The sequence below is a fragment of the Drosophila albomicans genome, chromosome 4 (genome assembly GCF_009650485.2).
Source record: "Drosophila albomicans strain 15112-1751.03 chromosome 4, ASM965048v2, whole genome shotgun sequence".
NCBI lineage: Eukaryota > Metazoa > Arthropoda > Insecta > Diptera > Drosophilidae > Drosophila > Drosophila albomicans.
The window spans coordinates 1,011,131-1,155,309 of NC_047630.2; the positions used below are offsets into that span (position 1 = coordinate 1,011,131).

Genomic DNA, 144,179 nt, shown 5'->3' on the forward strand with positions numbered 1-144,179 from the left:
CCGTCTGACCAACGAGGTGGAGAGTATGCGCTGTGTGCAGAACGCAGAGTTACAGCGGGAGAACGACGAGCAGCGCAGTCTGAGCAATCGTGTCACGCTGCTAGAGGCACAGAACGAAATGATGCGCACAGAGCTCGAAAGCAAAACAGAGAAGGAAAAAGATATTCAGCGCCAAATGGAGTAAATGCATAAGGCCTCCAATACGAGAGCATCAAGAGCACAAAGCACCATCTGTATCGCTCTGTTGGTCGCTCTATACTCAATTTCGATCAGCTTCGCATGCTGCTTTGCCAAAAGCGGCTATAATTAATAGGCGTCCATTGATATCAATTTCAGAGAATCCTGACGATTTGTTTACTGTTTGGTGGTCCTCCAACAGTGATTCTTGAGCCCAACCTAACTACGCTGGACTACAATCGGTTGGATGGTTGGCAGCGTGTCACTCAGCTGCAGCAGGTCTTCTGGACTAGATGGCGGGAGGAGTATCTGACTCTTCTCCAGTAAAGATGCAAGTGGCGCACTCCTGATCGTCGTCTCCAAGTCAACCATATCAATAAACTATATATTTGAATTCGCGTCTTTTATTTATAAACAATATTCTTGCGAATAAGAGCTACTACAAAAGCTTAATAGCTCAACAACTAGTTTTCGGAATACTGTGTGACGCTTCATCACCGTGCAATTGATGGGGTTTTGTTTTTCCGAGCTCAGAGTGTGAAAATAAACGTTCAATCCCTTTAAGCCTGTCTCAGCAATGATAAATTTATTTATGTACCGTTTTTTATTTAATAACAATGCACAATATATAATATATATTATAGTGTGAGTTTTACAGTTTGACAGTATGTTTAGCAGAATTATTAGAAACCGTTACTGAATTCACGAATAAATAAATAAATAAGAAACATTGGAGTCAAATAACTATTTAACTGGGGTTTGGTAACAAAAAACTTGTCATATACCAAGATGAAAATATTTGTGATATGATATCCATCCGAAAGTTCCGCTTTATTGTTTTCTTGTTTAAACCGTCTTCATCTCTAAAATAAAAAGAAGATAAAACTGAAGGGAGCCACATTTCAACAAATAGTGATTACAATACAAACCTTGTAGCTCGGATTTCGGTATGGTTCTACCTTCGTCATTGTCGTTATTGGATTCGATTAATGCTGCAATTAACATTTTAATTTTTTATGTTAATATCAGACATAAGAAATTGTATTTGAATGCAAAAGGAGGCATCTTATTCAATGTTGTATCTATTTCTTTTTTTGTATGTACGATCACTACATATTTAAAAAAACTAAAATTATGTATAAATAATTCTTAATGATGAAGCTATTATTATATTTTGGCTACGTGCAGTAACACTGAAAATTTAAAATATTTCTGAAAACTTGGTAAAACATAAAAAAAAACAAAGTTGACAAAGAACCATAGCTTGCAAATAACTGCCGAAAAAAGCATGCAGTCTCGTTCTCTCTCTGAGCAGCAGACTTTGCTTCTTTTTGTTTTGGTTTTCTGTTGGGCGCATTACGATGAGCTCATGATACAATTATACATGGTAGTCTCGTCAGCAAAAGCTGTCCCTCTATAATCATAACAATGAGTGCGAGTGAAAGGATCTCAGCGTAGTAGTGTGGGCGAGACGACAAGGAATTTTTTAAAAAGTAAATTGTTCATGAACATAACTTAACTAAATTCTTTACGTTCTAAGTCTATCCGTGTCTACGGCATACATTGGGTTATAAGGGTTAATTTAAGAAAAAATTCGTCCGCAAACAACCTCTTGCGTCGAAAAGCCAACACGCACTGACGAAAGCTTTTGCCGACGAGACTACCTTCTATAATTGTATCATGCGAGTGACGCTCTAGCAGAGACTTTTTAAAAGAACAATTGACTGAAAAAATCACCAGAAAAAAGTCTTTTCAATAATTTGTCTTCGTTTCGCTGTACAGTGGTACGTTATATACTGTTGTAACATTAAATTTTCACGAAAAAAATCTTCTTGAAATTTTAAGCATGAATTTTTCATAATTCAAACTTATATTTTGAATTGATGCACTTTTTATACCCGCTACCCATAGGGTAGAAGGGTATTATAACTTTGTGCCGGCAGGAAATGTATGTAACAGGTAGAACGAGGCATCTCCGACCCTATAAAGTATATATATTCTTGATCAGCGTCAACAGCCGAGACGATCTAGCCATGTCCGTCTGTCTGTCTGTCCGTCCGTCCGTATGAACACCTAGATCTCAGAGACTATAAGAGATAGAGCTATAATTTTTTTTTCCATTTCCATTTTTTTTCCACAGCATTTGTTATGTTTGCACGCAGATCAAGTTTATTTCAAATTTTTGCCACGCCCGCTTCCGCCCCCGCAAATCAAAAAAATTGAATAACAAGCGTAATTTTAAAGAATAAGCAGACCAAAAGTTAACAGGAAAAACTGTTTTTCGGTTGAGCGTGAGCAAAATTTGTATACGAGCAATTTAATCGTTTGCCGAAAAAATTCTAAAATACATATGGCTAGCTTAAAAATTACGCTTGGTATTCGATTTTTGTCGATTTAGGCGGCGGAAGTGGGCGGGGCTAAAACTTAAACCAAAACGTGCAAAAAAAACAAGACCTGACGAAAAAATAATATTTCTATCTCCGAGATCTTGGTGTTCATACGGGCAGACGAACATAACCATATGGTCTCGATGTTGACCTTGATTAAGAATATATAACCTAATGGGATTGAAGATGCCTCCTTCTGCATGTTACATACATTTTCTGCAGGCAAATTTATAATACCCTTCAAGTCTAGCTGGTATAAAACAATAGCTTTAATTTAAGAGACTATCGCAAATAGAGTTTCTCACCATTATTTGATTGATATTCCATTGAGTTGATTATTTTCCCGTTCAATAAATCACCAGCATCATCGTTAGAAAGTTCATGTTGAGGTGACTGCATTCTCATTGTAGCTAATCCCCGTTCCAATTGATCCGTGACTGGATGTAAGTTGAACATGCACTGCTCTACAATATCGTTTCGTCCCATTTGATCTAAAGCCTGCGACATTGAATTACCAGTAGCAGTCGAACTATTTTGTGACATCCAAAGTCTTAGCATCATTAAACATTGTTGTTCATCATCCTTATCAGCATACTCATCTCTAACCAGATCGATATCGGTTTGTGGAACACCCAAATGTTTAGCCAAATGAGGCCAATCATTGCCAATCAAATTAGATATATCAGACAATTTCATATCAGCACATTGTATTCTTTCAAGTGCATCAATAGAAATTGCTTTAGAACTGGCTTTTATTTCGGCATTTATCAGATCCTTATAGGTCAGACCTTGATCTATATTATATATATAATTACTTATAGTTTGACATTCGGGTTGGCGATCATTATTAAAAACATCGGGGCTGAGCGATATGTTTAGAGCACACATGGGCTCCAATGGCGGCTCACCAGGTCGCACTTTCGGTTCGCTCATGAAGCTGATGCGACTCAGGGATTGCTCTTGGTCTTTAATGCGAACTAAGAAGGATAAGCGATTTTCGCGAAAAGCTTGAAATTTTGTATTTAATTGTTCTCCCGATTTCAGCATGGGCACCAAATTGCCAGCAAACTCAAGATAAATATTTTGATCTTGCAGAACCTCAATGTCACGACTTCTGGCTACCTCTTTAAAGTACTCTTGTTGCTCGAGTGTCTTATCCTCTTTGTCGTCCGTCATACAAAAGACAGATAGCTTTGCTTCTGTGCTTGAAATTTTCTTGGCAAACACCACAAACTTGGCGACAAATGGTACTTGTGCCATGTATGCATAAAGCTCTGTTGCCATGCGTCCAGCATCGGAAACATTACGGCAATCCATTAACCAAAATCGCGCTGACACCGTAGTGGTGAAACTAACACTGCTTTTGACGAAAGCCAATGGCGTTGATCCTGTTACATCCTCCCAAACAGCACGATTCTGACCACCAGTTATGGAACACAGAAGCCGAAGTGTAGGTGCATTCATGGCTCCATAGGATGCATTTACCATGCCCTGATTGCAGGTTTGTGGTGCTGGAATGCTCAATGTGATTGCTTTGTGGAACTTCCGGCGACGTGGCTCAACAGTAACCACAGGCGAGACAGCTACGCTCTGTCCCAAAAGCTTCGAGCATCCAATTAAATCGACTGGTTGCGCTTGCAGTCCAACGCGTATTTTTTTGGTTAGTGCATGTGATGGAAATATAGCTTGGACTTCGGGAACAGATGTAGAACAAACAGTGCCGCCATCTGGTCCAATGACATGTACCTCTTGACGGATACGAGAGACCACGGCAAAGAAATGCGGTAAATTGTGAGTAACAATGCGAATGATGCGGTTGGTGTGTAAATCCTCTAAGGGATTCAATTCGGTATCTATGTTTTCATTCAATTGATGGTCCTCATTATCGTATAAGCAATGCTCGCGCCAACTTTCTCCGTTGTCCGATCGTAATATAATAATTTCCCGCTCCCTCTCACGCAATGACCCAAAATGCGGCACTTCCAAAATAATTGGGCTGAAATTATGAGCACAAGTTCAATATGTAGGTATATTTTTTTTAATATTATCATTATGATATGTTTAATAATCTTAATATTATTAATCTATATAAATGGTTTATCCGGACGAATGAATGATATCAAACTAAAGAAACATATTGACAATTTCTTTTATGGAGTCTGTCTATCGATGTATTTCTTACTAAATTTATTTATTTCTTCTTTTATGATTGGAATATTAAGATCTTTGTGAATATTAGCATTAGCATTATCAACCAGGACATTTTTAGTGTTTTAAGTCTGAGTTGCTGACATTTTGCTTTAATATGGTTTTTCCATGTTAATCTGCGGTCGAGATGCCAGCCCAGATACTTCACACAGGTGGAGTTATTCCAAAAATAGACAACAAATCATTCTGCTGCTACCGGATTACTAGTAATATTTGCCTTCTAGCTGACTTTCTTGTCATAGGCTATATATCATATAAGTATAACAATAGTGTCGCACGAATTTGAAATCAAATGTAAATCTCACATTCACATTGAATTATCCGTGTTGAAGTTCGAAAACTTTATGTTTAAGATAGAGCAGGCCAGATCAGCGCTATATTCAGATTACTATATTACTTTAATATTATATTATTATAATCTAATATTTATGCATTTTTGAAATATTCTGATACTGGGGAACTGAAGATGAAAGGGAGAATAAAAAAATTACCCACTATACATTCGTAAAATAAATAATAAATTTTTTAATGAAATTTAACTCTTTTCTTATTAAAGATTACCCGTTTGAAGGATGCATTGGAAACTAACCTTCCTGACCAGAAAACAGCTCCGACCTCAATTTTATCTAGAATGTCTCAGTTCTTATAAATGTAAAAATAAGAACGGCTGCGAGCTTCAAATTTCAGTGATTAGAGGTCGAGCATACTGCTCAATAGCTTTGCTAAGCAACAATAACATGGGGCAACTCAAGTGAAGGTGCTACCATTTCGGGTGTTCTTTGATTGGAAGTTCGGGATGAATAAAGTTATGTATTGAGTGTTGGAAAAAGTTTGTTTTGTTCACCCGGTAGATGACTATATAGTTACATAGTTGTTATTTCATTCGAAGAAAGGAAACTATGGAGCTAGGCCTTTAGCATACAATTGTTGAAACGATTTATACAATTATAGTTGAGAAAAAAAACATTATATGGTTTAAAATCTAGCATTTCTTTGAATTAAAATTGGATTTTTAAACGGTTTGAAAAGGCCATAGGCAGATTAAACCGGCTGCCCCTAGAAGGGGTGAATGATGGACCAATTGAGGTCCCTAATTAAAATAGGTTATTTAATTTATAAAATTTATACTTTATTTTGGATAAAATAAAAATCATGTTTTTCTTTTATTTTTCTTTTAAGCATAGAGTACTATTGCCTTACCTTAGAAATGTAGTCTCAGTTGGTGACATTTCTAATATGCGACTCACCAATGCCTCACCTTCCATCAAGGGAGGGGGATTAGCAACACGTTGTGGCTTGACGTAACGACAAGTGATTCGCATTGGTTCTGCGCAAGCTTTGGGTGGAACAATAATGCGAACACCACTGTGACGACAACCACGCATTGAGCCGCCTCGCGCGTCAACCAGAAATGAAACGAGAAATCTGCAATACAATTGTGTTTTATTGATCTGTAGGGCTCTTTAATTACTTCGATAGAGCTCACCCCAAATGAATAGGTCGGACGACATTTACATTATCCGACTTCTTTTCTGCACATGCATTCAAATTAAAATCATTTATTTTCGAATTTTCTGAAATAAAAATGGATCGTAATGAGAAATTAATTAACACATTTGATTTAATATATAGAAATATTTTTAATTTTATGGACTACTTACAATTTAAATTCCTTTTTATTCTTAAATAATAATGTTAAAAAAATGTATATGGGTAATTCTCTGGTAAATGTCGCGTGCGAACAGCTTTTCAGTGACAAAAAAAAACAAACTATAGTAAAACAATTTTAAAATTAAGTGAAGGTTTTTCTTAAAGCCTTGGATTAGCAATATTTTTAGAGCTAAGATTGATTTTAGTAACTTATTCTGTTTTACGATAAAATATATAAATTCGTTCATTTTTTGGTTTTGCGTATGAACTTGTTAATTTTTGCAATTATCAGAACAGAAAACAAAACAGAAAAAAAATTCCAAAACCATTCTTAGCTCTAATTAAAGTACTAATCTAGAGCTATAAAAATAACCTTTACTTATTTTTAAAATTGTTTCAGAATATGTTTTTTTTTTGGAACTGAAAAGCTGGTCGCACGCGACATCCCTTAGAGAATTACCCATATATATAGTAGCAAAATTAAATTAAATAAATTTGCGAAATTATGCTACAGTAATCATAAATAAGCTTGTGAACTCGTGATCGCAAATATGATTGCGCTTACACACAAAAAAAAAAGAAAATTTCCACTTAGAAAATTTAAGACGCTTAGAATTCGCCAGAGTCATAAATCCATAAAGGTTAATCAAAGCGAAATAGCTAAGTGTGCATCAAACAAAGAAAAATAAATAAAAAATAAATTCAGTGAACAAAATTAGAATTGGAAAATGATATTTCTGAGATACCAAAAAGGAGTACAAATTTAGCCTGAATACCCACACAATTACCATTATCCTTACTATCCTCAATCTGATCTTTGTCCTTACCAAATGCCTGAACAGAGTCTCAATGGCTCAATTCAAACCTATAACAGACAATACTAAAGACAACGAACCAAACGATACTGAACAAATTTTCGGCTAGAAGCCCCGAATCAAGAAAATATATAATAATTAAACACAACTATAATGACGTTAAATGCCTTTTTGATACTAGCTCCAGAGTAAACGTGCTTACCCGAAATAACACCCATTGAAGAAACCAATCACCTAATCCACACTAGTAACTATAGTATAAAAGTACCCCCAAACAACTATTTGCCCATTGCTTAAGAGTTTTTAATCCACCCTTTCTCAGACCAGTGCGACATACTAATCGGACCCAAATTTTGTCTCAAGCTAACGCATAAATAATTACCTACCATAAGGGGACCGTTCATTTATTCAATAAAGAACACAAAATCATAAATACAAACAGCACTATAAAACAGAACTATATTCAAATAGACCGCAAATAGTATACATGGAAGCATTCAAAAAATTAAAATTATTAATTTTCAAAGAACGAATATTAAATGAACCAAATCAAAGAAAATTCATATTAACCACTGACTCAAGCAATGTTGCTTTAGGAGGTGTTCTATCACAAGATGGACATTCCATTAGCTATATCAGTAGAACCTTAAACAAGCACGAAGCAAATTACAGTGATATAGAAAAAGAACTGTTAGCTATAGTTTGGGTAACTAAAACAACTTGTCGACATTATCTATTAGAGCGACATTTTGAAATTACTTCTGATCATCAAACGTTGTGGTGGTTACAAAAGCTAAAGGAACCCTATGCAAAATAAACAAGATGGAAAATTAAACTTTCAGAATAAGACTTCGACATAAGATATATTAAAGGAAAAGAAGGGAAGGGACGGGAAGGACCCGCTACCCATTTCAAATAAAAGCAAAATATCGCGGTATTATTTTCAAAATATACCGAAAATACTAAAAATACACCAGGTGGTATGTTTGGTATATCGATATAGTACCATATTCAAAATATATCATAGACGACCAGATTGTCGGCCAAAGCAACTAAAACCCCTAGTAAGTAGGCGTTTTTGTCCAAACAAAACAATTTCATTAATTATTTTTACAATTTTTATTTGATCGCATTTCAGGAATCATAAATACTATTGTTATAGTATACCCCAAAATTCGCATCTCTAGCTTTAAAATTACGCTTGTTTTTTCGATTTTTTTAATTTGCGGGGGCGGAAGTGGGCGTGGCAAAAATTTGAAACTATCTACGAGCAAACATATTAAATGCTGTAAAAAAAAATGATAGCTCTATCTCTTATAGTCTCTGAGATCCAGTGTTTCATACGGATAGACGGACAGATAGACAGATCCTCTCTCTGCCACAAACAACAACTAGAGATTGATGCGCGCGGGTGTCGTTGTGTTAACCGACTCGGACCAAGAGAGCGCTGCGTTAATCTATATGGTGGAGGAGGAACGTCGTCTTCTTCAGTTACCTCGGCCAGCAACAAAGTTGCGCACCGGGGCACGGGGGCCTGAAGGAGAAGGCCAAAATAAGGCGGCGACCCGCATTCACGCAAGGCTTAGTGGCGTGGCTAACTTGTCTGTCAAGGATAAGGAGAGGCTTGCCCCTCCCAAAAGACAATAAGGTGCAGACCGGTTAAACCGGCCCTGCCAACAAGAAAGTGGAGTCCATGGCAAGCAAGCGCCAACGGTCCGCTGAGAGTCCCAAGCAAGGGGCCCCAGTGAGCAAGAGGCTGCGGGCACCTGGCTCCACCCAAACGGACTCTAAGAGACAGAGAGCAACCTTCGAAGGCACTGGCTGGAAGAATGGTGTCAAGATCCTGACATGCAAGGACGACCCAACATTGTTGTGGCTGAAAGCGACCGTACCCATACTGGACGGACTATGGAAGGGGGCAAAGCTGGACGTGGTGGATAGAAATAATATTCCGTCCATGCCAAAGGTGAAGGTCCTGTTCTCCATAGCTGTGCAGGGTGAGCGGGCGCTTCAGCTGCTTAAAAATCAGAACCCGGCCATTCCGACGAGTGATTGGTCCGTCCTGAAGGTTGATGAACCTTTACCCAGTGGTGGGCAGCACGTGATCATTCAGATCAATAAGGAGGCCGAGGATCTGCTGTATAAGCGCAATGGGGGCTTAGGGAGCGAGTACCTTCGCCTCAAAAAACGTCATCCGAACGACAAAGACACCCACACGCTGAGGTCAGGGGAGGTAGAGGCAGATCTCGGGCTAGAGAGCATGACTGACGCCACCCTGCACCTCAACTTGACGGAGGAGGTGGGGGAGGAACCGTCCAAGCAGACGGGCCCCCCGCGAGTGTGCAAACCGTTAATGAGTGTGCTGCAGCTCAACCTCCACAAATCTAAAACGGCTTCGGCGGAGCTCCTCCTCGCACTAGAGGAAGGGTCCGCCTACGCGGCTTTGGCCCAGGAACCGTAGATAGCATCGGGCAACACGGTTGCAGGGCTGAAATCACCTAACTACAATTTATACGTCCCGACATTGGTAAGTAGATCGAGAACTGCCATCCTTGTAAGGAAGGGGTTCAAAGCTCATCTACTACCTAATTTTAGCAATGATGATCTGACCGTGGTGGTGCTGGAGAGCTGTGATGGATGTTTGCTGCTAGCATCCTGCTACATGGCCCATGACGAACCTGCTCCACCAGAAGAGCTGTGGAGATTGGTGGACATGGTCTGCTCCTCCAAAAAACAACTTATAATCGGCACGGACGCCAACGCCCACCGTAGCGTTTGGGGAACTCCCGACATCAATGAAAGGAGTGAGTCATTACTTGATTTTATCCTTAACAACAAGCTAATTCTAGCCAACAGTGGTGAGGAATCTACTTATATAGGTCCCACCTCCCGAAACGTGCTAGACCTAACCATCGCGATTGAATGCACCCATGTAGGAGAGTGGAGATTCCTGAACAGACCATCCTTCGCCGATCAGAAGTTCTACGGCTAAGCCGTTCAGAAACCCATGCAACACGAACTGGGTGAAATTCTCCAGTCTCGTTACCAAATCCCTAGGTTCACCGAGTACAATCAACTCGGTTTAGGATCTACAAACATCAATGTCCTCTCAGAAGGGCTACTATCTGCGTTCCGCCGATCCTGTAAGCTCTCCAGACCGACGAGACGATCGAAGCCACCTTAGTGGAACCCAGCTCTCTCATCGCTTCGTGGCGAGCTCACTAGTATGTTCCAACTTGCTAAGAAGGCGGACATCGTCTATGTCTGGAACGAGTACAAGTCTCTTCTGAAGTCATACAAGAAGATGATCCGCTCATCTAAAAGGTTCTCATGGAGAGCCTTCTGCTCAGACCTAGACAACATTAAAGACACCTCCGGACTGAGGAAGCTGCTGTCCAAGCAGGCTTCCAGACCCAGTATGCTCAAGTCGGGCGATGGAGTGTGGACGGAGAGCAGCGCTGAAACTCTTGAAGCTCTCAGCTCATTTCCCGGGATGTATTGGCACAGAGAACAATGACTCGCATGGTGTCATATCCCCACTTCTTGGAGGTCCTCTAAAGTTGTCTTCCTGCCTAAGGCTGGTAAATGCAGTCACGTGGTCTTAAATGACTTTCGACCAATCAGCCTAACCTCTTTTTTGCTTAAAACTCTAGAGAAGCTACTTGATATGCACATCACGAGCAATTCATTGCATCTGATGGCCCCAAACCAGCATGCCTAAACGAAGGGCAAGTCTATTGAAACGGCTTTCCATGCTCTTGTAGCCTCTATTGAAAAAGCAGATCACTTCAAAGAATATGCCCTGGGGGCTTTTCTTGACATTTCAGGCGCCTTCAATAATGTCACTACTGACGCTATTATGAAGGGCCTTACCTCCAGCGATCGACATATGGATCAATCGCCTTCTTAGCGATAGGCGGGTGGTCGCCACGTGGGGCGATTCAACCATTACAAAGGAAGTCTGAGGACGCACTCCCCAGCATTAAAGCATGGGCTGAAGCAGCCGGGCTCAGCATTAACGTGAACAAAGCGGACCTTATCCTCTTCACAAAGAGGTTTAAGGTATCTACGTGGTCCCCTCCCAAAATAGGCTGCACTATGCTAAAGCCGCGCCAAGCAGTAAAATCCCTAGGTGTGGTCCTGGATAGCAAACTGACATGGAAGCTCAACGTGCTAGAAAGGGTGAAGAAGGCCACCGGAGCCTTGTACATGGCGAATAAGATGCTTAGCTGCACCTAGGGCCATTCTCCTAATCTGATGCGGTGGATACACATCTCAGTTGTTTGCCCTATCCTCACCTATGGTAATCTAGTGTGGTGGCAGGCCACGGAAAAAAGGACGTACCTAACAATCATGGAAAGGAAACAGCGTCAAGCGCTACTGTATGTAACAGGCGCAATCAGGTCGACGCCAACTAAAGCCCTCTAGGTAATAGCTGGCGTCAAACCGCTGAACCTATACGCGCAATCCATAGCCGCAAAATCGGCCCTTAGGATTGCTGCTACAGGCAATCTGGGTCTACTAGGCTATAGTCACAGCGCCATTGGTAGGGAGACTCGTACAGACTTAAACTATACTATCCCCCTTACCAGTACTAACTCCCTGACCATTACAGCATCTTCCAGGCGGAAGTTTTTGCCACTGTCAACCCTGCAGAAGTGGCTCGAGACTTACATCACAACCACAATTCGATTAATATCTTTGTTGACAGCCAGGCTGCAATAAGATCAATGCACTCTGATGTGGTCAAGTCCAGAGTTGCCCTGGATAGCAGAAGAGCAATAGAGTCGCTGAACGTATCTGCGGTCGAGCGTATCTATTGGATCCCAAGCCACCAGGACATCGATGGCAACGAGATCGCAGACACACTCGCCAAGGAGGGGGTTGGGTTCGATGTCGGTAACATGTGCAATGTTCCGATATCCCTGCGATCTCTAGGCAGGGAAATTGAAATGCGCTCTAGACTTCAGTGGGACGCGAGCTGGCGCAATACCAACTCGTGCAAAACTACAAGGCTGATGTGTGCTTCAATAAACAACAACTTAACCAAATTCGTCATGCAGCTTTCAAGGAAAGACTGTAGGCTAATGCTAGGCATTTTAACTGGTCACTGTCTATCGGCTGTCCATCCTGTAAAGCTGGGTATCAGCAGGTCCGGAGTTAAGGAAACACTTGAGCATCTTCTTTGTAGATGCCCAGCGTTATCCCGACTCCGGCTGAAATACCTAAATTCGCCGTGCCACAACGATCTTCACGTTTCACGGCTACCACCTAGGATGCTGCTTGCTTTTGCCAAAAATGCATCCATGCAGTGCGCTTGTGTGTACTTCTGAGACGAGGATACGCTCTACCGGTGCAGCTACGGACCTCCAATGGACTATGCTTTGCCCCGAAGCAGCCGGTCCTACCTATAGTCGGTCAGACAGACAGACGGACATGTCTAGATTGTCTCAATCACAATCTAAGCATTATAATCTGTATTTGTTGCATAAATTGGAAAGTTAAAACAAAAGTAACCATAGAAATATAAAATACTAATCCAACTGCATTACCCAGACTTCAACTTCAACAGAATCCTAAGCTTCCCTTTTAATGGTAGGTAAGTAGCATATTGTGAAATTATGCTACAGTAATCGTAAACAAGCTTGCGCGTGCATGGAAACAAAGCAAACTTTCTGTCAGTTCTTGCGCATGCAGTAATACAAATGCTTGTTTACGATTAATATACATATATAATTTTAATATGATTTAAGAATTTAAGAAAAAAAAATTATGTAAATCGGAAAACTGGTTTAGGAATTATAGATAAATTTCTACCACTGAGATGATGAACCTATTCAGTTGAGCGGCAGTGTATGTATATACATATAAATATATGTAATTACATATTGGTTTCATTGGTTTTGTAGGCAGCGGGAGACATAGCTGTTAATGTTAATTTTAAGAATTTGGTTATCTGGAATTGGTAAGCAAAAACAATAACATTAGTTTATTTATATTCAAAATTTCCAGTAAAATAATATATTGAATATATATATATAAATTATTGTTATTGCTTTTTGCTTACCAATTCCACAGGATATGAATGTAACAGGCAGAAGGAGGCATCCCCAACCTATCTGTCCGTATGATTTCAGAGACTAATAAAATAAGTTTGGAACCGTTCATGGAGGATTTGGAGTGCAAACGCTCATAGTTACATGAATGGACCGACACACGACATTTTCAAGTCCAATTTTTTCAGGCTTCAGGTTTCAAGTCAGGTTTTTTTTTTCCAATTTTTAATATGAAAATGTATGAAGACTAAAAAGTACAAACCTGTTTCGCTTACAGGCGCAAAAGCCGATCCATCCAGCAAATCGTGCCCTGGATTAGTGGTATCAAAGTTATTATTATCATGATCATCAGTTGTGTTTCTCAACTCTTCAGTAGCCATATATTTGTATTGATTATGATCAAAAAGTTCGTCGCAACAACCTTCTTCCTCGGAATCAGATAGCAGTGCTTCATGCATAAATTCTGGAGCGACCACCTTGTATTTTTCCTCCAACACTCCGGTCGTTACATCAATTACTGATACTTCCGTTACGACCTTTAGAGTCTCCACAGCAGTTACGTAACCTAGATTATTAGCAATATCTAAAGCTGTCTGTCCATTCTAAAAATACAAAATCAAGATAAAAACAATTTATTTAATTTCAATATTGGTTCGAAAGAGTAACTGTAACCAGAAAGGCAAGTAAATGAAATAGTTTCACTTTCAAAGCTATCGTTTAAAATGATTTTTTATATGAAGCATTCTAAATATAGATTTAAAAAATAAAAGTAAAATGAACTATGGAGTCGTTTTCTTGAATGCATATTAAACAACTCAAGCATATTTCAAATTAGATATAAAATTATACTACTCTGTATACAACATTATAATTAAATATTTGAATTTTCTTCTTTATTCATAATGCTTTTGATGCAGATATTTATAGTTTTAATTTGTAGTCATGCCTTTGCGCAAGCAAAGCATAAAATGTTTTCACATACAGAGCCCTTGCAATGACTTAAATTTCTTCTCTCATCGATACTATAGTTGTTGAGAATTGCTCTTTGCTTTTGTTAATTTAGATGAATATCTAATCAAATATGCAAGTACCTCCATGTAAGGATCAACAAATATTTGCTTTGGCAATCGATAATCACGTATAATATTTGCATTTGCAAATGCAAATGTGCTTGTCTTTCAAATATCCATGTCATCAACGAAGTTAACGGGTAGCGTTTTCTTTATTCACACAATATTCAATATTCACACAATAATAAAAGCTAAACAAACTTAATAATAATTAAAAATTCTGATTATTTGTTTCATATTTAACTTAAATCTTTCCTCTTAAGAGGACAAAAATACTAAAGCGAAAAAATGTTCAATTAACTGTTAATTTTTATTTGGCTTCTTATCTATGCTCTAATCGTACGTTCTTGACCGAAAACATTTTATTGTAATTGCTTCGCATTAAGTGCAAGCAGGTGGATGAAACTTCATGTGTTAAGTTATTTTGGTATAAATATTAAAAATATAAACAAGTAAGAAAGGTACAGTCGAATGTACTCGACTGTGAGATTCCTGCTACCCATTTTTAATAAAAGAAATATATTTTGCGATATTTTTCTCAAAATATACCGAATATACTGCAAAAATACTAAAAATATACCAAATGGTATGTTTGGTATATCAATAAAGTACCATTCAAATACCATAGACTGCACAATATACCAGATTGTCAGCCAATAGGCGTTTTTGCCCATAGAAAAGTATTTCTTTAATAACATACCCGCTACCCATAGGGTAGGAAATGTATGTAACAGGTAGAAGGAGGCATCTCCGACCTTATTAAGTATATTCTCGGTCAGGATCAACAGCCGAGTCGATCTAGCCATGTCCGTCTGTCCGTATGAAACACTGGATCTCAGAGACTATAAGAGATGCAGCTATAATTTTTCTCGACACCATTTGTTATGTTTGCACGCAGATCAAGTTTGTTTCAAATTTTTGCCACACCCACTTCTTCCCCGCAAATCAAATCGAATAACAAGCGTAAATTTAAAGCTAGACCTGCGAATTGTGTATACAATAATAACAATAGTTTTTATGATTCCTGTAAATTTAGTTGCGATCAGATAAAAAAGGTGGAAGTTATTAAACTTACTTTTGTATGGGCAAAAACGCCTACTTAGTTGCTTTGGCCGACAATCTGGTACATTGTGCCGTCTATGGTATATTTTGAATGGTGTACTATATCGATATACCAAACATACCATTTGGTATATTTTTAGTATTTTTAGGTATATTTTGAAAATAATACCGCAATATTTTGCTTTTATTAAAAAAGGGGTATCTCACGTCGAGAACTTCTAACTTAAATTAATTTTTCCAATTTTAATTGAAGGAACAACAAGGGCGCGTGTTTGGGAATCAGAACATCTTTGGAGCAAAAACATTGTCCAAAACGTCATAAAGAACTATAAGTGGTAAAATTTGCAATTTTGCGGATCTTTGAAATTTAAAAACAAATCTCTCTTTTGTTTTGGTTACGCATTTACTATTCTTATTTTAAAAGTTGTTGATCAACATCGTGCTTCTAAATTTCAATGATCATAAAATTTATTTTTCTGAGATTTCAACAACATCTTTCAACATCTTTCATGCCTTATAACCGATTTACCAGAATATTTTGAGTCTATGAAAATAAAATGAATTTAGCTAATATAAATTCATTTATTTTTTCTATAGTGTGCACAACATAATTATCGATTTTGAATGTAAACATAATGAGAAAACAAATACGATCAGCTATCTGTTAAGGTATTGCCCTTAACTTGGAAGTAATTGTAGTTTTCATTAAAATTCATACTACACGATATACAAATCTCTAAATGAATGGGAAAACACGACCTCTAAATATCATTGAATAGTATATATTATATGTAGGAACTTACTTTTGTAACAGCATTAGGATTGGCCTTATGTCGAAGCAGCAGATTAATGACCAGGGTATGGCCTTGCTGGGCTGCTTGATGAAGTGGCGTGTAACCCACTGTAGTTGTCATCTCAATATTGGCATCATTTTCAAGTAATAATTTTATTTCATTGATTTGATTATTGTGGGCAGCAATATGAAGAGGTGTATATCCTGATTTAGTGCGCTCTGAAATATTAGCACCCGCATCAAGTAGAACTTGTGACACGGCAACATTGCCTTCCTGGGCAGCTAAATGTAAGGGTGTTAAACCATTTTTAGCAGCAATGTTGGCATTCGCCTTGTGCTCAAGCAGCAGCTGAGCTAAATTAACATGACCCTCCTGAGCAGCCAAGTGAAGAGGGGAAAAGCCCGATTTGCTTAGAGCATCAACTTGAGCACCGCGTTGTAGTAGCTGCTGTGAAATTTCCAAATTATTCTTCTTAGCCGAAATATGAAGAGCAGTGTGACCATTACGTGCGGCGATTTGCGTGGATGCGCCATGATGCAAAAGTAACAAAACTACGGGCTGATGGTCATAATGGACGGCCACATGTAAGGGAGTGACTTCATTCTTGCCCTGACAATCGATGGCACCGCCCTTTCGTAGTATGAGATCTGCCACTTTCGTTTTGCCATATTTACTAGCCAAATGCAGTGGAGTGAAGCTCTTCTTTGTGATTGCATCGAGCTGTGCCCCGTTTTCGATTAACAATTGACATACTTCCTCATGTCCTTCTTTTACTGCAATGTGCAAGGCTGTGTACATATCCTTCGTTTTGGCATTAACATCGGCACCATGCTGTATCATCAACATAATTATGTCAATATTACCAAGACGTGCAGCGACATGCAACGGAGTTTGCCCTTCACGAGCAATGGATTCTACCTTGGCTCCATTCCGCAATAATATTCGAATAATATCATTCTGTAAAAACAAATATGATTATTAATTAGCTTAGTACAAAATTATAGTATTATTAGTAAGCTTGGCGCTCGATTTTTTATATACATTTATGATTTTTTTTATAAGTATTTCTTCATACTGTCTCAGAAAATATATTTCCTTGTAAATTAATTTCCGAAAATAATGTTTAGCAGTCTTATTTAGATATAAATTTAATTAAATAATTAATATACCAAGATAATAATAATACATATGGATAAATCTCTGGAGGAAATGTCACATGCGTGACCATCTAAAGTGGAAAAATCCTGTATATTGTAAATTTTTTTTCAGTATAGATTAATTAGCTCTTGATTAGCACTTTAATTTAAGCCAAAAATAATTTTTTATTTCATTTTCTGTTTTAAGATAATTGCAAAATGAACGAATTTTTATATTTTATCGTAAAACGATCCTAAAATCATCAATCTAAGCTTTAAATATAATGCTAAACCAGAGCTAAAATAATAACATTTATTTATTTTTAAAATGTTTATTTTATTTTATTTTTTTTTTCAATGTAAATAGAGTCAGTCGCATGCGACTAATTTTGTCAGAAGATTACCCATATATACTTAGAGGGAAAAGATAAATTATGCTTTGGCATTCTGCTTTTATAAGCAACTTTATGATGGCATAAAAATATATTGTAACTTAACTAAAACGCATCGTGAATGACGATGCGTCGCAAGCTGTAAGACAAGCCAGCAAATAAAAGTACTGACCTGGTTTGCGCGTGCAGCCAAATGAAGTGGAGTCTCTCCGCGTACAGTTGGCATATCAGGACTTGCATCATGTTGCAGCAAGTATATAACAATATTCATGCATCCTACAAATTAATAAAAGTATTTTAGACATACGTGCGCATTTATATTGAAATTGCTTTTAAACGTCTCGACTGACTCTGTGGTTGCATTTATATCTATATCAAAAATTATCAAAATCACGAGGGACTACATTTATTTGCTGACAAAGCAAAAAAAAAGGGGTTCATTTGTGTTCTGCATTTTTAATTACTATCGCAAATATACTTTTTTACTTTATTGTATTATATTAAATGATTCGTTCTCCCGCGGGCTTAAATGAGTAAGCCGTTTTGTATTTACATGTATTAGGTATGAAAACAAGACGACATACTCTGTCTGACATGGATCTCAGCAATTAAGTAAAAATACTCTGCATCTGAGTGAGCCACCAGAAATCACTTCCACTCGAATTTCACATATCAATTTGGTATATTTTTTTACGATTACAACAGTTTTGCATTTATTTAAAATTTGTACCGAGTATTTCCCAGTCCAGCTTACTCGACTGAATTTTTTATTGGCTTTTTATACCCGCTACCCATAGGGTAGAAGGGTATTATAACTTTTTGGCGGCAGGAAAAGTATGTAACAGGTTGAAGGAGGCATCTCCGACCCCATCAAGTATATATATTCTTGATCAGCAACAACAGCCGAGACGATCTAGCCATGTCCGTCTGTCCGTCCGTATGAAACACTGGATCTCAGAGGCTATAAGAGATAGATCTATAATTTTCGACAGCATTTGTTATGTTTGCACGCAGATGAAGTTTGTTTCAAATTGTTGCCACGCCCACTTCCGCCCCCGAAAATCAAAAGAATCGAATAACAAGCGTAATTTTAAATCTAGAGCTGCGAATTTAGGTGTATAACATATGTTACAATAACAACCATAGTAATTCTGATTCCTGCAAATTTGGATGCAATCAGATAAAAATTGTGGAAGCTTTTAAAGAAAAGGCAAAAACCCTTGTTACTATGGGTCTTAGATGCTTCGGCTGACAATTTGGTAAATTGTGCCGTCTATCGTATATTTTGAATGTGCTATATCGATATACCAAATATACCATTTGGTATATTTTTAGAATTTTTTTTGTATGTTTGTATATTTTGAGAAAAATACATTTTGCTTTTATTCAAAATGGGTAGCGGGTATCTCACAGTCGAGCACACTTGACTGTAACTTTCTTACTTGTTTTTATATAATTGTGAAATATTTAGAACGGAGGCACAAATAATAAATTTTAAAAATGCAAGAATTCCTATTTAGATATTTTGAGACCGAGTATCCTTTTATTGAACACTCTTGATTAAAGCGTTGTTGTGATTTTTCTTAGTCTCGAAACTTCGCAATGCATTTAAAGTTTTTATGTGACGCTCATTACTACCACAATAAATATTTTTATTAATACTATTATCTTTCAATTTCTAAACTTACCCATAAAGCTTGCGACGTGCAATGGTGTCAGTCCAGATTCTGTGGTGGCTGAAATGCTAGCGCCGTGTTTCAATAACAATTCCACCACCTTAAGACGGTTTTTTTTGCAGGCAATATGCAAAGGTGTAAATCCGTTTAGAGCGCGGGAATTCGGATCAGCGCCATAGTCTAGCAATAACTTAGCCACGAGCACATGGCCACAATGGGCGGCGACATGAAGCGCTGTCAAATAGTCAATGGTGACTTCGTCAACGGGTGCCTTATGGTCGAGTAGAATTCGCGCCGCCTCGTCGTGTTCGCCCTGAGATGACATATGGAGTGCTGATAATCCGTTCTTTGTTTTAGACATAATCGGTGCATTCAGAGACAACAGCAGCTCTATAACATCAACATGACCAGAGCGCGCTGCGCAATGGAGCGGAGTAAGACCATCTCGGGTAGTACTATCAATTTGAGCTTGCCGAGCAAGTAGAAGACGACAAACTTCTGTCTTACCCCACTTGCAAGCGACGTGTAGTGGCGTAATGTTGTGTTTTGCAGTAAAATTTACGTTAGCACCGTGCTCGAGCAATAATTCAGCAAATTCGCGATTACCATAATGTGCTGCAATATGAAGAGGAGTAAAACCAGATTTGGATACAATATCAGCATTTGTATCTTGACGCAACAGCATAATGGCGGCATTAATATCATTCTTCTTGGCCGCAATATGAAGGGCTGGCAAACGCACCTTGCCGCGCACATCGCTCTCGAGAAGCACAGCTACAACCTTTTCATGCCCTTGCTGCATTGCAACGGCTAAAGGAGTAAAACCATCCTCAGTAGCCAGTGATGGGTTCGCACCTTTACTAAGCAGTAGACGACAACAGCCATCGTGATTCTCCTGCGCAGCCATATACAATGGAGTAAATCCATTCAGTGACTGCACATTCACATTGGCATTATAGAGTATAAGCTGTTTGATCACTTGCTGTTGGCCAGCCAACGATGCAATATGTAGTGCTGTGTTGCCTTTTTTTGTTGCACTGTTTACGTTGATGCCTCGTTTTAAGAGCTCATTGCAAATATCAACAAATCCATCCTTTGCTGCCAGATGTAAAGCGTTCAACCCGTTCTTTAATAAAAAAAGGTTAAATTAAAAATTATGACATAACGTCGCTCATTGTAAAATATTCCAAAATCTTAAGTGCTTTTTTACGATTCGCTATCGTTGATAACTCTATTGAACCACAGTTACCCATAGGTAACCAAGTTTGAAACTTTTATTTTTGTAGTGTAGTAGATTGTTTTTGGTTACATTTTATCATTGAGAAGATGAAGTATAGTGTTAGACCTAAACTCAATATATTTTCTATTAAACGAAAGGAACAAATATTTCACTATACCAAATGTTTTTTGTATATTGAAATATTAAGACATGTAAGATATAGTAAAACAAGTTAGAAAGCTACAGTCGAGTGTGCTCGAGTATGAGATACCCACCACCCACTTTGAATATAATCGCAATATTTTGCGGTATTATTCTCAAAATATACCAAAACAAGTAAGAAAGTTACAGCCGAGTGTGCTCGACTCTGAGATACCCGCTACCCATTTTGAATAAAAGCAAAATATTGCTGTATTTTTTCAAAATATACCTAAAATACTAAAATTATACCAAATATATTTTGTAAATCGATATAGTACCATATTCAAAATATACCATAGACGGCACAATGTACCAGATTGTCGGCCAAAGCAACTAAGACCCCTAGTAAGTAGGCGTTTTTGCCCATACAAAAGTATTTCTTTAAAAACTTCCACAATTTTTAACTGATCGCTACCAGAAATCATAAATACTATAGTTATTATTGTATACACCAAAATTCGCTTGGAATTCGATTTTTTCGATTTGCGGGGGCGGAAGTGGGTGTGGCAAAAATTTGAAACAAACTTGATCTGTGTGCAAACATAACAAATGCTGTCGAAAGTAATTATAGCTCTATCTCTATAGTCTCTGAGATCCAGTGTTTCATACGGACAGACGGACATGGCTAGATCGTCTCGGCTGTTGACGCTGATCAATAATATATATACTTTATTAGGTAGAAGATGCCTCCTTCTACCTGTTACATACATTTCCTGCCGGCACAAAATTATAATACCCTTCTACCCTATGAGTAGCGGGTATAAAAATGGATGGAGCAGTACGAAGCAGTTGCACCACGCATGACCAACCTTTGCAAAGGTTCAAAGCTTTGGAAGCGTGCTCAGGTCAGTTGAGGCGAGCAGATTGTTGGTGAGTGACACACTCTCCGTTCCGCCAATCGAAAAGCACTCAATGCTTTTCGCTCACCCACAATGCGCTCACGCATAAGCAAGCACTCAAGTTACACTGCTCTCTGCTTCTCTCTCTCCCATAACTCTCTACCGCAGAGCTGAGCTTTGCGAAGGGCTCGGCGCTAGAAATGGCAATGCACTACGACGCAACAGCGGCTACCTAACCTGACCTCGCAAAAACCTCAAAGTCTTCTCATTCGCGTTATTGCGTCTTAAATCTTAAATCAATCCTTAAAAAGGAATCCAATTAATTGGCGCACAACGCGTTCGTAAGACCCTCGAATCAACGTTGATATAATGAACATTCTACAAATGTTACTGATCTCTAATGGAAAAAGTTTTCGAATTAAAGTTTTTTTATATAATAATGTTCAACCTTTATATTAAAATATATTAAGCCGTACGTAGCTTGTAAGAAGGTAATCTTGCACCCCGATGAAAACAACGGCACTATCTTAATTTTAATGAAGACAATATTGTAGATGACTGCTGTAACAAAATTATGCCGATTGGAAGCTGCAGGACCCTTATAACAACATTTTGCAGAGAAGTGCCCTACACAACCTGCGCACAGCAACTCGTACCAGCCACCTTGAACCACTAACAATCATCGATGATGGCGTCATCATCCTCAATGACGAAACAACGATCAATGGACAAATGGTAACCAGAACGTTCCTCGTTACATTCGACGACGAGCTAAAGATAAATAATAATAATAATCACCCCCCCTGCATTAACGGTGATTAACCTTACGGGTCACCAAGAGATACTTGCAAAACATAAATATAGAGAACCTACGTTACATTGGCGAAATGGAAAAGGGACTGGAAACACGGCCTATAATATCTGGAGTGGCCACGATCGCATTCTTGGCCATCTGCTTTATTATTTGCAAGCTTTACCAGGGACGCCAGCGAGTCCAACGTCAGCATATCCTTCAAGTTATCATTGACAGTTTCAATAAGTCCGAGGATGTCCTTCATTTAAGTAAGGGAGGAGTTAACACGGTCTTCCACCAACAGGGAAGATATCAAGCTGATCATGCATAGCCGTCATGATAATAATGTAAAGCTAGCGACAACACCAAACAGCACAACCAACGAGCAATGCACTACGACGCAACAGCGGCTATCCAACAATATATACGGGCAGCCGGGTCAGCACTTTCAGGGCATAGGGCTAGATTTCGTTATAAGAATTTATGTACTTAGCAGTTACTTTTATTTCGGAAATAAATAGTTCCGGTCATGACATCGCGAAAGCCCCAAAGTCTCCTCATTCGCGTTATCGGTTCTTAAATCTTAAATCAATCCTCAAAAGGAATACAATTAATTTAAATAGAAATAAGTAAGAAAGTTACAATAGAGTATGCTCGACTGTGAGATACCCGCTACCCATTAAAATAAAAGCTAAATAATGCGGTATTATTTTCAAAATATACCGAAAATACTACAAAGATACTAAAAATATACCAAATTGTGTATTTGGTATATCGATATAGTGCCACATTCAAAAAATACCATAGACGGCACAATATACCAGATTGTCGGCCAAAGCAACTTAGACCCCTAGTAAGTAGGCGTTTTGGCCCATACAATAGTATTTCTTTTTATCTGGTCGCAACCAATCATAAATATGATACTATTTTTATTATTGTATACACCGCCGTGGCGGAAGTGGGAGTGACAAAAATTTTAAACAAACTTGATCTGAAATTTAAATTATAATTGTAATCTCTTATAGTCTCTGAGATCCAGTGTTTCATACGGACAGACAGACAGACGGACTAGGCTAGATCGTCTCGGCTATTGATGCTTATCAAGAATATATATTTCATATTTCCTGAATCGTATAAAATAATCCTTTTAACATTATATTTGAAGTATTTAAAAAAAACAACAAGAAGTAGCAAACTATAGTTAATAAATTAAACACAAAAAAAAACAAGTAAGAAAGCTACAGTCGAGTGTACTCGACTGCGAGATACCCGCTACCCATTTTGAATAAAAGCAATATATTTTGCGGTATTATTCTCAAAATATACCAAATATACTGCAAAAATACTAAAAAATATACCAAATAGTATATGTGGTATATCGATATAGTACCGCATTCAAAATATACCATAGACGGCATAATATACCAGATTGTCAGCCAAAGCAACTCAGACCCCTAGTAAGTAGGCGTTTTTGCCCATACAAAAGTATTTCTTTAATAACTTCGACAATTTCTATTTGATCGCAACCAAATTTTCAGGGATCATAACTACTATAGTTATTACTGTATATACCAAAATTCGTAACTCTAGCTTTAAAATTACGCTTGTTATTCGATTTTTTTGATTTGCGGGGGCGGAAGTGGGCGTGGCAAAAATTTGAAACAAACTTGATCTGCGTGCAAACATAACAAATGCTGTCGAAAAAAAATTATAGCTCTATCTCTTATAGCCTCTGAGATCTAGGTGTTCATACGGACAGGCGGACAGACGGACGGACGGACAGACGGACATGGCTATATCGTCTCGGCTGTTGACGCTGATCAAGAATATATATACTTTATAGGGTCGGAAATGCCTCCTTCTACCTGTTACATACATTTCCTGCCGGCACAAAGTTATAATACCCTTCTACCCTATGGGTAGCGGGTATAAACAGATCAGCATTTAGGAAAACCCAACCAGAGAAGTGGCGAGAATTCATAACTGTTTACGATGTAGCTGTCTTTATGGCGTGCGCGGTGCACGTTTTTATATACTTTCTTACATATTATTAATAGACTAATGAAGCTTACCGCATTACAGCTATTAATGTCCATGATTAGACCATCATTGATGAATTCAAGTACTTTTCCAATGTCACCACTACGAGCTGCTCGCAGAAATAAAATAGTTTCGTCGTTCTGAAAAATCACAGAATGAGTATTGCATGAACAAATTTTTATTCCAAACTATAGTTACGTGTCAATTGTCTTTATTTTGTAATATTGTACTATTTTTTTCATTCATAATTTTAATATATAAAAATATTTCTCCCGTTCGACATTCTCTGCGTACTCGCGGTCTAGAAATATAGTCGAAATTTCAAGCAAAAGTAGGCGTGAAAAACCGCGATTTTACAACTTATTAATTTCTATCGGCGACCGAAAACAATATATTACGATAATGAGGATTGAGGACACAATTGAATCAATACTTCTTGCGGCTGTAGAATACAATAGAACCATTCACTCTGTAACGAATAAACGACCCATTGACATAATTCACTCATCAACCATGGAGCTTAATGCAGAAATTAGAAATAAAGTCTCAAATGCACAGAACATACAACTACAAAGATTAAATAAAACAAGACAAGACAGAAATTTTCAAGTAGGGGACAAATTTTTCGTAAAATCAAATAGGAGGTTGGGAAACAAACATTCAAATTTGTACACTCAAGAAACCGTGGAAACAGAATTGAGGACCCCAGTCTTAATAAAAGGGTGGGTCCATAAGGACAATTTGAGGTAATTATAATACATTTTATTTTTTTTTTTATTCTTTTATTTTCTACACGCCAGGATTTGGACAATACTTCTTCCCGCCATATCAATAACAGCCAAAATCACCGATTACACGGCTTCAAATTACATACCAAGCTTAGACGGAGATGTGACCATTTGGAAAGACTTCCAATATCTAAAACACTTGACCAACTTAACCATGCACTCAGAAATAGTAAAGGACACAGAAGAAATGGAAAACCAATTCCCTCGGTCACATATGAGGCAGATATTAGACTCAGATTTAGGACACATTAGGACTCTCATAGACACGCTAGAAGCACCTATTAGGCACCGCATTAAAAATCGTAGCCGGTACTCCAGATTTCGATAACTTTGAGAAAATTAAATTCACGCAATAAGAACTCATAGAATCAAAAATAGGCAGACAAATATTAACACAAAGACCCAAGAACAATTGAATATCCTAACAAACACAGTAAACATTTTAATAAGAAACGCAAAAACAGAACAGATAAATACAGAAAATTTATATGAAAAATTGCTACCAAGCAATAGAATAATTATTTCTGAACATGAAGCTTTAATGTTGTCAGTTACACTTGCGAAAATTGGAATAATTAACCCCGCGATCTTAGATTCGAATTATTTACAAAATTGAATCAATGAACATTCTACAAATGTTACTATTGATGTAATGGAAGTTGCTCAAATTAAAGATTTATTAAATAATAATTTTTTACACTTTATACTAAAATATCCTCAATGACGGAACAGCCACGATCAATGGACAACTGGTAACCGGAACGTTCCTCGTTACATTCGACGACGAGGTAAAGATAAATAACACCATATACCACAACTTGAAGAGCTACGTAAAAAAATCACCAGCCCCCGCTGCATCAACGGTGCTCGACATTACGGGTCACCAAGAGGTTCTGAGCTTACTATACTTGCAAAAATTAAATATAGAGAACCTACGTTACATTGGCGAAATGGAAAAGAAACTGGAAACACAGCTTATAATATCTGGAGTGGCCACGATCGCATTCTTGGCCATCTGCTTTATTATTTACAAGCTTTATCAGGAACGCCAGCGAGTCCGACATCAGCATGACCTTCAAGTTATCGTTGACAATAACTCTCTGCTGCTATGCCTTTCGCATGAATCCTGTACTTCCCCGAATTTATTTTCAACATATACTTATGTAAGCAAAAAATTATAGTTTGCGCATCATTTGAAATTATTTGAAAAGTGCTGGACGTACCTCGCGTAAAGTGTTTATTGTATTGTGAGGCATATTTAATGAAAATTATTTACTTTTAAATTAATCATTAAAAGGTGAAGAATGTGATTGAAATTTGTTAATAAATGAATTCTTTAATCTAACATATGTTAAAGTTCAATCTAATTGAAAAACAGCTGACGAATTCTTAAGTTGCTTGTAGGTACCAAAGTATGAAATCAAAAGAGAAAGCTTATTAAATGATGATATTGAGAGGATTATCAACTTTGATTGGGATGTCTGCACTGACGAAGAAAGTGCTGATGAAATGGACGATATCTCTTTAATGCTGGAGAATAATTTAAAAAGTAAATTGGAAAGGGTGAAGCAATAGAATAGATATTGAAAATTTGATGGAAGAGAAATTATCCAAGAAACTAGTGTTGTGGCTAATAATTGCTTTGTCGATCCCAAGACATTTAAGTGGAGAACAAGGCCATTTGGGTTGCAAGACTGGAGATCAAATGAAAAGGTATATCGGAATTTTATTAATAAAAGTACAGCAATTGAAAATGGCAAAAAAGTTAATTTGAACTATAATAAGCTTGTTCACAATACGTCCTTTACTCGACATTCTCAAACAAAGTTTGGGTAAACTTTCATAAGGAAAACATCAAAGCGTTGATCATTGCGTACAAAAGTAATCAAATTTAAATTTTATTATTTTATTTTAATTTTAATTTTTTATCAGGCAAATCGTCTTATAAGCAATACAACCCATATAAGCCTCCCAAAAGTTTACGCGCGCTGAAACATGTGGATTAGATTATGACTTTACACTGTATGTTGGTCAAAGCACTTGCCCCGACTTTAGATTGAGAATATCAAAAGATCTTCCAAAGGCAAGCTGTATTTTGACAATTGGTTTACATCAGTTAGTCTCTTGGTTGCATTGAAGGAAAATGACATATTTTCAACCGAAACTATCCGCAAAAATCGCATAAGCAATTGCAAACTTCTTACAGATACAGAATTTAAAAAACGTGGAAGAGGACCGTTTGATACAAAATATATTATGCGTCAAATGGTTTGATAATAAGTCGGTTTAACTACTATTTTAGTGTAAAGACTATCAACCAGTTGGGATGAGCAAACGGTGGAGTTCCAAAGAAAAAGTTTACATTTATGTTGTAAGGCCAGCTATGTGAGGCTTTTATGATACTTAAAGTATACCACAATATTATACCACGAAAATAATTTAAAAAAATAAACTAAATGATATTTTATGTATATTTATACAGTACTACTTTCAAAATATATCATTGAGTGGAAAATATACCAGATATTATTGTATGTACCAAAATTCGATTTTTGTTGGTCGTGATAAAAATTTAAAATACACTTGATATGACAACAAGGGTTGAAGAAACAAAATTATATCTCTACTTCTTATAGTCTCTGAGCTCCAGGTGTTAATACAAATTGACAGACAGATAGACATGGCTATATCATCTGATCATGAATATATGTAGTTCATAGGGTCGGAGATGGCCCCTTCATACCTTACATACATTTCCTGCCGGCACAAAGTTATAATACTTTTCTACCCTATGGGTAGCGGGTTTAAAAATTTGTTTTACTATGGTAAGTCGGGAACTTTTCAATTGGCCTGTTATTACTATACAGTGTTTTACTTCTCGTGTTTCTCTAATTTTAGAATATATTTAGTGCGTTTGTTCGCTACTGAACAATGTGTACCAAAAACGTATTGAATCCGTTCAAAAAAATTATTTTTCTTTTGCTTTGCACGGTTTCGGCGAAATTATTAACTCGATTAAACTTTGTTTTTTTTTTTTTACATACCCGAGAAGGGCTTTCCAATAGGGCTCTGCGCATTTACTTGATGTCGTTTCGGCCACTTGAATGTGCATACTAATGCCCCGTTTCCACTGCACCAAAAAACTCGGTTCTTCTCGATTTTTTACCGTTCAGTTCGAATGTTAATTTCGCCCCATGTAAAAACCCATAAGAAAAAAAACTTGGTTGCTCTACGTTCGCGAGCCACGTCGTACGACAAAGCACTTTTTGGGTAATCACGCTATATTTTATCAATGTGAGCTCACGACTCAACAAACAGCTGACAATTAAGTGCGCCAAAGCATGAATATAGAAATAAAAATATTTATTTTGCTTTTTAGAGCAAATCTCCAGCAATCTGGTGGAGTAGCATTTGTAGTAGTTGTTTGAATTGCAGCAGGCAATAGCAATGGCTATATTAAATTAGATCTTCCTACATTTTGTCCAAATATTTGTTAAGTTATTGAAATTTAAAAAAGGTATCCATTTTACAAATACGCGTACAGTTTTTTAAATTGTTATTTGAGCAGCTGGCATTTCAGAGCGGCCATATTAAGAAAATTACCGTTGCCCATATTTTTTGGTTCGTGGCCAACACGGGACTTGGGACGAACGTAAAAGATCTGAGTGGCAGTGGAAACGCGGCATAAAGGGATCAAACAAAGAAAAAAAATATCGTTATCATTCAGAGAGCTTAGTTGAAAATCTTGAGAATTATTGCCTCGGCACCGTGGCATATAGAGATCTGAATATTTAACATAACAGAGAAGTAATACCCGAACACAAGAAAAAAAAATACTGTCAGCAGTCATAGCATCCTAACGTCAAACTAAAGTTAAAAAAATGTCATAATCTGTCGTCATTAAGATGATATTTCTAAGTTTTGATTTTTGACCTTTGTTGATGTCATATGATGACAAGTGTGATTGATAGCGTTAGTGACAAAGTTAGTATACTGTGCGCAGTCACACTGATCTAGTTTTTCCTCTCTTGTTGGTCACTTTTAGTGCCTTTCCTTCACTTCTTATGTTTTTCTATTCTCTGTGCGCACTACAAGTATATTTCAAACTGAAAAATAAAACGTGACTTTAAAAGTTCAATTTTCTACAACTAAAAAGTGTTTCTACTTATTTCGACGCCACCCCGACGAACATTGGAAATTCGAGCCGGAGTCCTCTTCACCACACGACCCAAGCAACAGCAATTGGCACCCAAGATAAGTAATACACTTTTTTCATACATGACGCGTTCGCGCCATTTTTTTCTTGTACCTTATATATGTACATATATGTGACACAGCATATAAGCGTTCCACCTGCAATTTTCGTCATCTTTTCTACTTTGTGTATATTTTGCACAGTATATATATATATATACTAGTCGACCCGGCAAACTTTGTTCCGCCCTTATGACAATAAATAAGCAGATTGTTTTTTTGTATTATTTCTCTTCACCTCTTCTCTTCACCTAAGTACCTTGTGATAGACGACATTTTTTGTTTTGTTATCAGGCGCAAAAACAAACAACGCAGATGGTCTTTTGAACCGAGAACAATGCACGTATAATTGACCATGGGAAAAACATGAATGTTTTAGATTTACACCACAAACATTTAAGGATTGGCCTTGTGATTTGTTGATGGTCATGGCAAATGCAAGTCGTATCGGTCGGTTGGGATTATCGGGATCCTCGGAATAAGAACTTCCTCACCTTTGAATTTTCCTATCATTATCGTAGCGTAAATTACATTGTTCATAAATTTTTTAACCACCAAACGTTGCACAGTTTTGGTTGGTTTATGTTTCGAAGCATTACTACGGAGCCAACCTTTAGGCGCAAATTGTTAATTTTTTTGAGGCCCAAGTCAGTCAGAAAGGCAAATCGTGTGACTTGTGCTCAAAAGAGAATCACTCTGTCCGGTTCTATCCGCGTTTCCTTCAAAGGTCGGTAAATGATCGGATGACCTACATTAAACAGAAGAGCCTGTGTTTAAATTGTTTTGCAAGAGGTCACCAACTCCGAGAGTGTATGAGTGCGCACAATTGCTTCACATGCAAGGGGCGGCACAACACTCTTCTTCATCGGGGCGATATGCCCATAATGGTGCCTTTTCATCGTCAATTTCAGCTACATTTCCTAACATACAGTCCACTCCGAAACAATCGGCAACCAACGTGCAGAATTATTTTGCCATTAACGTTCAGAATATCCTTCTCGGCACGGCGGTCATCAATGTATGCCATTTGGGTACTACACATACCGCGCGTGCACTAATCAATTCAGGGTCCGAAGCGACTTTCATTTCTGAGCGTTTATTCCAACGCACAAAGTCCAATTGGATCTCACATTGCAGATCCTCAAATGGCGATTTTTTCGACCCGTCGCCAAACTGATTCTACTCCCGATGGAGGACTGCAAAACTGACCCCTCTTCGTCGGAAGGACTGACGGACGAATAACCTACTATTTCGTTTCTCTATTCCTCGTCTTGTGCTGTCCTGTGCCATGTGTCATTGACAATGTAAAAGAGGCTACTATAATAATCAATGTTTTGTTTCATTCCATGTAGTATGCCATCACATGCAGCCGCCGACCAGAGCCGCCCCGCTGGCACCAACTCCTTCCGGTGTCGCGTGTGCCATGGGATCTACCCACTACGGAAGTGTCTGCGCTTTCTCAGGCTGACAGCTGCCTGGCCCACCAACATTTCGGGCAATCGTACCGCAGAGCGGGAAGCTGCAGGGTGTGTCAGAAGGACCACCACACGCTCCTGCACTTCAAAGAGGCATACAGAGCTCGCCCCAGCCGTCAGCGACGACGCAACGAACAACTCGATCCGGCTCAGTCTCCGACTCCAGCACGGCCCCGCTCCTGCTCGCCTTCCCACCATCGGCAGGCCTCACCTCTGGCCGAATGGGCGTTTCCAACTTCGCTCACATCCTTCCTACAGGATAAGGCTGTGAGCATTCTCCCGACGGCCAACATCCTGATCGACACCGGATGTAAAACATTCGAGATGCGAGCGCTGATCGACCCGTGAACTGCGACCAGCCGTATCAGCCCATCTTTGGCGACGGCTTATACGCTATCCGTCACCCGCGTTGGTACGGAGGGCGTGTGCACGGCGATCATCCGCTCGCGGTCATCCGACTTCCGACCTGTCAATGGCGAGGACTTGGAGCAGTTCCGCAGCATCACGTTTGCCGACGAACGCTGATTCCAGCCATCGATGGTGTTCCTGGTGCTCGGCACTGATGTGTATCCTCACATCATTCAACATGGCATCCTGCCGAGCACCAACGGTTTGCCAATGGCCCAGAACTCCACATTGGGTTGGATTCTGTCCAGTTCATGTGAAAAATAAATCCGTTTGCAACTCTTTGCAAGGGGAGGAGGATGTTGATGCCAGATGATGGCAGGTGTGAACACTCAAAACAGCTGATTTAGTTTTTCCTCTCATGTTGGTCACTTTAAGTGCTGACTAATTTTTGCGGAAGATGACCTAGGATTACGCCGCTGTTCTCGATCTGTCAGCCTTGGAGGCCTACCAGAACGTGGCTTTGACTGAACTGTGCAGGTTTCATTAAATTTTTTTTTGACTTTTTAAATCATTGAATGCGTTTCAAAAACAAGTTCGACAATTTCCCGCAGAGATTTCCCCTTACGACGCAGTTTGAAGATCAGTTCCCTCCCTCGGGAGCAATTTAGGATGATTAGATCGAAATACCACCAGAATTCACCGAATAATTGGTTTAATCAATGCCAAAAATTTTTTAGTAATGTTTTATCAATAAATGGCTTTTTTTAAACTAATTTGTACGCAGACTTTTTCTGGTCCAACAACTGGTGTACTTTTTGTTTTTTGATTTTAATTAAATAAGTTGCTGATAGAAATAAATGAAGACTGGTTATATTTTTTCATAATAGATATGTCGTTGATTTAAAAAAAATTAAGGCAATATCTTCAGTACAACTATTTTTATTTAACATCAAAATTGGGCGTTAAGTCTGTACGCAGACTTTTTCTAGTTAGTATACATACAGTATGTCAAGAAACTCTTTACACACTGAAAAATAAACATATTTTTTGACTTTGCATGCAAAAATAACGCTTTTGGTTATTATTTTTCAATATTTTTTTAATGCAGATCTATTATTTAGCAAATTTCAAATTAGTATGTACAAAAATAAAAACAATACAACGAAAGGGAAAATTTTAAATCAACATAATATGAGTTTACACATTTTTGACACTGTCAAGAAAGTGTTTACACACTTTAGTTTTCGATTCTGTTTTGTTCTATTTTTCGAAAAAACTGTACTTTATTGTTATCTATGCTTATGCACTATTCGCTATTTTTGCATTCCTTTTCATTCAATTGCGAAATTTTGTTACGCACTTGTCAAAAAGCTGATTTTTAAATTATTTAACATGACTGGAGCTAGATTGACTTATGAAGTTACCCAATTAACTTATTATAGTCACCAAAATGGAAAATCTGTAGCTTATCTAGTGGAGCTACTTGGGGTATCGCGAAAAATAATTTATAATGCTCCAAATCGAGCCGAAAATGAAGAAAAACAGGAAGCAAAGTGTGGAAATGGTCGAAAAATGGATATTGACGAGTGGGCAGACCGCCTTAAAATGGGCATGGTTCGTCAAAACCCCCAAATTTTGATCAGAACCCACACCAAGGAGTTGGAAGAAGGGTGTGACATGGTCAATTCACATGAAACCGTCCGGCAACTAATTCTGTGGAACAAATACTATTTTCTCAATTTTACTGTCAGAATGATGTTGCGCTGGTGTAAGGCTGTTAACGGCTTGTGCCATACTCTAGTTGGTCCATCATTGTAGTATAGCATTTTTTTTGGTTTGGACATAGAATACGACGTCATCCCAATAGTTGTCCGGCGTGATTCTCATGTTAAAAGCCAAAATTTAAGCGTTTTCAACATTTATTTTCGAAAGCAGCGGCCTCTTACGCGCAACCGTTTCAACGGTTGAAGAGTATTTGTTCCGCAGAATTAGTTGACGGACGATTTCATGTGAATTGACCATGTCACACCCTTCTTCCAACTCCTTGGCAAGGGATCTGATCAAAATTTGGGGGTTTTGACGAACCTTGCCCATTTTAAGGCGGTATGCTCGCTCGTCAATATCCATTTTTCGACCATTTCCACACTTTGCTTCCCGTTTTTCTTCATTTTCGGCTCGATTTGGAGCATTATAAATTATTTTTCACGATACCCCAAGTAGCTCCACTAGCTAAGCTACAGATTTTCCAATTTGGTGACTATAATAAGTCAATTGGGTAACTTCATAAGTCAATCTAGCTCCAGTCATGTTAAATAATTTAAAAATCAGCTTTTTGACAAGTGCGTAGCAAAATTTCGCAATTGAATGAACAGGAATGCAAAAATAGCGAATAGTGCAGAAGCATAAATAACAATAAAGTACACTTTTTTCGAAAAATAGGACAAAACAGAATCGAAAACTAAAGTGTGTAAACACTTTCTTGACAGTGTCAAAAATGTGTAAACTCATATTTTGTTGATTTAAAATGTTCCCTTTCGTTGTATTGTTTTTATTTTTGTACATACTAATTTGAAATTTGCTAAATAATAGATCTGCATTAAAAAAATATTGAAAAATAATAACTATAGTCGTTATTTTTGCATGCAAAGTAAAAAAATATGTGTTTTTTTCAGTGTGTAAAGAGTTTCTTGACATACTGTACATACATATGAAAGTGATCTCATATTTACCCTATGATCCCATCAATTTTGATAATACAATAAACTATTACACATAATAAAAATCTTATTTGTATTGCTATTTACCTGCTTTTGATGATGCTTTGCATTGCCATTTGGTTTCTCGACGCATCCATTATCCATAGATTCGCTATGTTTAATCAATTTGGTATTTCTCAAAGACTCTGTTTTCGCGTATCCCTGAACAGTTTTTTGTTGCTCCTCACCAAGTGTCATGGTTTTACAATTGTTTCCTGTAAATTATCAAACTCTCATTAACTCAATAGTTGTTCCCGCCTTATATGTATATGCATATATGTATATATAAAGCTACATGTACATGCTTATTCATATGTAAAATGTCCATAAGCACAAATGAATGTTGCTACACATAAACACATATGTACATACATACATATGTATGCCATGAAAGAATTTAATTTTTACACATGTATGCACGTCCATAAACAATGTTAACATTGAGTTAGTATGATTGTATGATATGCTTTGATGTTGCCAAACACAGAATACACATTAAAAAACATTTACATTCATCTAAATACATTTGTATTCTTCACAGCTATTCCTTTATGACGTCATTCCCCACCTACCTTACGAATTTATGCGTATAAGTGCAATTGTGAGGAACTTGTTCAATGGTGTGAATTAATTGTTCAACTGAACGAGTGTGTAAAGTCGACACTGTAGTCAATTATTATATTTACGTAAATGTAGAAACATATATTTAGCGTTAAATATCGATAAAAAAAAAAAAGATAAATCGGATGTTTTCGACTTCTTTCAGTAATTAACCCTATTTTCATTTTCTGTTTTTACCGGGCTTTCTCAATTTTCTTTTTCAATATATTTGAAATGTTTTATTTGGCTAATGTCAAATCTATAACAAAAACAACCGTCTTTTACACATTCGTGATCTGCGTAAAAATATCGGACGCATACATTAAAATATTGAATACTAATTTTCGATGTACGTCCAGATAGATCCACAACTTTAGCGTCCCATATCGATAAAAAATATCGGATAAAAAAACTTTTTAAATTAAAAAAGTTTAAATGCAAAACAATAGAAAACTAAATTATCTTTCTGTTAAAACATGTTCGTCAAATTGCATGCAGTATTTATGCACTAAAATCATGAATTGGGGTAGAAACATTTTTGCCAAAATCTCGGCTTTGACGAGTTGTCGGCCAAAACGGTTTTTGAGTTCATTTTGCAGATGCATCAAATAACTGGAACCAGCGTGGAACCAGTCAGGCCAGAGCCGACTCAAATCGGAAATTTTTAGTGTTAAATAACACCCTTTGAACTTTGGTGGGACTTTATATACTTGCAGAAAACAACTAAATGAAAAAACTATAACTATAATTTAATATTACAGTTTAAAAATATATTTAACTATATATTGATTTATTGTAATATATAAATATTCAAAAATTTTTATTCCTATTTAAATCGTAATTTTGCAGTTTACTTGACCACTGTTACGGGAAAACACTATGTTAACACTATCATTAAATTATTCTTCATATTTGCAGAACTTGTCAACTATGTATGTCGCGCTATTTTATTCTATTCGAACCAAATAGACAAATATTTTGCTTCATGTTTTATTCAAATTGTTAACGATCTATAATTGGTAATCGTTTTAAATAATTATTAATCTATATTAGAGCATAATTGAAGAGCTGCAACTCTTCTTCATTTACAATTCTTCTTCATTCATACATAATATGTATGTATTACACATATTAGTTTTGGAAATATTTGTCTATAATTGTAAAATAAATATATAAAATATTTATATATATATATATATATATACATATATAATGAATTCTCGTAATCCTCGTAAAAAATATATATGTATATATATATATATTTTACAGGATTACGAGGATTCATTATCCGAGTCTTCCACCGGACTTTCGCCGAAACGTTTTTTGGCGCGTGGCATGATGATTGAATTTCACAACCAGACAGACTCTACAACTCATGTCGATCCCTTTTCAATACCTTCTCACCCTCCAATACACACGCAAAGTGTGGTGAGTTATGACGAACACTATCTGTCTCACTCATGTCCACAGCCAAACTACGTTGACATAATTCTATCAATTCTGTCATATATCTCGCACGAAAGAATGGACAAACAGTATAGGTGGCAAACAGAGTTGCCACCTATACCCCTCAATGTTACTATGTTGTTTATTCCAGTGCCGGATAATCTCAGTGATTGCAGTCTCTTTGATGAGTGAGCACTCGGCTCCGCAGTCAAAGTAAAGTTGGAACGACTCACCAAACTGCAGCAACATTCCTAAGGGCTCAAGTACGGTGCATATGTTCACATCTTTGATGGTATTACTCTTGATCGGCGGACGCTCCTGACGATCCGGGCACACAGTAGATACATGTCCGGCTTTTCCACATTTATAACAGATCACGGATGATCGATCATTTGCTCCAATATATCCAGATTGTTGATTACGGGGCTGCTGACGCTGAGTTGTCTCTTTTTAAAGCGACATTCCGCCTTCTTGTGTCCGGGTTTGCTACAGTTATGACACGTGATGTGAGACATAGCCCCATCTTTCTATATGTCGTGAGAGCTTTCGCTTATCAGCCATTTTAATTAAATATTTACTTTCCTTCATTCTAAGTTTTTTAGTTTTAGGTCCAATGATGTCTACGTTTGTTAGTTGGTCGGGTGAAGAGTAAGAAAGTTGAAGCTGCTTCATGACGGAAACAGAGCATTGCTCCATTTTCCGGATAAAGCGGCCCAATGTTAACCCCTATTTATTGTTCGATTTAATAATTCTATGCTTAACTACTTTAAAAAACGACTCAATTGTCCCATTGCTTGGTCTTTTGCCAGATGAATCAATAAATATTCCAATAACATTAGTCCAGAAGGGAACATATACAATATACTTTTTTAAAATATTGTTGTTGTCGTTGTCAATCGAATAGGCGTAACCTAAGCAATTTCTAAAAAATGTTCTTAATTCAATGTTGTGCAAGCCAACTATCATCAATATTACGGCACATAATTTTGCAATAGTGACTTGTATTCAAAATTCAACACAAACATTAGGAAAAATTTAACTTCTATTATATACATAATTAAAACAAATTTCATTATTATTTACAATGTCAAGATATTAAACTCTTTTAAAATGGCCCCAATAATACCAAAACTAACATCAGTTATTAACTCGCACAAAAATCTTCCAATGTCATACGATGTATATATGATTTGAAAGTATTGCATGAGCTACGGGGAATACAATATGGAGCTTAGGGATATTAATGAATACAAAAATATTCTTCTCTTTACAAAGTGCAAAGGCTGCACTACATTTCCTGCGGCATCCATATGTAAAGTGCCTTGTTTTATATGGCTCAATAACATTAATATGTTCTTTGTCCCATAAAAAGACTTCAAGTTTGGTTGATAAGTACTGAATAAAATGAGAATGCCCTTTAGAAATTATACCGAAAGCATCGACAAAAGGATCCTTATTGAAATGAAATGTGCAGTTGTTTCCTGATATTAAATTTCTATAAAAAGGCAGTTTCTCATTTGTCATCTGGCCATTACCACCTAAAGCTCGAGTCATATTTAACTTGTTAATTTTTTTAACTCTATATTCAAACGCAGTTCAGTTTTTTATGGAGGCTCCATAAATCTGTTCCATAAATCTGTTCACAGCCCTGTACTGTGTTTGTTTTTTTAAATACCTAGTATGTGTTACTTTAAGACTACTTGTTAGTACTTTACCCACCCCATACGCTACAAAATGTAATTTATTAATTCTTAGCTTTTTAAAGTATAAAACACACGCATTATTATGAGAGCTGTAAGCTTCTCTAATCATGTGCTCTATACTTTTTGAAGCAGAGAACTTGTTAGTTAATAAAGAATATATATTTTGAAAATCAAAAACCTTAAATTCACAATGTCAGTAGAATATATACTTGTGGATAATTTTATATTTGAACTTAATTTATAGCCTCCCTATATATAAATTCAAATTAGCAGGCATGCTCCGGTTTTCACTTTTCGTTTTCGTTTTCGTTTTGGGACCAAAACCGAGATTTTCGTTTTTAGGTGCTCCGGTTTTCACACGTTTTTGGTCATCGTTTTGCTATCGGAACGTTTCATTTTTTACTGCTAAAACAGCTGACTTGTGTTTTGGTTAAAAGTAAACAATGCGAAAAAATGTCTTTTGTATGTCCAATTTCGTGCGTGGATTGAACTCACATAAGGATTTTTTTATCCTGCATATAAATAATTATGCTTCCCCTGAATGAAATATATTTGCCTTTTGTCTTTTTTGCAAAGATTTGATACTTTATTTAAAAAAATCAGTTGAACGGCAATCAGCTGTTTCCCACAAAAAATGGGGATGCCACCTTTTTAATGCATTTCATTCCGGTTATTCCAACAATTTTTTTATAAAATTTTAGCACATAACTACTTAAATTAAATTAATTAATTTTTAAAAAACATATTTTACCCAACTTCAACAAATTTATCGCATCCGTTTGATAATACAAGTATTTTTAACTTGCTTTTTCATTCTATTAACAGTATGGCAGCTTAGGCGATAACTCATGGTGTCGGACTTATCGGTCACTCACCAAAACGAAAATTGTTGTTGCGGACGGCAAAATTTGATATCCAAATTTGAGGTGGGGTCAGAATTTACTCGTTTTAAAAATAATTACAAGCCTAATTGATCTGCTGGCGGTCTTAAAAGAACGACAATAAACCAATGAGTCAACAACTTTTTTTCCTTTTGCAAATAAGATCCGATTTAATATAGAAAAAGGCATTTACTTTTCATTTCGGCAAGACAAATTTTTTCGTTTTGGAATTCGAAAAAATCTTGTGAAAGTGAAAACGGGAGCACCAATTTTGTCGTTTTCGTTTCAAAACGAAAACGAAAACCGAAAGTGAAAACCGGAGCATGCCTGTATGTTCATTTTTTTCCATTAACATAAATCAAAAAATTAAAAAGATAAAAAATAACTTTTTAATAGAAATTTTTAAATTTCAGCTATTTTTAAAAATAATCTAAATAAACTTGTGTCTTGTTTTCCCCATAAATTGTTTCTTAAGCATCTGGATACTGTGTAGTTGAATACGGGCACTCTTGACATATGTAAATGCTATCACTTAATTATTATAGCGTTTGTTTTTAACTGTGTAATTGATACTATTGGTCACAAGCGTTACGACACCGAAAAGCGAACTGCAAAACACCTACATTTATTTCATGGCAAATATGAAGTGCATAACACATCCGAGTTTTTTGGTACGATGGAAACGAGACATAATTATTATATCGAACAAGAACTATAGTGTGAACTGCCCTAAAAACCCGTACATGAGCAATCATCGCCGCTGGAATCATCGCAGAAGACATACATCTCTACTAAAAGTTGATTGTGAAAAAGCGTGTTGCACGTGTTGCGCGTGTGTTGTTTGCAAGACTGAAATAAGGAAATTTAGAGAATATGGGTTTCGGACGTCCTCAAGGAGGTGGCGGAAGAGGTATTTTTTGCTGTGGATGATATTGATTGACTACTTATAAATGTTTCAATCCCATCCAGGTTTTCGTGGCGGTGGATCCCGAGGAGGCGGAGGTGGATTTAATTCTCGAGGTGGATTCAAAAGAGGTGGACCACGTGGAGGTGGAGGTGGAGGCGGCGGACGTGGTGCCTTTGATCAAGGACCTCCCGAGCGCGTTATACCACTGGGCAATTTTAGTTATGTGTGTCAAAACGACTTAGTTTGCAAGGTGGAGATTGAAGACGTTCCATATTTTAATGCGCCCATATTTCTTGAAAACAAAGAACAGATTGGAAAAATTGATGAAATCTTTGGGACTGTTAGAGATTACTCTGTATCTATCAAACTGTCGGATAATGTATACGCAAACAGCTTCGCTCCAAGTCAAACTTTGTTTATTGACCCAGGAAAACTTTTGCCAATTGCAAGATTTCTACCAAAACCACCACAGCCCAAAGGAGCGAAGAAAAGAGCTGGTGGAAGTGGCGTAGGAGGTGGCTTTCGAGGTCGCGGAACTGGAATGGGTATGCTAATCGTGATTAAAAAGTTTAATGAACAAAATTGTAATATATTTATTTATTTATTTAAAGGTAACCGAGGAGGTGCTCGTGGCGGTGGTGGTGGATTTAGAGGTTCAAGTCGTGGTGGAAACGGTGGTGGATTCAGTAGGGGTCGCGGAGGTGGTGGAGGACGCGGAGGTGGGGGAGGACGCGGACGTTGGTAATTTTATACCTTATTTAAGTCTAAGAAAATAAAGATTAATTTTCATGAAATTGTAAATGTTTATTTCAATCTTTTTATATAATCGTTTTTTGTGCACTCATTTAAATTCGCCACTATTGGTGAAATTTATTTTATAATTTAAATATGAGAAATAATTTATAGGCCCTTTATTTTGGTAATATTTAAATTAGCGTTAAGTTTGTAATCAATATGGTTGGTAGCCATGACTATATTGTCAAGCGATGAGTTGAAATTTCCTTTGTCTTTGATAATTCCATCTGCACTTCTGCTGTGCATAGTGTTCTTAATACTATAATTTTTATTGTAGCCAAATAATCTCGTATACGCTCTTTCTGGCCAAGGTTTAATATCTTCCTGTCGATTCATCTCAGCCGGATGTAGCAATTGCTAGTGAAGATGATAAAAATGGGAAATACAAGTATAAAAGTCAAGCAAACAAAATAAATTTAAATATTTGCTGCATACTGTGAAACTAGTATCTCCCTCGGTGAAGTCAACACTATTCCGAATGATCTCCGAATGGGGGTGATAAAAGTACTGAGGATATTGGCTCTGGGTTTGTGAATATCTTTGTGTGTTGCCAACCACTTCGCCATTGTGATTGTGGTGTCCAATATTGTTGTTTGTGGGGCTAATGTAATTATGCGTTCCACTATCAAATATATCTTCAACAATATTCAATGTACTGAACTCGCTTGGATAGATGTAAAAAGTTGCAATTAATGTGACGTAAACTAACAAGTGAAAGAGTATACATGTCCAAATCAGATTGATCTGAAATTTAAATACAATTGTGTATATTCATAAGTATGCAGTTATTATATTTCAATAGAACTTTAAATATAAGAGCGTATTTCTGGGTTCGCCCGAAATTACATAAATTACCTTTTTCTTCCGATCATATATTGAAAAAGTGGTAAATGGAACTAATGATATTGTTAAAAATGCTCCGCAAGCGACACCAGCTAGCAAACCAGCGAAATTTAATTGATATGGCAGTGTGCCAATGCCGAATAGTACCGTACATAAAAGTATAAACTTTATCAATGCCACATACGGCTTGTGCAGATGCTTCCAGTGCATTAATATCAGTAGGGAAATCAGGGCTGAGACTACGCCGCAGAGTGAAGCAGATGGTCCCACCTGAAGATTAACAATAATAGATAAAACATACTTATATGTAGATATATGTCCATATATGTATATGTAATATTACGAGTCCAAAGTTATTTTTAAATTAAATAAATATCTTGAATATAAAATTTCTTTCAATTTGGGAAATTTAGAAAGATGTATTTCATACTTCATATTTGGACTGTTGAATGTTTGTTAATTTAATGAGAATTTTTGTTTAAAATGATTGTCATGTTATAGCTTCTATAAAATGAGCGGTCACGAACGAAATCGGTTATGATACTTACTTCAGGACGATGTGGAGCGAGCACTGCACTTGTGAGATTGCCCACTAACCCAGATGTTATGTATACGATAGCTGTTCGCATTGTTCCAATTAAACGCTCCAAATCGGCGAGAAACAAATGCTGGACTATCAGAGTAATTGCCAGATGCAGGATACCGGCATGCATGCATAGCGAAGTGAGTAGTCTATAAAACTGATCTGGAATTTCTACTGAGAAGAACGGAAACATGCCACAAACGTTGTTCAAGCAAGATATCTGCCGAGTACAAAAAATGGATACATTTATTGAATATATGTGTATTTAGGGATTCAAGGTATTTTTGATGTTTACTTGCGAGCAAAGTGATGCTTCTTCATGAAAGTAACCACTGACGAAATCACAATATTCTCGTGTCGTTATGCGACATTCCCCATAAAGACCAGTACAGCAGGGATGTCCAATTACTTCACAAACCATATGCTCGGCAGTATGATCTTTGTAGCGATAGCGTTGCGAAAATGAATTGGTTTTTCGGCATATAGGCCATTTGGTAATATCATCGGGCCACTCGTATGGTGCAATCGACGCAGGCGCGTCACAATATTTGGGATCTAAGCCGCACACTGATCCTGATATACGACCGCCAGGACCGGATTCGCCGGGTGACCATTTTTTCCAAGTCGATATGGATTTCTGTAAAAATGTGAATATTAGATTAGTTAAATTTTGTTCTAATTTCAAATTATTCTTATTTAGTTGTTTACATTGAACTACAGTTTTTGAGTGTCTACAGTTCAAGTTAAATAAATCAATTGTTTAAATAATGAATTATCTAAATTCATTTTGAGCACAATCAATTTTAAAATAAATCAATAAACAGAAAATTTGGCTTGTTTTGTTGTTATTAATAACTGGATTGCACAGCCACTTGATTGAGCATACTACTGTCAGCAAAAAGTAAGGTGAATTTGTTTGTAAAATGAAAAATCTTTATTTATTCTTCTAAATCAATATCATGCCCTTCAAAGTAATCCCCTCCCGATAAAATACACCTATGCACGCTTTTCTTCCTATCCTCGAAACATGCCAAATAGTACCTTTTCGGTATAGCCATCAGTGCTTTCTTCGATTTAGCTTTTATCTCCTCAATCGACTCGAAACGCGTTCCCCGAAGTGGTCTCGTGAGTTTTTGGAATAGCCAGAAGTCACACGGAGCCAAATCAGGCGAATATGGTGGTTGCGGAACGATATGCATAAAATTTTTGGCGAAATGGTCACGAAAAACGTGTACAGAAATTGGTCGTTTTTGGTACCAAACGAGATTTGATGTTTCGTAGGTCCAAATTCTCCTTCAAAATGGTTTTCACAGATCTTTCTGATATTCCGATCATATCAGTAAGGTCTCTAGCAGTCAACCTCCACTTCATTGACATGTTGTTCATCTGCTCGAAGTCATCAACACGTTCTCGACCCTCTTTGAAGTCTTTGTACCACTTATAAACATTTTTTTTGTGACATGGTAGAATCACCAAAGGTCTTCCGCAACATCCTCAACGTTTCCGCAGCCGAAATTTCATTCGGCAAACAAAATTTGATGGCACTTCTCATTCAGACATTGTAAAAAATCGAAAAATGCACTCTTGGTCGTTTGGAAAACACAAGCTTAAATATATGTATTTCTGGTAATGACATTCATATGAAATTTGGCCCAGATGTAATCAACAGTCCTGCCAACTCAAGAAAAAAAGAACTAGGCCGAATTGTTAGGCCCGCGAAGTTTAAATTGAAAATTCACCTTACTTTTTGCCCACAGTAGTATGTATGTATAAAGAAATCACTCGCAATGATATACATATGTGCAAAAGTGAATCAAAACATAAACTTGTTGAATTCGATGTGAATTTCGATGACACATCGAAATGAGTCTCAAATACATAACTTACTGCTGGATACAGGCCGCGTATGGAACAATCGGCCTGTGAGCTCTGAACGCATCCAGAATCATCGTTTCGTATGCAACACGCGGTTTCACGCTCCTGTCGCTTAGTTTTAGTAAGAACGTCCATGATTTTCATATCTCGGCGCATACAAGCTGCAAACTTTGCTCCCATATGAACCAAATCATTGCTGCGCGGACCTATCCAGAAATTGCGGGGTTCAACGTGTTGTACGGTTTGAAGACTTAGACTGGTCACTAAAACCTGGCCAGTCTTTTGTTCGGTTCCAAACCCAATCGGTGCAATGCCATAGCACACGATGGACAGGAATAGTACAACAATTTGAACAGTGTTAATCCAGTATGTAAAAAACGGTCGATGATCGGTGCGATCATCCAAATCATTGACAGAAAAATATTTAATTCGTCGCATTGGCGGACGCCGGGAATTTTCCAAAACACCATCCAGTAACTGTGCACTGATTCTAGTAGCCCGATTAGTCGACGGTGCAATAAAATTGGAGGCACGAATCGGATGTGGCTGATTCTGCACCGAGTTACTTATATTTATTTGATTCGTTTGAGTGATATGTGCATCATGGGACGAACCTATAAAATGCACATCATTATTGGCCGTATTTAGTGCAGAGGTTCGCCAACCATTGTGATGACGCTCAGTCATATAGACACCAACGCTAGCATCTATGCCTAATCCCAAAGGCACAGTTTTATTTGCTGTTTTCTTCCGATCCATATCTGCACCGATGGTTTCATCATTGTTAGTGTTCGCCACTAATGTTGCTTCACTTGGATTATCAAAGAATAACTCATCTTCAATGATTGTAGCTATCATACTGGTGCAATCATTCACATCAATATCCATTTGATGATGCCGTTCAGCTTGTTCACTATGATCTACATCTCGATCTGACCGACCATGCACGTGAATTGGGGCAAAACTACGTGACCATTGAGGTCGTTTATTACTACTTGTACAGCCCCTATTACTAATCTTGTTTGTTAGCCTAGTGTTAAAGATGTTGATAACATAACTAATGCCAGTTATTAACATATGCACAACCGTTGCCTTACGCTCGATATAGTCTGTAGCATCGTAATCGTGATTAGCATTTAATTTATCGTGCCAACGACAGGCACCATAAAGCGTAATATCGTTGTATTGAGCATCGCGAGCTGGCAAAATATCCGGTGGTTTGGCATAACCATCGGCAACATTGCGTTGATTGCCTCGACATCCCATTCCAGCAGTACCACTTGCATCACGATTATCATTTGAATTGGTTCCATTATACTCTAGCTCTTGGTTGGTCTTTAATAAACCAAAACGCCTTATTGCTAATCGTTGTTGCCGTCCGTACCAGAGCATGAAGTCGGCCGCTTCAGAACTGCTCTCTACGCCAAAAAAACGAGCGATTTCGCGTCGCATATAAATGCTAATACGTTTCTTGCAGGAATAATGATAGGTTTGTTGTTGCGATTGCTGCTGCTGTAATGAGGGCTGCTGTTGCTGTTGTGAAGGCTGCGCTAAAACTTGGAACTGTTGTTGTTGCTGATGTTGCATTTGATTTCGTGGCGAGCCTACAATGAGTTGGGATGGTGCCATTGTTGAAGACGCATACATTTGATGAGAGTGCGTTTGACGTTGCAATGTGGGTAACTTGTTCGTATTGTCAGCATGTTTTGTTTGCTGATTAGGAAAAGTGGCGTCGGTCATTTTCGTATTTGTCAACTCTTGTTCATGATGCTTAATTTTCGATAAATCATTGATAGGTGCCATTTTAATCGGGACAAGTGGCATGGCCACTGGAACTGGACTAATCGGCCCAGTAGTTTGCGTCGTTTGATGCACTCCTGTTGTTCGGCGAGCCGTATTACAGTGTAAACAGGTTGTGGTGTTATCCTGATTTTGACCTTGACTAATTGTTTGCTGTATAACGATGACAGAGTCGCCTTCATCTGACTTAGCACGCAGCTTGTTGCACGACGAAACGCTTTTTGTGGTAACCATTGGGGAACAGATGTTAGGTGGTGGTGTGGGTACTGGTGCTGTTGCTGTTGCTGTAATGGATACAGCAGATATGCCCGATGATGATGCTGGCGATGGTGATGGGCATGGGCAATTTGGGGAAGGTGATGACAGATTGCTATTATTAGTTCCATTGTATGTTTGCGCACTCTTCGAGTGCGCTATTGATTCCTCAATAGGATGGTGACAACACTTTGTGGCTCGATAATTATGAGGCAATGGCAATGGCATATTCAAATAATGCGTCGAGATTGGAAATGAAGTTGAAGTTCCTGCTGCTGACGATGACGACGCCACTGATGTCGATGACGATAAAGGCAAATCTGTATACAGCTCACTGGCCAAAGGAGGGGTTGGTACATAGCGCTTAACCGGAGTGTGCACCGTTGAGCCCAAATAACTGCTGTATGCTTCACTACATTGTACTTTCGCAGACGGCAGAAAATAACGAGTTTTAGATGGTGCTGGTGCTGTTGATGATTCCATTCTATTGGCCTTTGGATCTCGATAACGATCTAAGCGATATTTCGAGTTAGGTGACATAAGGCGCTGGTTCGATTGCTGCCCTTGATGTAGATTATATTTATTTTGTCTGTTATTATCGCCAATCGCTAATGCAAGAGTGCATGGTTGAGACTTGGCGTTGCCTGAATTACTATTGCATAGTGATGTTGAGTTTGACGATGGTAACGGATAGATATGACTGTGATGACCATGCTGATGATGAAACTGATTTAAATTCAGTTGTTGCATTTGCTGATTAGCTTTATTGCTCTGCGATTGAATCTGGGTATAGTTCGATGTCAGGCAATCACTACTTGGAGCTGGCGATGGTGGCGGTAGACAGCCCGCTATTAATGTATCACCAAACTTTTCGAAGGGCGGCGGTATAGTTAGTCTGGCTGTCTGTGGCAAAAATATATCATTGGGATGTGGACTGAAGCGTCCAGTTGATGGCAGCTTGGTGGTAGCTCCATCATTATCGTCAACTGCCGCTTGCGATTTGAGGGACAACTGCGTTTGATAATTCAGCTTCTTTCTTTGCCCCCCACTACTAGCAGTATTTAAACTAATCACATTGCCTTCATTGCTATTAAAACTTCTGCGTTGATTCCCGGCGAAACCATTTGATGATTCACTGTCAATGGAGTTCATTTAAAAAGCTGAGACGGTGGTCTTTTAATTTCTAATATTCATCTGAAATGCAAAACGTCACGTTTCATTAATGACTGCTTTTATAAACAAATGTAATGTTAATTTCAATATCGATGCAATAATAAGTTTTGTCAAAAAAGAATTCCATTTCTATTTTTTATAGATCGCAACCAAATTTTCAGGAATCATAACTACTATAGTAATTATTGTATATACTAAAATTCGCAACTCTAGCTTTAAAATTACGCTTGTTTAATTTGCGAGGGCGGAAGTGGGCGTGGCAAAAATTTGAAACAAACTTGATCTGCGTACAAACATAACAAATGCTGTCGAAACAAATGCTGTCATACGGACAGACACACAGACGGACATGGCTAGATCGTCTCGGCTGTTGACGCTGATCAAGAATATATATACTTTATAGGGTCGGAGATGCCTTCTACCCTATGGGTAGCGGGTATAAAAAACAAAATATCAATCGGGATTTGAGCTCGCGCACCACAATATGTTGGGCTTGCAAACTATCAGCAGCGCCAACGCAGTCCTTTCGCAGATGTCGTTTAACTGCAAAAAATCTAAGACCCGAGCAATTGTTGTTGCTTTTTTCTTCAAGACTTTCGTCGCGGCAAAACAAAATTGACGTGCGCTAGCTAATTGTTTGCGAGGCAACTGCACGTTGCAAAACTTCACTTGCATACACATACCATATTGGTATTACCAATATAGGCGAGCATGTATATACGTAGACGCATACATACATACGAAAGCACAGCGCACAGTGGGCGATTTGGTCCCGCTAGCGGCATTTAATTAAAAACTTCTAAACTAAAATAGATATCTTCAGTCGGTTTTTTTTCACTGATCAGAAAAAAATCATAGAATTTTTTAAGTTAAACAATTTTTTTTTTAATTTTTTTTTTAATTTAAAAAAAATTTTTGTTTTATTTTTATTTTATTTGAACTTCAATTAACATATTTCATATATAAACTTTATCTAAAAAATGATGGGATGATGGAAAAAAATGGGATGACTTCTGAGTGCAATACTAAAAAAAGATCCCTTTTTGGTACTAACACTGTGTCTAAAAAGTACCATAGTTTCAAGGCTAGCAGATAATAGCAGTTGATATTACACATTTTTGGACGCCACTGATTCACACTTTCGGCTAATAAAGGAGTTAGACTGGACTTAGTTGAACAAATTAAGTTCTACTCCACGAAAGACAGGTGTACGCTAATCCGGGCTAGTTGTTAATACACTGAATTACCACTACGTTTTATGAGCTACACATTTATAGACCGGTCACAAACATTGATTTTTTTGAAAATACATACCTTGAATATTATAAAAAACCAAACTTCTAACAAATTCACCAAAAATTATAAATTTCCGAGGAACTCAAATTCCATGCGCGCAAAGAGAAAAAATTGTGTAAAGCTCTTTGCGAAATCATATGGTGTGTTTGACCGATCACAGCTAATGATCAGCTGATCGTAGAGCTTTCAAAAAGCTTTTAAAAATCTAATCAAAGCATCTGCTATCGATATGTGAAAAAATATTAACGGATTTTTAAATTTGAAAATTTGAATTAAATGCCGCTAGCGGGACCAAATCGCCCACTGTGCAGCGCATCGAAATATGCTCATGCTCATCGTTCCGCATTCGATCTGTGACTGAACTGAGTGTGTGACGTACGTTTCCGTACGCCAAATCATCGGAATGAAATCGATTAAAAAGGTGGCATCCATTTTCTATGTGGGAAACAGCTGACTGTCGTTTCACTGTTTTTTTTTAAGTAAGTTGCAAATCATTATTTCCAAAAAAGACAAAAGGCAAATATATTTCTCTCAGGGGAAGCAAAAATCATCTATGCAGGGTAAAATTATCCTTATTCGAGTTCTATCCACTCAGGAAAGGCATTTTTCGCGTTGTTTACTTTTGACCAAAACACAAGTCAGCTGTTTCAGCAGTAAGAAGTGAAACGTTCTGATAGCAAAACGATGACCAAAAACTTGTGAAAACCGGAGCACCTAAAAACGGAAATCTCAATTTTGGTCCCAAAACGAAAACGAAAAGTGTATACCGGAGCATGTCTGACATTCTCTGCTAACGCCTAACATAGTTAAAGTCAATATTTTCCTCTTTTTTTTTGTAAAATTTGCTGTTAACTTATTCATATTAATTACAAGATTTAGCCACTTAAAAAGAGTTAATAAAAAAATCAACATTACCATTTGTCTCATTACTGAATTTAATGAAATCTAAAATGCTAAATTTGTATATCCGCTAACCGTAGGGTAGAAGGGTATTATAACTTTTTGCCTGCAGGAAATGTATGTAACAGGTAGAAGGAGGTACATATCTCCGACCCTATGAAGTATATATATTTTTGATCAGCGTCAACGGCCGAGACGATCTAGCCATGTCCGTATGAAACACTGGATCTCAAAGACTATAAGAGATATAGCTATAATTGATATAAATCGAATAACAAGCGTAATTTAAAAGCTAGAGTCGCGAATTTTCGTGTATCCATTAATAATTGAGTTTCCTGATTTGGTTGCGATCAGATAAAAATTGTCAAAGTTATTAAAGAAATAAATAACTTCTAGGGGTCTTAGTAGCTTTGGCTGGCAATCTGATATATTTCGCACTCTATAGTATATCTTGAATGTAGTACCATATCATTATACCAAATATACACTTTGGCATATCATTTTAGTATTTTTATGCTATATTGTTTTGGTACATTTTGAGAACATTACCGCAATATTTTGGTTTTATTCGAAATGAGTAGCGGGTATCTCACACGAGTACACTCGACTGTAGCTTTCTTACTTGTTTAAAGGAGGCATCTCTTGATCAGCGTCAACAACCGAGACGATATAGCCATGGCCGTCTGTTTATCTATCCGTCCGTATGAACACCTAGATCTCAAAGATGGTAAGGTCTCTGTATAGAAATATCCTTTTTTTCGACAGCCCACTTTTGCCCTCGCAAATCGACCAAAATCAAATAAGAAGCGTAGTTTTGAAGCTAGAGTTGCGAATTTGGGTACAGAAAATAATAACTATAGATTTTATGATTTGTGATCGACAGTGATCGGATAAAAATTATAAAAGTTGTGAAAGAATCGGCAAAAAATCAGATAATAATTGTAAGTTATTTAAGAACAACTTTTGTGTGGCCAAAAACGCTTACTGGAATCGGATATTAGTTTCTATGAATATAGTATATTTTATACTTTGTGGTTTATTTTAAATGCAGTATACCAAATATAGCATTTGTGTATTTTGGTATTTTGTGGTATATTTTCGGCATATTTGTAGAATATGGTTTTATTACAAATGGATAGCGGGTATCTCACAGTCGATCACACTAAGTTGAAGCTTTCTTCCTTGTTTTTGTTTTTTTAAGTGTATTTTAGTGGTTTAGTTATCTATCCAAAAAAGATAGCAGTGATTATAATTTTACCAACTATGATACAATTGTAGAAATCAGGCAGGACAAGAGAAGAAACGTTAGTGTGGAACCATTGCTCTATTTTCTTAGAGCACAAATATTGTGATTATGACCACTAAAATGCACTTCCAAGCTAAAAAAAAATATATAAAATATAAATATGTATGTTTACTACTGATTATTCGATGCGCATACAATTGACCTGTTTACGTATTTCTCAAAAATAAAATGATATGTTTTTATTGTCTCAGGTATGAGAAACCCTGATGTATCATTGTAAAATTGTAAATAAAGTTAATTTTTTATAGTTGTAGCGCACTTTAGTTTTACAAAAGTGGTTTTCGATTATTCGATGGAGTCAATGTAAATATGTACATACAGATGTACATATGTATGTAAATGAATTACATCCATTTGGCATTTTAATAGATTTTATAAACTCGAAAAGATTGTTCGATTTTTTTGTTGTTTGAGATTTCGTCGCACTAAGTCTTACGATTGTTATGGTACTCTTGCTAATTTGTTAATATACACACATGTTTGTTACTTTATGCTGAAATTATTTGTTTACTCATTCGAGTAACACAAGTATGTCACAATTTTCCAAACTATTTTAATTGTGCACATCTTTTTGAAGTTTGACTTAACGCCTGTAACTGACTAGTTATAAACAATTGTATGTATGTATACGAATGTGTGTGTACTTTTAATGGAGCCTTTGTAAATAAATTGTGAATATGTTTTTCTCTTTGCCTTATCGGATTTTTTAGAAATAAATACTAAACATTTTTTTGTAGTACCAGCACTAATATTAAACAGATACATTAAATTTATATTATTACCCGATTTAACTCAACTTTTAACTCGAGTGATTTAGTTTGCTTTTAGTGTTGGTGCAAATGAGATTTGCAGGAAAAATTCTCTACTACATATGTATATATGTATACGTGCAAGTGTAAAATGTACATTACCTTACATACATATAAGTACATATCTAACGCGCATGCTCACACTTGTGACGTCGTTCCAAGAAATTTAACCATAAAAGTAGTTATTCTTTTTAAAGAAAACATCAAAGGCTTAAGCAATGTTGGGAAAACACACATCATGAAGGCGACACACCACGAAGGAAATTTTCGTATAAATATACAATCCGGCTCAAAAAAAATATAATAAGTAAACAAAAAAGCTGCAGTCGAGTGTGCTCGACTGTGATATACCCGCTACTTATTTTGAATAAATCCAAAATATTCTCAAAATATGTCAAAATAATAGAACACAAAATTCTAAGAATATACCAAATGGTATTGTCGGGAGCAGCAGACAGCGAATGTTAATGCAATGCTGTGACGGCGACTGCTAGCAGCGCTGCTTCTGCCGGCAGCACTGCTTCTGCCGGCAGCACTGCTTCTGCCGGCAGCACTGCATGCTCTCTGACACTGTTCGCGATCGCTTGCATTTCGATCGGCTAATTGCTTACGCACTTGAATTGTTACTCGTCTAGAATCTTGGTGCAGAGTAAATATGTTATATCTCAATTGCAATAAATGTAAGTTTATGAGCTTCTGTAGGGGTTCTTCCCACGTAAATAACTATGTTTTGTATGATACTTCTTTAGAGCGAATTGAAGTTGTGAATGACTTGGAGGTTCTGCTTGATGCAAAGCAAAAATTTGATAAACATATTCTGTCTGCTGTAAATAGGGCCATGGGTGTTCTGGGATTTATAAAACACTGGTCGAAAGAGTTCAACGATCCCTTCATTACCAAAACTTTGTACGTCTCACTGGTTCGTCCTATCCTTGAGTACGGATCTCTTGTCTGGAATCCCCAATATAGGGTTTTATCAAGATAGGATTGAGTCGGTGCAGAAACAATTCTTGTTATTTGCTCTTCGTAGTTTAAATTGGAATCCTAATATTAGATAATTACCTTATCGCAGTAGACTTTTATTACTAAACCTTTCTTCTCTAATTAATAGGGAAATAGAATCTTTGGAGCTGTTAAGTCAAATTAGTTTTGCATTTCCGGTCAGGATCACTTGGAATTTTCTTCATCTTCTCATTTCACGTAGAACTACTAACTTTGCTTGCCATAATCCCTTCCGTAGTTTGCTCTAGTAAATCTATTCCTCTGCTTAAAACCTTATTATTAGCACATTTATCGAGTATTTTATTGTTATTTATCTTATACATATATCCTAACATATTTTTAATTTAATTTAATTAGCTGTCCAGCGTCTTTTAATATTTATTCGCGGTTTTCGATTATTGCATGCTGTTCACAAATTTATTTTGTTTTGTCCGCGCGTCAACAAACCAGTGCTTGGTATCGCTGGGCCACTTGTTGGTGCTGCCGTTAGTACGTCAACGTCCTGCGTTTGATTCATCTAAATTAGCAGTACGTTTAGAGCTATTGGAACGTGCTCAAACTTCATTTGACTTAGACTTAGAATGCGCTAGAGGAGATCCATTATAATGAAATCGGGAGTGAAACGCGAGAAAATTTCGATGAGCGTTTCCTTGCAGTGAAATCCCGTATTAGAGCCCATTTTGACAGTCGTGAGCATCAATTGATTCGGTCATCTACATTGCGGCGCGATGAGACCATAGATACTTCGTCACATGGCCTCGGGACTAGTGCTAATAGACGTCGTCTTCCCGAGCTCAAACTTCCTACGTTCGGTGGAGGTTACACGGAATACGCAAGTTTTTGGTCAATGTTCGAGTCTGTCATTGACAAGAATAATGACTTAATGACATTCATTGTTGCATTTCGAGACATCGCAACGAGCTTCGTCAGCTGACTCGTCTGCCGCTCTGTAGCCTCAAGCTTCTACCTATCTTGCTGCCCAATGTCTTCGGTACTGTTGTTGTTTTGCTCATGAGTCGTGCTGGGTCGTTCATTCCTTGTCGTGCTCTGCTTGATTCTGGTTCCCAAATTCATATGTGCATAGTCAGGCAACCACACGAGCTGGCCAGGCGAAACTCACCAGAACCCGTATTATGACTCTCAACACTTTCGCCACCGTCTCTGACAGACTAGTCCAGTTCAAGACTCGGACCAGAGTACCTGCAGCCGAGGATAACAACGTACATACTTGTGAAATCCGTCGGGATCGGTTGTAAGCTCTCTGGGACAATGTCGAGGCCGCTTATGCCACGTGCGCTGATGCACTGCATCGACTCGGCGACAATGAAGGTATAGAGGCCATGGAGGCTAAGTACGATCACTGTTATTCAGTGTACGAGCGATATCTCGCCCGTGTGAAGGGGCAAATTACCTAAGTATCCGGGTCAGTCAGGAGTGACGCATCCGGGCTTCCTATGTATTCCGGTAGCTGCCGGCTCCCTCCAGTTAACTTTGAAGTTTTCCATGGGGATTACTTGCATTGGCCAACTTTTGGTGATCTTTTCACTGCCATCTATGTCAACAATCCGAGGTTGAAACCTGTTGAAAAACTTTTCCACCTGAATTCCCCGACTGCAGATGAGGTCAACGAAATCATTGCCAAGATTTCGCTCACAAACGACGGTTTCGCGTCGGTTTGGAGTGCTCTCCGTGAGCGCTTTGAGAACAAACGCTTGCTTGACCGCTCTCGAGCACTCTGATATTTCCGTCTTCACTCTATTCGCAGATTCCCCCAAGGCAGGACTTGAGCACGTTCCTTAAAGAGAGTTATCGGTCACTCGAGGCTATTGAGGACGTGAAGCCGATTTCCAACTCGCAGAACTCAACTGCTGTACCATCTCGTCCACAGTTCCACAAAATTCAAAGCGAGTTACGTCTTTTGAGGCCCGGGTCACTCAGAATGGCAAATCGTGTGACTTGTGCTCAAAAGAGAATCACCCTATTTGGGTTTGTCAGCGATTTCTCCAAATGTCGGTCAACGATCGGATGACCTACATAAAACCTTTGCTTGAGCTGTTCCGCAAGAGGTCACCAACTCCGAGAGTGTACTAGTGCTCACCATTGCTTCACATGCAAGGAGCGGCACACGACTCTGCGTCTTTGGGGCGATAATACCCACAATTGTGCCTCTTCTTCATCCACTTCAGCGACACATTCCAATATACAGTCCACTCCGAGCCAATCGGCATCAAATGTGCAAAATTACCTTGCCATTAACGCTCAGAACATCCTTCTCGGCACGCCATTTATCAATGTATGCCATCGAGGTTCTTTATACACCGCACGTGCATTAATCGACTCGGGGTCCGAAGCGACTTTCATTTCTGAACGTTTACTCTATCGCATAAAGTTACTTTTCCAGTCCGTGCAGTCCCAAGTATCGGGGAATCACGCAATTGCATGTGTCGCATGGTTTCCTAAAGGATCTACTTCCGTCAGTCATCCTGAGCGGTTCCCGTCCAAACATTTGTGACTCACTCTTTGGACACCTTGGAAACCGGCCCCGCTTCCCAGAATGTGCTGACAACTGTCTCTGCGTTTTCGACGAGAGTCGCCATTCAAGCAGACGATCAATTCCTCTACAACGAGGGTCGGTTGTCCAGAATCGATTCTCTAAAGGAGCAGTACAATGCCGTTCTACAGGAGTACATGGACCTGGGTTACATGACAATTGTCTCACCGCAGGCGGTGGTCACGACTAATAATTTCTATCTGCCTCATCATGCCGTTCTTAAACCAGATGGCATTACAACGAAGGTGCGGGTCGTTTTCAATGCTTCCTATCCATCCTCAAATAACATAAGTCTGAATGATATCCATCATCCAGGGCCCATCCTCCAGTCGGATCTCACTTTGCAGATCCTCAAATGACGATATTTTTCGTATGCTTTTAATGCGGACATAACGAAAATGTCTGCCAGCAACTCGCTGAAGATATATGCTTGCAGTATCCTCTCGCAAGCCAAGTTATTTCCGGACGACGGACTGGTAAGGATAGATACTAAAAAACGGACCATTACGGAGTTTATGTTTGCACGCAGATCAAGTTTGTCTTAAAATTATACCACGCCCACTTCCGCCCCCGCAAATCAACAAAAATCGAATAACAAGTGTAATTTTAAAGCTAGCTAAATTTAGGTATATACAATAGCACCTATAGTAATTGTTATTCCTGAAGATTTGGTTGCGATCAGATAAAAATTGTGGTGCATTAAAGAAGTACTTTTGTATGGGCAGAGACGCCTACTTACTAGGGATGCTAGTTTCTTTGGCTGACAATCTGGTATATTGTGCCATCTATGGTATATTTCTAATGCGGTACTATATCGATATATCAAATATACAATTGGTATTTTTTATTTTTCTTACGTTTTTGGTATATTTTCAGAAAAATACCGCAATATTTTGCTTTTATTCGAAATGGATAGATGGTATCTCACAGTCGACCACACTCGACAGTAACTTTCTTACTTGTTTTCTGGTATTTTTGTGGTACATTATTTTGTTATATTTTGAGAATATTACCTCAATATATTAGTTTTATCTCACAGTCGAGCGCACTCGACAGTCGCTTTCGTACTTGTTAAGCTTCAAACAAACGTTTCCAAATAAATTAGTAATTTTGTTTTTACTTGCATATATTTATATTCAGAAAGTCTCTATATATACATTCGATTTTTCTTTAACTTAGAATGGGACAATTTACATAGACAAATAAATGAGTATTTATTTACGACCTTAATGTTGACAACTATGCCGAATTTTGTAAGTTTTCTTAAACAATAAATTAAAAACTAAACAAATTTGCAAAAAATTATTTTATGAAATATGCCTATAATCCTCTAAATCTTGGTAAATTGTGCAGTATTTAATGAACAAATTCAAATATTCATGAATTAAAAAGAAAAAATCTGAAACGATGAAATCTGAATGCATAGTTTAAAAATTTTAAATACAAAAAATGTATGAAACAAATTAATATTTTAAATAGTACTTAAGGTGTTAAGAAGCTGTAAGATTAAGAATCCTTAATATAATACATATCACATGTTCTAAAGTACTAAACCTATCATTGAGCCGATTAAAAGAATCAGCACAATAATTCACACAAAGAATGCATAATAATCTCAAGCTATGGAAATGTTTAATTATTTTTATCCTAATACTCTCTTTTTTGCGTATTGCAGAATTCTTAATCTAATACGGTATAATCCGCAATTCTATATATTAATTCATTAAATTACCGTACAATTATGAAAAGTAGAGAGATGGCACTCCATCTCTATTCTTAGAAATTGCACTTAATATTATAATATATTATATTACTATATATAGAATGCAAATTCAGCATAAATTTTAGCTATAAATAACTAATTTGCATTTACTTTTTAAATGTATGCTAAGTCTTAGAACTAAATATTAAATTGTAATATTTTCTGTCTACAATAAATTTAGTTTCCAATGTTTACCAGACTTTATAAATTATTATGTATTCTGTACAGTTCAGTCCAATAATGTATATCGATGCAGTGAAAAATCGCTTACTACAAAACAGACTTCAAAAATTTCTACATAAAGTTCTTAATGAGAACATCATGGGTTTTTTTTTTCAACTTAAGTCTATTACATAAAAATCATATTTTTAAATATTTCATAAAATTAATTATAATCAAAAAATTAATGCGAATGAAGTAATTTTCATAAAAAATTGAGACTTTTCGATCATTATTATTAATAATCATTAAATCGGCAAATAAGAAATTTATGTATAATTTTAGCACATTAATATATGTTTTAATAGTTTCTCGATGTACGTCGTCTTTATTAAATTTTATTCGTTGTTAAAAAAAATGAATGCATTGGAAACTAAAATGTCATGTTGAAATCGTCAACTTTACGTCTCAACTTTTCACAAAATGTGTATTATTTTATTTTTTTAAAGCTAGTGGTATTTGTAGTATATATATAGTATATATATAATCAGTTCAAATAAGTAAGTAAATGTGGTTATTCGTGGTGTATTGGAAATGTTTTGTAACATTGAAAATTACATTAAGAGATGTCAATTCTTGTCAGCAGTTTAATGTATCCTCTCCGTCAAGAGTGCACGCAACATTTTCAAGTTTACGCGCTAGATACATTTTTTTACAATTTGGGTCCGCATCCAGGGCATCCATAATCTAAAATGTAAATGTTAATCACAAAAAGGTGCATTCAACATTAAGGAATTTCCACTTACCTGTTCTCTATACTTGGTTATATAAATATACAATTCCTTCAAAGCAGAAATTGTATCAAATTCCTCATTTTGTTGTACAGACAATTGCTGCATGGCTGTGCTCATTTCCTGATCACTTATTTGGGGCAAACGCGCCACGTCTCGATAAAATTCTTTAACCATGACTCTATAGTTTGGAATATCCTGTAAACGATAAGCCCACAGTCGGAACATAAATATCATTTATATCAAACTTAAAAAGGCGTATCCTTTGTTTTAGTTGCTCATATCGACATGTACACATATATCCAAAAATTGTGATCTTAACACATTTATTGTACTCTTTACGTCTATCAGTGAAAGAGTCTAATGTTACTGTATACATTATAAATAAATAAATAATTTATATACATAATAGAACAGCAAACTTATATTCAAAAGCAGTAAAGCAAAACATATTAAAATATACCAAATCAAATTATGTATGTATATATAAATAAATATATAGAAAGCTACAGTCGAGTGTGCGATACCCGCTACCCATTTTAAATAAAATCAAAATCATACGTATTATTGTATGTACCAACATTCGAGACTTTAATATTTTGTACCAGTTTTAATTTGTATTCGAATTTTGAAATAAGCCAAGGAGGATCTGGTGTTCCAATCGCAATGATGTTGAACATGATATGTTTTGCTTCATTATATGGTTAGATCTGCTACATTGAAAATATATCCTATAATTCAACAGCCAAAAGTATAAAGACCTGACAGCTGTCGCAATGGGTGACAAAAATCTTAAAAAAGTGTTATTAAAATGAATTATATAAGATCTAGGTGTTTATATGGACAAACGGATACGGCTATATCGTCTCGGCTGTAGACACTTTATAGGATCGAAAACGAATCCTTCTGCCTGTTAAAACTATTTCCTGGCGGCATAAAGTTACAATACTTTTCTAAACTACGGGTATAAATATGGAATCGAGCACAAACCTTTGCAAAAAGAAGCTTGTTTGATGGTGAGTCCTTGCCTAATCGATGTTCAGTGGTAGAGCACGAGTCCATAAAAGTCTGCGCTATGACACTTAAGCAAGAATCCACAGAATATGTTTTGTTGACATCGAAAATGAAGTCCGGATTTTTGATAAAGTTTACCCAAAAACGCAAAGGCAAACTGTTAGATTTCCAAGCGTGCAGAATGTCTGAATCAGCAATTTCGTGACGTCGAGCGGCTTCATCAAGCAGATCAAATAACCATTTAACCGCCGGCGGCAACTCCTCATTTACAGTTAGGATAATGGTAAAGAAATCGTCGACGAATTTCTGAATTGTACCTTTTGTAGCGAGAAGACGAGTGAGATAGACTTCCGGAATTGTTTTGTTTGCCCGTTCGCTGCTGACATTTCCAATACAATGTGTTGCCGATTGGCCTGAAGATGTCAGAACACCAGATATGGAAGAATTTTTAATGTTCATGTAATGATCGGGAATCACCGGCTTAACCAAATGGTAGAGTCTCGGTTGTTGAAGTCCAGATTCAATATCATTGTTGATGATGATATGACTCTGTGAGTTATTGATGTAGTAAACTGTAAAGAGAGGGAAACATATATGTAAAGCATAAGAATTCTAATTCCTGTATTCAATCTGTTACCATTTGGACTGGTAATACATAATATATGATATATAATATATAATACATATATATTACACATATATATATTAATATAATATATATTAATTACTTGAACTATCAATGCACAACCCAAATGGTAACAGATTGAATACAGGAATTAGTTCCTGCTTGAGTCAAGGATAAAGAATTGAAAGATTAATATATTACTCACAATTGTGATAAGGCGCGATCTGTTGTTTCCCATACGACATAGTATAGTTATCATTTTGGCGAGCAATAAGTGACATCACAGCCGATTCCTTAACACCATAATGGTGGAGGGTATTTAAACGTTTCCATCCGGAAATTGTTTTTGTGGTAAGATCCTCATCCTGCAAAGTTAAATGGCCACCACGTCCATGACGCCATTCCAAGTCCACTTCGTGCACCGATGGACGCATCGAGAACGGTGTATTCTTGAAAATTGCATCCAGTATCTTCAGTTTAACCTGTGAGATAGTGTCCCAATCATTGACTCGACACTGCACCTTTTCATCCAAGTCATCTTGCAGAATGTGCAAAATAACCACAGAGTGTGCAACTTGTTCGTGCAGTAAACGGTCTTCAGAAAGCGAATAGCGAGCATCATGAGTTATAGCATCGACAAGGCCCTTTTCAACCTGATGTTTAATCGCCTTGAATAGCAAAAATAAACTGGCACCGGCATATTCCTTTAAGTAATCGTACATGCAGATTGCTAAATAATTTGTCAACATTTTCTCTACAACGCTTTCGGTACGACGTAACATTAAATGCGGATATTTACTGCCAAGCGATTTGTCAATGAGTCGCAATAATAAAGATTTTAATATTTCAGTGGCATACTCCATTTTATTCATTAGTACTATCATGAGCAATGAAGCTACATTAACACGATCCCGAATTGAGAACGAAGATCGTTGGGCCTCTAGCGTCTCTATAAACGTTAACAAAAAGTATTTATTACTGATTAGCTGTTCGAATTGCATCATAGCGGCATCATAATTGGAGCTTCGTATTTTTGGTGCATTCAGTATGGGATGGTCTGAGACACCGGGAAAGAAAACTTTCATAATATAATTGATATGATCAAGAGTGGGTATGCCACTGCTTTCTAGATCAGCCGTTAAATCAGTCATATCCGTTTGCAGTTCGGCAAATGCTTGTTTGCACTCGGAGCGAACGTTACTTTCGAGTGTGATCATCTGTATTTGAATTCGTTTGTACTCGCGCTCGGCTTGGGTGGATTTGCGACGAAATATAATTAGCACCACCACCAAGATGACAATTAACAATAATACTGCCAAAATTATTCCAATTATCAGATGTGGTATTGAATGCGTTTTATTTAAATCATACTTAAGAGATCCAATGACGAAGCGAAGATTGCGACCAACTTTTACAACCACTAACGGTAAATCATTTGGTTGATCTATACCATTCTCATCCGTTGCTGGTGGCTGACGCTCGGGTGGAATGCAGAGTAATTGAGTGAGTGCTAAGCTTGTAATATTACATTGTGCTGTACCAATGGTGACATTAACATCATACTCATCCGCTGCAATATTTAAAAGCTCTCCCTCAATCACAAGAGTATCGCCTTTATACAGTTTGATGCCATCATCATTGACAAATGGCAAATATTTCGGATCGTTCAGATATACAATAGTGCTCCGAATATCATGAAAATATTTATTCAAATCTCGCACCAGTTGCACATTATCCATGACAAAGCTCATTTGTAGATTCAATTGGGTTTCGTGCACTTTTACAAAGGCAGCCGACAAGTTTTCTAGGTTATCCAAGTGGTGATCGCCCACAAAGTATTTTTCATTATAATAGGAATTTCGTTTTTGCTTCGATCTAGTCAAATTGTATTGTGCTAAAACCGAATCCTTTTTTGACATCCCATTTTTAAGCAATTGAAATTGAAAATTTACTGGGGGCGATGGACACTCCATTTGATTGTTATTGATCACGGTGCAACTGGTTTTGTTAACGCGAACATTTTCATAAAATACTTCCAATTCTGGGTTCTGTATGGAGTCAAGGTGCATTCCATGCACAGTTAATATACGTCCACCACTGACAAAGCTGCGGAGCGGTTTAATTTGCATAATACGCGGATCCTGTGTGTAATTGAAAATAGAGCACGGCATCGAAGGCGCTTGCCAAAATTCTCCAAAATTATTTTGGGCAAGACTCACTAAATGTGGTTCACTTTGACAAGTAAATGTGCGATTCGCACCGTCGATAACCAGACGCAGTGAGCGGATAGGCTCAGGCTGGGTAGACGCCGATGTGGTGCAGGACAATCGAGAAGATGATGCTTGTGTCAAATTTATATGACACTCATATTCATCAAGAAATGCACGAATGTTGGAGCCAATGTTTAGATATTTTCCAAGTAATGACAATTGCGTGCCACCGGATTTTGGGCCCACCATTGGATATAACCCAGTCAATAGCACATCCTTGAAATGGTACTGCACACTGGATTCCGTATAGCCCGCTTCATTGGCCACTTTAATTGGCGCCGACATCTCACGTAAAGCGGCCCTTGTGCGGCATTCAATCCGCACCGATATTTGATAGTTAACCAAATCGCAGGGTACGCTCCCAATGGTGATTTTGCCACGCACATCTTCCTCGCGAATGCCTAAATTGCTGCCTTCGATGGTGATTAGAGTACCGCCCTCTACAGGACCAGTCAGTGGTTTAATAATGTCAATTCTAGGACGGGGGCATTCATTTTGTAGTAATGCATTATTGTGGGAGTTAGATTGTGCGGCGTCGGAGCTAGAGCATGTTTCATTGTAGACACAGGAGCTTCCACACCAGGCGCATTGGTATTTAGGATCACGTGTCACACATAAACTGCAATCAGCATGCTCCCGATGAGAGCCCAACACATCGCATTTATACAAAATAATTGTGGCTGTATCCACGTAATGCTGACGATTCCAGGTAATGTCCACTTTAGCCTCATACTCATGAGTATTTGTCTCGTAAAAATATGGAGTTTTCTCGCATACGACAATCTTGTTAGACTCAATATGTGCCGGCAGAAGCATTTGGGCGGCTTCGATTTGAATTGTGCACAAATAACCGGCATGAGCACTTTTCGGTTTGGGTAAATTGGCAATCTCGAAACGTATTTCTTTCGGCACACGCACCGGCAACAAGATGACATCGCGTTGTCGCTTCAAGTGCGGACATTGTCCTTCTGAACTAATAGCAATTTCCATATTGCGACACTGCTCCGACTGGTGAACGCATTTGTTGTCAAATATACACCAATTGCAGCCCCACATGCTGCGCACACAACGTTGGCAGTTACTGTGATGTGAGCAATCGAAGAATGCAAACGAGCGCGACACAAAATCTTTATTTGTTTCGGAGCTTCGCACAGAAAGCGGCACGAGTACATGATCCGTATTGCCAACAATGGATGGCCGTTGATCAATTGGAGGAGTCGCACAACTCAAACCATTTTCGAGTATCTCTGCATCAATAGGCGTTGAGTTGCCAAATACACAGCGATATTTGGCATTGAATGGTTCGGGTAAAGTTCTTATAATTAATTGCACTTGGCTCAATTGATTAATAGGTATTTGATCGGGCACAATTGATTCAAAGTCAATGCATTGCTGTCCGCTGCCTAGGGACAGCCACCGCGATGCGGACGTATCACGTTGGCAGGTAGAACGAACCGTACAACGTTTCTCCAGGGAACACCAGCCGCAAAATGGATCACGACTCTCCAAACAGGCTGAACAATTTGTATACATCGAGCAATGCTCAATGCGCAATTTGGTGATTGTACGTAAAGACAACACATATAGGAAATCCTTTTTGGGTGACATCATAGTGTTGGGCAAAATACGATTACCCGGGTCAACAACAATCTCGCCATATTCACCCGGCTGTTGACCTGACAACAAAACCTTCTTTATAGTTCCTATTTCGGTGCCAAGAAATGCCAACGAATGTTGCTGATCAGTTGTTGTTGTCGCTGTCACTGATGTGATCGATACATTATCGTAATGAAATAATGCCTGAGCAGATATCGGCGAAACACCGCTAATTTTTAGTCCAACACTACAAAAGTTGTATATGTTACCCAATGAACCAACAATTGGACATCGGCCATCATTGATTGTGCCCGAAATATAGCCAAGATTACGATCCTTTATTGTGCCATTAAAGCACATATGTATATTCTCAATGAATACATCTTCAATATCCTTCAGACTATAGATGCACATGGCCGATTTATTTTGAGGTTGATCGCTAATCTCTTTGGATGGCGAAAAAACTGTGACCAGTACATGGTCATCTCGTTTGATACCCATTTGATGAGCTAGCTTTTGACTGGCATGCGTGATTTTTGCATCACGCAAAATATTGTAATCAACATGCTCATCGGTGGCTGTGCATTGTATAGTTATTTCTGTATAACTATCATAGTTGGGATCCGTTATACAAATTCTTGCCAGTCGAGTCACATAACCGGCTTCCTCAGCCAAATGCGATTTTTTTTGTACAAGCACAAAATAGGCATATTCTGATGAATTGAAACCATACACGTAATCAACAAGAAAGTGATCACGATACTTTACGTCGATGTTAATAATCGACTGTTGAATAGAGAATTCTGCATAATTTAAATCTTCGAGTCTGCGCGATGATATCGCTGGCACATCATGGCGATAGTCACCGACATTGGTAAATGTAGTGCCCACATAAAGAATGTCCTCTTCTTTCCACGAATAACGTGCTGGTCCAACAAACGCATATGTTGATGCGTACTCTTCATTCGCAGCTAGCGGAACAGCAATGAACTGTGCTGCTGCTGGAAATCTCATAAGGTTGTAGATTTCACATGCACCTTAAAAACAAAAAACAAAAAAAAATGAATAGATCAAATTAATAAATATGTATTACTAGGCGAATATTTAAAAAAAAACAAGAAAGAGAGTTTGCCATACTTGATTATGAGCAATATCATATTCAATGTAATTATAATTAAACATAATCTACAATAATATCGGAATTTTCTCAAAAATCAAAGATAATTCCACATTGCAAATATATGGTAGTGATTTTTAAACCCCTCGCTGTAATGTCTCTGAACCTCTGAAAATTTAAAGTATCATAGAGTCATAGCAATAACACAATTTTTCAAAACATGTTGGAAAATAAGAATAGAAACAGCCAAAAGGACCATCGCCATCAATTGAAGAGTTAAACATTCAAAGATTTAAGAACAGTTTGAATATCGATTGTGTTAGTGAAAAATGTTTTGAGTTACGAAAACAGAACATTTTATTAAAAAACAGACTTTGCAATTTATAATAAATTAGTCATAAAATACCATTTTAAATAATAGACGAGATTAAAACCAAATTCAAATATAAAATATGTGACAGGCATATTGTATGTTGTTGGAAAATAATAATGGGAACTCATAAAAAAAAAGTTTTAATTACGGTCCCGATATTTTTTTTCCCACATAAAGTCTTAGATTTTAAACAACTTATCATTCCTTGGAATTCATATAATTGTTGCTCCCATACCTGCGCTTTTTAACTTAATGTATGAGAAACGTGCTGGCTTCAACGGTCGTTTTGGTAGTTAGATTTGTGAACATTGCAGGATGGGTTGGTTTATTAGGCAAACGCGAGCTTTAGAGATGTATTCGCGGGCTTCATTTGAATTTTTGATTTCGGTTTTGGATAGTGAGTTTAAGATTGTAAAGTTCTTGACCGATTCTCCGAAGAAAAACAAAGACCAATTCGAAACTTTCTAATGAACTTTTTTTCCCTGAAGGGGTTTCCTTTTTGTCTCTACCACCTGCTGGTGAACTAGTGTTATTTACATCACAGTCTCCTCAACTCTCAATAGTTTTTGAAGTTAAACATAACGCCATTGCGTCGTTAAATGTGGACGTTCCCACACCTGCTCCGATTTTGATGTCGGGAAGTTGGGGATGGTTTAAGAAATTCAATCTTCACCATTCTCTGTCGAAATCATCAGTCTGTCAGCTATAAAAGAGTTACATACAGCCTCTACTTCAGTTGTCCACAACACGTTAGTTGCGGTGACACCGCTAAAACAGATTTTTGTTTCAAGGCCAGTGTTGAGGTGGACAAATTTAACTTTTTCTTACGAGTGGGAAATTTCATCTTTTAAAATAAGTGTTTCTGCCGAAAAATTTAGTACGATTTGATGCAAAAAGTTTTGTCTGGAATCCCTAATAATAGCAATAATTCTAATTCTAGGCCTCTTTCTATGTCTGTCAGTTCAAACAAGAAAGCTACAACCGAGTGGGCTCAACTGTGCTGTACCCGCTACCCATTTTGAATAAAATTAAATATTATTTAATATTATTAATAAATACTTTTAAAAATACCAAATGAATATACCACAAAATAACAAAAAACCAAGTTAGAAAGCTACAGTCGAGTGTGCTAGACTATGAAATACCCGCTACCCATTTTGAGTAAAATAAAATATTGCGGTAATATTCTCAAAATATATCAAAACAATATATGTATAAAAAACTTAAAAAAAGATATCAAATTGTATATTTAGTATATTGATGTGGTGCTACATTCAAGATATACTATAGAATAATTCACCACATTGTCAGCAAAAGCATAAAAGACCCCTAGAAACTAGGCGTTTTTGCTAAATTGGTTGCGACCAATCACAATTTCTAGAGATATTACTGTATACACCAAAATTACGCTTGTTATTCGATTTGCGGGGGCGGAAGTGGGCGTGGCAAAAATTTGAAACAAACTTGATCTGCGGCAAACATATGTAACAAATGCTGTCGAAAATTATAGCTCTATCTCTTATAGTTTCTGAGATCTAGGTGTTCATACGGACAGACAGACATACGTGGCTAGATCGTCTCGGCTGTTGACGCTGATCAAGAATATATAAACTTTATAGGGTCGGAGATGCCTCCTTCTACCTGTTACATACATTTCCTGTCGGCACAAAGTTATAATACCCTTCTACCCTATGGGCAGCGGATATAAAAATAAGACAGAATCTAATGATCTTGTTGATTTATTTGTGGACTTTTGCAAACGACTTATTCTGTTTCATGTTCTTAAAATATTTTTTTCTTATCCTCATTGGAAAATGGATCCACTCATATCTATCGAATAGAATTCAGTATGTTTATTAAAATAGCTTTGTATCTAAAACTGTCCAAGTTAATTCAGGTTTGAACCACGATAGTCAGTTTGGTCCTCTATTGTTTGGGCCACTTTATTCATTTTTGTTGGCTGATGACCTCTTAAGCTTTTCTTGACATTCAATGATTGTTTTCCGGCCTCACGGTTGCAGTGACGTTAATAGTCTACAATATTGGTGCACAATAAATTTGTCAAATCTTAATTGCAATAAATGTAAACTTTTCACTTTCTTAAGGGATTCTCTCTGACTATGTATTAGAGCGAATAGATTCCCTAAATGACTTCGGTGTTCTGTTTGATGTAAAATTAAAATTCGATAAAAATATTCTGTTTGCTGTAAATAGGTTCATGGCTTACTCGGATTCATAAGACGCAGTTCGAAAGAATTCAACGATCCCTACATCACAAAAGCTTTGTATATCTCACTGATTCTCCCCATACTTGAATATGGATCTCAGTACTTGTTATGTTTGCACGCAGAGCAAGTTTGCTTCAAGTTTTTATCACGCCTACTTCCGCCCTCGTAAATAAAAAAAAAAAACAACAAAAAACAAAAACAAACATAATTTTGAAGCTGAAGTCGCACCATTTTTGGTACATACAATATTATCCATAAATGCCGGGTCCTAATTTTTTTGACTAATAATTTCTTTTATATTATATTTCATGGTACATTTTGAGCAATACCTCACTTTTTTTGTTTTTATTGAAAATGGTTATCGCGTATCTCAGAGTCGAACACACTCTTCTGTAGTTTTCTCACCTATTGTGGAAAAAAAAGGTAGGAAACCAAGAATATCACAACTTACAATATTTGTTGACAAAATATGTCCTAAAACAAATAACTATTTTCTATATACAAAAAATTTCGAAAAAACGTTTATAAACGGATTGAAGCAAATTTGGAGTCTTAAAAATTGTAGTTAAAATATATAATACTACAAAGAATGTAGTACCTTGTATTAGTTCAAGTAGTCAATACATAAAAAACGATTGATGTGTAAAGTTTTGATTGTCTAAATTTCACGACGATCTATTTAACCTGTTGCTGTGTCTATATTCAGAGAGTTTAAGTTGCTGTGGATGGTCCGTATTATATTATTTTATTGCGTCTTTTTATAAACTCTAAAATGTGGGCTGCTCTCGTTTGTTAAAAAACAGAATTCGTTGAGTCAAAGTTATTTCTAAATTTATTTTGGTTTTGAATTTTGTGTAACTTTGAATGCGCTATTCCTTGAAATAGAATGTGTTCAATTCTATTTTGGTTATTGTGCGATATAACATGATTATTAAATTTTCTAACCGGAAAGCACTAGATCGACAACTTAAATAAAAAAAAAAAATAAAACATAAAATGCATACCTTGTCGAATACTTCCGCACGATATGAGGATGCCGTCATTATGAGCATAACTGACAACTAATATTTTATTAAAATTGTTTACTAGAGTTGTCTCTACATCATCTGGACAACCACCTGCGTGACATTGAGGTGCATCGTGTTTGGGCCCAGTCACCGCCTCTGACAGAACGCGCAGATTTTCATTAAGCTTTAGAATTTTATTAGTGGCACCTGCGTACATTACATTGTGGATGTAATCAAATGTCAGATGCGTGAAATAGTTTTTCGATTGTGAGTTTGATCCAATTCCTGACTTGTTTGGTACAGCAGACGTTGTACGATTAACAAAATTGATCGGCCTCGCAGTTGATGTGGTGGTGCCAAAAGATTCATCTCTTAACGTTCCTTTTGCAAGCGTTGGCAAAACAAATTGTGCAATAATATCACTGGATAGGAACTCCTTGGGTGGAACCACCGCTGCTTGTCTGTCTAGTTCTATATGCGAACGAACGTCTCGGACACCGTTCACAACTATGCTGCAGTGCACAACATATAACATTTGAAGAATAACATAACAAGCATTCATCTTAATATATTCTTTTAGCCAATATTTCGACGTTTAAGGTGAACTCAGGAAATAATTTTTCATTTAGCTAAGATAGTTTGATACTGTTTTATCCAGAATTTAATCAAGCTTTTATCACATTCTTGTATTCATTGTTACATTGTTCATTTTTGAAGATAAAAGCATATTTTAATTAAATACGAACTTTTTCTAATATACACTGAATTTCACACACACACGCACCTAATTGAAAAAGGTATACATTCTAAGAGTCGCTTAACTATCGATTGCAATTTTTAATTTATCGATAATATTGTTATTTCAAAACCTGTTTACACTGCATACACAAGAGATGCCACTATATGTACTTATTTGCTTACAAGTTGAAAATACAATAGGTTGAATAACAATAGAACTTAAGCTAAATGATATTTCGGCGAAAAAAATGCAAAAAAAAACTGGGGTTTTCTCTTTTTATTTAAAAATATTTTTGGCAAAAATATAAAAATTTGTTTTTGTAAATAATGCATTTACATATAAAATTGCGATAAGCAAAGCCATCAACGATAGAATTTTCGAAAACATGTTGTGTCCGGGCGAAATGTTGTCTTTGGTGATAATGTCAATACTTCGTGTTCGATGCTCTGTTCGAAAAAAAATTAAAATGATTTTCATTCACTTTCAAATCGAAAACGTAAAAATTGGTGCTCCCGTTTTCACTTTCACAAGATTTTTTCGAATTGCAAAACGAGAAAATTTTACTTGCCGAAATGAAAAGTAAATGCCTTTTTCTATATTAAATCGGATCTTATTTGCAAAACGAAAAAAAGTAGTTGACTCATTGGTTTATTGTCGTTCTTTTAAGACCGCCAGCAGATCAATTAGGCTTGTAATTATTTTTAAAACGACTAATATCTGACCCTACCTCAAATTTGGATATCAAATTTTGCCGTCGGCAACAACAATTTTCGTTTTGGTGAGCGACCGATAAGTCCGACACCATGACTTATCGCCTAAGCTGCCATACTTTCGATAGAATGAAAAAGCAAGTTAAAAATACTTGTATAATCAAACGGATGGCGATAAATTTGTTGAAGTTGGGTAAAATATGTTTTTAAAAATTAATTAATTTAATTTAATTAGTTATGTGCTAAAAGTGTATAAAAAAAATTTTTGAAAACACCGGAATGAAATACATTGAAAAGGTGGCATCCCCATTTTTTGTGGGAAACAGCTGATTGCCGTTCAACTGATTTTTTAAAGAAAGTTTCAAATCTTTCTTTGCAAAAAAGACAGAAAGCAAATATATTTCATTCAGGGGAAGCATAAATAAACAATGCAGGATAAAAATATCCTTATGTGAGTTCAATCCACGCACGAAATTGGACATACAAAAGACATTTTTTCGCGTTGTTTACTTTTAACCAAATCACAAGTCAGCTGTTTTAGCAGTAAAAAATGAAACGTTCCGATAGCAAAACGATGACCAAAAACGTGTGAAAACCGGAGCACCTAAAAACGAAAATCTCGGTGTTGATCCCAAAACGAAAACGAAAACCGAAATTGAAAACCGGAGCATGCCTGATTAAGTCGGATCTTACTTGCAAAAGGAAAAATAGTTGACTCCTTATTGACGTTAATTTAAGACCGCAAGAAGATCAATTGGGCGTGCAATTATTTTCAAAACAACTAATTTCTGACCCCACCTCATAATTTGCAAATAACATTTTGCCGTCGGCAACAACAATTTTCGTTTTGGTGAGCGACCGATAAATCCTACACCTCGAGTTATCGCCTAAAGTGCCATTCCTTTAGTGAATTGAAAAAAATACTTATAATGAAACGGATGGCTTTAAATTTGTTGAAGTTAGGAAATATATTTTTTTTTGAATTAATTTGTTTAATTTACTTACTTAAATGCTTAATTGCAAAACAAATGTTGTTGAAATTACCGAAATTAAATCGATTAAGAAGGTGGCATCCCCTTTTTTTGTGGGAAACAGCTGATTTCCGTTCTACTGATTTTTTGTAATGTAAATTTCAAATCTTTATTTACAAAAAAGACAAAGGGCAAATATTTCTTTCAGGGGAAAGCTTAAATTACCTATTCATGATAAAATTATCCTTATGTGAGTTCTATCCACGCTGGAAATTGGAGATACGAAAGGTATTTTTTTGTTTTGTTTACTTCTGACCAAAACACAAGTCAGCTGTTTCAGCAGTAGGAATTGAAACTTTCCGATAGCAAAACTTTGACCAAAAACTTGTGAAAACCGGAGCTCCTAAAAACTTAAACCTCGGTTTTGATCCCAAAACGAAAACGAAAAGTGAATACCGTGGCACGCCTATCTTCGACTTTTGCAATTCAACATGTTTGCCAATGGATGGCAATTTTGGCACGCACATCATTTGTAATTAATTTTTCTTGAGTGAAGACGTACACGTCAATTTAAAGTGTCAAATAGATTTTTGCAAGAATTTATTCGTTAAGCACTGTTCTCATATGAGCAAAATTTCGAACGTGCGGAAAATCAATATATTTCGCAAGTTTCACAAATTTGAGACCGTTATTAACATTATTGACTCTAAATGTGGCAGGGAAATGTTAAACAATTATTCCGGAAAGGTGGATATATGTTAGAAGTGGAGAACTATCGATGGCACTATCGGGACTATCGATGGTTGGTTACTATCGACACGCTCTCGATAGCGGCGCGCACTCTCGATAGTGGTCAATCGCTTTCGTCGATAGTGGTCGATATTTTTTCAAATTTCTTTGTATGCCCGCATCCTCGGTAGAGTCGGCGAGAGTCTTCAACAAAACAGGACAAATCATTTCAAATAGGCGTACAAAATTATTGGTTGAAATAAATATATACATAAATAGCAGTTAAGGTAAACCTAAAAAATAAAAAATCATGTTTGAATAATAATTATTATTTTAAGATAAAGATTGGAAAACCAATTTCATACTAAGTGGCTAGGTGCATTGACACCCGAAATGCACTCATCCAATTCTGCAAGCTCTGCAAAGTCTGCAGCACATCCGCCACATGCCCTGTCCCAGCAGAATATCGATCGTGGGACACTTGCGCAACCATCACCAACGTGGGATCGCCAGCAGCAGTAGCTGCAGCGAGTCTTCATTATTAAGTCTTAAAATTGTAATAAGTTAGTCTTAATCAGAATCTCAATAAATCAAATTGTTTTTTTTTTAACAATCACACCTAAATATTTATTATATTGATTGATTCACTTGTAACAAGTGACTTGTTACAGTTTTGTTGTATATACATATGTACTTGCAACATTGAAGCAGATGCCCTTGATCTACATAGAGTATTAAATGAATGCAGTTATTACAAAATAAAGATGAAATCACATTAGTTTAATTTAATTTTAAATTTCATATACTAGGTGGGCTGAAAAGTAACCTCCTTGACCACCTGAATGCGCTGCTATCGCAAAAATGATTTTCGTTCCTTATAGTCCATTCATATTTAGGTAACTATGTTGAAATTCATCGCGATACAGCCCTTAGTTTTTTTTGACAGCTGATAGTTGTTGACGCGTTTGACATCATGTTGACCATGGAAAAAAACGATTTTCGTTTCTTCATATTTTTTGAGAGGCAAAAGAGCGCCGGAAACTAAGCAACTAAGCAACTAAAACTAGTTGCGACTCCAAAATAATAATTAATTCGATTTCTCTTCACGAGAAAATGCCTCAGATGCTTTCTTTTTAATTATTTTTTTAATCTCATCACTTTGGAGATAATTGAATGAAACCTTTTAAATTGTCCGTTAACTGTAGTATTTTATGGTGGATTGTGATATCTAATTGATCGCTAGGTCAATTATATGGAACTTCTCATTATCTATTACAGCAAACTTAGGAACTCCATAGTAGAAAATAATATCTCTAAGCCTCTAAGGTCGAATGTCATCTACTGATTTGGAATGTATTATGAGTGCCTGTGCTAATTTTAAGAATTTATCTACTGCTAAACTAAACTAAATGACCTTTGGTTGGAGATATCGATGTTAATAATGTGGTTATGGGTTCTTTTTAATTCTGGATAAAAGGAATATATTTAGATTCCTTAAAAATTTTACATTGCTTTACTAAACTGCTTATTTTGTGTCTCATTCTAGGGAAGTAGAACTTTTCTGCTAATTAAATTCTATTTTCCTCAGCATTGCGGTGTGCTCTATTATGGATTTTGCGGATTTCCTTGTTTTGTATAGATTCATTTGCGAGGTCTTTAATCATTGATTAAGAGAATCGAGTCTTGACATTTTTAAAGTATATATAATAAGTTGTATTTTTCCCATTATACACTCAGTTGTTTGAATTTATAACCGAAGGGTTGACTTCATGTCGGCGGAATGTGGGGATTGTATCGAGAATTCAAGTCGGTTTTATTTGATTTGTTAAGAAATATTTGGTTTTTAAAAATTAATGGGGAGTTCCTTACTGGGTATTAGCTCGTAACTTGAGCTTTCGGCACTAAGCAAGTTTTTTTTACGTTTTTGGATTGCATATTAACAAATTAATAATTTGTGGTTCATTAAGACGCTTTCCAAATTACCGTGACATTCTGCTGAACGACCAGTCTTGTGTTCTCCAGTTGGCTGCAACAGAATAGTGGCGCAACCAGCAATCCACAATACCCTGAGCGTGACTGAACATGGTTGTGATTCTGTAGCATCATGGGAACTCGACATCAATGAAGTAGGAGTTAGGGTGCTGCATATCCTCAGCGGGCAGATGCTACAAGAAATATTTTGCTAGCGGCATGTTTTTTCTTTCACAGCTAACACGTAAATTGGGTTATTGAATTAATTTGATTTGTTGTTATTCTCGAATGTACGTCGACAACGGCTTTGTCCTTTCCTGGTTTCCTGGATTGTAAAAATGATTACGAAATCGTAACCGTACTCTTCTGGGTAAGATTTACACCTTTTAATTCTTGCGTTTCCGTTCCAATTTCTCAAGGAGTGTGTCAAGGATTGATGGTCAGTGTCTATTTTGAGTTTCGCTTTTCCATACTTGTAATTTTTAAGAACTTTTAATTACCTGATGATCAACATTTCTTTTTGATAGGGCCGATCCTATTGCTAATTAGCATCTGTCATAGCATCCGCCGTCAAGTGAAATCTGAATAGCGAAAAATCTTTTCCTTAGAGAAAAGACAGCTTCGTATTTTGTTTAAAGGTTTCCAATGCTTCAGAATCAAACGTAATTAATTTTGTTGGTGACCTTTACCATCTACCCCTCTTAAAGTACGCCTACTTTTGCTTTAGTACTTTCTGATTTATACGCATCCAAAGACGCTTTATGCAAACATGTACTCACTTTTGCTCTCCACTGTACATAAGTTTGAGCAACGAAGTCAGTCCTAGTCGAAAAGCGAAATAAAACAGACGCTCGAATTACGTCGCAGCTCGTGTCGCCTTTTCAATTATTCACCTATCACAATTTCAGAAGTGGGGGAAAAAAAACATGAGCATTAAAGAAGTGGATAACATTTCGCACAAAAAAGGCAGCAAGGCGGAATTAATAACACGTTAAGTGTTAACACTTAAAGTGTTTGCATAATAGAGACTGTTCACCAGGAATTGCTGAACACCGTTCGGCAGCTGCAAGAAAAACTACGTGTAAGGAAAGAAGAAAAATGTTCAGAATATCGCAGATGCACATTAGAAATCGATTTGCGCACAGCCGCACAGCGTTTGTCGCCAGAAGTCGCAAATTTGGGCGACAGTAATGGGATCGACAACGACAGTAATAGGATTAACAACTACAGCAGCTGCGAATTCAAAAGCATTGAGGGGATGTGTAAACTTAACGAAGAGTCGCTTTGGGTGTTATTGGCCATGAAGGTAAAAGTAAACGCTCAGCACTGGCTCATGCAAATTGCTAAGCGCTTTGTGATCAACTGATAACATCATTCGGACCTGGAGCGTTTAAGGCAGGTGTGCGACGAAAGTTTTTAAAACGGAGGAGAAGATCGTTTTGGCACAATCCATTAAACTTGACAGCGATGAGCTTCTGGACCACATTATCGAAGGCATACCCTTGCTGAACCTGCGCAACCAGGTGCGTAGGCGATAGTCTCATTTAATTTTTGAAGAAATCATTATTTCCAGCAAATGTATCAAATAAATAAGTTAATAATCATAATGTCCAACTTAACCAAAATAAATTGAACACATTTGGAAAAATATCTTGCTTTGTGTTGCAGAAAAAAAAACAATATAATTTCGAATTACTATAATAATAGTCGACGAGTCTATGAGTTAATAAACGATTTTGGGTCAGTTTTTCATGCCCACATGTAGCATAGATTTCAACCTAGACACCCTGAAGTATTTGGATGATATAAAAAAGGAAACAGCGCAAAAATTTCTGAACAATCGCGTATGGTTAATCAACGTAAAGCAGAAAACCCTGCTGACACTGGAAAAATGAAGCTAGCGTTTTAAAAGCTCTACGATCAACTGATCATCAGCTGTGAACGGACAAGCCCACCATATGATTTTGCAAAAAGCTCTACAAAATTATTTCTTTTTGCGCGCATTGATTTCGAGTTCCTCGGAAATTAAATTTTTTTATTGAATTTATTAAATGCTTGGCTTTGTATCATCTTCAAAGTATGTATTACAAAAAAAATCAAAGTTTGTGACCGGTCAATAAATGTGAAGCTCATAAAACGTAGTGGTAATTCAGTGTATTAACAACGATCCCGGATTAGCGTACACCTGTCTTTCGTGGTGTCGAACTTACCCGATTCAGGTGGATTCAGTCTAATTCTTTTATTAGCCGAAAGTGAGAATCAGTGTCGTGCAAAATGTATAATATGAACTGCTATTACCATTACCTGCTAGCCTTCAAACTATACTTTTTAAGCACATTGCCAGTAGCAAAAAGGTATTTTTTTTTAGTACGACACTAAGAAGTCATCCCAATTTTTTCCATCATCCCATCATTTACCACTGTTAACCTTCCAATGGTAAACAGTGTTGCCAACTCTTGGTGGTCATTTATAGCAGAGAAGATTAAGATACGTATTTGGGACCTCATACCTAAAACTGCATTTTTTTAGCTCGATGCAAGTTGGTCAAATCTCTTTTAATGTAGTGCTTCTTCCAACCAAGCATCACGAATTTTTTGTTAATACATTTGAGTCATTTCTTTCGCAAAGCATAGAATTTACTTATTATCTTTAGATAGATCACCGTGCAATAATAATTAATTTGAATGCAGAGACAAGGTAGCATTGCGACGCGAAACGAACTTGAGAAAATACTACAAACAGTACATAGAATTTTAGCATTCGGTCACGCTGGGCGGTAGACATGGTGTATTTGAATCGATAGCTACATACCATATTGTCAATATACGATTTCCGAAAATTGCTAGTGCATTAAATATTGAATAAATGTAATCAAATACTAAAATTATTTAAAATATCTAAGGAATAGCAAATTATTTTTGTGAAATAGCCAAAATAACAGGCTCCTGCTTCGACCGACTAAACTAATGGTCGTGAAGGTTTTGCAAATTTAATCGCCATAGTCGCACTGATCAAGTTAATAGTTAATGTCTTTGGAGTGTTATTATTTCGCAGTCATCCCTTTATGTGAACCGTTCAGTTAGTAACGTTTTGCACTCTGGATACTTGAAACTGTATCCACCCTGCTCGGGCGCCAGTTAATTATATGTGTTAAAAATAATAACAAAAAATATTTAATTGAGGTTCCTGGAATCTGTTCTTTATTCATTCAAACTAGAGTCTAAAGACTAATTATAAAGCTGACCCTATAGCTGCGAGTTTTAGCAACGGCGTTGGCTGCGCTGCTTTCAATTGGTGATTGGGTGGATTTTGCGAAGTTCTTGGATTGGCTTGCACCGGCATGTGGCGGATGTTTTGGGCAAGTTGGTTTTGGTCTTCTTAGAATCTTACGGGTATACTCGCCGAGTTTGTATATTGGACGCGTAGGAATTGGAGTTCCTAACATTTTGATTACTAACTTATTAACAATCCCCAACAGTTTGACATTTCAAATTGGATAATTTTATGACAATTATTGAATAAATAATAATTGTTTTACATCTTCTAATAATTATAAAATAAAAGAATAATTTTGTATATATTTTCTATAAATATTTTTTTATTTTCTTTTAAATATTTCTTTAGTTAGTATATATTCTAATATAAAAATGGAAAACAATTTTATTTTGTAGCTAAGCTCTGTTCCGATATGTGAAAATCGTGAAATCTTGTTTTCCGCACAATTGCGTAAAAAAAATGGTTTGGAAAATTTTTGCTGCGACATTTCGATTCGCAGTTCCAAGCCAAATAAAATTTGAAACGTATCCATACTCCGATAGTCGATATCAATTCAGCAGTTCCACTTGCAAAAAAATAGGCAACTGTTATTCCCCACTCATATCGGCAAAAAGAAGAGAAGCATCAAGATGTATAATTTAAAAAAATTATAAAGAAAACGTCTGAGGCATTTTCTTGGGAATATAAATACCATTAATATTATGGAGTCTCAAGACTATATATTAAATTTAAAATTAAAAAAATATTGCAACCAAGTAGCAATAATACGTGCTTGGGCTATTGTCACCAGAAATTGCCAATGAGTGTACTTTTTTTTTTAATAATTGAATTTTTGGTTTTTACTTTTTCTATGCCATGATCGTCTCGGCTGTTGACGCTGATATATATACTTTATAGGGTCGGAGATGCCTCAAAAGCACAAACTTGTAATACCCTACCCTATAGGTAGTGGGTATAAAAAATAGTTGACTCATTGGTTTATTGTCGTTCTTTTAAGACTGCCAGAAGATCAATTAGGCTTGTAATTATTTTTTAAAACGACTATTTTCTGACCCCACCTCAAATTTCGAAATAAAATTTTGCTGTCGGCAACAAAAATTTTCGTTTTGGTAAGCGACCGATAATTCCGACACCATGAGTTATCGCCTAAGCTGCCATACTTTTGGTGGAATGAAAAAGTAAGTTAAAAATACTTGTATAATGAAACGGAAGGCATTAAATTTCTTGAATTTATTGTAAAATTTTTCGACAGCATTTGTTATGTTTGTACGTAGATCAAGTTTGTTTCAAATTTTTGCCACGACCATTTACGTTCCCGCAAATCAACAAAAATTGAATAAGAAGCGTAATTTTAAAGCTCGAACCGCGAATTACAATAATAACTACAGTAATTGTGATTCCTGAAAATTTGGTAACGATCAGATAAAAATTGTCGAAGTTATTAAATAAATACTTTTGTATGGGCAAAAACGCCTAGTTACTGGGGGTCTTAGTTACTTTGTCTGAGAATCTGGTATATTGTGCCGCCTGGGCTATATTTTGAATGTGGTACTATATCGATATACAAAATATACAGTTTGTCATTTAGTATATTTGCAGTATATTATATTGGCATATTTTGAGAATACCACAATTTTTTCTTTTATTCAAAATGGGTCGCGGATATCTCACAGTCGAGCATACTCGAGTGTAGCTTTCTTACTTGTGTCCTTTTACAAATAAGATCCGAAAAGGGCATTTAGTTTTCATTTCGGCAAGACAAACTTGCTCGTTTTGCAATTCGACAGAATCTTCTGAATGTGAATACGGGAGCACCATTATTTCAAAACGAAAACGAAAAGTGAATACCGGAACACGGATGTAAATATATACATATATTTTATGTGATCGTAGATGCCTCTTTCTATTCTACTCACAAATCCAAACTTGTGACTGTCTAAAAACAGACGTATAATGATTTTATAAATATAAATATAAATATAAATATAAATATGTTCAGTATATAAAAATTTTATTTTTGTTGTTGACACATTCGAAATTAATGTAATTCGTTTGGGAAGACAGATGTAAATAAGTCGCATAAGTTTGAGTATATGTCCGTATGTATGTTAAAACTATTCTAAATTATACGTATATGGCTTATTAAGAACTACTTTCATGTAACTTGGAGACACTGGGATCAACTAGCGGATCCTTCATTATGATTTATTACAATACAAGTTAATTAAAACTATGTGCATCCGTTGTCATTCATTTGTTGTTCAACCATAGTTCGGAGGACGGAATACACAGTTTATATTATATTCCCACACCTACTAACCTCGACAGGTGGGAAAATCAAATTTACTGTTTTTTTTTGTGTGACCGTTACGCGACCGATTATATATTCATACCTACTAAACATCCATAGATGGGAAAAAGTTTATTTATTACAAAAAATGAATAAGCAATATGCTATTGTATCATTTGCAGATATCGGTTCTCTTCCAATAGTGAGCTTAATGATGTTGTCATATCATTAATGATCATGTTGGTGCTGGGACGCGGATGTGTAGAACTGCTTACATCTGGCCATATCAAATTGCTGTTGCTGTGGCTATTATTGCAAGCGAGTGTTGACGAATTTGTCTCCATCCAATTTTGACAACTTTGCACATATTCTAAAGTTCGCTGATAAGTATCTGAATGCATAGATGTTAGATTACTCACAGCTTGTTGCTCAAAAAATTGTTTTGGATCTGACATTGCCATAGTATCAGGGGCAAAAGGATTCATCAGCAAATAAGAATTGTGATTCTGATTAATCGATTTCGATTCAAATGTTGCTTTAATATTTGTGGTCGTTGGTGACAATTGAGATTGACTGACTATCCTGCATTGTATCTCCACGTTGCCATTATTCAGTTTTTGATCGTGAGGTCCTGCTGCGGTAGGTGAAGGCTGTATAGGTAGTTCAGGCATGCTTGTCATTGAGGAATCGATGATCGGATGCGTCTTATCATTTAGTTGGGCAGTGGTTGGAATCACAATAAATCCTGGATTGTTTACGTGAGGACTACTTGGCGAATCAATTGTGGTCTTGCGGCTACAGATAACAGTATATCGATGAGACTGAGATAAGATGGCAGACTCAGAATTTCGTTGAGCATATGTAGGACAACTAATTGTAGCGGTAGCTATAGCCGATTGATGGCATTGCAACTCGTTTACTGGAGCTTGTTGGTTGCTACTTCTAAGTGTAACGGATGATTTTATACCTGACATTGCCTCATGCATATCATTCTCATGATATTTCTCCGTTTCCTTAACCAAATTGAGATACTGCAACATTTCATCGGGTAGTATCAGTTCTTCAACTTCATCCAAATTTACCTTCTCATTTGGATGATAATCGACGGTTGAACTATTCGATTTGGTCACATCAGTGAGAAGTTGACTGTCCTGTCCAGCAGAGTCTGCGCATGCTTTTATTTTATTTCGATTCTGGAAGCTATTATTAATTGCAAATGACGAGAGGTTCGATGTAGAGATGTTCTGAAATTTTTGTTGGGCTAATATTGGTTCTGACTGTCGTCTGGAATAATTAGAGTCGTATTGCGTATGACTCTCGCCATCATATAGTGAACAGTAAATTGAATTTGACATTGGGCTGGGACACTGTAAAGTGTTTGGCACCGAATTACGTCCATGGAAATGGGAGGCACTTGATTCACTCGATTGTAAGCGTTGCAAATGTGTGGCAATCAAATGCGATGACGGCGGTGGTGGCAAGCTAGTACCATATGGAATATCTGATATATCTGTCATTCGAGCTACTTCCCCACGTGGCGCGTCCATCGCTTGAATGTTACCACTGTTAATATTTGTAGATGTTTGTGCGTTCGCAGCAACGCCATTTGACATTTGACTGGAGCGCCGCGAACAACCTGGTGAAATTGGATCGTAGAGCGATGTCGGATAGGATGTTGTTGGTCCGGTTATATTATTATTATTATTATTATAAATGGGACGGGGTCGCATTGTCGATATGGAAGACCTTTGTGAAGATTGACTGCTGCGACGACTTGGCATGCTGCAGTAATATGTGCTAGCATTCGAATTTTGACTATCGCGTCTTAATTGCGACGGGATAGACGGATGTTGAATGGAGCTGTTGAGTGATTGCTGCATAAAATGAGTATTATTCATTTGCAGCTCAGTAAAATGATCAGACGAATATTGACCCGAGATCACAGGTTGAGGCGTTGGTGTTGTCATTGCTGTACCGGGTTCCATTTTGAGCTCAGTGATGCGCTGATTTAGCTCGGACATACCAATTGGTCGATTACTCTCTGGTATATTCGAAAGCATAGAAGTGCCAGCCGAGTGAAACACTTTTGATTGCAATCGGCTGCGAAAACGCTGACGGACATTAGCACACGTGGATCCTCCATTGCCTATATTAACCATGGCACGCAGCACAATTGGCAAATCGGCAGCATCTATATCCTCGTTATACGGCCAACTCTCATCATCTTGACGATAAGAATGCATTAGACAATCATTTGTTAGTTGTCCAGGAGAATTGACATCCGATTCAGACTTGATGCTAGGGCTAGAAACACTAATCGTTTTGCCAGATCTCAAATCATCGCTGCAAGGGCTGGAATCGATATTTTGCTCCTGCAACTGAATGCTTAGATTGTGATGATGCTGATCAGTCGTCTCCCTACTACTATTTTTATGCTTCTCCAGCCCTGAGTTGACATCATGAAGTGGTAATCCCTTGTGCTTCTTATTCGCATAGAACTCGGCACCGTGCACAGTCTTCACATGTTTTCGCAATGAACTGGGATCCGTGTATCGTTTGGTACAGCCAGGTGCTTTGCAAATATAGGGCTTCTGTGAAGTGATAATCAATAATTAATACAGCTTATTTAAATAAATATCTAGATTAATTTGACAGCATTTTCGTGAAATCCACGAATCGAAGTTACAAACAAGTAAGAAAGCTACAGTCGAGTGCACTCGACTGTGAGATACCCGCTACCCATTTTGAATAAAAGAAATATATTTTGCGATAATTTTCTCAAAATATACCGAATATACTGCAAAAATACTAAAAATATACCAAATAGTATATTTGGTATATTGATATAGTACCGCATTCAAAATATGCCATAGACGGCACAATATACCAGATTGTCATCTAAAGCAACTAAGACCCCTAGTAAGTAGGCGTGTTTGCCCAAACAAAAATATTTCTTTAATAACTTCGACAATTTTCATCTGATCGCAACCAAATTTTCAGGAATCATAACTACTATAGTTATTATTATATATACCAAAATTCGCAACTCTAACTTTAAAATTACGCTTGTTATTCGATTTTTTTGATTTGCGGGGGCGGAAGTGGGCGTGGCAAAAATTTGAAACAAACTTGATCTGCGTGCAAACATAACAAATGCTGTCGAAAAAAAATTATAGCTCTATCTCTTATAGTCTCTGAGATCTAGGTGTTCATACGGACGGACGGACAGACACACAGACACACAGACGGACAGACGGACATGGCTAGATCGTCTCGGCTGTTAAAGCTGATCAAGAATATATATACTTTATAGGGTCGGAGATGCCTCCTTCTACCTGTTACATACATTTCCTGCCGGCACAAAGTTATAATACCCTTCTACCCTATGGGTAGCGGGTATAAAAACAAAATAATTTTAGCCTAGACAGAGTTTATAAAGCCGAGTTTATAGAAGTTACAATGATGCATTCTTTATCGAGAGGTATATTCAAGGTATTTGATACAAAGTATATCTCTTTTATTTCGATTGCAAGTAATAATAATAACATTCGATAATAATGTAACACTTTAATCATGGTCGATTTTAATCAAAAACTTAACTTACCTCATTACTATGCGTTCTGTTCTGGTGCTTAGCCCGATCGCTCGCATTACTAAATGCCTTGCTGCATCCGGGATATTCGCAAGTATATGGTTTCTCGCCAGTGTGGGATCGAAGATGAGTTTTCAAATTCTCCAAGCGAGAGTAAGCTTTGAAACAGCCTTCAAACTACGTGTTATGAAAGAATTTTTATTATAATATGAAAATTAAAAAGTAACAAATAGATTGTGAAATTCAGTTTTTAAAACATTTTATGCTGTCATTCTGAACCTTTAAAAATACTCATGTATGTTAAAACTGCGAAATTAAAAATGGCACTACTTTGAAAAATTCTACCACTAAACATATTTTACTAAAAAAAACCCAAATGCACCCATATCCTTAAAACTTTTACTTTAACACGCTGTTGAACGCTTTGAAGGAACAATCTCTCCACTTTCTAGCTTGGGTCATAACAGTTTCATGTTCGGGGTACATGCAAAAGACTAACAAACAGATGAACAATTTAAAAAATATTGAAGTCAGACTTTTATACATACGAGTATATGTATGTTATGTAGGTATCTCCCAATCTGGACTGATGCTTTAATATCTTTGTTTTCTGATTTCACATACATATGTACATGTGCGGTGACTTAAATTGTTACTTACAGTGCATTTGTGAGGTTTTTCTCCTGTGTGGCGGCGCATATGCACCACAAGCATGTACTGGGCCTTGAAAGGCTTTTCACCGCGCGAGCAATCTTCCCATCGACATACAAATGCCTTTTTGTTGCTCTGAATATGATCGTTGTTAATATGTTTGACGAGCTCATCCTGCGTGCCGAATTCAATATTACAATTACACCAATGGCAATGCGTTTCGATAAAATCGCCTGGTTCATCCTTAATATCGGTTGTGTCTGCTGTTGCGCAATCATAGTCGTTTAATTGGTGATCACGATCGAATGTGTGGCTTTCACCACGGTTAATAGCGTCAGCTAGCGTCTTGTTTGCTTTTTGACGCCGTTCGGTCACATTTGCCGTTGCGCTGTCTGCTTCGACTTGGGCAACGCATCCTGAAGTAGATGACGGTTGCTCGAGTAGCCTCTTACTGTTATTAATGCTGCTATTTTTACCTAAACAATTTATCTTTGAGTTGCATCGATCGTCGTAATTCTGGAAATGAAATGGTAACAATATTATAATTTATTAGCTTACAGTATGTTATAAATGCATTAAAGTGTATACCATTTGAAAGTGTAAAAATTTCGATAGATAATAGGTATATTAACATATTTGAAATTCGGAATATACAATACGATTGAACACCATTAAAAGATTTAGCTACAAGTCGCCGCTACCCATTTTAAATAAAAGCAAAATAGCGGGGCATTCATTTTAAAATATACTAAATGAATATACCGCAAGTACGTATACATATGGTATGTATATATCGCGATTCCAGCTTCAAAATTATGATTGTTTTTATCGATTTGGGTCGATAGAAGTGGGCGTGGCAAAATATTGAAACAAACTTGATCTGTCTACAAACATAACAAGTGTCAAAACAAGTAAGAAAGCTACAGTGGAGTGTGCTCGACTGTGATATACCCGCTACCCATTTTGAATAAAATCAAAAAAAGCCCAAAAATACTACAACACAACTAAAATATACCAAGTGCTATATTAGTATATCGATATAGTACCTCATTTGAAATATACCATAGACTGCACAATATACCAGATTGTCAGCCAAAGCAACTAAGACCCCTATAAGTAGGCGTTTTTGCCCATACAAAAATATTTTTTAATAACTTCGACAATTTTTAACTGATCGCTATCAAATTTTTTGTTTTGCGGGTGCGTAAGTGGGCGTGAAATAAAATTAGAGCTCTATCTCTTATAATCTCTGAGATGTAGTGTTTCATACACACAGACGGACATGGCTAGATCGTCTCGTCTGTTTACTTTATAGGGTCGGAGATGCCTCCTTGTACCTGTTACATACACATCGTGCCGGGACAAAGTTATAATACCCTTCTACCCTATGGGTAGCGGGTATAAAAATTATATCTCTATATACATATGGCTATATCGTTTAGTCTGTTGACTCTGATCAAGAGTATATATACTTATTTTAAATAATAAATTAAGTAAATCATATTAAAATAGACCGATATATTGGCTGAGGCTATATTGGCTTTGTAAATAAACCAAGGCAACTAAGACTCGACTGCAGCTCCTGTTACTGTAAAAATTCGAAACTCACTTGATCCGCATTCATCAATAACAAGTGCTGTCGAAATTTTAGCTATTTATATCTCTTATAGTCATCGACAAATGTGCAAGCACACAGATAGACAGGACATATCGTCTCAGATATTTACATTGATCAAAAATATAAATTGTTGTGGGGTCGGAGGTATTTCACCCTGTTACCCTGTTCAGAAGTATATACTGTAAACCGTCTGTTGGACCGTCCTTATAAACACATTAAATATGTATATGCATTGCATATGCTTAAGTAGAATTAAATAATGCTCAAGTTTTTTCAAATTCCATATTCGCCATTATTGGTAACTTCCGTGAACATGAATTTATTCTTTCAGGGTACTTTGTGCTCACAAGGGTAAGTGTTCTTTTTATACCCGCTACCCATAGGGTAGAAAGATATTATAACTTTGTGCCGGCAGAAAATGTATGTAACAGGTAGAAGGAGGCATCTCCGACCCTATAAAGTATATATATTCTTGATCAGCGTCAACAGCCGAGACGATCTGTGTGTCATTCCGTCTCTCAGAGACTATAAGAGATAGAAATATATTTTTTTTTCGACTGCATTTGTTATGTTTGCACGCAGATCAAGTTTGTTTCAAAATTATGCCACGCCTACTTCCGCCCTGGCAAATCCACAAAAATCGAATAACAAGCGAAATTTTGAAGCTAGAGTCACGAATTGGTATATACAATAATAACAATAGTTGTTGTGACTCCTGAAAATTTGATTGCGAACAGTAAAAAATTGTCGAAGTTACTTACTAGGGGTCAGAGTTGCTTTGGCCGACATTCGAGTATATTGTACCGTCTATGGTATATTTTGAATGTGGTACTATATCGATACAACAAATATACCGTTTAGTATATTTTTAGTAATTTATGTAGTATTTTCGATATATTTTGAAAATAATAGCGGAATATTTTGCTTTTACTTAAAATGGGTAGCGGGTATCTCACAGTCGAGTACACTCGACTGTAGCGTTCTTACTTGTTTTTAATTAGTTTTATTTTTTAACTACATTTTAAGTCACGTATGCTTAGTTTTTATGGGAAGCTTCAGTTCCATGTTGTTTTCAGCTCAAGTGGGATTATAGTCTTTTGTGTAACTAAGAATATATTCTCTTTTCCATAACTTTAATTTACCTTGTGTTCATCCACAAAATGTGTAATATTTGAATATAATAAATACAACTTTATTAAAAAATACAAAAATAATAAAGCTGACGTCAAGTGTGCTAGATTGTTGAATATTGCGTAATTACCCACCTGTTTTGGGCCGTTTGGTTTAACAGTAGTCTCATCTAGAGTTGCGCTTATAATTGTCGAAGTTGGCGTCGATGTTTGGCTGGTACTGCCGCCCAACGTTAGTTCCTTTGAATTTGCAGAGACCGGCTCAGTAAGGCCGAGAGCAACATGACTCATCGAATAACTTGCTGCTGCCGCGGCCTGTTGAGGCGTTATTGCTGGTTGCAAGAGTCCTGCGCTAGCGCGTAGCAAATGCGCTTGCAGCTGTTGCAAATGTGGTGACATATGCGTCATAGGACTGATTGTGCCAGCAGATAGATGACCGTATGAACCTCCACTTGCGGCGCTGCTAGCCCGCGATCCATTCATTAGCGTGGCCAAAGAGTTGGGAGAGAATCGAATCATTGAACTAATATCAAAAGAATCCGAGTACGGCGACGAGGAAAGTGCACGTTTTCGACTAACGCTAGCACGAATGCTTCCACCACCTGGGGGTCGGGAACCATCCACACTGAAATGAAAATCAGTACTTGCCAGCGATCCAGCAGCAGCGGCAGCCGCCGCAGCGACCGCAGCATGATGTAGATCGCTCAGCGATCCCATACCTCCTCGGCTGCCTAAGTAGTCGCCAGAGCCAAGACCCAAGCCAGCCAGGTGAAATGCCGGTGAGCAGTTGGCATATGGATCTGTGAAAAATGTTATTCGAGTCAGAAAAACTTTTATTATTATACTTCCTTATACTTATTAATCCTTATTATAATTCGTGCCTTTTTTAGTTGCACTTCAATTAATCTTTTAAAATTAATAAATGAATAAGATATAATTACCATGATAGGAAGCGGATGGACTATTGCGTTGCATTGCATAGAATTGTTCCATGTAGCCAGGAATTCGATAAGCTGGATGGAAATCATGTTGTTGTGTTTGACCAGCAGTCATACCTGTGACTCCACCATGACCATGGAATTGGTGATGATGGTGATGTCCGCCCACATTACTACTGAGTAATGTGTGACCATTTGTTACATTTACATTTGTGACTGCCGTAGAATCAGGAACCGTTGTCATTGTTGACGGAGGAACTAAAACTGGCACCGTGCTAGTCACATCCGTTGAGGGCGAGGATATATGGTTACTAGACTGGGAGTGCGTTGTTGGGATCATTGAGGCTGCAGCAGCAGCAGCGGCTCGCCGAGATGCTAAGAACTGTAGTTCCGTATACCTAAAAGAAAATTTTATAATTTAGGAACATACGAATAATTCACATAAAAATTGGCTTAATAAATAATCTAATTTATTTACCCGCTACCTATAGGGTAGAAGGATATTATAACTTTGTGTCTGCAGGAAATGTATGTAACAGACAGAAGGAGGCATCTCTAACCCTATTGAGTATATATATATTCGTAATCAGGGTCAACAGACGAGGTGAAATATCCATGTCGGTTTGTCCATACGAACATCTAGATCTCAGAGACAATAACTTTTTTCGAAAGCTCTCATTATGCCCACATCAGTTTCCACTTCTCGCAAATCGACAAAATTGGAATAACGAACGTAATATTCAAGCTAGAATCGCTATCTATAATATTTAAGATTCCTGAAAATTTGGTTGCGATTAGATACAATTTGTCGAAGTTATAAAAGAAATATTTTTATATGGGCAAAAACGCCTACTTATGTAACCATTGAATTTTTTAAAAGTATTTTTGAGGTATATTAATTAGGAATATTTTATAGTTAATACCGCACTATTTTGGTTTTATTTAGCTGGCGATTATCTGTGACGATCTTCAGCTTCTGATCGATGATATAATAATAAAGGATCACTTCTGAGATGGCATGCAATAAACCAAATTTATTAAAATGCCAAATACAAAAATTCTGGCTCGCATTCCATAAATTACCATCAGTATTAATTTTATTACATTACAGACATTCCTTATTGCAAGATGTTGTAAATTATCTTGAATAAAATTACATCTCCATAGGACATAATGTTAGGAGAACCTATTTTTAGAAATTTTAATGTTATTTATTGTTTGTCTAAATTAGTATGTACAATCCCATAAAACAATATGTTAATTCTCGTTTTTTATACCCGCTATCCATAGGGTAGAAGGGTATTATAACTTTGTGCCAACAGGAAATGTATGTAACAGGTAGATGGAGGCATCTCCGACCCTATAAAGTATATATATTCTTGATCAGCGTCAACAGCCGAGACGATCTAGCCATGTCCGTCTGTCCGTCTGTGTGTCTGCCCGTCTCTCAGAGACTATAAGAGATAGAGCTATAATTTTCGACTGCATTTGTTATGTTTGCACGCAGATCAAGTTTGTTTCAAATTTTTGCCACGCCCACTTCCGCCCCCGCAAATCAAAAAAATCGAATAACAAACGTAATTTAAAAGCTAGAGTTTGATATATACAATAATAACTATAGTAGTTATGATTCCTGAGAATTTGGTTGCGATCAGATAAAAATTTTGGGAGTTATTAAAGAAATACTTTTGTATGGGAAAAAACGTCTACTTACTAGGGGTCTTAGTTGCTTTGGCTGACAATCTGGTATATTGTGCCGTCTATGGTACATTTTGAATGCGGTACTATATCGATATACCACATATAACATTTGGTATATATTTTTTTAGTATTTTTGCAGTATATTTGGTATATTTTGAGAATAATACCGCAAAATATATTGCTTTTATTTAAAATGGGTAGCGGGAATATCACAGTCGAGTACACTCGACTGTAGCTTTCTTACTTGTTTTTTATTGTGGACGATTTGTGAGTCCAATCTGACAAGGTTTTCACCTTCCCTACGAAATATAATTTATAAAAACCACAGATAAGATACATAAATTCAAATTATTTGTTTTGGCACTTAATTTAATTTAGAAATTAGTTTGTATTGTTATTAAAATTTGTTAATATTACAATATTTAATTCTGTCATTGTCAGATTCTCTTGTGTCGAGCATCTATCTAACAAAAAGATTGGGTAAAGAAAATAAGCTACCCCTAGCAGCAGACGTAATCGAACTTTTGGAATCACTAAACTTGCTATATATGTACTTGTAACATGAACAATAATAACAATGTTACATTTTTAAATGATGCTAGCAATAGTGATAGTGATTCAGATTCTCATTATTCTAATTATAGTAATTTTGAATGTATTGTTATTTTTAACTTATTAATATTAAGGGGTTAAGTGTTAAAAAATGAATTAAAACATTTGTTGAATTTAACGAGTGCTAGCATTATTTATTACCGTACAAGTATCAATAAGAGGAAACCTATCTCATATGGGCGGCTAGGAAGGCGTGGTCAGATCGGTCTGAAATTTTCGTCGGAAAATAGGCTCGCTTGCCCAATGTGTATGGTAGTTTAAAATCAATTGCTGCTTAGAGCAGTAAATCGCCGCCGTCTTGAAATCGCATAAAAAGATTCTTGTCATGAGAAGAACAGATAACTTCGAATTCATTATTTTGGACAATCATATCATTTTATTTTCGTAAATATTTATAAAACTGTACATTCCCACAATTTTTATATGAAACATTATTCAGCAAATCTTAGTATTCTAAATTTGTTGTTATTTTGAATACTTGACTACGTAAACTCAGAAAATCATGAGTGCTTTTTAAAAACATGTGCTCTGAAAATATATGTAGAAATTTATATGATTACTCTGCACACGCTAGGATGGAACTATGATGCCAAGCAGTAAGCAATTGGATAATATTTAATGACTGCAAAATGTAAAGCAATCTCAAAGGAATTGACCGAAATATGAGTATTTCAATTTTGACTATGTTCTTACGAGATTATGTTAAATGATTAACATAACAAATTCTGTGATCTTGAAATGCGCATTTTATTTTGACCAAGAAAATTATGTAAGGCTTTGATTACATCATTTGTAATACACTTATTAATCATGCTATTTTAGATTCAAGTACAGGGTGCGCCATATAGACAGGACCTAATGAAATGTTGAATAACTCCTCCATTTTTTAGCCCATTTTGGAAAATAAACAAGATTCATTTAGGGTATAGAATGTCATTTATTGACAATTCACTCTGAATATAATATCGATCAAATGACCGCCTTCATTAGAAATACAAAAACGGCCCTTTTTTGGGCATTTCGCATTGTATTTGACAACATTTCGGGCGTAATAGCAGCAATTTAAGCTTTGATATTAGCTTTTAGTTGTTCAATAGTCTTCGGTTTGCTGACATACACCTTACTCTTCAAGTAGCCCCACAGAAAAAAGTCCGGTGCCGTCAAATCCGGCGAACTGGAGGCCACTCCAAATCACCCTTTTTTGACACAACGCGTCCCGGGAACTTGCTCTGCAATTGAACGATTGCTTTCGATGTACAGCGCTACAATTTCAGCCCGATTTTTTGCTGTGAGTCGATCCATGTTTCAGAATCTGGCTGGGTTGTCAAAATAGGCTGAAAAATGGCGGAGTTATTAAACATTTCAATAGGCCCTGTCTTGATGGCGCACCCTGTATAATCATAAGAATGAATAGAATTTCATTAACAACTCATAAGAGTTGAAACCTAAATTAATACATTAAAATAATTTAAGACATATATAATAAAAAAAATAATGAAAATCTGTTTTTTCAAGCAGGAATCGATTGAATATAAGATCCAATCATGACTCTTCCAAAAAGTAATTTTTATTAAACATCCCAAAATGGGTTCATTTAAGTTAATTTTAATCAGTCGGAAGACTCTAAAAAGACATTTTTGTGATTCAAAATGTTTACTGAAACATTGTAACTATCATGTGCACATTGACTGCACACTGATTTTCACCGGACACCCGTAGTCAAATACAAAATCTTGATCAGCGTCAACAACCGATGATCTAGCCATGTCCGTCTGTCCGTATGAAACACTGGATCTCAGAGACTATAAGAGATAGAACTATAATTTTGTTCGACAGCATTTGTTATGTTTGCACGCAGTTCAAGTTTTTTTTTAATTTTTGCCACGCCCCCAAATCAACAAAAATCGAATAACAAGCGTAATTTTAAAGCTAGAGTCGCGGATTTTAATACATACAACAAGTAAGAAAGCTACAGTCGAGTGTGCTCGACTGTGAGATATCCGCTACCCATTTTGAATAAAAGCCAAATATTGCGGTAATAATCTCAAAATATTAAAAAGAAATATGCATGTATTCTCGATCGGGATTTTAACTCGAGCACACCGACCTGGTGGTTAAAAAAAAAAAAGTACTCCGTGATCGGGCTCGAACCCGAGCACCACAACATGCTCGGCTTGCACTCTACCACCGGAGCTATCGCATTGCTTATGAAGCCTCTATGCATACAGATACTAATATAGGCGAGCATGTATATACTTATATGCATACATACAATACATATTTACATAGCAGGCGTTTTTGCCCATACAAATTTATTTCATTAATAACTTCCACAATTTGTATCTGATTGCGACCAAATTCAGAGATCACGAACCTATTATTGTATATACCGAAATTCGCAACATTATCTTAAAAATTAGGCTTGTTCTTCGATTTATTGATTTGCGGGGGTGGAAGTGCGAATATAGCAAATGCTGTCGCTCTATCTCTTATAGTCTCTGAGATTTAGGTGTTTTTACGGACAGACGGACATGGCTATATCGTCTCTGCTGTTGACTCTGTTCAAGAATTTATATACTTCATAAGGTCGGAGATGCCTCCTTCTACCTGTTACATACATTTCCAGCCGGCACAACCCTAGGGGTAGCGGGTATAATAAAAACTATAGTTATTGTGATTCCTGAAAATTTGTTTGGTCAGATCAAAATTCTCGAAGTTATTAAATAAATACTTTTGTATGGGCAAAAACGCTTACTTACTAGGGGTCTTAGTTGCTTTGGCTGACAATCTAGTATATTGTGCCGTCTATGGCATATTTCGATATAGTATCGATATACCAAGTATAATATAATATTTGAAACATTTTTAGTATTTTTGTAGTGTTTTCGGTATATTTTGAAAATAATACCGGAATATTTTGCTTTTATTCAAAATGGGTAGCGGGTATCTCACAGTCAAGCGCACTCTACTGTAGCTTTCTGACTTGTTTTTTTTAGATTTTTGCCACGCAATCATAATTTTTAAAGATTGAGTATACAGACGATAATAGATACATTCCTGAAATTACTGATAATTTGGTTGCAATCATATAAGTTAAGTTGTTAATGAAATAATTGTATATCACAGAAAACAGCTGCTGCAGCTGGTTAGTCAATTTAATTTCATATTGGTTGTAAATTAAATTATTTATATCTCTCGCATAAACATCGAATTTTTTCTAATTAAATTCAAACGTAAAATATGACTATAAAAATGTCTCCATTTTGATTAGCATGCCCCACATATGTAATTAAATTAAATTAATTAAAAATCATATATTGCCTGCAAAATTTGGTTTATACGCTAAAAATGCGTTCTTCACTATATGTATAAAGAATCGAAACCACACGCATCATGAAAGGAAAATTGGATGTAATTTACTGGTCCGTTTTATATTCAAGCCAGCTATTAAGAGACACCAACTGAATATTTATTATTTAATTCTATTACATTTCGAGTACAGAGAAAAGTACTTGAAGCAAGTAACAAAGTTCCAGTCAAATATCCTCGACTGTGAAATACCCGGTAACCCATTCTCAATTAAAGCAAAACAGCACGTTAATTTATTAAAAGATAATGTTCCAAAAAATACTAAATTATACCGAAGTCTATTTTTGGTTAACATAGTAGATAAATTATTACGTTCGTAACATATTATATACTACAAAACATACCACTTTATCGACCAAAGCAATTAAAACCTGAGAGCAGCAGGCTTTTTTATATCCCAAGAAATGCATTATAATTTTGTGCCTGCAGGAAATTTATGTAACAGGCAGAAGGACGCATCTCCGATTCCATAAAGTATATATATTCCGTGTGTATGAACACCTAGATCTTAGAGACTATAAGAGAGATTGTTTTTAATTTTTGGCACGCAAGAATTTTTATTAGTTAGCTCGATTGTTTTATTTTTATTGATTTTCGAGAGCGAATTTGGGAGTGACAAACATCTAAATCTAACTTAATCTGATATATCCCTATTGTTGTTGTCTCCGAGATCTTCCGACAGTCAAACAAATAGACGGAAATGATAAAGAATATATGTACTTTTTCGGGTTGAAGATGCCGCCTTCTTCCTGATTCATAGCCACAATGTTCTTCTTCCCTTCTTCCTACTTCACTGATGTTTAATATTTTCTGCGTTTTTCATTGCTTGAAGCGTAGTCAAGTTTATAAGTCCCACAATAGTGTTCGCGTCGGATAAAGAAATTATTCTCTAAGAAGACGCGAAAACATTACAAAACCGAACATGCCGAAGGGCCGTGTTTTCACATTATTACATTAATGTTGTGCAGTATATGTATTAAATTTATCATTTAGATTCAAATAATTTAAATTTTAAATTGCAACATTCGTACCAAAGTAATGGAAGCAGAATTTAATCTATAATAGGTTTTACTTACGCCAGTGGAAAGTAAGTTGGTAATGCATATGCGTCCATTTCAATCCAGTGTTTGTAATATTTGTAATACTATTAATAATGAAATATTAACGTTATCCAAATTCATATGGTTTGCGCCGCCTTCTTCATATCCTCGTTAATTGTCGACGAATATTTTTGTTTAAGGATGATTTGACGACAGAAAGTTTTGAAGTATTTTCCATTACGATTATGTCGTTTAATAAATGTATATATGTTTGTATATAAATAGGCTGTTTCACCTATTTCACGAATTAAGTATGTTTACACTATATATGCTACACATAATAATGCCAATTTGTGACTTTAGCTTAATTTAACAGTCCAGTGCATAAAGTTTGCATTTTTATTTTACAGTAATTATTCAAAGCACCAAGATTAAACAATGTGTGGCAAACAACAAACAGCAAACAACAAGAGCGACCGTGCGGTGCCTCGGCGGTGTCTCACTGCCTTGTTTATTCCCATCGGACTGAAAGGCGGCAACGCAGTGGCTGGCTTGATTAGGCGGGAGCAAGACGCTCTGCTCACGCACACCAATGTAAAATGTTTCAAGCAATAATAAAAATAAAAAAACAAGCAGGCTCCTACTACAGATACTCAGATGCACACACACACAGATGTGAAACCATAGACACAAGTGTACTCACAGCCACAGGTCACGATCTTTTCTGTCTCTTCCTCTTTTAACCGCTCATTTGTAGTTGAGAAAAGGCGGGGAGATCGAAGATGGCCATACTCGCTCTCTTTTGTCGAATTGTCGCTCTTTTCGTCGCTCGTCAGCGATGCCAAATATAACTATAGATACATACATTTAAAATGTTTAGATCTGTGAAAACAAAGGAATGAGTTGATATTGATATTGCAACAATTATGTGGTATAAATACAATTTTTATAAGTTAAAACATTTTAGTTAGTAAACTTCCGATCGAAAAATTCTGACAGCAACTCTATTACACAATTATAAATGCGAATACAATACGATCCACAATGATATGCAAATGTAAATAATAAATATTTTTTTAATTTTTGTATCATAATATAGTAAAATTATATGTTCCCATGTCTGAAATGAGGTTCAATGCTGCCAACACTGATATACTCTGTAGGTACATACATATATTTTCATTTAGTTCATACGCCTCTGGCTCGCTCGCTCGCTCTTTCAGACTCGCTCTCTTTCTATCCAAATGGGACTCCATCATCAGGTATAACATTGTAGTATGAGTTTGTTGTCTCAACTTCCCTATGCTAACCAAACTTCAATAACTTGCTACTTGTTATGCAGCAAACGTTTAAAAGCAGACAGACGGGACGATCTTTTAGACGCACCCACATTCACATTACAAGCGGGAAGCGCTCTCTTTAGTGTTTCCTCTCGTTCTATTGCATGGCTGCTCAATATCTCTATCTCTCCCTACTCTCAAATCTCTCTTTTTCTCTTTAATTTTCGGTATGTGAATAAACGTATGTGTATATACCACATCCACATTCAGAAATATATGTATTTAACCATGTTTACATTACTGCTCAATTAATGCTGCAAAACAATATTTTGTTTGTTGCTACAAAAAAATAAAAAAATAATAATAATCATGCTAAGGCACATTAGGCTTCCTTCTAATCGGTCAATGAAATAGAGAAAGTTGCGCAATCCAATGTTTATTCAAAGTCAATGAGAAACTTGACAATTGTCTCAAATTCATATAAATTTATAAATATACAAACAACAAGCAACAAGCCTGTGCTTGGTATCGATGGCCCATCGATTGATGGTACTGCCACTGTACATTTGTGTAAAATTATCGTGGACCTTTTTACATGAAGAGAAGCCAATTGATTTTTGTTTTTCCAAAATATCCTTAATTGTGTCGAATTGTAAAGATTAGTAAGATACTATATACATACATATGTTAAAATAGGTACAGCGGAACATTTTCGCTTCGGTTTAATCGTATGCGACTTTTTATATTTCAATAACAATAAAGGATATTTCGAAAAAAAAAAATTGCATTGGTAAGTTGGTTATGGCCAAATGTATGTATATATAATATTTAAAGGTCTTAAGCCTGTAGAAAACTGAAAGTTAATAGCTGATGTAGCTTTCCGTGATATTGACAGATCTTGTACCTATCGCAATATAGTCAATTTTTAAATATTTTAAAGAAATCTACTATCAGGCAGATTCTAGGCCAACAAAAAATAGAGATAGTTTTTTTATTCTATTTTTCTCAATTATTTAGTTGAAAAGAAATGTTGCAATTTGGTTTTTGAAAGTAAAAGACAACTTAATCGAATATTCTCTTTAAAAATATAATAAAATTTTACTTTAATTTATCGATTTAATTTTTCAATTAACTGCAATGAAATCTTTTTTGAAAAAATGATCAATTAATCCAAACTTATAAGTTAAGTTATAAGTTAACTTAAACAAATGTTCTGTATATACATACATATACATATTATGTTGATTAAGAGTATTAATATCGAAAAAGTTCGCAGATGTGTACAATTTTAGCGGATTTTTACAGATGTCCTAGCAACTCTTAATATCTTGATTATTGTGCTTCTTATTGCACTAGTGAGATGGATGCAAGGCAAAAACATCTGTAAAGTTGAGCGTATGTATGTACACATATGCATGTGCCACGGATATTTCTTACATTTGTATGTAGATACATAAAAGAATACACATGTGTACATGTCTACATAAATACACAAAAACATATATATACATCAGGTTTTATGTTGTTTCCAAGAATCGACCGAAGTTTCGTCGTTAAATAAGGCGAATACGTATGTACGTATGTACGTATGTGTATGTATGAGTAAACGTGAATGCTTTGTATCCACAACCACCATCACCATCACAATCACAATCCCAGGCAGGCTGGCAGTCATGGAAGTGGAAGTCACGGCAGGGCACAGAGAGCAGGGCCGCGCATAGAACTCAGATCGCAGCTCTGCTCTTGTTGTTGTGTATTCAACTCAACGGCGTACCAAAGAATTTGAAACGACTTGAATAAGACGTTAAATTACAAAAGGAGCACACACACACAAACATAATGAAACGCAACGCAACGCAGAGCAGAACCCAAGAACATTTCAATATTTTTAAGAACGATATTCTCCCGCTGTGTTCTCTCTTTCATTTCGTACAGAGTATTTTAGCCGGCAATCATTCCCATAAACGTCGTTGTCTCCCTGATTTTTCATTTTCAAAGAATACTATATATATTGTAGATCACTACAGGCTGCCTAAGGTTCGCTGAAAACGATGACTTGCTTAACTACCATTCTTTGTCAAAAAAATACATGTACATACAAAAATACAAATAGATACATGCTGCTACAAATACAAATATGTACATATTACAGAAATAGAAATGCCTCTAATGAATTTTTCCTTGCTCTGCAACGGTACGGATTCCAAGAATTTAATTTGATGATACGGTTAATAATATTGTAATAGCATACGTACATACATACATACATACATATGTATGTACACCTGCGAAAATAACACCTATTTAAAAAATTCATCCGCTATAAATATTTCCAAAAAAAAAAAAAAAAAACTGCATAACATCTCAATTTAACTTTTATATCATTTACAAATAATTAAATGTTATATGAAAAATGTTTTTGGAAACTTCATTACAAGATCTTTTAGTTGTAAGTAGGCAGAAATACAAATTGGTGCTATTTTAAATTTTGCAGGTGTATAAATATTAATTCAAAAAATCTTAAGTAAAAGAAACCAAAAAAAAATATACCTCATTTTCTTAACCTCGAGATAACATTTCTCAAGGTCATAAATTCTCTACATTAGCTCTAATGTCGACAACCTTAGTTTTAAACTGAAATTAAGAAACAAAAATAGTAACTATTGTTAAATAGCTTGGTAGCGAGAAGTCCTTCTCTTAACATTCACTCAAGTATTGACGAAATAAAGTATTCACGATTATTACGGATAAGTGTTTTCTTTTTTTATTTTATTTTGATACCACTACAAAATGTATCTGTTTATACCATCCTCCAAAGCGGGGAGCCGCAAGGAATCATCTCCGAACATATTAAGTATACATACTCTTGATCAGAGTCAACAGCCGAGACGATGTAGCTATGTCCGTATGAACCATGGGATCTCAGAGAATCTAAGAGATACGAGTAGAGCTATAATTTTTTGGACAGCTCTTGCAGGCAAATTAAGTTTGATTCTGTGTATTTTAGTATTATTTAATAATACAGCTCTGTTCTGTTTTTATGATGAGTAACGGGTATCTCACATTGAAGCTCTCACGACTTTAGCTTTCTTTCTTGTTTTTGTTTAAATCAGTTTGATTCATTTTAAACAGAGTGTAAGATTTAAGAGTCTTAAATACTCAGAACACTTGAATTTATGCTAATAAAAGTTGCTTATATAGTATTCTAAAACTAGTCCACAGTTACTAAGTTAATTATCGTAAAATTATTTGTTTTATTTTTTTACTACATATGTAACATACATATATTCAGATAATACAAACGTTCAGTATTCAATATGTATAATATGACCACATACATAATATAGAAGTAATCAAACTACAATATAATGATCTTTACTGCTGTACGACAATCTACCATACTTTAGTTTCCTCTCTTTTACATTCCTGTAGACACACGAATTGGTATGTGTGCACATGTGTACGCACGATTGTATGTATGTAGCTGCAAAGCGATGAGGACAGGCCAAATGACTTTATTTTCATGTCTTGCGTCTGAATCTTCGCTCGGTCCGATTTTAAGGGCTTAATTAGTCAGCATATCGGAGGGCAAACAAAGTAGTCAGCGTCAGAGGAGTTGGTGCGCTTAATATCAACTCTCGTTCTCAAATCCAGTTTTTTTTATTACATAAATATATATACATACATATGTACATACATATAAACGCACAAATATATGTGCATACTCGTATACCAAGCCATTAATACATATACAAAATGTTTCTGTACGTATGAACACACATAAAGAAATACATATACATATGTATGTGTGTACATGCTGGAGCATACAAGATATACACGTACAGATGAAGACAGCATCATCACCGCCAGTAAAAGATGATAGGCACTGGGATTATTATGTGGCATGGATCCGCACGCAAATACATACGAACATACATATGTATGTATGTACGAAGGTCTGTCTGCATGTAGGAAAAAGGTTGACAGAATAGCAACAACAAATTCAAGTAAATTGTTGCTTTCGTCGACCTTTTAACATGGGTGGCTTAATAGGTTTATGCTATGTATAAGACATGCTTTAATTTGACTATACATATGAAATGTACCTGGCGCCCAGAAGCGCAGAAGGACCAAAAGAAAATTTATGTATATAATATGTAAATTTCTTGTATGAAATTCTTACTCATAGTGCATAAAAAGACGGCTTTAGGAACTATTGAAATTGTTTTAATACTTCAATTTGTTAAAAATTATCACAATCCAATTTGTGTGTACTATAGTTTTCCTTTAGAATGCATAATTGTATCAGAACATTTTAAGAGGACCGTGCAAAAAAAAATTGGTTGGTAAAACTGTGAGCCAAAGCAAGTTAAACCCCATTCGATACGATCGCATGTTTTCGATCCCGCTCTCCTGCACTTGGGACACGAAACTCTTCCATACAACCGCACCATCTCATTTTGTGATGGTGGTGGTAGTGGTCCGGTGCTGCTACTACTCTTGCTGATGAAGACATTATTATTTATAAAGCCAACCGCAGCGAATGATTCTGTGTCTGTGAAGAGTTAGGCATCTGTGAATGCGTGTGTGCCCCTTTAGAGATCGTATCGTCATCGTCATCAGCTCCTCTTTATTGGGCGTTTTTATAAACATACATACATACATCTGCACATACCCACAGATATTAAGGAATATAACGAATATACACACTATTGATGTTGATTTGAATTTGTAGGAATAAATATATATATAATATAAAATTTATTTTTTTTCAAAGCTAATTGTGCTTGACTGCATGCTATTTTAACTTGATGAAGAATATTCGACAGGCATATACATATAATATATATACATATACATATACATATACATATACATATACATATACATATACATATACATATACATATACATATACATATACATATACATATACATATACATATACATATACATATACATATACATATACATATACATATACATATACATATACATATACATATACATATACATATACATATACATATATACATATACATATACATATACATATACATATACATATACATATACATATACATATACATATACATATACATATACATATACATATACATATACATATACATATACATATACATATACATATACATATACATATACATATACATATACATATACATATACATATACATATACATATACATATACATATACATATACATATACATATACATATACATATACATATACATATACATATACATATACATATACATATACATATACATATACATATACATATACATATACATATACATATACATATACATATACATATACATATACATATACATATACATATACATATACATATACATATACATATACATATACATATACATATACATATACATATACATATACATATACATATACATATACATATACATATACATATACATATACATATACATATACATATACATATACATATACATATACATATACATATACATATACATATACATATACATATACATATACATATACATATACATATACATATACATATACATATACATATACATATACATATACATATACATATACATATACATATACATATACATATACATATACATATACATATACATATACATATACATATACATATACATATACATATACATATACATATACATATACATATACATATATACATATACATATACATATACATATACATATACATATACATATACATATACATATACATATACATATACATATACATATACATATACATATACATATACATATACATATACATATACATATACATATACATATACATATACATATACATATACATATACATATACATATACATATACATATACATATACATATACATATACATATACATATACATATACATATACATATACATATACATATACATATACATATACATATACATATACATATACATATACATATACATATACATATACATATACATATACATATACATTTTTTAGGCATGGGAAAGCCTCCAATAAGAACTGGTTGAAGAGGAGGAGTTAAAGCATGGAGGAGTTAAAACATGCGATACAAAATGGCAAACAGCGCTTTCATTAGAGAGAAAAAGAACACATCAACATCCTATACAAAATATCTCGGCCCCTTGCATTCAAATTTTACCACTGCTTAAAGCACAAGATTCGACATGACAGAGCAAAACGTTTTTGTTTCGTCGATCATAAATGAATGCTTCATTCATTTCATCCATAACGTTTTGTTTTTTAGCTTTCATTATCACTATCACAATAATAAAAAACAAAAAAATACATTTTTATCTTAACATTTATTCGAAGATCACAGCTTTATCTGTATGATATTTATAGTTTAGACACAGTTATATTTAAAGTTAATATAGGCCTAGAATATTAATTAAATTAATTTTTGATTTTCATGTAAATATTCCATTGAACTTGTCATTAGTTCTATAAGTTTTATTATAATTGAAAATGAATCTAATTAGTTTTATTCCCTGCGCCGGTTGAATAGTAACTAATAATAAATTCACAGTGGTGTGTGAATGTATTATTCTTAATACATTGCCATATAACATACATTGTCTGTAGTCACAAAGGTGTCTACCCGGTCTGTAGCGGGTATAAAAAGCAAATTTTAGTGCGTTTACTGTCAATTCTTATTCGAAATTTTGCTATTGTAGTTTGTTTTTAACGACCATTGATCTTTTTGCCGGCAAGTGTTAAATATCCAGAGGTCGTGAAAAAAATTGTTTACCGCATTATAACAGCCCCGCAAGCTTCGACTACAGTCTAGAGTATTCGCCTGTTTTCGAATTTCGAACATCAACAGAGCGGGCAATAGACAGCCAATCAATTCATTATTTATTATTCCCGCTACCCATTGGGTAGAAGTATAACTTTGTGCCCTATTTACATATATATTTATATATTCTTGATCAACGTCGTCAGAGCCGTCGATATAGCCGTATTCATCTGTTTGCCCGTATAAACATCTAGATCTCGGAGACTATAAGAGATAGAGCAGCATTTGTAACTTTTACACGTAGATTAAGTTTCTTTTCGATTTTTGCTACACTTACTTTCTTAGTCATAATAACATCAAGAATATATACCAGATTGTCTGACAAACAAAACAACTAAGACCCGACTGCTGCAGCCTTTTCGTAATATATATTTTCTTAACCATTTAAACAAATTGTATCTGATTGCAACAAATATTTACGCTTTGATTCGATTTGCAATGAACGGAAATGGGCATGGGAAAATTTTGAAACAAACTTGATATGCAATAACAGAAATACAGAAATACTGACTCACGGACATTGCAATATCTCAACGGTTTTCCACGATTAAGAATATACGTTCTTTATGGGATTGGAAATACCTTGCTTATATATAATATATATTCCCATTAGGTACTAAATTATAATACCCTTCTACTTTCTAACCTTTTTGTGTCATTCGTTGCGAATTGCAATTTCTTAGTCGATGAATGCTTTTATTACTGACTCACAAGTAACTAGATTGAGAATCACACTGAACTTAACGAAAATCTAAACCAAACATCTACCATATACTAAACAAGTATAGTTACCAAAATCACAATCTGTAGTTCTTATTGTTTCTGAAGAACTTCATTGATTTTATGTTTCGGCTACTGACCCTGACTAAGAATATATTTTCTTTACGCGGTCGAAAATGCTTCCTTCTAGATGTTACATTAGCTGTTGGAACTAAGTTATAAGAAATTTAGACAACTCTATACTATAATTTATTTCATACATTACTCTGGGTTTTTGAGAAAGTTATACATATGAGTTTTAAGCAAACCGATGGTTATCGTGTTTAATTGAATAGTCAAAGAATTCATGCGCTTTTGCTGCTTAGTTTTGCTTGTTAGTGTTAGTATCCCTCTCTACCTCGGGATATTCTAATTTGGCCCCTGGCTCGCAGGTGAAGATGGGACAGCAAAATGGAAATTGTGCTGTCTTATTGGTCTTCTCGGTATCCAATTTACACTTGTCGTTCGATAATGACAACGGCAAGGGACCACAATCCTCAACAAGTTCCAGAAGCCTATGAAATGGAAAATATAATTTTTATAGTACTAAAGAAAACGTAATATTTTATCAGCTCACTTGGCCGGATTCTCTTCGTTTTGAACACATGTTGAGCGGCCGCAAAATGGTGTCAAATCCCACGACTTGCCCGGCTCTACTGTAGCACAGCGTGTGGATGCAAAACACATTCCTGGAAAATCTAAATTCAAACACTAAATTTAGTATTAATCGAAATCTCCACAATTATTATTATTATATCATTCGAAAACGACCAAAACGGAACAACTCGCGATTAATTATCACATATATATCTATTTAGTTGGTTATTAGTTTTTTTTATTTAGATATATATATATATGTATATATATATATATTTAGATATATATATATATATATTATTCTTTCAATGTCTTATTAATTGTTCGTTGTTTCCGATGAATGTATGCTGTTTAAAGAAATGTTTTTTGTTTTGCCCGCACTTCAACAAGCCCGTATTGCTGGTTCAATTGATGCTAGCGCCGTTAGTACGTCAACATCCAAATATGTATGTAATTTAGTATTCCTTTATAGAATGGCCTTGGTCCACAAACCCAAGCAGACAAATAATATATTGTACATACATGTGTATGATTTGCCATGGACTGTTGAACTTAGTGGCTTTCAAAACATCTCAAGCGAGTCTACATTCATAGCATGAGTGGAGAGTGGGATATGGAGTGTGTGTGTGTAATTTGGTTGCAAATCAATTAATATATGAATGCAAGCATATGTATTTGTGGTCAAATATGTATATGTATATTTAGAGTAGATATGTGGTCTGTGGAAAAGTAGTCGTAGATGCACTAGTATTACGAGATTTTTAATGCGTTCACCGCCTGATACCGACTCACCTCTTAAAACATCTGCAGGAATCAGACGCTTATAAATTTTGATTTCATCATTTTTTGCTTCATTCGTTGATGGTGTTTCTAACTTTTCAGCTATACAGCCGGTCAAATTGAATGAAAACGCGAAAATCGAGGAAAGTATTAGAAAAATTATAGTTGTTCCATGCATTGTAACACTTTTTATAATATTAATTTATAGACTTCTTATTTGTAACGAAAAACCCGCAACAAAAGCAAAAGCAAGCTTATATTTGCGACCAGAAAACGAGTCCGCTTAAAGCGAAAGTGAAGACCAAATTGAAACTCTCAACGCAATGGCACTACTATTTATAGACGATATTGTTGATTTTCGAGTTTTTCTATCATCAAACGATGTAGTAGTCGTTGTAGATGTCTAAATGTACATACATGTATGTCGTCATGTTTTCGCTTGCGATCTTTGAATTTCTTTATTATATTTAACACATATTATGCATTGTTTATTCAAACTGTGAAAATAATGAGAATACTTATTATTGGGTGACTGATTTTACTTGGAACGCAGACCGGCAGCAGTGTCAAATATATATTTTTAAGATTAACATTTAAAATCGCTATCATTAAAAATATACACAAAGAGGTTTCTCCAACTATTTAAAATACATATATGTATACATACATACATACATGTATGTATGTATATATGGAATCATATTTTTTTCTTTTCTTTTTATTTTTGCTACGTCTTTATGACTCCTGCAAGAAATAACTTTATATAGCACAAAACGTCTAAAAGTTTAAATTATGGTAGAGTAATCTTTGAGGAACAGACTTCAAGTATGAGTTTTTGGTCTAGTTCGACAAGAGCATCAAGAGTTTAATTTTATTTCGTCAGATTATGATCTTATTTATTCTTTTATTCGAATATCTAACGATTCCGTATATTTTTCTGTTAAATAGTAAACAAAAAAATTCATTTTTGCCGGAAGTCTATTTTGGCAAGCAGTTTGTTTTTTTTTTCTACATCATGTTTTTATTTTTTAAAAAATGTTTTTCTCGAAAAATAGTATATCTGCTTTTATATGTATAGTATATGTATTTATAAATATTTTTGCATTTTTTTCGGTTAACAAAAAACCAATTATTTCCGATTGAGAGAATCTGAACTGTTTTATGAAAATAATTTTGAACTAAACCAGCAAAATTAGCGTAAACTATCTATGGACAATATTGGCTGTATTGGTGTTTGCATATTTATTTAACGAATCTTAGCAGAAAATTAAATAAATTTAATTTTCATTAAAAAGTAAATAATATATCCATGTTTGTCAAGTTATATTAAGTATTTTTGACCTAATTTTAGATTAGAGCAGAAATATTTTGGTTGATTACTCGGCCGTCAAGAATTGTTTGTCAAATCCGCCAATGTAAGTTATAGAGTATAGTTCTTAGAATACAACCTCAAAAAAACAATGTCACTATATTTGAGAAACTTGCTTCAGTCTTCTTGTCAGCGAATTAACTTTCAGTAGATACATATTTAATAAAGCTATGATAATTGCGAACTCACCACACCTATTTAATTTAGGAGATAAATCAAGGACTTCCGTTATTTAACAAATACTATCCATGTAGTCCCGAAGCGTTTCGGGATCGGAGAACATTAGTGTTAAATTACGTTTATTGGATTTTTACATTAGTAAAGCTAAATGAAACTAAACCCATTATTCAAAATTCTATTTGTAAGTAAATGAATTGATCAAAAGGCAATATTAACAATGAAATATAATTGTTGCTTTAAGAATTTTGATGTTTTTTAGAAGCATACATATACATATATATGTATGTACATATGTGTACAGATGTATTTAATAAGATTTGAGATAGAAATTTCCATTTCGACAGCATTTGTTTATGTCTGCTTTAGAGGCGCAGAAGCCTCGATGTGAGTGTCCAACGATGTTTTACCAGCAGAAAGAACAGAAACAGTTCAAACAAAGTTTATTTGAGATCGTTAAAGTTGTGCACGTCTTTGATAATCATATTCATTACTTTTTGATCATGTCTCTTTTTTTATTTTAATCACCGCTATAGAACGGCTCCTTTTTCAGTGGTTATGCGACTTGGATGCAAGCGCTTAATGTATTATCGCAGAGGTGGCAAATTCTATACGCTTTGTCACTTCTTTTTTTGAAGTAGTCCCAAACAACCGATCGCTCTCTTTCCGATTTTGTGCTGACTCCAGCTCCAATTTATAAATTTATATAACTTACTTTTCAGGTAATTCTCCATCTTGCTTTCATCATCCATCAACGTCCACCAACACCATCAACTAGAAATTCTTAAAACTATCAAAAAAATTTTTGGTTGATAAAAAAAATTTTAAAAAATGCATTTACTTACAATTTGTTCTCGCCGTGCACAGAGTTGCTAGTAGAGGTGCAGAAACATCGATGTTATCGATGTTTGCCAATCATCGGAACCATCGATGGTTTGTGAGCCACCATCAATGTTTTTTCAAACAACTCTGGACTTAGTGGCAGCAAACAAATAAATTGTGAGTAAGAAAAGTTTTCAATTGTTTTTCTATTATTAACTAAATATTTAATTCAATGTAAGGTTTCTAGTCGTGGTGTTGGTTAATGTGGATGGATGAAGGATGGACAACTACCTGAAAAGTAAGTTTTTAATCATTGCAGTCCAAGCTGCAAATTTACTTACACACATACACAAATGCATTTTTAAATTTGGCGCAAAATTAGGTCATGTCGCAACCAATTGGCGCCAAGATCTTGTTTTATTATGTTATTGACAAAATATTCAGAATACCGTATAATGTACTAACATACTTTATTTATTTATTTGTTTAATAGGAGCGGGATCGTCAAATTCTTTAGAGTTTGAGACAGAAGCAAAACGGAAAAGAGCGTTCGATTGCTTGGGACCATTTCAAAAAAAGCACTGGCATTTGCAACTACTGTGGTAAATGGCTGAACACCAGTGCCAATACCACAAACCTGCTTGACCATCTCAAACAAAGCACTATAGCCGCTGCAAAGTTAAAACAAGCACAGACAACTGAAAAGCCGCTCACATTAATACAGGAAGTTGCAACAAGATGGAACAGCGCTTATGAGATGATTAAAGGGTTGTTAAAGCTGAACGAATGCGTTACTCTCTTCAGAAGCTGTGTGGACTTATAAATAAAAATTCACATTTCAATAATACTATCACAGATCTCGAATAAAATCTTGTTATATTGTTAAATTCCAGTTGTTTTTTTTTGAAACATCGATGTTTCACTCGATGTTTTTTTTAAACATCGATTGACGCACATATCGATGTTTCTGCACCTCTAGTTGCTAGTGAAAACATCGACGGTGGTTGCGAACCATCGATGGTTTGAAAACATCGATATTATTGAAGAAATATCGCCCACTTCTGCACCCGCAAATGACAAAACTCGAAGAGCTAGAGTAATTTTGGTTTTTTGGTACATACAATAATAACTACAGTGTTTATGATTGTAGAAGTTATTTAAGAAATACTTTTGTATGGAAAAAAGCGTCTACTGCAATAGGGTCTTAGCTGCTTTGGCTGACAATTTAGAACTCTATATTATATCTTGAATGTAATACTACTAAAATTATATGAAATTATCAGTATATTTTTGTATTTTTGCTCATTATCTCACAGCGAGCACTCTTAACTGCACCATTCTTGTTTATATACAGAAGTATCTATGTTTTTCAATGCTCAAACGTAGCGAAACTCAAAAATTGCTAACGCTTTATGTGTATCAAACGAAATGCGGTATTCACGTTAGTATTTTATAGCGTAGCGTTAGTGCACGCACGAAAAATTACTTTAAATGTTCCTTCTATGATAAGTATTAGCGTCATCGTCCATTTTACAGTAATTGGACGACTAAAATGGACAACTCAATTTCTAGAATGAATGCTTAGAACATTAGAAACAATAATGCAATATATGTATGTATATACATATATACAAACAATTAATTTATGTATTGAAAAGAGTTCTAAAGTGTTATAGCCGAATTTGCTGTTATTAGGGTAAATCCGCCACTTAAACTCGCAACTCATCTCCAAGTTGTCCTCAATAACTTTGGAAACGGCACAGGGGCTGTCCATATATTATGTAAACACGTTTTCTGCGATTTTTGACCTCCCCTGGTAATCAAAAGTAATCATTTAATGAACACCCTCCCCCCATAATGATTACGTAATCACAAAAAAAGCAAAATATGCAAATTTGTTCTTTTAATCTATATTTTCAAAAGGAGATTCCAGCCGTCGTCTATATAGTCTTCGTCAAACCATTCGAGGTCTTGGCATCCTTCGTATGACTGAATTACTAGACATTCAGCCACACGGTAAAGGGATTTCTTTGATTTTTTATCGAAGCTTACAGCTACATTTTTGTGATATTGCATGCCGAGTAGCTGATTTTTGTGATGCAAAATACAACCCACACGTTTTGCATATGGGTAATTCCCTGAGGGATGTCGCGTGCGACCAGCTTTTCAGTGACAAAAAAAAAACATAACCTGAAACAATTTTAAAAATAAAAAATGTTATTTTGATAGATCTAGATTAGTACTTAAATTAGAGCTAAAAATGGTTTTGGATTTTTGTTCCTATTTTGTTTTCTGTTCTGATAATTGCAAAAATTAACAAATTCGTACGCAAAACCAAAAAATGAACAAATTTATATATTTTATCGTAAAACAGAACAAGTTCCTAAAATCAATCTTAGCTTTAAAAATAGTGCTAATCTATAGCTTTAAGAATAACCTTCACTTGTTTTTAAAATCGTTTTAGTTTATGTTTTTTTTTGTCACTGAAAAGCTGGTCGCACGCGACATTTACCAGAGTATTACCCATATGCGCTTTTGGCCTTGTACCGACGGACAATTCAAGTCGTAGGGAATCTAGAGTGAAAGTGGGGAGTGTGATATTATCACATTCAAATTTTTTTTCCCTAAGTAGAAGTCTGTGGCTCTGCCTTTGTTATCCAAATGGCTTCCAAACATGTCGTGTGGCAAAATCAAGCCAGAAAATTCCCGGCTTAGTGGGGCCATTCTCCTTTCGACTCGGTTGAAAGCACTTCTTCCTGAAATAAAAATGGATTTTACAATATAATTTAGCTATTACTTAGATAACCATTTTACCTGGAGCATTGTGGCAACACAAATTGCATCCAAATTGTATGCCTTTATATGTTGTACTGCATGTGAAATAACCTTCCCATATCTGGGATTTTCATCAGGGCCACCATCGGAAGTTATAATAACCACAGGCTTGACTAGTCCTTCATCGGTCCTTGCTATTGATTTAAAAGACTCTAGCTTCACAATACTGTGGAAATCTCCAGCATGAGTTCCAGCAGTCGATGAAGAATGCTTTCCACTCCTTATGCTTATAAATGTGGGGCCAGAATAACCAACAGCTTTCGGGTCTCCCATTTTTTGTGGACTTATAATTACCTTCGCATAAACTGAGGTAATTAGCTTATGCCTTGGGGCAACAAACCCAAACGTGATCTGGCAGCTTGACCTTGTATTCAAGATGCATAAGCAGAGGTGCTTGCTCATTTGCAGCAGTCAAACCAATTGGCACCCTAGCCATGCCTTGTGACAAAAAAAAAACCCTTGAGCAGTTCCGAGAACAGAGGCAACACTTTCAAGATATTTTATAGGTGCTGTAGCAAAATATCCATCTATATGCTGCTTGTGATAATCTGCTTGGGCTCGACAAAGCTTTACCGGTACCGTTCTCACATGACGTTTTCCTTCAATCGAGGAAGAGCTTCTGGGCAATAGTCTTAGATAGGTTGCGCTTCTCGATAAGTTAAACCCTTCTTTTTTGAGCTCTTCATGGAGATCAGACAAGGTTTTCACACTTCTGACAAGGTTAGTGCGCCTCCTTTCATCAGCTCCACTTCCAAACATGACTATCTCCAAAATAGTTTTATGGAGAAGCGGTTGATCGTCTCCAATCGGGGGTCTGCCGGCTGAAGATTGTTGGCTACAAAGACTTTTAGCTTTAGGAATTTTTTCAAATAGGCAACTCAATTTTTGTTGTTTAGTCTGCCTGTATTTAGTAAGATCTTCTGTAATTTGTTGCTTGCGCTTGAGGATTTTTCTTTCCTTTTCAATTTCTTGTAGTTTTATCAAGCTCCTTTTAGATTTCGCAAAATATGTGAGAACGGTACATTGTTGAATTATTTGTCTGCGATATGACTGCTGCTCTCTGAGTTAAGGATACAATATTTGCCTTTGCCTTTTCTTGCGCAGACTTTCTGTCGCTTTTTTCGCTGTTGACATTAGTTTTTGTCTTTTCATCTACAATAGTAAAGTATTTAAGTAATTTAGTTGGTTTGTTAACTAATATTTATACCCGCTACCCATAGGGTAGAAGGGTATTATAACTTTGTGCCGACAGGAAATGTATGTAACAGGTAGAAGGAGACATCTCCGACCCTATAAAGTATATATATTCTTGATCAGCGTCAACAGCCGAGACGATCTAGCCATGTCCGTCTGTCCGTCTGTGTGTCTGTCCGTCCGTCCGTATGAACACCTAGATCTCAGAAACTATAAGAGATAGAGCTATAATTTTTTTTCGACAGCATTTGTTATGTTTGCACGCAGATCAAGTTTGTTGTTTCAAATTTTTGCCACGCCCACTCCCGCCCCCGCAAATCAAAAAAATCGAATAACCAGCGTAATTTTAAAGCTAGAGTTGCAAATTTTGGTATATATAATAATAACTATAGTAGTTATGATTCCTGAAAATTTGGTTGCGATCAGATAAAAATTGTCGAAGTTATTAAAGAAATACTTTTGTATGGGCAAAAACGCCTACTTACTAGGGGTCTTAGTTGCTTTGGCTGACAATCTGGTATATTGTGCCGTCTATGGTATATTTTGAATGCGGTACTATATCGATATACCACATATACCATTTGGAATATTTTTAGTATTTTTGCAGTATATTTGGTATATTTTGAGAATAATACCGCAAAATATATTGCTTTTATTCAAAATGGGTAGCGGGTATCTCACAGTCGAGTACACTCGACTGTAGCCTTCTTACTTGTTTTGATTATTATTTACTTACCATGTTCATTCCTTAGATCGATGGAATTGTCATTTGAATCGATCACTGATTGAGGAATATGATTTCCATTTTCATCTAAAATTTAAAAATTTTTTGGGTGATTTGTTCTTTAACCAATATTAAAATAGTTTTAATATTCACTTACATTGCTGAGATCTTAGATCGATAGAATTTTCATTACGGATCGCTGAGTGAGCAACATCGTTTTTGGGAGTACATATATTCTGTAAATATAATAATTTTTATTTTGACAACACTATGAATGCATATGTATAGCGAACTACTAAATTAAAATATGGGTAATTCTAAGACGGAATTTGTCCCGTGCGAGACTTTTTACAGTGCACTGCCAGTGCAAATAACATAAACTGAAACAATTTTAAAAATAAGTGAATGTTATTCTTAAAGCTGTAGATAAGCACTATATTTAGAGCTAAGATTGATTTTGTTGTCTTACGATAAAATATATAAATTTATTAATTTTTTGATTTTGCGTACGAATTTGTTAATTTTGGCAATTATCAGAACAGTAAACAAAACAGAAAGAAAATTCGAAAACCATTCTTAGCTCTAATTAAAAGTACTTATCTAGAGCTATAAAAATAAACTTTTCTTATTGCTAAAATTGTTTCAGTTTATGTTATTTTCAATGTAAAGAGTCTCGCACGGGACAAATTCCTTCATGGAATTACCCATATATTAAAAATATCGTACATACCTTTAAGCATTCACAAAAAACGACATCGTTTTGATTTTTTTGTAGAACCTGATTTTCGTATTTTTTATTACATCTTTTATATATGTAACATATGTTTAAAAATCTTTTTGTTCTTTTTTTGCTGATTTCCATATTGCCGTTGCTTCCCTTTGGCAATCCGACGGTCTATTATCTGGATATCGCAGCTTGTATGATTTATCATAAACAACGATTGAAATAGTTCACAGTTTGATTCCATTGCAAAACACACGATAACATATCACAACCGAAACTTTAAAATAGCTGATTTTCGATATACAAATAATAGAATATGTATGTATATCGACTTAATTATAGAGTTGCATTCGGTACTTACTGACGGAGTAATCGGCGCGAAATCAATTTTTGAATAAATACTTTTAACAACAAAATTTTTATAAAATGATTACGTTATCATTGTCCAAGACCCCTCCCTCCCCATGTAATGAAACATAATCATTTCCTTGACCCCCTCCCCCTAAGTGATTACGTAATACATGAACAGCCCCACATATACTTTTATTTCTTTTACGTTTTGGTTCTTGCTATTAACAAAACTTTCAACATGCTTAATAATGTATCACACAAAGCGCAACTAGTGTTGCAAGTGATTACACCAAAGGCGCAACATATTAAGCAACTTTTTCGCAAACGATCAGTTTCCTGTATAAAAGGTCAATTTGAGAGTCTCGGCAATTTTCGCAATAATTTTTTTTATTGGTCTTTGGTTTAATGGCTTTTATTGATAGAATAGCCATTTAATAAAATGGTTCACGCCACATTTTCGTGCTTTTTTTGATAAACAAAACAAATTTTAGTCAAAGTACGGCCACACTTTCAGAATTACTGAAGATGCGGGATCATTAGCCGTCAGTCTCTTATAATCTATTTAGACCAAGGGCGTCTGCTTTAATAATGCAGTTCTTTGATACAAGTATAAAGTGTTAAAGCTTGTCTCCTTTAAGTTTACTGCAAATGGCTCTTACATTCTGGTAGCCAATAAGTACAGAGCATGTTAGTTTTTGAATTGACAGACGTAGAAGGAGGCTTTGAATTAGAATTATTACTACTGTTAGAAAGCGAAACCGGAGACCGATTTTTCTTTTTAGCAACAAATTCTTTGTTTAATAGGTGTTCCGGCCAAAACTCTTTGCTAATAGTTCAGTAAGAACACTTATTTTTATATTAAAAGATGAAATTTCTCGCTAGCACGGGAAATTAAATTTGTCCACCTTAATATAAGCCCGAACATCATCAGATGGCGTTTTCGGGGCAAGCCATGAAACAAAAATCTGTTTAAGCGGTGGCACCGCAACTATCGTGTTATAGACAATTAAAGTAGGAGCTGGAGGGGATTTTCAATCGTTACGGGACTGATGATCTCGACAGAGGATGGTGATGATTGAATTTCTTCAACCGTCTCCAACTCAATCGACACCAAAATGTAATCAAATGATTTTTAAATATTATTCTGCTTTTTTTAATGATTCTGATCGTTCAATTATCGATAATTTGGTGGTTAAAATTTGTTAACATTCTCACCACGAAAAACTCGGGTTTTCTGAGTTTTTTTTTTAATTCATTTTAAATGTTACACTTGTCCTATTTAAAAACACTTAAGTAACATGTAAGAAAACTACAGTCCAGATTGCTATACCAGATCGCCAACTAAGACCCCCAGGAAGTGAGGGTTTTGCGAATACAAAAGTATTTCTTTAATAACTTCGACAAATTTTATCTGATCGCAACCAAATTTTCAGAAATTACAACTATTATAGTTATTATTGTATATACCAAAATAGAGGGCGTCCTTAATTTCTTCCCAATTAAGACTGGCTCCAGATTTGATGATGCCTTCGCTAGCCTTTCCTTCGATTTTATTTCGAATCGATCTTAGATCTTACTAGTGCCGCTAATCAGTGCTAGGATTTCTTCCACATTGGTTATAAATTCATGTAATTCATGTATACAGGTAAAAAACGAATTGCGTCAGGTATCTTCAGTGATGATAGAACATCAAGTTGATTAACATTTTGCTCTCCTTGATCTGAAAGGACGTTTTCTGATGAAGAAGACGTAGATGATTGATCGTCTTGTCTTGATACGATGGCCCCTGTATTCTCGGATACACTGGTGTTGTTTCCAGATCGACTCCTGGTATTTGGAATACGGTCTTTTGCTCCTCTCATGGTAGCTACTATCTGTTAATTAGTATTTACTATTAGTAAAGAATATATTATATAATTTATTTTGCAAATTTACGTATAACAAAACCAAGGTACGTATTTAAATATATTGTTGTATCTGGTACTTAAATTGCACCAACTACACGTTAAAAGGTTTGACCTCATATAATTGCCCTTAGTCTGTGAGTCGCACTGAAACACGAAACTAACTGCAACTATCTCAAACTTGTTCCAGGACACATTCGATCGGTTTGAGCATATATTGTTGCTCTTAGTCTGTGAGTCGCACTGAAACACAAAACTAACTGCAACTATCTCAAACATACTCCAGGACACGTTCGATCGGTTTAAGCACATATAATTGCCCTTAGTCTGTGAGTCGCACTGAAACACAAAACTAACTGCAACTATCTCAAACATACTCCAGGACACGTTCGATCGGTTTGAGCATATATTGTTGCTCTTAGTCTGTGAGTCGCACTGAAACACAAAACTAACTGCAACTATCTCAAACTTGTTCCAGGACACATTCGATCGGTTTGAGCATATATTGTTGCTCTTAGTCTGTGAGTCGCACTGAAACACAAAACTAACTGTAACCATCTCAAACATGCTCCAGGACACATTCGATCGGTTTGAGCATATATTGTTGCTCTTAGTCTGTGAGTCGCACTGAAACACAAAACTAACTGCAACTATCTCAAACATACTCCAGGACACGTTCGATCGGTTTAAGCACATATAATTGCCCTTAGTCTGTGAGTCGCACTGAAACACAAAACTAACTGCAACTATCTCAAACATACTCCAGGACACGTTCGATCGGTTTGAGCATATATTGTTGCTCTTAGTCTGTGAGTCGCACTGAAACACAAAACTAACTGCAACTATCTCAAACTTGTTCCAGGACACATTCGATCGGTTTGAGCATATATTGTTGCTCTTAGTCTGTGAGTCGCACTGAAACACAAAACTAACTGTAACCATCTCAAACATGCTCCAGGACACATTCGATCGGTTTGAGCATATATTGTTGCTCTTAGTCTGTGAGTCGCACTGAAACACAAAACTAACTGCAACTATCTCAAACATACTCCAGGACACGTTCGATCGGTTTAAGCACATATAATTGCCCTTAGTCTGTGAGTCGCACTGAAACACAAAACTAACTGCAACTATCTCAAACATACTCCAGGACACGTTCGATCGGTTTGAGCATATATTGTTGCTCTTAGTCTGTGAGTCGCACTGAAACACAAAAACTAACTGCAACTATCTCAAACTTGTTCCAGGACACATTCGATCGGTTTGAGCATATATTGTTGCTCTTAGTCTGTGAGTCGCACTGAAACACAAAACTAACTGTAACCATCTCAAACATGCTCCAGGACACATTCGATCGGTTTGAGCATATATTGTTGCTCTTAGTCTGTGAGTCGCACTGAAACATAAAACTAACTGCAACTATCTCAAACATACTCCAGGACACGTTCGATCGGTTTAAGCACATATAATTGCCCTTAGTCTGTGAGTCGCACTGAAACACAAAACTAACTGCAACTATCTCAAACATACTCCAGGACACGTTCGATCGGTTTGAGCATATATTGTTGCTCTTAGTCTGTGAGTCGCACTGAAACACAAAACTAACTGCAACTATCTCAAACTTGTTCCAGGACACATTCGATCGGTTTGAGCATATATTGTTGCTCTTAGTCTGTGAGTCGCACTGAAACACAAAACTAACTGTAACCATCTCAAACATGCTCCAGGACACATTCGATCGGTTTGAGCATATATTGTTGCTCTTAGTCTGTGAGTCGCACTGAAACACAAAACTAACTGCAACTATCTCAAACATACTCCAGGACACGTTCGATCGGTTTAAGCACATATAATTGCCCTTAGTCTGTGAGTCGCACTGAAACACAAAACTAACTGCAACTATCTCAAACATACTCCAGGACACGTTCGATCGGTTTGAGCATATATTGTTGCTCTTAGTCTGTGAGTCGCACTGAAACACAAAACTAACTGTAACCATCTCAAACATGCTCCAGGACACATTCGATCGGTTTGAGCATATATTGTTGCTCTTAGTCTGTGAGTCGCACTGAAACACAAAACTAACTGCAACTATCTCAAACATACTCCAGGACACGTTCGATCGGTTTGAGCACACATTGTTACTCTTAGTCTGTGAGTCGCATTGAGACACAGAACTAATTGTAACTTTCTCAAACATCTTCACGACACGTTCGTTAGGTTTGAACATATATTGTTGTTTTGCGCGTCGCAACGCATCGATTTTTGTTGTATACATACTATACATACGTATACACACAAAAAGAATTCGACGACTCTTTGTACTGAAACGAACGATCCCGTTGTCTCTGTGTGCCTCTCGCATTGTTCTTAGAAAAAACATATTCTTAGAAAAAAACGCAGAATAAGGGGATTCACACAAGCAAATCATTTACATTGCGCCAACAGTTAAGTACGGTGGTGGCAGCGTGAGCAACACAGGCATGAAAGTCCTACTTTTTGGAAATTTTTCGGATTGTTTTATCATGTAAATCCTTCTTATAGTTCTCCTTTATGTCCTGACCAATTTTTGCGGCAGTTGACCCAGGATTACGCCTCACCGACTTCAAAACCTCCCGCTCTTCTCGATCGGTCTGCTTTGGAAGCCTACCAGAATGTGGCTTTGATTGAACTGTGCCGGTTTGATTCCAATTTTTTTGGACTTTTTTAATCATTGAATGCGTTTTAAAAGCAAATTCGACAATTTCCCGCTGAGATTTCCCTTTTTGGTCCAGTTTGACGAACGGTTTCCTCCCTCGGGAGCAATTTTGGATGAGTGGATCGAAATACCACCAGAATTCACCAAAAATTGGTTTAATCAATGCCAAAACGCTTGATTGGCACAATAAACCTTCCAATTTATCCTACCTCGTACTAATTTTTGTAATGTTTTATCAATAAATGGCTTTTTTTTAAACTAATTTAAGTTTGTACGCAGACTTTTTCTGATTCGAAAACACGTGTATTTTTTGTTTTTTGATTTTAATTAATAAAGTTGCTGTTGGAAATAATTGAAGACTGGTTATATTTTTTCATAATAGATATGTCGTTAATTTAAAAAAAAAATTAAATCAATATCTTCAATACAACTATTTTTATTTAACATCAAAGTTGCGCGTTAAGTTTGTACGCAGACTTTTCTGCTTAGTGTATGTTCTTTTTTTTTTTTTTTGTCTGAATTTCACCACTATTCTCAGTATTTCACAATGTACATATGTGTCTAATGTGTGCTAATAATTTAAATATATATAATATATTCATACATGCATACTTTTTATAATGTTGTGTCCGGCTTAAAATAGAGTAATAGTAATAATAATAGAGTAATAGAGCAATAAGTACATAAGTAACACTCTTGGTGTAGAAGTCTTTTTTTGTTGATGTAAATTGAAACGCACAGTTGTTTTTTTACTCTTTCTTTTTTTATTTCGACGTCTGCTTAGTTGCAGTGTTCACACTCGACTGCAGAGTCGAACCAAACGTCACTTCGCAATTCTGACTTCTCTTTTTTGTCGTTTTTTATAACGGTCGTTCCGATTGTGTCCAGTCGGATCGTGCCTCTTCACGTTTGTCGTAGACTCTACATCTCTACGAATAGGGTAGAGAAGGTAACTCGCGCACATCCTCTACATACATATATACACGACATAAATGCATATATCCATTTCACTCCAATACATATATACATCCATCCATACATATATCCATATAACTCATACGTATATCCAATAACACACATATACATACATATTTATATAAACAGCAGCAACTTGTAATCAAGCTATTGTAATAAAAATTCACGCTGCTGTTTGTGTTTTATCTAGCAACTATCTTCCTCAAATCAATATCGATATTTCCGTCTGGTTTCTGTTCGCCTTGTTCACTATCTTGTGGCATAGCCAAATTTCCTCTATTATTTGTGCTTTGCGGTCGGCTGTTTACTTTACTCTGAGTCTATGTCGAAAAAAGACTCAGTGACTGCCGAAGCATAGTATGTCCAAAAGCCAAAAGGGTGAGAAAGATTCCAAACACTCACTCAAGCTCCCGACCACAGCTCGTCCAAAAAGGCCACTCCTGAAACGTATTCCAGCGAAGCTGATAAAGGAGTCCGATTTCGTTTGCGAAAAAAACTTCGTAAACACGACTTCTCGTACCAAATGTGACAGATATCGGGAAGCCCGATTGCATTGAGTTGGGTCATTCCAAAACCATAGCGCTGGCTCAATTCCTCAAGAACGAGAGTCATTTATCCAGGAACGATTCTCTAAAGGAGCAGTACAATGCCGTTCTCCAGAACGGATTCTGTGATGCTTCAGAAAGGGCGCATGGAGCGGCGATCTATGTATGTCCGCGTTCAGACGGCGAACAAAGTTACCACGCTTTCCTCACTGCGAAGACAAGAGTGGCTCCTGTCAAGTCGCTCTCAGTGTCACGTTTGGAGCTTTGTGGCGCAGTCCTGCTGGCTGAGCTATCGTCGGCCCTCCTCCTGAATCTTCCAGCAGAGTTTCCAGGCTTTCTTTTGGACATGTTCAACAGTTGTTCTAGCTTGGTTAAACAAGCCACCATGCAAGTGGACAGCCTTTGTGGCCAATCGTGTGACTAAAATAGTCCAAGCCAGCGACTCCAAAAGTTGGTCGCATATGCGATTCGAGTACAATCCGCAATCTTGCAAGCCGAGGTGTCCTACCACAAGAGGTGATTCATAACCCTTTGTGGTGGCATGGACCAGAGTGGCTCCACCTCCAACTGGATCAATGGCCAACTTATTCAAGTCCCATCCTGGAGACTCTGCAGGAGCAGCGGATTAGGTGTAACATCGCCAAGTTACCTCCTGATTTCCTGAGCAAGTTCTCTGATTTTGAAAGAGCACTTCGTGTGGATTTGTAGGGAAACATTCGATCGTCTTGGTCACGGCATTAGCTGTTACGTCAGGGTGGCATCGGGTTGAAAAGTAAAAAACACTTTGCAGAAATTTTCACTTTTACGTTTCACGTTTATTTTTTCGCACTTGAAAAAAAACTTGTTGTGCCGCTTGAGAATGTAGAACATATGTGAAAATGCAAAAGGCACTAAAAAAAGGCAGGGTGACTAACATGAGCGGAGAAACTAAATCAGTGTGACTGCGCGTGTGACAAGGTCACACGTGATTTGAGCATACACATGAGTGCCGATCACCAGAGACACCATTGACGGCTGGAGCCAGAGTTCGTCGGCAAGCGTAGTCTGCGGAACTGTTCCAAGAGGGTGCGGCAAAGTTGGGGATCCACTTGCAGCAGCATCTTTCGACAGAAGTCGGATGTGCGAGAGCGAATGATCGCCATACATACGCCCTCCCTACCAACGCGGGTGACGGATAGCGCAGATATGACACCGGTCGATAAGCGCTCGACATCCGGCGTCTATGAGGATGTTCTCTGTCGGCAGTATGCTCACAGCCTTAGCCTGAGGCAAGGACGTGAGAGACGTTGGAAACGCCCCCTCGGTCAGAGATGAGGCCTGTCGATGGTAGGAAGGCGAGCGAGAACGTGATCGTGCCGGAGTCAGGGTCGGAGTCGGGTCCGGTTGCTCGTTGCGTCTTCGCTGGCGAATGAGGCGAGCGCAGCGTACCTCCTTGAAGTGCAGGTGTGGTGGTCCTTCTGGCACACTCTGCAACTTCCCGCTGGTAGGCCACAAGCAGAACTAATTAATGAGTACTGCTCTTAGGGAGATCGGCCTCGAATTAAGGCAGGCTTCAATCATAGACAGAGTGGATAACTCTTCGAACTCTTCCCATAACCCTCCCATATGTGGGGCGCCCGGTGAGTTGAAGTGCCAGGATAGGTTTTGGTGGACATGCTTCGAGATGATGCACTCTCTGATCGCGTCCATGAGGTCGGTCGAGATGACCTTTTCAGCTCCCATGAACGTCTTCCAAGTGCATCTGCTGTGGGTATTCGCGACGTGCTATAAAGCGGGAAAACACGGCCAGGAATTTCTCCTTCGTGAGGTCTGAAATCGCCACCAAGTGGATCGACCTCGTGCTGAAGCACACGAAGAAGCAGACGTACCCCTTGGTGATGGGGTAGGCTCGGCCGGTGTGGTAAAGTCAAGTCCCGTGTGCGCAAATGGCATCGAGTAGGATGCCCTTTCCGTGTGCAGGTCTCCCATCATTTGGGTCTTGGGTCTTGCAGTCTTGTAGACCACACAAAACTTGCAAGAACTGATGATGGATTTGACGAGGACCTTTAGCTTCGGAATCCAAAATCTGGAGCGGATCAGACCCATGACTATTTAGTTACCCCCATGCACGGATATACGATGAGAGTGAAAGAATGAAGTCGAGCAGAGGAAGAGTATGATTGAATGACTCTAATCACAGCATAGGGAGTGGGACGCCCACAAGCCCGTAGAATCCCTTTGCCATCGAGGAAGGGATTCAAGTTCCGGACGGAACTTGAAGGAAGCACATATTGCTTGGACTGCAAAGAGTGCAATTCCTTCGGAAAGGTTTGGCATTGCGACACGATGATCAGTCGCTCTTGGACCCTTGACAATTCATCTCATTGACCATGGAGCATGGAGCTGCCAATTTTTGACTATTATCAATAAAACGGAAAACGAAAGCGGAAGTGCGTAGGGGTCTGGGAAAGTCAGAGAACCTGCTCAGGCAATCAGGAGAAAAAGGCAACTTGGCGATGTTACATCTAATGCGATGCTTCAGCAGAGTCTCCGGAATAGGACTTGACGAGGTGGGCCATTGATCAGGTTGAAGGATTGTACTCGAATCGCACCTGACAAACAACTTTTGGAGTCGCTGGCTTTAACTATTTTTGCCACACGATTGGCCACAAAAGCTATCTCTTGTACGGTGGCTTGTTAAGCCAAGCCAGGACGATTGTCAAATTAGTCCAGAAGGTCCGGAAACTCTCGTCTGGAAGTTTCAGGAGGAGTGCCGAGGATAGCTCGGCCAATAGAACTGCGCCACAAAGTTCCAACCTGGGTACTGAAAGTGACTTGACAGGACCCACTCTTGATTTCGCAATCAAGAGATGCGTGATCACTCTGTTTGTTGTCTCAACGTGGACATAGATAACCGCTCCATACTCCCTTTCTGAAGCATTACAGAACCCGTGGTACTGGAGCTTCACTCTTGCTTGGAGCTGAACCCACCTTGCAATCCGCATCTTTCTTAGAACAGGGTAGCTCCCGAGATACTCCTTCTGTTGGAGCATCCCAATCAAGCGTTTTTAATTAGATCTCCTGCATGAAGAGCTTGGCTCGGATAACGAAAGTGGCCAGCCACTCGGCAGGTTCGAAGAGTTTGGCAATTTGGGATAGGAGACCTGATGGGCAAGTTCTCGTGGCAGGAAGAAAAACTCGTCATGAGCTAGCCACCTGATGCTCAGAGTTTTTGCCGTACTCGAGTCTTCGATTTCCAGGAAGTCCTCTCGGAGTAGGTGGTCCTTTGGGACATTTTTCAGCACGCTCTTGTCGTACGCCGTCTATTTCCTCAGCGGGAAGCCAGCGCTTTCAAGAGCTGCGCAGACTAACGTAATGGTCCGGATGGCCTCTCCCTTAGTGTGTAATACACACTGTGTATCCCTGCCAAGACGTCGTCCACGTACATGCTGCCGGAAATGACTTGGCTTGCGAGAGCCTGGCCCGTAGGGCCAGGAAATGCCCGCAGTTAACAACGAATGTCATAGTGCTTAACTCGAAGTCACCGATATCACCGTCCGACGTACGAAACAGAATTCGTTGGAAATGTGTGTGCTTTGCGTCCATAAGGATTTGACGATAGATTTTCGTTATGTCCGCATTAAACACATACCGAAAATATCGCCATTTTAGGATTAGAAAAGTGAGATTAATTGAAGAATGAGCCCTGGATGAAGGATATCATTCAGACTTTTGCCATTTAAAGACGGACAGGAAGCGTTGAAAACGACCCGCACCTTCGTTGTGGTGCTGTCTGTTTTAAAAACGGGATGATGAGGCAGATAGAAATTAGGAATCGTGACCACCGCCTGCGGCGAGATGGGTGTCATGTGACCCAGGTTCACGTACTCCTGTAGGAGATTTTCTTACCCAAAAGTGAGCCAAATGTTTGACCGGGACCCGCTCAGGATGACTGACGGAAGGATATCCGCGCCGATTAAAATGTCAATCTGTGCTTTTTTGTCGAAGTATGGATCTGCCAGTTCGATCGCTGGTAGATCCCTTGGGAAACTTTGCGGCACATGAAATGAAGGTAACTTGCCTGTCAACTGTGGGATGATGAACGCTGAGGTTTCGAAATGGAGTCTCGGCTTTATTGAAGAACCAATGCTGGAGTGACATAACCTATGCGCTTGGGCCGTAATTGCGTGCACGGTTTGAAAAGGCAACTTTATTCGTTGGAGTAAACGCTCAGAAATAAAAGTCGCTTTGGACGATTAGTTCACGATGTACGTAGTACCTAGATGGCAAACATTGATAACCACCGTGCCGAGAAGGATATTCTAAGCGTTCACGGCAAAATAATTTTGTACATTTGTTGCCGATTGGTTTGGAATGGACTGTATACTGGAATTCGGCATTGAACTAGAAAAAAAATAGGCACCGTTGTGGGTATTATCGCCCCGATCAAGCAAAGTGTTGTGCCGCCCCTTGCGTGTGAAGCAATTGTGCAGGGTGTTTTTTTTTTAAGCACAAGTCACACGCTTTGCTCTTCTGAGTGACTCGAACTTTGAAAGAGTTAACTCGCCCTGAACTCTGCTATGATACAGAAGATACAGAAGTCTGCGAATGGACTGGAGACAGAAATATCAGAGTGCTCGAGAGCGGTCAAACACCGCTGAATAGTAATCTGCAGCTCCTTAATCATTGCCGCTGACAGGTTGAAGAGGATATTGAGCTGGCTCGTTATCAGTAAGCGCTTGTTTTCAAAGCGCTCACAGAGAGCCCTTTAAGCCGAGGCGAAACCATCGTTTGTGAGCGGAAACTTGGCAATGATTTTATTGGCCTCGTCTGCTGTCTTTGAATTAAGATGGAAGAGTTTGTCAAAGGTGTCAACCTCCGATTGTGACCTAGATGGCAGCGAAAAGATCACGAAAGGTCCGTGGAAAACTTCAGTGTCAACTGGAGGGAGCCGGCAGTCACCGGAATACACAGGAGGCGCGGATGCATCACTCATGACTGAGCCGGATGCATCACTCATGACTGAGCCGGATACCCTTTACACGAGCGAGACACCGCTCGTACACTGAATAACAGTGATCGTATTTGGCCTCTATCAGGCATGCTCCGGTTTTTACTTTTGGTTTTTGTTTTCGTTTTGGGACCAAAACCGAGATTTTCGTTTTTAGGTGCTTCGGTTTTCACACGTTTTTGGTCATCGTTTTGCTATCGGAACGTTTCATTTTTTACTGCTAAAACAGCTAAAAGTGTCTTTTGTATGTCCAATTTCGTGCGTGGATTGAACTCACATAAGGATTTTTTTATCCTGCATAGTTTATTTATGCTTCCCCTGAATGAAATATATTTGCCTTTTGTCTTTTTTGCAAAGAAAGATTTGAAACTTTCTTTAAAAAAATCAGTTGAACGGCAATCAGCTGTTTCCCATAAAAAATTGGGATGCCACCTTTTTGAATGCATTTCATTCCGGTTATTCCAACATTTTTTTTATATAAAATTTTAACACATAAGTAATTAAATTAAATTAATTAATTTTTAAAAAACATATTTTACCCAACTTCCACAAATTTATCGCCATCCGTTTGATTATACAAGTATTTTTAACTTGCTTTTTCATTCTATCAAAAGTATGGCAGCTTAGGCGATAACGCATGGTGTCGGACTTATCGGTCGCCCACCAAAACGAAAATTGTTGTTGCCGACGGCAAGATTTGATATCCAAATTTGAGGTGGGGTCAGAAATTAGTCGTTTTAAAAATAATTACAAGCCTAATTGATCTGCTGGCGGTCTTAAAAGAACGACAATAAACCAATGAGTCAACTACTTTTTTTTCCTTTTGCAAATAAGATCCGATTTAATATAGAAAAAGGCATTTACTTTTCATTTCTATAAGACAAATTTTCTCGTTTTGGAATTCGAAAAAATCTTGTGAAAGTGAAAACGAGAGCACCAATTTTTTCGTTTCCGTTTTCTAAACGAAAACGAAAACCGAAAGTGAAAACCGGAGCATGCCTGTATGCCTTCACTGTCACCATCTCGTTTTAGTGCATTAGCGCACGTGGCATAAACGGCCGCGACATTGTCCCAGGGAACTTTCAACCGGTCGCGACGGATCTCGTTCTTATGTCGTCCTCGGCTACAGGTCCTCTGACCCGACTCTCGAATTGGACTAGTCTGTCAGAGACGGTGACGAAACTTTTGAGAGCCATAATGCTAGTTCTGGTGAGTTTCACCTGAAAGCTCGTGTGGTTGCCTGACTATGCACAGCACTTGGAGGTTTTGGAGCGTTGCTGTGACGCGTGGCAAGTCGTTTCGGCAACGAAGGAGTTTTAGCAGTCGGAGACGAACGATCAATTTTGATGCGGAGTTGAGCTGCAGGAGTTACCTTTTCCTTATCGACTTTGGACCCAGAAGGAGCGAGCGAAGCGGACGACAAGCTGGAGCGGTTGGAAGCTTGAGTGAAAGCTTGGAGCCTCTTTTGTGCCAGAGACTCACGACAAAGCAAGTAGCCGAAGAGCAATGTACAAACAAAACTGGAAATTCGGATTACAAGTTGTTGCTGAACTGGGATCAAAGTACAATTTAGTGGGTACTCACTATATTTAACTTTAGGAATTTGTGTTAGTTGGAGCTTGGAGTTCATATCACGCTTTTGGCATTCGGACGTGCTATGCTTCGGCAATTACTTCACAGTCTCCTTTTTGCCAGAGACTCACGGCAAATCAAGCAGCCGATGAGCAAAGCACAAATAAAACTGGAAATTCGGATAACAAGTTGCTGCTGTACTGGGATCAAAGTAAAATTTAGTGGGTACTCACTGTAGTTTAACTTTAGGGATCTGTGGTAGTAGCATGCCATATGGATATGTATATAAGTAATGTACACCAGACAATGTACATGTGCGCGTTTGTGGATGAAACACTGTTATTTAGAATAAAATAACAATACGAGTTGGCATACACATGGAGTGTGTTATTTACAGACGTACGAACGACAAGTGCCACTATAAGACACATCCAAAAAAAGCCAATCGGAAATATAAGCGAGCTCTTTATATCGATATGGATACTTACACGCATATACAATAAAACACTTTTTTTTAGAATATTTCTTTTTTTAAATCACGTTTATATAATACTTGGCGAAAACACTTGTCGTGTACTTGGAAAAAGTAGAACATATGGAACATATGGAATTGCAGAAAAACACTAAAAATAGCAGGGAGACCAACACGAGGTAAAAAGCTAGATCAGTGAGACTGCGCGTGTCACAAGGTCACACGCACAGTATACCAACATTTGTCGTTATCGACAACAGTTCGATATGTGGGTCGCGACCCCCTTCCAGACAAGAGATCCATACTCAAGTATAGGAGTGAGGATCGCTGAATTCTTTCGACCAGCGTTTTATGTTTACCATATGTTATGTTATGTTTTTTGCATAAAACAGAACACCTAAGTCATTCACGGATTCTATTCTCTCTAGAGGAGTATCATATAGAACATAGTTATTTACCTGGGGAGATCCCCTAAAGAAGGTCATAAGCTTACATTTATTGCAATTAAGATTTAACATATTTACTATGCACGAATATTCTAGACGATTAAGGTTTCAACAGTGAGCTCGCAATACTATCATTAAATGTCAGGCAAGGCTTAACATCTGCAATGCTCTATAACAAAAGGAAGATCATTTATGAATAAAGTAAACAATAGAGGACCCAAATGACTACCCTGGGGCACACCAGAAGTAACTTAGATAAATGTAGAACCAAAGAATCGTTTTAATAAACATACTGGATTGTGTTTGAAAGGTATGAGGAGATCCACTCAATTAGGCTATGAGGAAACCCTAAAAGATTAAGTTTATGGAGTAACACGAGTCAAAAGCTTTACTAAAATCGGTGTAAATGACTTCCGTTTGCATTTGATTCTCGAATCCTTTAATTACAATAGAAGGGAACTTCAATAAATTAGTAGATGGGAACCTAGATTTCACAAACCCATGTTGGTAAGGTGAAATTATAAATTTAAACAGATGTTTCGGTTGGGAAGTTATAATTTTTCAAATACTTTCGGAATCGCAGACAAATTAGATATACTACGGTAATTTTGAACATAGCATGAGTTAACGGATCATTTAAACAATTTATGAAGCGGTTTACAGATACTACCAGCGCAATACCTTAGCACACAACTAGGCACTCCATACGGGCCTGCCTTAAAAATAGGTTTTATTCCCAATAGTTCAGCTAAAATATAGCTTTCTGTAATTAAAGATTCAGGAGAGGATATTGGAGAGGCTCTCGATAGACTACAGGTTTAGGTCAAACACAAAAATAAAATAATAATAATAATAATATCACTACTCTGATACAATGATACTCCTAAAGGACTATCAATAAAAACATGAGATGCAGAGGGGCACACTCCATTAAAATTCTTGTTGAACTGCCATGAGATACCAGCAATATTAAAGTCTCCAAGGGCTATAAAATAATCACGATCAGAAAACCTTTCAGAAATGTAATTAACAGCGGGATACAGATATTAAATTAAAACTTTTAATACTTACACGTTGAAAGCAAGTAACGAGTCTTGCTAATGTTACCAAATCGAGTCCCTCTCTTCTGATTGGCATTAAGTTTAACCAATAACACTTCGTAACCCACGTCGAAAGCGTGCTTCCGGAAATTAGTCTCTTGGAAAGTGCCTTCTGTATAGCATCCATATATCCGTAATTAAAGTTAAATATTATATTTACTTGTATTAAATGCAATGACGGATTAAAGGCAGTACCGGGACTATTCAAATATTGAGAACAAGTAAGAAAGTATATTTATTATATCGATATAGAACCACATTCAAAATATACCTTAGACGGCACAATATACCAGATTGTCGGCCAAAGCAACTAAGACCCTTGGTATGTAGGCGTTTTTCCCATACAAAAGTATTTCTTTAATAAGTTCCACAATTTTTATCTGATCGCAATCAAATTTTTAGAACTCATAAATACTATAGTTATTATTGTATTGTAATTGTCAGGTTTTTATATTTTTTAATTTCGGTTTATTTCACAACTTGTTCTTTCTCTGTCTAACGTTCTCTACATAGTGATCGCACTTTCGTCTGGTGCCCGATCGATACACATATGGCCACCTTATGTTCTATATCACGTTCTTGACAAAAGGTGGTGAACTCAAACGACGTAAAACAAGTACCGCGATCAGATATAATCCTTTGAGGTCGGCTATAAAAGTCAAAATATTTACTTAACGCATCTCTCGCTTCTCTAGTGCTAGTTGTATTTACAGGATAGAGTTTCACAAACTTAGTAAAGGCGTCAATAACAACTAAAAGGTGCTTTCTATTTGAAATTAAACTCGGTAGGGGGCCTAAATGGTCTATGGAGTGTATGAAATGGGACACATGGCTTCGGGATACTGTGCAAGGTTCTATCATGAATAGATATCGGCACTGAATGCAAAATGCACGAAAGGCAATTTCTTATAAAACGCTACACCTTAGTTCTCATATCTGGGAACCAATAAGTCCGTCTCAAATCCTTAACGCACTTGTCCGTTGCTAGGTGTCCTAATTTTTCGTGCGATTTCCTAATAATCAACAATAAGAATTATTTCCATTCTTTCTGCATACTAGTCCATCTCTCAACTCAAAGCTACGCAAGGTTCCATTCTCTAGTTTCTGTCTCAATCGAACTATTTCCTTATCCCTCATTTGTTCCGTTTGTAAAATCAAGTCTACATCCTCAGGTGTTTCCCCCACTACTCCAACTAAAGGTATTGTTTTCAAAAACGCGTCCTCACGAAACTCATATTTATCAACTTTATCATCTCCCCAGGCCCTTTTACCACCGTCCATGTAATCCCTATTCACATCCTCGCAATTAACTCCACCGTTATCTAAAGAATCTTCACTAAGGTTCTCTTCCATTATAACTCGTAGTCTCTCTAAAGGATCTTCACAAAGGCTATCTAACAACGCGCTATCCCATGGTGTGTCTCTACGGATTTCTAAAAGGCTTTCTATAAGGTTGTCACTACTGATTCTCACAAGGTTGTCTCTACGGTTCTCAACTAAGTTTTCTCTATGGTTCTCTCTACGGTTCTCTATGCGTTCTTCCTCAAAGTTTTCTAACAAGTCATCGTCGCCACTAAACTCACTATTTTTTAGGGTCTTAACAACTTCTACCTGTCTGCTTAAAGCATCCACATGGGCCATATTAACACCGGGTCTGTGCATAATTGAATAATCATAATTTTCCAACTCAAGGGACCACCTAGCTATCCTAGGACTAATAGCTTTCCTACTAAGAGTTTGCACTAGCGAATTGCAATCCGTAATTATTCTAAACGGCCTATGCTCTAGGTATACTCTAGAACGGCGTAACACATTAATTATCGCAAGCGTTTCCAACTCAAAACTATGGTATCTCGACTCTGCCGCTGTAGTTTTACCGGAATAAAACGAAACAGGATGCATTTTTCCATCATCCTGCCGCTGCAATAGTATAGCTCCAAAACCATGTGAACTGGCATCAGTATGAAGCTCAGTTTCTCTCCCAGGACTGAAAATCGCTAAAACGGGTGGGTTAGCTAAAGCACTTTTCAAATTTTCAAACGCCCTCAATTGCTCATCATTGAGTGGAAAAGGACCACCTTTCTTTAATAACTCAGTCAAGGGTCTAGCTATTCTCGCAAACGACAGGACAAAACGTCTAAAATACGAAAAGAATCCTAAACATGAGTGAAGGGTATGGACATTCTGTGGCACAGGGAAATTTCTCAAGGCTACCAAATGTGTTTCGCTCGGCTTAATCCCATATTTACTAACATTGTACCCTAGGAACTCGCATTCTTTCTTAAGAAATACACACTTCTTATTTATTTCCAAATTATTTTCGCTAATTCGATCCAAAAGTTTTCTCAACATCTCCAAGTGTTCATCTATAGTCTTAGTGGCAATAACTATATCGTCCATATAAATAACTACTCTTTTTTCTCGAATAAAGTCTGAAAATGTTTCCGAGATAAATCGTTGAAACACTGCAGGACCATTCATCAAACCAAAAGGCATCCTCAGGTACTCGTATTGTCCTTGAGGGGTAACAAACGCTGTATACGGTACGGATTTTTCTTCGACCTCTATTTGATGAAATCCACTTTTGAAATCAATCACAGAAAAACAATATTTCCCTTCCAAATACTCAAAGCAGTCTTCAATAAGAGGCAAAGGGAAATTATCTTTGACGATACGTTTGTTTAAGCCACGGTAGTCAACGCACATTCGAGTTTCACCAAACTTTTTCTTCACAAGAACTAAAGGTGACACATAGGGTGAAGCACTAGGACGTATAACGTTTTTCTTTAGCAAATCATCGACAATTTCTGCAACTTTCTCTCTCTCAAAGTAAGACAAACGCCTAGGGGAACAATAAAAGGGAGTGGTATCGGTTAATCTGATGGACATACGATATCTAGGTTTAACATTATAATCGTATTGGTTGTTAGAATAATGACTTTGAATAGTTTTTTGACACCTTCCCGCTATTTCAAGTCCAAACTCCGTTCCTATCTCAAAAGAGTCCTCTCTAAATGGTTCTATACACGCCAAGAATTTGTCCGCGGTATCGTCAACATCCAAAGATTCTCCAGAATTTATGTTATTTAAGCCTATGTTATGATTAGAATGATTATTATCCAACTTATGATTACTATTACGTATTTTATGTGTAGCATTTGCATTTACGGTGAAAAGAGAAGCACAGTTTGACTGATTAGTATTGATTTTTAGTGAACTTAAGGGTGAATGATACTCAACATTAATGTTTTTCTTATGAACTAATTGAACTTCAATGATCTTAAATGAATCTCGCCCTAATAATACAGGTAATGGCAGAATATTGTCATCGACTATATTTAAAGATATTGAATAGGTTTTTGAACAAAATTTAACAAAGCACTTCCATGTGCCCCAAATTGATATGAGATGTCCTCCTAGTCCATAATACTTCGATCTTTTCAAACTTAAAACAACATTATTCGGAATCAAAGACTTATGAATAAAGCTTACGGGGCTACCGGTATCAAGCAAACTTACAATACGTATATATTTTCCTTTTTCACCTAGCAATCCTCATATTTCCAAAGCTTGGACCGCTGCCAATTCCTCCGAGCCAGATCCCTCATCGTCCTGCACTGCTGCTACCATAGTCGTCGTCTTTCGCCTGGGGCACTGCTGGTACTTGTGATCCACACTGTAACACTTGAAACAGGCTCCATCCGGTCTCTTAGGTTGTCGGCAATCCCTCGCCAAATGGCCCATTCCTCGACAATTATAGCAGCGAATAGCTTCAGGATCCTGCATATAATTGGCACGAACTTGAGGCTTCATCATCTTAGGCTGCTCCTCTCCTTTCGACGGCTGGACGGGCACCTTTGCCGACACAGCTCCCGAATTGTCTCCTAAGCCTTCAACGACGAATCGAATTATATCCTCCGTTGCCACCTCGACTTGTCGCGCAATGCCGCACATGACGAAAAAATAGTGTAGGGCGCTCTCATTCTTCGACTTCTTTCTGGCTTCTAATTGCATGAAGACGTCGAACACGGTGACCCTGAGGTCAAACACAGCTATCAACTCCGCTCGCAGTACCGGCCAAGTGAGCGCAGCCGCCTCAATCATGAATGATCTGGCCGATCCTGTCAACAAACGTTTGGCGAAAATGAAACGTTTTTTCTCCGACACGCAGTATGTAAACATTATTTTTACAAAATCGTCGATCCAGCGCGTCACAGGGTATCCAGTATCCCCTGAAAAAGGTTGGATTAGGGCATTCAAGTCACTCATGTCGATGTCTTCTCCTCGAGCTGGTTTATTCTGGTTCAACGCATTTTCCAAATCAGCGACACGTTTACGCGCAGCATACAGCATCTCGGCTTGTTGCAAATGTTGAATTTCTGCCTCTACGTTCGCCGCCACTTGATCACGATGCTGCATGTTCACGACCGCAATGTTCGAAACTTACAGAACCTCGCCAGACGCCGCCGCACTGTCGCCATTTCTAGGAACACCAACGTGGTCATCCGGACTTGAGAATGCCGCTCCTACAGGCGAGCCGTTGCTCAGCTCCCGCTCCTCCAGATGCAGCTCCTCCACTTTTCCTTCCTCCATATTTGCCATAACAACTCTCGCAGCCGCCCGCAATTGATAAATGGTAGCGTCTTCCTCGAAACGCACGTGTTTTCTCTCCAAAATCGCAACTAGCTCAGGTCTTGATTTTCTCAATATATCTTTATATCGCATCACACGGAGTTTCTCGTTTTTCGGGCCTTTACCCCACACCTGATATGTAATTGTCAGGTTTTTATATTTTTTAATTTCGGTTTATTTCACAACTTGTTCTTTCTCTGCCTAACGTTCTCTACATAGTGATCGCACTTTCGTCTCGTGCCCGATCGATACACCTATCGATCGGGCTTCTAACTATCGACAGATATTTAATCGATTAATTCTTAATGTTACCTTATGCTATATTTAAATCTAGTATTTACAATATTTACAGTATATACCAAATTACGCTTGTTATTCGATTTTATTGATTTGCGGGGACGGCAATAAAATTAGTCTTGCGTGCAAACATAACAAATGCTGTCGAAAAAAATTATAGCTCTATCTCTTATAGTTATAGTGAGATCTAGGTGTTCCTTCTACCTGTTACATACATTTGTGTGATGTTTACTGTTGTGTCTTCAGAAACTGAGTGGCTGCAAGCCGTCGCTCTTCTTCTCTATTTCGTCATTCCGCACATCTATTTCACCATTCAGCAGAGCTATTTCATTATGATCCTGTATTACGCAAATCAGCTGAACAACACCTGGCCCATGCTCAAAAGAGCTGTACTCTAATGATGCTCACTTAATTTAACAGGATGTCAACATATGTACATCTTTATTTAACATCAGGTTCTTAATATAATTTCTCTACGACACGGCCTTCCTAAATTTTATGCGTCCGTGCGTTTCGTATTTCGCAATATTTCTAAACATAACAATGATTTTCATTCATTAGTCTCTTGTTTTTTTTTTTGTCTTGACTTAACATTTAATTTCATTTCATCTTATTCATCTATATATATAAAAGAAAGTCGTGCTATGTCAGAAATGTTATAAATCAAGAACGGCAGATGAAAATTGGTAGGGAGGTAGCTTAGAGCCAGAAGACGGACATAGGATACTTTTTATCCCGTTTGACAGCGCATTATACTCCACCGAAATGGCTGCAGTTATAGTAATGAATAACTAAGTAGGCAGTGAGCTCAACAAATATATAATTTGCTACGCAGAACAAGATATTTATCAAGTGCTTTATCGAGCAGCAGCGTTTCGATACGATTGCAGCAAGGATTACGGCTTGCATTCTAGCGTTGGCATTGGGCAAATGGACGTTGTTTGTGAGTATTGTGGTGCATTAAAGTTTTCCGGAGAAACGGCTGGATTATGCTGCCTTAATGGTAAAGTGAAATTGCCGTTGTTGACTCCGCCACATGAGCCATTATATTCATTGCTTTGTGACGAATCACAAAAACCTCGCCAGTTTCTTGCAAACACTCGAAAATACAATGTTTCTTTCCAAATGACGTCATTTGGGACAAATATCGAAGAACGAGGATTTAATCCGACATTTAAGGTATTTATCCCACTCAAAAATATTTGCTAATTCAGAACTTTACCGAGATGCCGTTTGAATTTAAAAGAATTCAATTTCCGATACGTCTTGCATTTGCATTACCATCAACAAATCACAAGGCCAATCCTTAAAAGTTTCTAAATCTAGAACATTCATATTTTTCCCATGGTCAATTATACGTGGCATGTTTACGGGTCGGAAGACCATCTGCGTTGTTTGTTTTTGCGCCTGATAATAAAACAAAAAATGTCGTCTATCACAAGGTACTTAGGTGAAGAGCAACCTATGTATGTATGTAAATAATAATGAATGAAATAATACAAAAATCACAATCTGCTTATTTATTGTCATAAGGGCGGAAAAAGTTCGCCGGGTCAACTAGTATCAAATAAACATTACTTTTCATTTAAACATAGAAATTCAAATCAAATTACTTTTCTTTTAAAGTTAGAAACTTAAAACAAATTCTATTGGCGTCCCTTGCCCTGCTCAAATTTATCTTTCTTTTTTTTACTTGTCACATCTCTCTTCATTGTCATTCTCTTCTCGTACCATAACTCTTACTCGATATCTCTCCATCAATGTACATATACTCTCAGGCAATTGCTGCACACCTTGCAACGCTCACACGTGCCTCCTGCGTTACAGTCCCTCTGAACCCACATAGCCCTCGCCATGCAGCTACTGCGCAGATAGCTACATGGTGCGGTTGTGCCTTATAAATGATTTAACTCGAGTCCATGGTACCTACGAGTGCCTCATTCGGCGGTCTCTTTCATTGATCTACATCAGCCTCATCAGGCATCGCACTAGCTGTTCGTGGGCATACTTATACGTTCGTTTACTTAACAGAGATCTCCAAACATATCGGTCACCATCAAGCTTTTACATGATGACAAAGGGTCCTTTATATTTCGGATATTTTGTTTGGTGTTGTTCTTCATTTTTGAGCAGGATATAGTCACCAACATTATAACTTACAATCTTAGCTTTATTTTTGTCAAATCGTTGCTTTTCATATTCATCATTTTTTTGTATATTTTGCAGGGTTCTTGTTCTAGTGCATTCAGTATCAATATCTTCGTCTTCTACCCATTGATCTGTTTTCCAATTAATATATCTAACAGACTAACTTTGGTTACCCTATTGGCCGTGCAATTCATAGCCAACTGCATCTATTTTAAAGATTCTTGCCAAGACCGCTCACTCATTTCTACCGCTGTCAACATTGCCTTCATGGTTCTTATGAAACGCTCTACTTGACCATTCGTGCGGCTAGCACCTGTTGCTATTAAATGTAAATCGATTTTTAGTGATGAACAAAACTATTTAAAATCAATACTGGCAAAGCTAAGGCCGTGGTCGGCAATCACGCGACTACGTATTCCAAGCATGCATATGGTAGACTTTAGTGCCGCAATCCAGCTATTAAGTTAGGGCGAATTGCGTGATGCAAATGAACGTATTTAGTTAAACCATCTATCTGCGCTATCACGTACTCCATTATGTAATTTTTACCATTCAACTTGCCACTGATAATTACCATGATCGACATTGATTTCGTCCATTTCTTTGTATCTTCCTACACAACATGCCAGATCGCAATGCATACGTTTTCGCGTCTTCATGATTAAGTTCGTAATTTTGCAATTTTGTCAAGTCCGAAATTTCCGAATATCGATGCTGCTCTCCAAGTAGGCCGTAATATCCGTAATATCTGCTAACTCTACACGCAGTTCAGTTGCTTTAGTGTCATTAGAAGGCTAATCAACTGGTAGTGGATTCCGCGAGAGAATATCAACATGAGCCCTGCTATTTCCCTTCCTATACTCAACCTCAAACTCAAAGGACTGTAAATATGCCCTCGGCGTATTCGTATTGGTCTTCTGTCGTAACAAATGATGTACCACTCGCTATGTCAAGACTTGAGAAATTTGGTCCGATATTAGAGGCAACGGGTATTTATTTGAGACGATATTAGCATTAAGTTCTCGATAATCAATACACAAGCGATCACTACCACCCTTCTTTTTTACTGGTAACATCGGACTCGAAAAAGGGATGCTAAGATGCTAAGGGATGCTCCCTCACTAATAATTTTTCTTCTATGCTCAATCTATGTATATGGGCGCCTCATTACAGTTTTATTGGCATCAATCAGACGAAGTTTTTGCAAAACTATTAATTTATAAATTCCTATTTTAATTTTTTTTTTATTTTTCAAAAGTGAGTGTTTCCACGTCTCTATATTTTTAATATGGGGTGCGCAGGTAATGGAGCCAACGCAGAAAACTTTTTTTTGATAATATGTATGTATAAATATGAAAATATCTTCCATTCTTTCTTAATATATTACTTTTACGTATATAAATATTAAAATCTTAATAAATTACATTAAACAAATATGGTTTTTTAATTTTGTTATATGTTTAGACAAATTTGCTATATATTTGTTATAAATTTCAGCACGCTATGGCCATTATTAGTATTTTTGGCCGCTCTTTTATACAAGCGGATCCACTGTGAGACGTTGCCCTAGTGTTGGTGGCACCTTACTTTCACAACATTTGAGAACCAATTTTTAGCTCTTATTGAGATGGAAAAATGTGATGCTCTATCGATTTATAACGCCATCAAAGTGTTCTTTTTTGACAACGAAATACCTCTTAAAAATCTAAACGGCTTGGCAACAGATGGTGCTAATGTTATGGCTGGCTGTTAATAGCCTTAAAACCTTAATTAAGTGGAGACACCAACTTTTTTTTTTTAATGTACCTGTCATTACTTACACCTTTGCTTAGGATACGCCTGTAAAAAATTAACGTCCGAAATTGAAATGCTGTGCCGCAAAATATATTCATACTTTTCGTTTACTCCAAAAAGAACATTGGAATTAAAAGAATTTCAAGAATATTGTAATATTAAGCCCCATACAATTTTAGGAGTAGCCATGACACCTTGGTTATCTTTAGAGGTTATTTTGCGAATTCTGAGCAGCTCTTTTTCTTGTCCCAGGTATTGAAAGTTAATAAACATTAGGCCAAAAGAGATTGCTCAATTCATGGCCAAGCCAGAGCTTAAAATTTACTTATTATTTTTAAGCTACATTTTAAAAATTATTGGACGAATTGGTTCGTCAGGAAAGTCTTGGCGGAAGCGTAAAATAAAACACACCGTGCTTTGACTATTTATTCGCGACTATACATGTACATATATTAAATGTTGTTTTACATAATTGTGTGCAGTGCATATGTTAATGTTAATGCACTCCTAATATTAGTTTTCGCTACAAACAAAAATCATTAATGATTTAAACGTTGAATTTCAGTCGGAATGGGCTCGTTCGCCATATTTTTATGCAAGATTACAAAGCAGCATTAAGCTAATTTTAAGAAACATTGTAACGCAGCAAAATATGACTAGAAGAATTAAATATTTGTGATCTAGAAATATATTTTTTGCCTGTTGAAGAAATATTCGTATGGTTTAGTGCACAACAGTGCATCTCTGTCTTTAGTTGACTAGAAGAACAATCTAATAGCATTAAAGTAATAATAAGAACTTATTGACCAAATAACACATTTCATTCTCAAGAAAGGACATACAAAATTTGGTTTTAATAACTCCTGCCAAAGTTCTTTCCGCTGAGGAGTGGAACATTGTTCCACTGCTAATAAATTTTGAATACCTCAGCGAATCAGAGTTTGACAAAATAATAAATAAGTGGAAAATGCTGAAATTATCAAACGATACACAGCTATGCTACTGCAGAGCGACAATTTTTTGCATTCAGCGCAATAAAAACCAAATTAAGAAAAAAAAAATAGAGTTTAATACCGTTAGCAGCATAATGCTATGCAAGGAATTAATTTTAAATAAAGAAACGCACTATGGTTGGTCGCACAAAGATTTAAATTAAGATAAGATAATATGCTCATGATATGTCTGACAAAGACTTAAAAAAAACAGAATTTGTTTGGTCTCAGAATGACTTAAATTAGCAAGTAAGCCTTAGCTATTAAACTGTTTCATTGCAGAAAAATGTTTTGTTATGTTTTTGTTTATGTTTTAATGTTACTTTCTTATAAAAAAAAAGTTTAAAAAAATCAAATTAAATAATAAATAAAAATTTGGCTCTTTTTTATTCAAATTGGCTAATTTTTAATGCAATATTTTGATTTCAAGAATATAAAATTGTGTATATTTAATAATTACAATATTAACTAGAATATTAAAATGTAATATAAACTTTTATTTATAGCTTAGTTGTTTATTTTAGTTTTTTTTTACAAGTATTTAAAGTAAGGGTGTTTATTTTACACTAACGTGATCCGCTTTGGGTCAGCTCTGGCCTGACTGGTTCCGCACTGGTTCCAGTAACTCGATGCGCCTGCAAAATTAACTTGTTTCAATCAATTTTCTGAAAAACTTTTTTAACGATTTCAACCAACACTACCACATATTCTACATCTTCCTTATATATGCATCTACAAACGCATAATGCGCGCTATGGCCAACAAGAAAGTAAAAAAAAAAAAGATAATTATACTTTTTCGAAACATCTCGAAAACATATCTCTAGAGAAATTTATGATTTGTTGAGTGTATATTCACAAAACTATACTCTATAACTTGTCATAAGCCGATTTGGCCGACAACTCGTCCAATCCGATATATTGGCAAAAATGTTGCTACCCTAATTTCTCATTCACGATTTTAGTGCATAAATACTGCACGCAATTTGGATTGGAACATGGATTTAATAGAAAGATAATTTAGTTTTCTATTGTTTTGCTTTTAAACTTTTTAAATTTAAGACTAAATATCACGTAAAAAAGCAAAAATAAAAAGTTTTTTTATCCGATATTTTTTTTTATCGATATATGACGCTAAAGTTACGGAGCTATCTTGACGTAAATTTAAAAACATATATTTTGTATATCTCTTTTCAAAGCGCGGGTAAAAACTTTCTTTACTCCTTCAGAAATGTCGATGTATCGAGGGTTTCTTTACTCAAAACATAGGAAACATCAGTGTTATAACCTATTTCCACTGCACTCAGTTTTTTTACGTTTTTCAAAATCCCGTTTTGGGGTTTTCATTGGCACGATGGCACGAAAAATATGGCAACGGTAAATTTCTCAATATGACCGCTCCGAAATGTCAGCTGTTCAAATATAAACACGAGTTGGCGAACAATTCAAAAAACAGCTCGCGCATTTCAAAAATGGAGAATTTTCTTAAATTGCAAGATTTTTATGAGGATTTTAACGAAGTGGAGAAGGTATAGGTCATTGCCAATAGTAAAGAAATCGCCATAAGTTTGGGTCTATGTAAGTAGAATTGCTGGCAGCAATGTAATATTTACATAAATACATTTACTTTTTAGCAACGGCATGGGTGTTTTTGGGAGCGCGATATTCTTATTCAAATTAATAGGCGGGAGTTTGGCATCCTTGTGGAGCGCATTCGTGGATTGGCCAAAAAACACACTACACTTCTCCTCCCATAGCTCGAACAACAAAGCCTCGTGGATGCCACTCCACGATATTGACGGCTTGCGAGTTTTTTGGCTCATCTAAATTATAAAAAATTTTTATTTTTCTGTTTTCATACCTTGGCGCACTTGAAAGTCAGCTGTTTGTTTAGTGGTGAGCTCTTTTTCGTTGTCACATCGAGAAAATATCGAGTAATTTCCCAAAAAGTGTGTTCGCTATTTCTACGTAGCTCGCGAACGTAGAAAAACCGACTTATTTCTTATGGGTTTTCACATGGGGCGAACGTAACATTCGACCTGAACGGAAAAAAATACTTTAAAGTCAGTTCCTGCGTTGTATATGGACCTTGGTATATTGTGTTCTATCATGGACGGTATCTAACGCGCCCACTTTTGGAGTACTTTATAAATTTCCAAAATTACAGACAGAATTTATAAAATATATTAGTAAATTAAATATTACATTTTGAATACATTCAACAGCTTTCCGGGCATCATTCCATAAGCGATTGTGTAGAGAGAGGGACGTCTAATTGAGCCGCATCGTTGATCATGCAGCAATGATTCAGAAATTGTGACGTTATTTTGGCTCAGATTTTGGTACACTTATTGACTAAAGTGCGATATCGATGGAAATTAGCTGATTATTTCACTTGCAAATTTTAGCGCCCCAAAATTATTTCGAATTGTTGTGCAATTCTTTATAAAAAAAAAGTAATCAAAATCGAAAAAAAACATAGAAATTTACTTTTTTAGCCCTCAATAGCTGTTCGCGTGATGCAGCTTTGGTGTAAGCACTTGCGTCATAGAATCGCATGATTGAAGTAAAAAAGAAAAATTTACACATTCTCTTATTAAATAAATGAAAATATGCTTTGCCGATATAAGTGTGAAGAAATGGGTTGACTATTTTGTGTTTGTCGAATAGACAATTTTATATATTTTGTACTGGGAACTGCGGAAGATATTTTTACTGTTTTTTTTTTTTTACATGGAGTTGTGCGGAAAAAACTCGATTTCATTCATTAGGGAACAGCATCTAACTAAAAAGTTTTTTTCTCTGAACGCTCCCATTAATGGGGAAAAGTTGGGCAATTAAATAAGGATATGCCTTTATATATATTAATCGATCTTAAATGCTAGAACTCTTATGGAAATTTAATTTCAATTGTGCGATTAATATAAACAAACATCGATATTTTCAGTATTATCGATTCGATTATTCGATTGGCATTTAGCTGCAGGTGTAACACGTCAATTTTTTGGTGACAAAGTTTATGTTGTATTCCTGAGTCTTGTAAGGTTTTAATAGCTAGTTGTGATTAAGGGAAACTTAGTGCAATGGGATTAACAATATCAAGTTTACTGACGCGGCTTTTTGGCAAAAAACAAATGCGCATACTAATGGGTAGGTTGCTATGTAAATTTAATATACATATGTACACGATTATCGTGTGTGTGTGAGCAAGCAAGAACTTCTTTTATAGGAGTTACAACTCATAACTTCACATACATTTGTATACATAGACATTATACATATTCATTCAAACGTAAGTCTCCATGTAATGCAGTTTGTTAATGTGGAAAACAATGTTTTTAAATTATTTGCATAGTTGGTCTGGATGCAGCTGGAAAAACAACCATACTCTACAAATTAAAGCTGGGTGAAATTGTAACAACAATTCCAACTATCGGTTTCAACGTGGAGACCGTCGAGTACAAAAATATTTGTTTCACGGTGTGGGATGTTGGCGGTCAAGACAAAATTCGACCGCTATGGCGTCATTACTTCCAAAACACACAGGGGCTTATTTTTGTTGTCGACTCTAATGACCGTGATCGAATCAATGAGGCTGAAAAAGAACTTCAAAATATGGTATAACTTTTTTATATAACAAATTAATTGAATACCTAATTTAATAATTTATTTTTAATTTTTGTTTGCTAAAGCTCCAAGAGGATGAGTTGAGGGATGCTGTGCTGTTGGTTTTTGCTAACAAACAAGATCTTCCGAATGCCATGAGTGCTGCCGAGTTAACAGACAAGTTGCATTTAAATCAATTAAGAAACCGACATGTAAGCCATAAGAAACATTTATTTTTTCAGTATTTTTACATTAAGTTTAATATTCATTATACAGTGGTTTATTCAGTCGACTTGCGCTACCCAGGGTCACGGCTTGTACGAGGGACTTGATTGGCTATCAGCTGAACTGGCCAAAAAATGAGTATTTATCAAAACGTCAATGTTATCCGACCAAACGCAAAGAAAAAAAATAAGAAATTAAATAATCATTAGATTTTAAATAAATACATGTGTGTAAATTAATTTTTTAAACCATGAGCTATTTATTTTAACCTACATTATTTAAATTAATTTAATGAATATACAAATGCATTCACAGTTCACTCTTATACCTATCTACTAGCCAGCTTTCCCGTAATGTATCTTCATTTCATTAACCGACTTAAATTGCGACTCCAGCTCCTGGGTTTCCTATTTCATTACTTGTTTAAACTGCAGCAAAACGCAAATAAACGTCACCCGTAGGGTAGAAGGACATATGGAACTACGTTGACGAGAAATGCACGTAATGCCCCATTTCCACAGCCAATCAGTTTTTTAAACTTTGATCGAACCCCGTTTTCACATTAAAAAAAAAATGAAAACAAAATGGGCAACGGTAAATGTCCAATATTTTGGCATCTTCAAATTTTTTGTTTGTTCCATGTTACCAAATTGACATTATTTTCTGAATTAGAATTGTCAAAGAACTCTAAAGCTTTTTTTTTTTTTTAATCTTTGGACTTCGCTGGTAATTTGTTATTTGTCAAAATTTAAAGGCTACTATTATATGTCCTCTTAAAAAAAAAGTGAGTTTTATCTTGAAATTATAACCAATACAAAAAACCTGGATTATTTGCATTAAATGTTTAGACGATGTAATATAGTGTCCAATCGTTCTATGTGTTGTTGGTATGTTTTTAGGTCCCTGCTAACAAATGTATCTGTGTTTCTGTGGAGTGTTACTTGTAAGTCGAGGCAATTTTAAAACTAAATGTTATTAACTAAACTGTTAACAATCAAATAGTGGATAACATTTTTCCCGATTTTCTACAATAATCAATGTTGCAGTTGTTTTGACGTTATGTCATTCAACGTTGCTTGATATTTGTAGTAACCACAACCGCCAACAAGCTGCTGTGAAACAATGAAAATTAAATAAGATGTTCACCAAATCTTAATAAAATTTAAGCTTAAACAGCTTTTTGTATTAATTAACACTAAGTCGCCAAAATGCAACAGAAAAGCATGCGCAATGACTTGCATCCTCGTTAAAAATTGAGTTTCTAAAGATGAAGTTCAACGCAAAAAGCCTGGTCGAAAACCCTTAACATATACTGAAGCAGGACCAAGGTTTGTGCCTACATTTGGCACAGTAATTATAATATTATATATGTTGTACTGGGAACTGCGGAACAAATCTTTGACGTTTTTTTACGGATTTTCGGAAAAAATTCGATTTCGCTCATTTGGGAACAGTGCTTAACAAAAAAAGTTTTTACTCTGACCGCTTCTATTAATGGGAAAAAGTTTGGCAATTAAATAAGGATATGCCTTAATATGTATTGACCGATCTTAAATGCTTGAACTCATATGCAAATTGCAACACTGAAGCAGGATCAGGGTTGATGGATTAGCGCTTGAACTAGTCAATGAAACAGAATATTCAATGCCGCTGTTGTTGTATGCCGTTGACAATTCTTTTTTTAGAATTTGTATAGCTATAGTACATATTGTGAGTATAAGGTATGTCCATCAAAACTTAAAGTATGTCGGAGAGTGAGTAAAGCAGCATCTCGTGTCGGCACATTGACACTGCTTAATTAAGAGTGTGCATGTTAGATTTTATCATTCTTTATATGCGCTTTGTTGGTTGTCCGCATTTTGTCGCTTTGACAAGTACAGTTAGGCTGATGTCAGAGTGCGAGCGAGAACGAGCGATAAACCACTGCAACCTTTTTTATATGCAATCACTCGAAAGATGGCAGAGTGAGAGCGAAGCGAGTTGCGAGTTCAAGCGAGAAAGCGAGAGCAAAGTGAGAGAGCAGTTTGCAACCTGCTTTATCGCTTCAACTCTCTCAGAGCGTACGATTGTTTTCTTGCATTCTGTGATTTAATTACCGCTTATTTTCAAAATTTGGCCAACGCTTCTCCAGCCGACTACTAATTTTATTTAATATATAGTCAAAAGTCGAAATAGACATCCTTGAATAGTTAAAAAACTTTTCTGGGTGGTTTCTCAAGTCATTATATAAATTTTTGAACTCTCCTTTTTCGTTTCTACTGCAGTTAAGCGGGTGGATACCACTTTTTTTTTAACAAAGTTAAGTGTTGCACTTGAAGCAAAAAAATCTTCGTCCGAATCCATCCCCATCATATTAATAACTGAAAAATAGAACAATGTAGCTCGCTCTCGCAAAGCTCTCACTCTGACATCTTCTCGCTTTGCTCATCGCTTCTCGCATCACTTCGCTTCGCTTCTCGCGCGCACTCTGACATCTGCCTTATTGCGGGGCGACGAGACGCTGTCGCTGAGTGTGGTTCGATGGCTATGGCGTAGGCAGTAAAAGGATCGAGCGGGCAGTGTGCTCATGCAATCGCCTGTGAAAGCATCGAAACTCGCTTCGCGATAATGAGTAAACAGACTTCGGTAGAACAGACTCCGACAAGTATATACCTTAAATATTTATACGTTAAGACTTATGAGTGGTATCCAATGTCTCCAACTTTACACAATGTATTGGTACTGGTACACCAAATTATGGAATCCTGCGTATTTCCTCTAGCTCTCGCCAAAAATTCGCCAGCAATGCGTAATAAATTATACAAACACGCTATAAGCTTTATCATGCAAGAAAACACAGACGCTTAAATTCGATGCCAGACCTGTTCAACAGAGCATTGGATTCTTATGAACCACTGTTATTAAACCATAAAAAAAGACTACCGAAAGAAGTTATAGCTCTTTTTGAATCTTCTGATATGATCATTCAAGAAAATGGGCATGCAATGACGAAAAAGGCGGATATGATGGATACCTCAGAGTTGGAGGAAGATTTTTGAGATTTTTTAATCATGATCAAGGTGTGGAGTAAAAACTTAATATAGGGCTCTAACTAATGAGTGATTTAAGTTTGCAGTTCCAAATCAACTTTTAAATGTGAATTTGCTAAAAATATATTTATTACAATACATTTAAAGAACATTTCCTTAACATATTACATTAAAATATTTTAAAACATAATTGTAGAAAAAATTTTAAAACCTTATGGTAAGGTGGACGGGAAAGAAGACGTGATCTAAGGATAGAAAAGGACACAAATTTCAAAAAAAGAACAAAAAACAAGACAAAATATTTTTTCCATATATTTTATGTAATATCTCTCTTTTTTTCGGTTGCCAACTCGTTCAGAACATCGTCAATGTCATCATTGCAAACTTCGAAACTTTGATTTTTTGTAGATTGGTTGCTTCTAATCATTTTTAATTATTGCTAAGGAATTTCATATTCATGGCAACATACGCCTTTCCGGCGTAGCCCAAACCTAAAAAAGAAAAAAACAATTTCAATAAATGTGTGAAACAAAAGAGTATTAAAATATTTACCTGATCGATAAAATCGCATTTAAAGTTTCTATTTGCAGTCGGTTGCGCAATTTGGTTTTTACCAAATTAGCTTGGCTAAAAACACGCTCAACTTCTGCATTTTTGATCACGACACATCCACTGCACCAGATCCGGCTGATTTAGCCATGAATCACGGAACTTTTGTTTATAAACTTCTTTTGGCATCTTTCCCGCACAAATTTCACAATAAAAGTAACAACTGATAGCACTGTATATCGATATACAAGATTTACGATTGCAACAGGGTTGCATTCATTTAAAAGTGCTGCTATCGATATAAAAATAATTTAAATTTGGATTACTTTTCAGCACTTTACACAAAAATAAAAAGCGGATAAAAAAGGCCAGGTCAAAATAAACAAGTAAGAAAGCTACAGTCGAGTGTACTCGACTGTGAGATACCCGCTACCCATTTTGAATAAAAGCAATATATTTTGGGGTATATTTCTCCAAATATACCAAATATACTACAAAAATACTAAAAAATATACCAAATGGTATATGTGATATATCGAAATAGTACCGCATTAAAAATATACCATAGACGGCACAATATACCAGAT

The 144,179-nt window shown here is 36.6% G+C and overlaps 9 protein-coding genes and 1 long non-coding RNA gene across 16 annotated transcripts; 4 read left to right on the plus strand and 6 right to left on the minus strand.

Moving 5' to 3' along the window:
• Positions 1 to 762: 762 nt before the first annotated feature.
• On the minus strand, positions 763 to 34,810 carry LOC117573246 (ankyrin-3). Of its 2 annotated transcripts, none has more exons than XM_034256305.2 (12): positions 34,709 to 34,810; positions 34,185 to 34,351; positions 24,548 to 24,655; positions 19,436 to 20,549; positions 17,920 to 18,023; positions 16,229 to 17,176; positions 13,556 to 13,895; positions 6,259 to 6,346; positions 5,973 to 6,197; positions 2,870 to 4,560; positions 1,107 to 1,169; positions 763 to 1,040 (listed from the first exon to the last, which is right to left on the minus strand). In XM_034256305.2, exons 2-12 carry the CDS (start codon positions 34,332 to 34,334, stop codon positions 1,024 to 1,026), a joined length of 4,848 nt encoding a protein of 1,615 aa, XP_034112196.1. In that variant the 5' UTR covers positions 34,335 to 34,351; positions 34,709 to 34,810; the 3' UTR covers positions 763 to 1,023. The 2 variants fall into 2 exon arrangements, with proteins under 2 accessions (XP_034112196.1, XP_034112197.1); XM_034256306.2 differs by having other exon boundaries at positions 34,647 to 34,731.
• Positions 8,863 to 9,903, plus strand: LOC127565784 (uncharacterized). The gene is made up of 2 exons (XM_052006285.1): positions 8,863 to 9,764; positions 9,833 to 9,903. The coding sequence occupies exon 1, from the start codon at positions 8,931 to 8,933 to the stop codon at positions 9,696 to 9,698; it is 768 nt and encodes a 255-aa protein (XP_051862245.1). The 5' UTR covers positions 8,863 to 8,930; the 3' UTR covers positions 9,699 to 9,764; positions 9,833 to 9,903.
• A 4,707-nt stretch (positions 34,811 to 39,517) lies between the features above and the next one.
• LOC117573216 (probable H/ACA ribonucleoprotein complex subunit 1) lies at positions 39,518 to 40,467 on the plus strand. The gene is made up of 3 exons (XM_034256232.2): positions 39,518 to 39,676; positions 39,736 to 40,218; positions 40,285 to 40,467. The coding sequence occupies exons 1-3, from the start codon at positions 39,640 to 39,642 to the stop codon at positions 40,416 to 40,418; spliced, it is 654 nt and encodes a 217-aa protein (XP_034112123.1). The 5' UTR covers positions 39,518 to 39,639; the 3' UTR covers positions 40,419 to 40,467.
• LOC117573215 (inactive rhomboid protein 1) lies at positions 40,116 to 51,387 on the minus strand. 3 transcript variants are annotated; one of them, XM_034256231.2, is made up of 7 exons: positions 51,297 to 51,387; positions 43,782 to 47,018; positions 42,190 to 42,531; positions 41,860 to 42,114; positions 41,324 to 41,581; positions 40,904 to 41,212; positions 40,116 to 40,825 (listed from the first exon to the last, which is right to left on the minus strand). In XM_034256231.2, the coding sequence occupies exons 2-7, from the start codon at positions 46,974 to 46,976 to the stop codon at positions 40,574 to 40,576; spliced, it is 4,611 nt and encodes a 1,536-aa protein (XP_034112122.1). In that variant the 5' UTR covers positions 46,977 to 47,018; positions 51,297 to 51,387; the 3' UTR covers positions 40,116 to 40,573. The 3 variants fall into 3 exon arrangements, with proteins under 3 accessions (XP_034112122.1, XP_034112121.1, XP_051862225.1); XM_034256230.2 differs by having other exon boundaries at positions 51,282 to 51,373; XM_052006265.1 differs by lacking the exons at positions 40,116 to 40,825; positions 40,904 to 41,212; positions 41,324 to 41,581 and having other exon boundaries at positions 41,607 to 42,114; positions 51,282 to 51,374.
• Positions 51,388 to 55,960: 4,573 nt separating this feature from the next.
• Positions 55,961 to 68,587, minus strand: LOC117573214 (plexin-B). The gene is made up of 5 exons (XM_034256228.2): positions 67,801 to 68,587; positions 59,418 to 64,115; positions 58,564 to 59,159; positions 57,589 to 57,771; positions 55,961 to 57,529 (listed from the first exon to the last, which is right to left on the minus strand). The coding sequence occupies exons 1-5, from the start codon at positions 68,363 to 68,365 to the stop codon at positions 57,422 to 57,424; spliced, it is 6,150 nt and encodes a 2,049-aa protein (XP_034112119.1). The 5' UTR covers positions 68,366 to 68,587; the 3' UTR covers positions 55,961 to 57,421.
• Positions 68,588 to 78,193: 9,606 nt separating this feature from the next.
• Positions 78,194 to 93,701, minus strand: LOC117573110 (transcriptional activator cubitus interruptus). Of its 3 annotated transcripts, XM_034256033.2 has the most exons (7): positions 93,177 to 93,701; positions 86,422 to 86,816; positions 85,616 to 86,280; positions 82,742 to 83,248; positions 82,094 to 82,258; positions 78,909 to 81,080; positions 78,677 to 78,859 (listed from the first exon to the last, which is right to left on the minus strand). In XM_034256033.2, exons 1-7 carry the CDS (start codon positions 93,212 to 93,214, stop codon positions 78,776 to 78,778), a joined length of 4,026 nt encoding a protein of 1,341 aa, XP_034111924.1. In that variant the 5' UTR covers positions 93,215 to 93,701; the 3' UTR covers positions 78,677 to 78,775. The 3 variants fall into 3 exon arrangements, with proteins under 3 accessions (XP_034111923.1, XP_051862228.1, XP_034111924.1); XM_034256032.2 differs by having other exon boundaries at positions 78,194 to 81,080; positions 93,177 to 93,699; XM_052006268.1 differs by lacking the exon at positions 93,177 to 93,701 and adding an exon at positions 86,979 to 86,997 and having other exon boundaries at positions 78,194 to 81,080.
• An 8,532-nt stretch (positions 93,702 to 102,233) lies between these two features.
• LOC117573111 (uncharacterized) lies at positions 102,234 to 105,752 on the minus strand. Of its 2 annotated transcripts, none has more exons than XM_034256037.2 (3): positions 105,685 to 105,752; positions 102,624 to 102,744; positions 102,234 to 102,561 (listed from the first exon to the last, which is right to left on the minus strand). In XM_034256037.2, the coding sequence occupies exons 1-3, from the start codon at positions 105,719 to 105,721 to the stop codon at positions 102,369 to 102,371; spliced, it is 351 nt and encodes a 116-aa protein (XP_034111928.1). In that variant the 5' UTR covers positions 105,722 to 105,752; the 3' UTR covers positions 102,234 to 102,368. The 2 variants fall into 2 exon arrangements, with proteins under 2 accessions (XP_034111928.1, XP_034111925.1); XM_034256034.2 differs by lacking the exon at positions 105,685 to 105,752 and adding an exon at positions 103,436 to 103,720.
• Positions 105,753 to 105,825: 73 nt separating this feature from the next.
• Positions 105,826 to 106,632, plus strand: LOC117573112 (uncharacterized). Its single transcript, XR_004572635.2, has 3 exons — positions 105,826 to 105,968; positions 106,031 to 106,089; positions 106,285 to 106,632. It is a non-coding gene; the product is annotated as an uncharacterized LOC117573112 (long non-coding RNA).
• A 13,763-nt stretch (positions 106,633 to 120,395) lies between these two features.
• On the minus strand, positions 120,396 to 127,674 carry LOC127565786 (uncharacterized). Its single transcript, XM_052006287.1, has 2 exons — positions 127,548 to 127,674; positions 120,396 to 120,652 (listed from the first exon to the last, which is right to left on the minus strand). Exons 1-2 carry the CDS (start codon positions 127,672 to 127,674, stop codon positions 120,396 to 120,398), a joined length of 384 nt encoding a protein of 127 aa, XP_051862247.1.
• An 11,473-nt stretch (positions 127,675 to 139,147) lies between these two features.
• LOC117573184 (ADP-ribosylation factor 2) lies at positions 139,148 to 140,253 on the plus strand. Its single transcript, XM_034256168.2, has 4 exons — positions 139,148 to 139,333; positions 139,539 to 139,801; positions 139,876 to 140,001; positions 140,066 to 140,253. The coding sequence occupies exons 1-4, from the start codon at positions 139,267 to 139,269 to the stop codon at positions 140,150 to 140,152; spliced, it is 543 nt and encodes a 180-aa protein (XP_034112059.1). The 5' UTR covers positions 139,148 to 139,266; the 3' UTR covers positions 140,153 to 140,253.
• The last annotated feature ends 3,926 nt before the right edge of the window (positions 140,254 to 144,179 follow it).

Bases quoted from the DNA above. Each gene is read 5' to 3' on its own strand.
- LOC117573216 (XM_034256232.2), top strand. From the start codon at position 39,640: ATGGGTTTCGGACGTCCTCAAGGAGGTGGCGGAAGAG. The intron at 39,677-39,735 runs GTATTTTTTGCT...AATCCCATCCAG, and splicing joins TCAAGGAGGTGGCGGAAGAG to GTTTTCGTGGCGGTGGATCC. The intron at 40,219-40,284 runs GTATGCTAATCG...ATTTATTTAAAG, and splicing joins AGGTCGCGGAACTGGAATGG to GTAACCGAGGAGGTGCTCGT.
- LOC117573246 (XM_034256305.2), bottom strand. From the start codon at position 34,334: ATGACACTTGGTGAGGAGCAACAAAAAACTGTTCAGGGATACGCGAAA. The intron at 13,896-16,228 runs GTAAGTTCCTAC...TTGTATTTTTAG, and splicing joins ATCCTAATGCTGTTACAAAA to AATGGACAGACAGCTTTAGA. The intron at 1,170-2,869 runs GTGAGAAACTCT...TGTTAATTGCAG, and splicing joins GGAATATCAATCAAATAATG to CATTAATCGAATCCAATAAC.
- LOC117573215 (XM_034256231.2), bottom strand. From the start codon at position 46,976: ATGAACTCCATTGACAGTGAATCATCAAATGGTTTCGCCGGGAATCAA. The intron at 41,582-41,859 runs GTAAGTATCATA...GTTAATCTTCAG, and splicing joins TCGCTCCACATCGTCCTGAA to GTGGGACCATCTGCTTCACT. The intron at 41,213-41,323 runs GTAATTTATGTA...TTTAAATTTCAG, and splicing joins TATATGATCGGAAGAAAAAG to ATCAATCTGATTTGGACATG.
- LOC117573184 (XM_034256168.2), top strand. From the start codon at position 139,267: ATGGGATTAACAATATCAAGTTTACTGACGCGGCTTTTTGGCAAAAAA. The intron at 139,334-139,538 runs GTAGGTTGCTAT...TTATTTGCATAG, and splicing joins ACAAATGCGCATACTAATGG to TTGGTCTGGATGCAGCTGGA. The intron at 140,002-140,065 runs GTAAGCCATAAG...TTCATTATACAG, and splicing joins ATCAATTAAGAAACCGACAT to TGGTTTATTCAGTCGACTTG.
- LOC127565786 (XM_052006287.1), bottom strand. From the start codon at position 127,674: ATGGAAGAGAACCTTAGTGAAGATTCTTTAGATAACGGTGGAGTTAAT. The intron at 120,653-127,547 runs GTGAGGACGCGT...GTAATGCTTCAG, and splicing joins AGTTGATAAATATGAGTTTC to AAAGGGAGTATGGAGCGGTT.
- LOC117573214 (XM_034256228.2), bottom strand. From the start codon at position 68,365: ATGAATGCTTGTTATGTTATTCTTCAAATGTTATATGTTGTGCACTGC. The intron at 59,160-59,417 runs GTGAGTAATATA...CTCTCTTTACAG, and splicing joins GATCGCGCCTTATCACAATT to TTTACTACATCAATAACTCA. The intron at 57,772-58,563 runs GTTTGTGCTCGA...TATCGTTTACAG, and splicing joins ACAAGCTTCTTTTTGCAAAG to GATATTCCAAACTATAGAGT.
- LOC117573110 (XM_034256032.2), bottom strand. From the start codon at position 93,214: ATGGACGCATATGCATTACCAACTTACTTTCCACTGGC. The intron at 86,817-93,176 runs GTAAGTAAAACC...ATTTTCTTTTAG, and splicing joins CCAACTTACTTTCCACTGGC to GTATACGGAACTACAGTTCT. The intron at 82,259-82,741 runs GTAAGTAACAAT...CATAACACGTAG, and splicing joins AAAAACCTCACAAATGCACT to TTTGAAGGCTGTTTCAAAGC.
- LOC117573111 (XM_034256034.2), bottom strand. From the start codon at position 103,601: ATGCATGGAACAACTATAATTTTTCTAATACTTTCCTCGATTTTCGCG. The intron at 102,745-103,435 runs GTGAGTCGGTAT...GTTTGAATTTAG, and splicing joins TCCTGCAGATGTTTTAAGAG to ATTTTCCAGGAATGTGTTTT. The intron at 102,562-102,623 runs GTGAGCTGATAA...TCCATTTCATAG, and splicing joins AACGAAGAGAATCCGGCCAA to GCTTCTGGAACTTGTTGAGG.
- LOC127565784 (XM_052006285.1), top strand. From the start codon at position 8,931: ATGGCAAGCAAGCGCCAACGGTCCGCTGAGAGTCCCAAGCAAGGGGCC.